Genomic DNA, 135,789 nt, shown 5'->3' with positions numbered 1-135,789 from the left:
ACATACACATGGTTAGCAGATGTTATTGGTCACATACACATGGTTAGCAGAGTTATTGGTCACATACACATGGTTAGCAGATGTTATTAGTCAATACACTGGTTAGCAGATGTTTGGTCACATACACATGGTTAGCAAATGTTATTGGCCACATACACATGGTTAGCAGATGTTTTTGGTCACATACACATGGTTAGCAGATGTTATTGGCACATACACATGGTTAGCAGATGTTATTGGTCACACACATTGTTAGCAGATGTTAATGGTCACATACACATGGTTAGCAGATGTTAATGGTCACAACACATGGTTAGCAGATGTTAATGGAGTGTAGCGAAATACTTGTGCTTCTAGTTCCGACAGTGCAGTAATATCTAACAAGTAATCGAACAATTCCACAACAAAAATACCTAATACACACAAATCTAAAGGGATGGAATAAGGATATGTACATATAAATATGTGGATGAGCAATGACCGAGCGGCATAGGCAAGATGCAATAGATGGTATAAGATACAGTATATATGAGATGAGTAATGTTAGATATATAAGTATTATTAAAGTGGCCAATGATTTGAGTCTGTATGTAAGCAGCAGCCTCCCTGTGTTAGTGATGGCTGTTTCACAGTCTGATGGCCTTGAGACAGAAGCTGTCTCGGTCCCAGCTTTGATGCACCTGTACTGACCTCGCCTTCTGGATAGTTGCGGGGTGAACAAGCAGTGCGCGGGTGGTTAATGTCCTTGATTATCTTTTTGGCCTTCTGTGACATCGGGTGCTGTAGGTGTCCTGGAGGGCAGGTAGTTTTCCCCCGGTGATGTGTTGTGCAGAACACACCACCCTCTGGAGAGCCTTGCATTTGAGGGAGGTGCAGTTGCCGTACCAGGTGGTGATACAGCCGACAGGATGCTCTCAATTGTGCATCTGTAAAAGTTAGTCAGGGTTTTAGGTCACAAGACAAATTTCTTCAGCCTCCTGAGGTTGAAAAGGAGCTGTTGCGCCTTCTTCACCACATGCCTGTGTGGGTGGATCATTTCAGTTTGTCTGTGATGGTACGCTGAGGAACTTAAAAAATTTCCACCTTCTCCACTACTGTCCGTCGATGTGGATAGGAGGGTGCTCCCTCTGCTGTTTCCTGAAGTCCACGATTATCTCCTTTTTTTTTTGATGTTCAATGAGATGTTATTTTACAGACACCACACTCCGAGTGCCCTCACCTCCTCCCTGTAGGCTGTCTCGTCATCGTTGGTAATCAAGCCTATTACTGTTGTGTCATTTGCAAAATGATGGAGGGTGCTGAGCGCGCACCCTGGTGGGCCCCATTGTTGAGGATCAGCGAAGTGGAGATGTTGTTTCCTACCTTCACCATCTGGAGGGCGGCCCGTCAGAATGTCCAGGAACCAATTGCACATGGCAGGGTTGAGACCCAGGGCCTCAAGCTTAATGATGAGCTTGGAGGGTACTATGTGTTGAATGCTGAGCTGTAGTCAATGAACAGCATTCTTACATAGGTATTCCTCTGTCCAGGTGGGATGGCAGTGTGCAGTGTGATGGTGATTGCATTGTCTGTGGAATTTGGGGTGGTATGCAAACTGAAGTGGGTCTAGGGCAGCAGGTAAGGTGGAAGTGATATGATCCTTGACTAGTCTCTCAAAGCACATCATGATGATAGAAGTGAGTGCTACGGGGCGGTAGTCATTTAGTTCAGTTATCTTTGCCTTCTTGGGTACAGGTAAAATGGTGGCCATCTTGAAGCATGTGGGGACAGCAGACTGGGATAGGGAGCGATGAATATGTCCGTAAACAAACCAGCCGGGTCTGCGAATGCTCTGAGGACGCGTCTAGGGATGCGTCTGGGCCAGCAGCCTTGCGATGTTAACACGTTTATATGTCTTACTCATGTCGGCTACGAAGAAGGAGAGGGGGGGGGGGGGGGGGGCAGGGTCTACAGACAATTACGGAATACAAAAAGAAAACCAGCCACATCATGGACACCAACGTCTTGCTTCCAGACAAACGGAAACCTTATTTCCCGCTTTGAGGATAATACAGTGCCACCGACGCAGCCTGTACCAAGGACTGCACCCCCCATTTAATTTACATTTAAGTCATTTAGCAGACGCTCTTATCCAGAGCGACTTAAAATTGGTGCATTCACCTATGATATCCAGTGGAACAACCACTACAATAGTGCATCTAAATCTTTTAAGGGGGGGGGGGGGGGTAGAAGGATTACTTTATCCTATCCTAGGTATTCTGCGTCGGTGGCACTGTATTATAGGACGGTAGGAGCAAAATGAGATTCGTGGTCGGATTTGCCTAAGGGAGGGTGGGGAAGGGCTTGTATGCACTGCGGAAGTTAGAGTAGCAGTGGTCCAGTGTACTGCCAGCGCATATGCTGCAATCAATATGCTGATAGAATTTAGGAAGCCTTGTTCTCAAATTTGCTTTGTTAAAATCCCCAACTACATAAAATGCAGCCTTAGGATATATGGTTTCCAGTTTACATAGAGTCCAGGGAAGTACCTTGAGGGCCATCTTGGTATCTGCTTGAGGGGGATATACACAGCTGTCATGATAACCGACGAGAATCTCTTGGGAGATAATGTGGTCGGCATTTGATGTAAGGAATTCTAGGTCAGGTGAACAGAAGGACTTGAGTTCCTGTATGTTGTTATGATTACACCAGTCGTTAACCTGTTTGGGCTGCAGGGGCAGTATGAGTAGCCGTATAAAAGGTGCCCATTTCAAACGGCCTCGTACTCAATTCGCTCGTACAATATGCATATTATTATTACTATTGGATAGAAAACACTCTTAGTTTCTAAAACCGTTAGAATTATATCTGGAGTAAAACAGAACTCCTTTGCAGCAAACCTCCTGACAGGAAGTGGAAAATCTGAAATCGATGCTCTCTTTAGGGGCTGCCTATAAAGGTCTTGATATTTATTAGATTACATGCACTTCATACGTCTTCCACTAGATGTCGACAGGCAGTGAGAGAAGAAATTGAGTATATAACTTGATCTGGGCTCGAATAAATGCTCTTTGTATGACGTGTCACCAGTTTCTTGTTTTCTGGAGAGCGCGCGAAGGGACCTGGTTTTGCCTTCTGTAAGCTGTCGTTATAGACGACTAATATCTCCGGCTTTGATTTTATTTGATACATGTGACAATATATGCTAAAGGTATGTTTTTTCAATATAGTTTCATTAGATTATTGAAATTTTTTCGGGAGTTAGGCGGGTTGCGTTGTCTGCGTATGTTCAGGAAGGAGAGCTTAGCGCCACTTTGCTAGCTTTCCGTGCTAATTGACTGGAGAAGAGGACATTCTAATCCAAACAACGATTGTTCCCGACAAAGGACCCCTTGTACAACATTCTGATGAAAGATCATCAAAAGTAGGACCCATTTTATGATGTTATTTCATAATCTGTCGAACATGTTGTACTAGTAGGTTGCGGCCAGGTTTTGGGCACGCTCTCGCCATAACGTAAACTGCATATCGTAATGAAGTTATTTTTAGAATTCTAACACGGCGATGCATTAAGAACTAGTGTATCTATCATTTCCTATACAACATGTATTTTTTAGTTATGTTTATGAATATTATTTGGTCAGAATATGTGAGTGCCAGAAAAATATCCGGACGTTGTCGGAAAAAGATGCTAGTTAGCACAATGTATAACCACTGATTTCAGCTCTAAATATGCACATTTTTGAACAAAACATAAGTGTATGTATAACCTGATGTTATAGGACTGTCATCTGATGAGCTTATCAGGTTAGTCAAAAATTATATATCTTTTGCTGGTTGTTACGATCGCTAACCTTTGCTGCTGGGGAATGGCTTGTGTTTCTGGCTATTGTGGTAAGCTAATATAATGCTATATTGTGTTTTCGCTGTAAAACACTTAAGAAATCGGAAATATTGCTGGAATACACAGATGCCTGTCTTCATTTGCTGTACACCATGTATTTTTCAGAAATGTTTTATGATGAGTATTTAGGTATTTGACGTTGGTGTCTGTAATTACTCTGGCTGCTTCGGTGCCATTTCTGACGGTAGCTGGGATGGTAGCTGCAATGTAAAACTGATGTATAGCTCAAATATGCACATTTTTCGAACAAAACATAGATTTATTGAATAACATGTTATAAGACTGTCATTGATGAAGTTGTTTCTTGGTTAGTTTGGTTGGTTCTTGGTTAGTTGGGTGGCTTTGTGCATGCTACCTGTGCGTGAAAAATGTTGTGCTTTTTTGTATTTGGTGGTGAGCTAACATAATATACGTGGTGTTTTCGCTGTAAAACATTTAAAAAATGTTGGCCGGATTCACAAGATGTTTATCTTTATTTGCTGTATTGGACTTGTTAATGTGTGAAAGTTTAATATTTCAAAAAAATATTTTTTGAATTTCGCGCGCTGCCTTTTCAGTGGAATGTGTGGGGGGGTTCCGCTAGGCTAGACAGGTTAAATAGGGCTCCAGAATACAGTACATGGAGAAATAGACAAAATGGTAATGGTATTTTCCCAAGCTGTTTTTCCTAATTGGAGATCTTGCTAAACTGGATATGTTCTTTCATCAATGACATTCCATAGAGCTCAGAGGGATTTCAGTTCAACTCAAATCGCGAAATAGTAGAAACATGTTGGAAATGACAAACGAGTTGAATGGAGCCACATATCTGACATATCTGATTGCTAGATGAGCATTTGTTATAGAAAGAGACAGTGAGATATCGCACGCTGGGTATGTACTATGTCAATGGTAGGCTTGAGGGGACTCCTATGGTAGGTACACTTATAGCTCATCTCTTGGCAGTAGTACTGTAGACTACTTATCACTGACCTCAACCCAGAGTCTCTCCGAGCGTCACAGTCAGCCCACTGACACCCCTATCAGACCACAGCAAAATCACAGTCTACTTGAACAGAACAATACTCAATCATGAAGCATCAAAGCCAAAGGAAACTGATTAATAAGAAATGCTATAGATGGAAGGAATGTGTTTGGAAACCTACCAAAAAACAATTAGGCAAAAACAAATTCAATCCCTTTTAGACAACTTCCTGGACAAAACGTTTCACTGTAATAGTAAGGTGTAACCTTGGCAGAAGAAAATCTAACAGTATATTTGACCTCTCAGCTTCCCTATCAAATCTAAAAATCGCAAATAGAAAACCAAAGAAAATTAGCAGCAATGACAAATGGTTTGATGAAGAATGCTAAATCTAAGAAAGAAATTGAGAAACTGTCCAACCTAAAACCTAGAGACCCGGAAAACCTGAGTCTACGCTTCAATATGGTGAATCACTAAACAATACAGAAATACACTACGGAAAAAGAGGGAACAGCACGTCAGAGATCAGCTCAATGTAATGAAGAATCCATAGGATCGAACCACTTCTGGGAAAGTTGGAACACACTAAACAAACAATAACACGAAGAGTTACCTATTCAAAATGGGATGTACGGGTAAACCACTTCTCCAATCTTTTTCGCTCTATAATTTTTATTTTTTTTTCGAAATTTTTTGTTGTTATTTTGCAAATTTTTCTGATTTTTATTTAGATATTTTTTTTTTTTTTTTTTTTTACCTTTATTTAACCAGGAAGGGCTCATTGAGATTTAAAATCTCTTTTTCAAGAGCGTCCTGGCCAAGATAGGCAGCACCAAGTCATTACAAAAAATTACAGACAGACAACATGAAAAACTACAAGTAATCTAGTAAAAACCATCATGAATTCACAAGAGTATAACAATATCAAAAACAGCAAATTAAAAACATTGACAGGTCAGGGAATCAGCCTCAAAATCCTTCATCAGTGATTTAAAAACACCAATCGGGACAAGTTCTTTCAGTTTAAAATTATTTTGTAAGGTGTTCAAGACGATGGCGCAGAGTACATAAAAGACCTTTTACAAATTCAGTTCGGACATTTGGAACAGTTAGCAGGATAAAGTCCAGTGAACGAAGATAGTACCCACCACATTTCTGAACAATAAAAATGCCCAAATAAAAAGGTAGTAAACCCAAAATGGCTTTGTAAATAAAAGTATACCAGTGACTGAGCCTACGAGTGACTAGAGAAGGCCAGCCAACCCTGGTATACAAAGTGCAGTGGTGCGTAAGGGTTTTGCAGTTTAAAATAAATCTCAAAGTGTCATGGTAAAGAGTGTCAATTGATCTCAAACACTGAGCGGAAGCATTCATATATAAAATATCCCCATAGTCTAGTAAAGGCATAAATGTAGCTGATACTAGCCTCCTTCTGGCTTCAAAAGAAAACAGGTAGTATCCTAAAATAAAATCCCAATTTCAGCTTCAATTTTTTTGTAAGTTGTTGAATATGCAATTTAAAAGAGAGGCCGTCATCAATTAGAATTCCAAGGATTTGTATGAGGTTACAACTCAATCTCCTTGCCCTGACAGGTAGAACAGGTGAAAGGTTCAGAGTCTATTTCTTGCATTAGAAAACACCATTAGTTTAGTTTTGTCAGTATTGAGGATAAGCTTCAATTGACACAAGGTATGTTGAACAGTATAAAAAGCAGTTTCCAAGTTCTGGAAAGCTTTTGTAAGAGATGAGGCACAACAGTAAATAACAGTATCATCAGCAATAAAATGAAGTTGTGCATTTTGGACATTTCTGTCCAAATCATTTAATAAATAGTGAATAAGAGAGGACCAAGTACAGAGCCCTGGGGCAACCATTCAGGACAGACAATTTAACAGACATAAGCCCATCAAATTGAGTGCATGAGTTCTATCAGACAGATAGTTAGCAACCATGCAACTGCATGCTCCGAAAGACCTACACCAACAATCTCTGCTCAGTATAGCATGATCAACTGTATCAAAAGCCTTAGAGAGATCAATTAAAAGTGAGACACAGTGCTGTTTTTTGTCAAGGGCTTCAGTGATATCATTTAAAACTTCATGGCTGCTGTAATTGTGCTATGCTTCTTCCTGAAGCCCGATTGGTACATTGATAAAATAGAGTTAGTAAATAAAAACTCTTTTAGCTGTTCACTTAAAAGGGTTTCAAGTATTTTCACCAGGGGTGACAGCTTTGGATTGGCCTATAATTATTAAAAGAGTGGATCTCCCCCTTTTAAAAGTGGTAGGACAAATGCTGATTTCCAGATCTTTGGAATTTCATTACATTCCAGGGTTAGATTGAACAGATATGTAAGTGGTTCAGCTATGAAATCAGCTGCCAGATTTAAAAAGCAGGGATCCAAAACATCAGGACCTGCAGGCTTTCTTTGATCTAAGGATTTCAGGGCTTATGCACCTGCACTGAGAATGGCAGAAAGCTAAAAGTTTGACCAGCTCTCACTGGTTCATCCACACAGGGTTGTACAGAGACAGAGGACACTGGTTCATCCACACAGGGGCTGTACACGAGACAGAGGGCACTGAATCAAAAGCCTACCAGATGATAACAAGTGCTCATTGAAACAATTCAGCATTTCAGTTTTGTATATATAGCAACAGAGTCCTTCAAAACACATGACGGTAATTCATAACATTGGTATTTGTGGGTTCTTGATCTATGTTTAGTTGCCTGTCTGCACTATCCATATTAGCTTCACGGTTCGTTTTGTTATTTGTTCGTTTTGTTCAGTGTTCGTTCTTTAATAAAGAAGAATGTACGCTTACTACGCTGCGCCTTGGTCTCCTCCCTACGACGGCCATGGCTGTAACGATTTTCCTCCTCTTCAGACGAGGAGTATGAAGGATCGGACCAATACGCAGCGTGGTAAGTGTCCATGATAGTTTTAATAAAACTGAACACGACAAAATACAAAAGTGAACAAAGTGAAGGATAACGAAAACCGAAACAGTCCTGAAATGTGAAACAAACACTAACACAGGAAACAATCACCCACAACACACAATGGAAAACAGGCTACCTAAGTATAGCTCCCAATCAGAGACAACGATAGACAGCTGCCTCTGATTGGGAACCACACCAGGCCAAACACAGAAATAGACAACCTAGACATACAACATAGAATGCCCACCGACATCACACCCTGACCAAACAAAACATAGAAACATACAAAGCAATCTATGGTCAGGGCGTGACAGTGACATAGCCATTATTTACTATTTTACACCTGGGGTTGCTATACATTATTTTTACCCATTTTATAAGAGAATTACCGAAATTGAACAAATCCAGGCATTTATAAATAAAATCCAGTCTTACTTTATCAAATGCCTTTTCAAAATCCGCTATAAATACCATTCCTAGTTTCTTATATGTTTCATGATGTTCTAATATTTCTAGTAGTTGGCGTATATTATCTCCAATGTATCGTCCATGTAAAAAACCTGTCTGATCAGGATGAACAATACCTGGTAAAACGCTTTTAGTTCTGAGTGCTATGCATTTTGCTAGTATTTTTGCATCACAATATTGAAGTGTAAGGGGCCTCCAGTCTTTTAGATAGACTGGGTCTTTATATTTGCCATCTGGGTCTTGTTTTAATAATAGAGAAATCAGACCTTCCTGCTGAGTACCTGACAGACTACCGTTTCTATAGGAGTAGTTAAAACAATCTAACAATGGAGCTTTTAGTATATAAAAAAATACTTGATATACCTCTATGCCATCAAGCCCTGGGGTTTTTCCAGACTGAAAGGATTTAATAGCCTCAAAAAGTTATTCCTCTGTAATTTGGCCTTCGCACTGATCTTTCTGTACATTTGTTAATTTTCAATTTTTTATATTATTTGGAAAGAATTCCTTACCGTAATCTTCATTCAGTGGGAGAGCATGAGACGAAAAAGAGAACATCTGCCTAAAATAATGAATGCCAATAAAGCAAAATGAATTGAATAGAATTGAGAGAGAGAGAGAGAGAGAGAGAGAGAGAGGAGAGAGAGAGAGAGAGAGAGAGAGAGAGAGAGAGAGAGAGAGAGAGAGAGAGAGAGAGAGAGAGAGAGAGAGAGAGAGAGAGAGAGAGAGAGAGAGAGAGAGAGAGAGAGAGAGAGAGAGAGAGAGAGAGAGAGAGAGAGAGAGAGAGAGAGAGAGAGAGAGAGATAGGTGAAATCGTAACTTTCATTCCATTCCACTTCTTTCTCTCCTTGAACATTAATTTGAGACTGAGCCATCATCTCTTGACCGCTCTATTTATTCACTGCAGACTAGTCTTTCCTGGTTTCCTTCTCCCTCTCCCTCTCTTTCGTACTCTCCCTCTTTCGTACTCTCCCTCTTTCGTACTCTCCCTCTCTCTCTCTCTCTCTCTCTCTCTCTCTCTCCCTCCCTCTCCCTCTCTCTCCCTCTCTCTCCCTCTCTCTCCCTCTCTCTCCCTCTCTCTCTCTCTAAACTTCTGGGATTGGGATTTCAGCTTAAGGTAGATCGGCAGCTAATTAATGGAATCATCAGTGACCCCGTTAACGAGCTTTGTACCATTCCACCGAGACTTCAACACTACTGTATGACACCTGATAAATGGGGGAGGGGGGGTTGAGAGAGACTGAGGGGTCTACAATGTGCACATCAATGCGTGATTTACACAAATGCCTGAGTTACATGCAAACATACATGGAATTCGTCCCTATGCGGATTGTGATAGTAACATCATGAAGCCACTCTATGTCCCTCAGGGTCCCTGTACAGAAGCTAGGGCAGGTTCAGGAAAAGTCCAGATAAAACATAGTAGATTCGCACGCGTGTGAGATGCTGATGGTTTGACAGAGGTAGCTGCTCAGGTTGACGAGGTCTTGAAAGGTCAGCTCCCATGTCTATATATTGTTCATGCTTCACTACGATTCCATTGTGTCCCTGTGTCTATAGAATGGAGTAGTACTCTTTTTCTGCCATTTCTCCTAAGCTTCTGGACTCCAGCATCACAGTCATGCATGGTGCTGTAGAGAGCACAGGTTGAACCACAGAGCAGTCATTTACAGTTATGAACAATTTACAGTGGTTCCTTTTTAATTGTAGCCCCGGACAAACATACCTGATTCAACTCATTGAGGGCCTGATGATTAGTTGACAAGTTGAATCAGGTGTGCTTGTCCGGGGCTACAATAAAAATGTGCAGTTGGAGGTACTGGAGGACCGGAGTTGGGAACCACTGTTGTAACAACCACTGTTGTGGTCCCGTGTGGCTCAGTTGGTAGAGCATGGCGCTTGCAACGCCAGGGTTGTGGGTTCAATTCCCACGGGGGGACCAGGATGAATATGTATGAACTTTCCAATTTGTAAGTCGCTCTGGATAAGAGCGTCTGCTAAATGACTTAAATGTAAATGTAGAAGAGTCTCTCTGTGGCTGACCATTGGTTTTTCAGCAGGTGTATTGTACTGTGACTCGTCTTGTTGATGACAGTGAGTAGACAGAGGCTTTGAGGCTGGTGTAATTAGGGTTCTGATTGGTCGAGGCAGCTTTTTGATGAGTCCCTCATATCCTCCATCTTACACAGCACAAAATGACACTTGTCACATGATATGTGGTTAACATTAACATCAGCCTTATTATTAATCATAACTCATTAATTATGCAATAAATAATTAAAGGCAAAAAGTATACCCAGATTTATGTAATTAAAGTACATTAATTAATGCGTTAATTTATTTTATGTTAATTAAATGTTCTGTGAAATTGGAGGAATCTGCAGAGAATTTCACAGGGCGAACTCTTAGGGCCCTTGGACAAGGTCGATGTGGTTTACTATGATTACAAATGCACTGAGATACCGTAGCACGAGAGCCTGGCAACCCTGGATCATATCAAATCAGTCCATTCACATTGTATTGGTCACATACACATGGTTAGCAGATGTTATTGGTCACATACACATGGTTAGCAGATGTTATCTGTCACATACACATGGTTAGCAGATGTTATTGGTCACATACACATGGTTAGCAGATGTTATCGGTCACATACACATGGTTAGCAGATGTTATCGGTCACATACACATGGTTAGCAGATGTTAATGGTCACATACACATGGTTAGCAGATGTTATCTGTCACATACACATGGTTAGCAGATGTTATTGGTCACATACACATGGTTAGCAGATGTTATTGGTCACATACACATGGTTAGCAGATGTTATTGGTCACATACACATGGTTAGCAGATGTTATTGGTCACATACACATGGTTAGCAGATGTTATTGGTCACATACACATGGTTAGCAGATGTTATTGGTCACATACACATGGTTAGCAGATGTTATTGGTCACATACACATGGTTAGAAGATGTTATTGGTCACATACACATGGTTAGAAGATGTTATTGGTCACATACACCTGGTTAGCAGATGTTATTGGTCACATACACATGGTTAGCAGATGTTATCTGTCACATACACATGGTTAGCAGATGTTATTGGTCACATACACATGGTTAGCAGATGTTATTGGTCACATACACATGGTTAGCAGATGTTATTAGTCACATACACATGGTTAGCAGATGTTATTGGTCACATACACATGGTTAGCAAATGTTATTGGCCACATACACATGGTTAGCAGATGTTTTTGGTCACATACACATGGTTAGCAGATGTTATTGGCCACATACACATGGTTAGCAGATGTTATTGGTCACACACATGGTTAGCAGATGTTAATGGTCACATACACATGGTTAGCAGATGTTATTGGTCACATACACATGGTTAGCAGATGTTAATGCGAGTGTAGCGAAATACTTGTGCTTCTAGTTCCGACAGTGCAGTAATATCTAACAAGTAATCGAACAATTCCACAACAACTACCTAATACACACAAATCTAAAGGGATGGAATAAGGATATGTACATATAAATATGTGGATGAGCAATGACCGAGCGGCATAGGCAAGATGCAATAGATGGTATAAGATACAGTATATATGAGATGAGTAATGTTAGATATATAAGTATTATTAAAGTGGCCAATGATTTGAGTCTGTATGTAAGCAGCAGCCTCCCTGTGTTAGTGATGGCTGTTTCACAGTCTGATGGCCTTGAGACAGAAGCTGTCTCGGTCCCAGCTTTGATGCACCTGTACTGACCTCGCCTTCTGGATAGTTGCGGGGTGAACAAGCAGTGGCTCGGGTGGTTAATGTCCTTGATTATCTTTTTGGCCTTCCTGTGACATCGGGTGCTGTAGGTGTCCTGGAGGGCAGGTAGTTTTCCCCCGGTGATGTGTTGTGCAGAACACACCACCCTCTGGAGAGCCTTGCATTTGAGGGAGGTGCAGTTGCCGTACCAGGTGGTGATACAGCCCGACAGGATGCTCTCAATTGTGCATCTGTAAAAGTTAGTCAGGGTTTTAGGTCACAAGACAAATTTCTTCAGCCTCCTGAGGTTGAAAAGGAGCTGTTGCGCCTTCTTCACCACACTGCCTGTGTGGGTGGATCATTTCAGTTTGTCTGTGATGTGTACGCTGAGGAACTTAAAACTTTCCACCTTCTCCACTACTGTCCCGTCGATGTGGATAGGAGGGTGCTCCCTCTGCTGTTTCCTGAATTCCACGATTATCTCCTTTTTTTTTTTGATGTTCAATGAGATGTTATTTTACAGACACCACACTCCGAGTGCCCTCACCTCCTCCCTGTAGGCTGTCTCGTCATCGTTGGTAATCAAGCCTATTACTGTTGTGTCATTTGCAAACTTGATGGAGGGTGCTGAGCGCGCACCCTGGTGGGGCCCCATTGTTGAGGATCAGCGAAGTGGAGATGTTGTTTCCTACCTTCACCATCTGGAGGGCGGCCCGTCAGAATGTCCAGGACCCAATTGCACATGGCAGGGTTGAGACCCAGGGCCTCAAGCTTAATGATGAGCTTGGAGGGTACTATGGTGTTGAATGCTGAGCTGTAGTCAATGAACAGCATTCTTACATAGGTATTCCTCTTGTCCAGGTGGGATAGGGCAGTGTGCAGTGTGATGGTGATTGCATTGTCTGTGGACATATTGGGGTGGTATGCAAACTGAAGTGGGTCTAGGGCAGCAGGTAAGGTGGAAGTGATATGATCCTTGACTAGTCTCTCAAAGCACATCATGATGATAGAAGTGAGTGCTACGGGGCGGTAGTCATTTAGTTCAGTTATCTTTGCCTTCTTGGGTACAGGTAAAATGGTGGCCATCTTGAAGCATGTGGGGACAGCAGACTGGGATAGGGAGCGATTGAATATGTCCGTAAACACACCAGCCGCTGGTCTGCGAATGCTCTGAGGACGCGTCTAGGGATGCCGTCTGGGCCAGCAGCCTTGCGATGATTAACACGTTTATATGTCTTACTCATGTCGGCTACGAAGAAGGAGAGGGGGGGGGGGGGGGGGGCAGGGTCTACAGACAATTACGGACTACAAAAAGAAAACCAGCCACATCATGGACACCAACGTCTTGCTTCCAGACAAACGGAATACCTTATTTCCCGCTTTGAGGATAATACAGTGCCACCGACGCAGCCTGCTACCAAGGACTGCACCCCCCATTTACATTTACATTTAAGTCATTTAGCAGACGCTCTTATCCAGAGCGACTTACAAATTGGTGCATTCACCTTATGATATCCAGTGGAACAACCACTTTACAATAGTGCATCTAAATCTTTTAAGGGGGGGGGGGGGGGTAGAAGGATTACTTTATCCTATCCTAGGTATTCTGCGTCGGTGGCACTGTATTATAGGACGGTAGGAGCAAAATGGATTCGTGGTCGGATTTGCCTAAGGGAGGGTGGGGAAGGGCCTTGTATGCACTGCGGAAGTTAGAGTAGCAGTGGTCCAGTGTACTGCCAGCGCATATGCTGCAATCAATATGCTGATAGAATTTAGGAAGCCTTGTTCTCAAATTTGCTTTGTTAAAATCCCCAACTACAATAAATGCAGCCTTAGGATATATGGTTTCCAGTTTACATAGAGTCCAGGGAAGTACCTTGAGGGCCATCTTGGTATCTGCTTGAGGGGGGATATACACAGCTGTCATGATAACCGACGAGAATCTCTTGGGAGATAATGTGGTCGGCATTTGATTGTAAGGAATTCTAGGTCAGGTGAACAGAAGGACTTGAGTTCCTGTATGTTGTTATGATTACACCAGTCGTTAACCTGTTTGGGCTGCAGGGGCAGTATTGAGTAGCCGTATAAAAGGTGCCCATTTCAAACGGCCTCGTACTCAATTCTTGCTCGTACAATATGCATATTATTATTACTATTGGATAGAAAACACTCTCTAGTTTCTAAAACCGTTAGAATTATATCTGTGAGTAAAACAGAACTCCTTTTGCAGCAAACCTCCTGACAGGAAGTGGAAAATCTGAAATCGATGCTCTCTTCTAGGGGCTGCCTATAAAGGTCCTTGATATTTATTAGATTACATGCACTTCATACGTCTTCCACTAGATGTCGACAGGCAGTGAGAGAAGAAATTGAGTATATAACTTGATCTGGGCTCGAATAAATGCTCTTTGTATGACGTGTCACCAGTTTCTTGTTTTCTGGAGAGCGCGCGAAGGGACCTGGTTTTGCCTTCTGTACAGCTGTCGTTATAGACGACTAATATCTCCGGCTTTGATTTTATTTGATACATGTGACAATATCATCGTAAAGTATGTTTTTTCAATATAGTTTCATTAGATTATTGAAATTTTTTCGGGACGTTAGGCGTGTTGCGTTGTCTGCGTATGTTCAGGAAGGAGAGCTTAGCGCCACTTTGCTAGCTTTCCGTGCTAATTGACTGGAGAAGAGGACATTCTAAATCCAAACAACGATTGTTCCCGACAAAGGACCCCTTGTACAACATTCTGATGAAAGATCATCAAAAGTAGGACCCATTTTATGATGTTATTTCATATATCTGTCGAACATGTTGTACTAGTAGGTTGCGGCCAGGTTTTGGGCACGCTCTCGCCATAACGTAAACTGCATATCGTAATGAAGTTATTTTTAGAATTCTAACACGGCGATTGCATTAAGAACTAGTGTATCTATCATTTCCTATACAACATGTATTTTTTAGTTATGTTTATGAATAGTTATTTGGTCAGAATATGTGAGTGCCAGAAAAATATCCGGACGTTGTCGGAAAAAGATGCTACGTTAGCACAATGTATAACCACTGATTTCAGCTCTAAATATGCACATTTTTGAACAAAACATAAGTGTATGTATAACCTGATGTTATAGGACTGTCATCTGATGAAGCTTATCAAGGTTAGTCAAAAATTATATATCTTTTGCTGGTTTGTTACGATCGCTAACCTTTGCTGCTGGGGAATGGCTTGTGTTTCTGGCTATTGTGGTAAGCTAATATAATGCTATATTGTGTTTTCGCTGTAAAACACTTAAGAAATCGGAAATATTGGCTGGAATCACAAGATGCCTGTCTTTCATTTGCTGTACACCATGTATTTTTCAGAAATGTTTTATGATGAGTATTTAGGTATTTGACGTTGGTGTCTGTAATTACTCTGGCTGCTTCGGTGCCATTTCTGACGGTAGCTGGGATGGTAGCTGCAATGTAAAACTGATGTATAGCTCAAATATGCACATTTTTCGAACAAAACATAGATTTATTGAATAACATGTTATAAGACTGTCATCTGATGAAGTTGTTTCTTGGTTAGTTTGGTTGGTTCTTGGTTAGTTAGGTTGGCTTTGTGCATGCTACCTGTGCTGTGAAAAATGTCTGTGCTTTTTTGTATTTGGTGGTGAGCTAACATAAATATACGTGGTGTTTTCGCTGTAAAACATTTAAAAAAATGTTGGCCGGATTCACAAGATGTTTATCTTTCATTTGCTGTATTGGATTTGTTAATGTGTGAAAGTTTAATATTTCAAAAAAATATTTTTTGAATTTCGCGCGCTGCCTTTTCAGTGGAATGTGTGGGGGGGGTTCCGCTAGGCTAGACAGGTTAAATAGGGCCTCCAGAATACAGTACATGGAGAAATAGACAAAATGGTAATGGTATTTTCCCAAGCTGTTTTTCCTAATTGGAGATCTTGCTAAACTGGATAATGTTCTTTCATCAATGACATTCCATAGAGCTCAGAGGGATTTCAGTTCAACTCAAATCGCAGCAATAGTAGAAACATGTTGGAAATGACAAACGAGTTGAATGGAGCCACATATCTGACATATCTGATTGCTAGATGAGCATTTGTTATAGAAAGAGACAGTGAGATATCGCACGCTGGGTATGTACATAGTCAATGGTAGGCTTCGAGGGGACTCCTATGGTAGGTACACTTATAGCTCATCTCTTGGCAGTAGTACTGTAGACTACTTTATCACTGACCTCAACCCAGAGTCTCTCAGAGCGTTCACAGTCAGCCCACTGACACCCCTATCAGACCACAGCAAAATCACAGTCTACTTGAACAGAACAATACTCAATCATGAAGCATCAAAGCCAAAGGAACTGATTAATATTAAGAAATGCTATAGATGGAAGGAATGTAGTTTGGAAACCTACCAAAAAACAATTAGGCAACAACAAATTCAATCCCTTTTAGACAACTTCCTGGACAAAACGTTCCACTGTAATAGTGAAGGTGTAACCTTGGCAGAAGAAAATCTTAACAGTATATTTGACCTCTCAGCTTCCCTATCAAATCTAAAAATCGCAAATAGAAAACCAAAGAAAATTAGCAGCAATGACAAATGGTTTGATGAAGAATGCTAAAATCTAAGAAAGAAATTGAGAAACCTGTCCAACCTAAAACATAGAGACCCGGAAAACCTGAGTCTACGCTTTCACTATGGTGAATCACTAAACAATACAGAAATACACTACGGAAAAAGAGGGAACAGCACGTCAGAGATCAGCTCAATGTAATTGAAGAATCCATAGGATCGAACCACTTCTGGGAAAGTTGGAACACACTAAACAAACAATAACACGAAGAGTTACCTATTCAAAATGGAGATGTACGGGTAAACCACTTCTCCAATCTTTTTCGCTCTATAATTTTTTATTTTTTTTTAGAAATTTTTTTGTTGTTATTTTGCAAATTTTTTCTGATTTTTATTTAGATATTTTTTTTTTTTTTTTTTTTTTTACCTTTATTTAACCAGGAAGGGCTCATTGAGATTTAAAATCTCTTTTTCAAGAGCGTCCTGGCCAAGATAGGCAGCACCAAGTCATTACAAAAAATTACAGACAGACAACATGAAAAACTACAAGTAATCTAGTAAAAACCATTCATGAATTCACAAGAGTATAACAATATCAAAAACAGCAAATTAAAAACATTGACAGGTCAGGGAATCAGCCTCAAAATCCTTCATCAGTGATTTAAAAACACCAATCGGGACAAGTTCTTCCAGTTTAAAATTATTTTGTAAGGTGTTCCAAGACGATGGCGCAGAGTACATAAAAGACCTTTTACCAAATTCAGTTCGGACATTTGGAACAGTTAGCAGGATAAAGTCCAGTGAACGAAGATAGTACCCACCACATTTCTGAACAATAAAAATGCCCAAATAAAAAGGTAGTAAACCCAAAATGGCTTTGTAAATAAAAGTATACCAGTGACTGAGCCTACGAGTGACTAGAGAAGGCCAGCCAACCCTGGTATACAAAGTGCAGTGGTGCGTAAGGGTTTTGCAGTTTAAAATAAATCTCAAAGTGTCATGGTAAAGAGTGTCAATTGATCTCAAACACTGAGCGGAAGCATTCATATATAAAATATCCCCATAGTCTAGTAAAGGCATAAATGTAGCTGATACTAGCCTCCTTCTGGCTTCAAAAGAAAAACAGGCCTTATTCCTAAAATAAAATCCCAATTTCAGCTTCAATTTTTTTGTAAGTTGTTGAATATGCAATTTAAAAGAGAGGCCGTCATCAATTAGAATTCCAAGATATTTGTATGAGGTTACAACCTCAATCTCCTTGCCCTGACAGGTAGTAACAGGTGAAAGGTTCAGAGGTCTATTTCTTGCATTAGAAAACACCATTAGTTTAGTTTTGTCAGTATTGAGGATAAGCTTCAATTGACACAAGGTATGTTGAACAGTATAAAAAGCAGTTTCCAAGTTCTGGAAAGCTTTTGTAAGAGATGAGGCACAACAGTAAATAACAGTATCATCAGCATAAAAATGAAGTTGTGCATTTTGGACATTTCTGTCTAAATCATTTATATAAATAGTGAATAAGAGAGGACCAAGTACAGAGCCCTGGGGCACACCATTCAGGACAGACAATTTAACAGACATAAGCCCATCAAATTGAGTGCACTGAGTTCTATCAGACAGATAGTTAGCAAACCATGCAACTGCATGCTCCGAAAGACCTACACTCAACAATCTCTGCCTCAGTATAGCATGATCAACTGTATCAAAAGCCTTAGAGAGATCAATAAAAAGTGAGACACAGTGCTGTTTTTTGTCAAGGGCTTCAGTGATATCATTTAAAACCTTCATGGCTGCTGTAATTGTGCTATGCTTCTTCCTGAAGCCCGATTGGTACATTGATAAAATAGAGTTAGTAAATAAAAACTCTTTTAGCTGTTCACTTACAAGGGTTTCAAGTATTTTCACCAGGGGTGACAGCTTTGAGATTGGCCTATAATTATTTAAAAGAGTTGGATCTCCCCCTTTTAAAAGTGGTAGGACAAATGCTGATTTCCAGATCTTTGGAATTTCATTACATTCCAGGGTTAGATTGAACAGATATGTAAGTGGTTCAGCTATGAAATCAGCTGCCAGATTTAAAAAGCAGGGATCCAAAACATCAGGACCTGCAGGCTTTCTTTGATCTAAGGATTTCAGGGCTTTATGTACCACCTGCACTGAGAATGGCAGAAAGCTAAAAGTTTGACCAGCTCTCACTGGTTCATCCACACAGGGTTGTACAGAGACAGAGGACACTGGTTCATCCACACAGGGCTGTACAGAGACAGAGGGCACTGAATCAAACAGCCTACCAGATGATACAAAGTGCTCATTGAAACAATTCAGCATTTCAGTTTTGTCATATATAGCAACAGAGTCCTTCAAAACACATGACGGTAATTCATTAACATTACTGTTACCAGACATAGACTTAATAGCATTCCAAAACTTTCTAGGGTCATTCAGGTTATCAGTGGTAACAGACATAAAATATTCAGACTTGGCCTTCCTGAGAAGAAAAGAACACTTGTTTCTTAACTGCCTAAAAATAAGCCAATCAGCATCAGAACAAGATTTCCTTGCTTTAGCCCAGGCTAGATTACGGTCGTGAATAATACAAGACAGCTCAGAAGAAAACCACGGATTATCCCGCCCTTTAACCCTGAACCTGCGGAATGGTGCATGTTTGTTTACTATTTGGAAAAACCCATCATGAAAGAATTTCCAGGCAGTTTCCACATCAGGGATAAGCTCAATCTTGCTCCAGTCAAAATAAAACAAATCATGAAAGAAAGCCTGCTCATTAAAACACTTCAAATTTCTCTTACGAATAAAACGTGGATTTGTCTTTGGAACCTTAGTATTTCTAACAGCAACAACAGCACAATGGTCACTTAAATCATTACAAAAAACACCAACCGCAGAATATTTATGTGGAACATTTGTCAATATCAAATCAATCAGGGTAGATTTATCTGGGCATTTAAGATTTGGGCGAGTGGGTGAATTAATCAACTGGGTAAGATTCATAGAATTACAAAACATTTTTAAATCATCAGACACCGGCTTTAACCAACACCAGTTGAGATCACCAATCAAGATCATTTCACTGTAAAGAAGTTTAGACATAAGGTGCGTCAAAGAAGAAAATGCATCACCAAGAGCAGAGGGGGGTCTATAACAGCCAATCACAGTTATAGAGAGGCCCTTTGAAACCTCAATATTTAAAGCAAGAAATTCCAACTGTTTACAAATAGTTTCAGACTTTGCCACACTTACATGGAATTTAGATTTTACATATATAGCCACACCCCCACCTTTCTTAACCCGATCTGTGCAATAAACATTGTAACCACTTATACAAATATCCTTATCAAAAATAGACTTGCTGAGCCAGGTTTCAGAAAACACAATTACATCAGCATCAGTTGATTTAGCCCAAATCCTAACCCCATCAATTTTTGACAACAGGCTGCGTACATTTAAATGAAAAATACCAAAACCAGATCTTGATTTAAAATCAGAGGGGGTTTGGAGACATTGCATATCAGGGCCAGGGTTAGGTTGCACGTTACCTGATATCAACAACAGAAGAATAACTAAGCACCTCTGTTTAATAACCTTGCACGGCTTCTCTTTTTTAAGAGACCTACTGCAAGCGAATTCTACAAGTGAGTTTCCAGACAATACAAAACAGTCATTTAAAACCATTAGACTTTGGTAGTGACACAAATTCGTACTGTTCACATCATGCCACAAATGCATCTGCACTTGGACGAGTGGACCGAGTGAAAAAGAGCGAGTTCCTGCAGACAAAATGTCTAATGGACGCGAGAGTACATTGTCAGATGTACTCACCCTGCGACAATGTTCGTTTTCTCCAGAGTTCAGTAAAGTCAGTGCGCAAAGCAATACCACGTAAATTGTCATTTTCTCTGACCAAAAAACAAGAGGCCAACGAAGGTAAGTGGAGAGAGGGACAGCGTGTATGTGAGTCAATGTGAGTGTTTGCGCGTGTGAGTAGATTGGGTGTTGAGGGCGATAGAGAGAACGGGTTGAGCTGCCACTGACAGCCAGGCGAAGAGCAAAAAGGAGCAGCTTGAACAAGACACTCCGCGGACGAAGGAGAAACTCAGGCCAGCCAGAGATAGGGTTACTTTGGTAAACTTCAACTAATGAAGTTCCGAGTTGAGGAGGACCCGTGATCTTTACACCAGCAAAAATAAAATAGTTTGCACTACGCAACAACGAAGTTACGCAACCATAAATAAATAGATTATTAGTAGGTTAAAATGTACTAGTCACAAACAAACGACTTGACATGCTGCCATCTTGGATTTTGTTAAACTGAAAAATCAACACATCAATCAACACATCAACTTAACATGCAGCGTTCATATTGGTTTTCAGTATACAGTTAGTTAATGGAGTGTTGTTCTCAAACCATCAACTGAGATCACCTTACAGTGCTACTATAATAAAGAACAAACAGCAAAAACATATACATGATCAAATATAAATCTTAGAATCAACTATTAAAGACGACCAGAACCCACTGGATTCTCCAATTACATTGAATGAACTACATGACAAAATAAAAACCCTCCAACCAAAAAAGTATTGTGGTGTTGATGGTATCCTCAATGAAATTATCAAATATACAGACAACAAATTCCAATTGGCTATACTGAAACTCTTTAACATCATCCTTAGCTCTGGCATCTTCCCCAATATTTGGAACCAAGGACTGATCACCCCAATCCACAAAAGTGGAGACAAATTTGACCCCAATAACTACCGTCGTACATTTCCTCAGTGAAAACAATGTACTGAGCAAATGTCAAATTGGCTTTTTACCAAATTATCATACGACAGACCATGTATTCACCCTACACACCCTAATTGACAAACAAACAAACCAAAACAAAGGCAAAGTCTTCTCATGCTTTGTTGATTTCAAAAAAGCCTTCGACTCAATTTGGCTTGAAGGTCTGCTATACAAATTGATGGAAAGTGGTGTTGGGGGAAAAACATGCAACATTATAAAATCCATGTACACAAACAACGTGTTAAAATAGGCAAAAACAAACACATTTCTTCCCACAGGTCGTGGGGTGAGACAGGGATGCAGCTTAAGCTCCACCCTCTTCAACATATATATCAACGAATTGGCGAGGGCACCAGAAAAGTCTGCAGCACCCAGGCTCACCCTACTTGAATCTGAAGTCAAATGTCTACTGTTGCTGACGATCTGGTGGACACAGATAGACAGAGACAGACAGAGAAAGAGAGACAGACAGACAGAGAAAGAGACAAAGACGCAGACATAGCGAGAGACAGACATAAAGACACAAACAGACAGAGATGGGGTGAGACAGACCAACAGACAGACAGACAGACAGACAGACAGACAGACAGACAGACAGACAGACAGACAGACAGACAGACAGACAGAGAGAGAGAGAGAGAGAGAGAGAGAGAGAGAGAGAGAGAGAGAGAGAGAGAGAGAGAGAGAGAGAGAGAGATATGAAAGTCTTCCAGACCTGGGTCAGAGCTGACTTTCTGTACAGGGTCTTCTCTCTGACTATTCTAGAATGATTGTCTCTGGACAGTGGCGCCAGATCGATACAGGACTGTTCTATGATAGACAGTGATCAAAATTCTTTAAAGTATGAGAGACTGGTATTATTCAGAATTAATGAGGCACACCGTGAGAGAATGCTGGCTCTACCTGAGATGGAATGTTCCTCCTGCCACTCCAACCTTTTCCCCTTAGTCCTCCTCATCATCCTTTTCCTCTGAAAGTTCAAGAGCAACGATGTGTTTCTCGGTCAACAGTCAGCTCGTCTTTTATCACTTCTCCCTCTCTCTCTCTCTCTCTGTCTCTGAGAGTGCTCCTATTAGATTAGCCCGCATGGTGAGCTGGGTAAACTCCTGGTCCAAATTACATTAGGACCTGCATTATGAGCAGTTATGTCTTCATAAGCCTCCCAGCTAGCACATTTGGTTTCTTGGAAGTTGTGGGAATATACGTTTTTGGTTTCACATAGGTTGTGGGAAAGAAGCCATACATTTCCTGACCTGTAAAATGTAACGCTTTTTCAACGTTCTGAGAACAGAAGTAAATTTTTATGTTGCAGGGAAATTCTGAGAACGTTTTACTCTGGTTCACTTAAAGTTTCCTGGGAGGTTTTGTTAATGCTCTGAGAACTGAAATTATATTTTATTTGAAGGTCATTAAATCGCATTCTGAGAACATTCTCTAAATGTTGTGAAAATTTTGTTATGGTTATTGTTGAACGTTTTCTTAACACTCTAAGAACAAAATGTGAAGGTTATTTGGAGGTTTTTAAATACTTCCTTAAAACTTTCGCTGAATGTTTCAATAAGACTTTTAATCGCACTGCTAGCTTATGTTGGGTTAACTTTTTTGATCTCCAAGCACAGATACAGTAAGACACAGGAAATGTATTTACTTCCAGCATTAATCATGCATTATTTCTTACATTTTTTATTGTGACACAGTAGTGAGATTCAAACTTATGATCTTCTGTTCTATGTCCCTGGAATTCTTCCACTGCTTGTGGGTGTATGTGTGGGTATGTGTCTGTGCATATGAATGGGAGAATGAAGGAGGGTGAATATGTATAGGAGGGCGGGAGAGACTGGTTGTGTGGAGGCATAGGGTAAATGTTGTGTATGAATGAAGCAGAATGGATGAGTTCGTGGATGTATAGAGGGCTGTAAATGTGTTTGCAAAGAAGAGAGGGGGGAGACGGATTTTGGGATAAACTGGGCCTGGGTGGGTAAGGGAGGGCAAGGAAGGGAAGCGGTGATGAGCTTGGCATGGGTGGGGGGGGGGGCAAGAGTGGGTAAGGATGGGAGGATGGGACAAGCTTGGCTTTGGGGTCAAGGGGGAGTAAAGATAGGAGGTGGGGATAGGCTTGGTGTGGGTGGGGTAAAGGGGGGAGAACAGGGAGGGGGTGGTGGAGCGGGATGGATTTGGTTTGGGAGAGAGAGAAGGAAGGACTTAATCATACTACAATGTAATTGTATTTATATTTTTTATGACTGGTAAACCCATAAAAAAAAAAAAGAGTTCTGGACAGATTAGGAAAGGATGTCGAATCATTATTATTCCTTGTATGTCATTACAACTAAGATTTAATGGTGGTTATTGGTGAGAATGGAGAGAGGCTATGTCTGGGGGATTGAGATGGGGTGACTGGGAGGGCATCAAACACTTCTCTGAGGTGTACGTGGGGCCTCCACTCATCCCATTTCAGTAGACCCCACCAGTCACTATACTTTCATTTATAAGGTAATACAAACCAACCACAGTACTTAATTAAGTGGTAGTCTTTCTTCAAAAGTATGTACAATGTATGTACAATGTATATATCCACAGTTTCTTTTGTACGTTAGGAGAGGAGTCAGAGATAAAAAGGCATAAAAAGGTACCTCAAGTACAATGATGTACTTTGCTTAGTTTTTTTGTTAATTGTCTGCTCAGCACTCATGCTCACACACTCTATATATGTAATGTATACAATAACTATGTATTCATACTATGATCCTCCCATTATATGGAATGCCCACTGCCCTCATATGTTATGTCTGCAAAAATGTGTTGCATGGTTCTTCAATGATAAACGGAAGAGATAAGGTTAACTTTGATTCTATTCAAGTAAAGACCAATAAAATCCAACTTTTCACAATGTGCACAGGCTCCATGATGTGAAAAAAAAGCATATGGTTCACGAACACTTAAAGAGACTATCGGCAGATATGTTTTTTTTGTTGCAATAGTTACATTTCAAAAAATGAGCAATGTAACATTTAAAGAATAGCTGTGTTGGAGAGGCCTATGCTGCCAGCTACTGTAGTAACAGCAGAGGTGTAGGCATCCTGATAAATAAGAATACACCATTCTCCCTTATATCTCAGCATATGGACCAAGAAGCCACTTTTTTATAATGCTGAATTTTACACTTAAATGAGTAAGTTGATTTTACATTGATTTTATATCCAACCAGGGGCAAATAGTTAGTTTTTAAACAGTAGTTTTAGATATAATTCAAGCTATGTTAGATCAAATCCAGACAGGAAGTATTATTTTAGCAGGTGAACTAAATCATACATTCTATTAAAAAAAAAAAATCCAAAAATGCACTCAACAATTTACTGGGTCAATTTTTAATGATATAATGATATTGGATTATTCCCCAGTATCATGCTTAATTACACCAATAGAAAATCCAGTTCGCGGTGGAATTTTGAGAATGAACAGAGTGCATCTTCTGGACCCAAAATGTATTAAATACATACATAGATTTTTTTTTAAATGCCATTACAAATGTAGAAATCGAGGACAGAGAAAAGCTGACCCCCGATATAATTTGGGATGCCTTGAAGGCGTACATTAGGGGAATGACAATCTCATACACAGCAAAAGTTAAATCTGATTTAGAAATTAAAATGAATGAACAATAAAAATAAATTATCTTAGAAAAAGGCCATAAAAAATCTTTAGAAGGTAAAGAAGAAAATACAAATTCTGAACTTAAGCAGGAAAATGATCTTTTACTTTTGAAGAGAGTCAACAACTACAGGTTAAGTTAGAGATATCCGTTTTTTTTGCATGGGCTGCTTCTCATTCAGTGGTGGAAAAAGTACCCAATTGTCATACTTGAGTAAAAGTAAAGATAGCTTAATAGAAAATGACTCAAGTAAAAGTGCAAGTCACCCAGTAAAATACTACTTGAGTAAAAGTCTAAAAGTATTTGGTTTTAAATAAACTTAAGTATCAAAATTAAATGTAATTGCTTAAAAGTATCAAAAGTAAATGTATAAATCATTTGTATTCCTTATATTAAGTAAACCAGACGGCACGATTTTCTTGTTTTTTTTAAATTAATGGATAGCCAGAGGCACAATCCAACACGGAGACATAATTTACAAACGAAGCATTTGTGTTTAGTAAGTCTGCCAGATCAGAGGCAGTAGGGATGACCAGGAATGTACTCTTGATAATTTCGTGAAGTGGACAATTTTCCTATCCTGCTAAGCAATGTTCCCTGAAATCGTTTGGGGCACTGAGGAAATGTTTGGTCTCCTGAGTGGAAACTTGAACATTGTGAGAACTTTGTGCAACTTCCGGCGCGCGTTTACAGTGAACACTGAGGCTGTATCTTACAGTTTTAGACTGTAAAAAATAGGCTATAGGGGCTATTTGAGAATGTAGGCCTACCAAAAAAACTATGCAGCAAATCCCATAACAATTTCACATGAAAATAGCTTTCATTTATATGATATAGCCTACAGTAGCCTATATGTGGTGTTCAATGCAGGCCAACATTGCATGAGACTTTTAAAAACATTTTTGCATTAAGAAGGACTTGACATTAATTCATTATTTTTGACTTGGTCTGTAACACCATGGGCCACATAGGTGACTGTAAATTGCATTGTATTGTGTTGTATGATGCAATAAACCACTTTACAAAATAAAATGTATTGTTAAGGGCTTGTAAGTAAGCATTTCACTGTTGTATTCAGCGCATGTGACAAATACATTTGATAAACACACACGGAGCCATTACTGTGTAATTGGTAATGTGGAGGTGTTTGATTGAAATTAGCGGTGTGCCTGATGATTTAATTGTGTGGAGTTGATGGAGAGGAACAGGAGCAGGGAATATGTTCAGTCAGCCTGTCACTCAGAGCTGCTACGTCTTTGTTTAGGCAACCTGTTTGTGAGAGGAGTGTTCAACCGCACTACACAGGGAGACGATTCGCTGGCATTAACTACTGCAGAAATAACAGCTGCACAAAAGACAAATCTAAATTATCTGTGCGGTGGATGAACAGTTCACAAAACAGCCTAGCTGTTAGCTTAATCGCTCAGGTTTAACGTAGCGTCATACCGAAGAAGACTTGAGGCTGTAATCTCTGCCAAAGGTGCTTCAACAAAGTACTGAGTAAAGGGTCTGAAAATTTATGTAAATGTGATATTTCAGTTTTTATTTATTTATAAATTTGCCCAAAAAACTAAACTTTTTTGCTGTGTCATTATGGGGTATTGCGTATAGATTGATGAGGGGGAAAAAACTATTTAATCAGTTGTAGAATAAGGCTGTAACCTAACAAAATCTGGAAAAATATCAAAGTTTTTTTCTGTGATTGAATCAAAATTATATCAGCCCCTTTTCAATGCAACAAAACCAAAACAAATCTAACTGCAAGATTGGGTCTGTGATTTTGTTGTAGAAAGAGTCAGAGCAGAAAGAAGTAGAATTATATTGGGGTGGTAGCCCATCAGCAGTCTTTCAATCACCTGCGAGTGAATGAGCTTATCAGATCAGTTCAGAGCGCAGAGCCTCGTGTGTGCACATTTGTTGATCTTCTTTGTTACATAATGAGTTATTAGCCCAGTTATAGATAAGTATAGGTCAGCAATGGGGAGTTACTGCTTCCTACAAGAGCACAAAACGTGTAGGTTACATTTCAAACTGTCTTTGAAAAGCCAGTCAGGTAAAAAGCTTATGTCTTAATTAAAGGGGCATTGTTGTATTTTGATGCAGGCTTGAATATTTAAATAAGCCAGTAGGCAGAGGGGTAGTCTACATTGTCTAATTCTCTGCATGGTATTAACCTGTCTGGCTCTGGCGTTCCGCCAGCGGAACTCCTCCCGCATTCCACTGAAAAGGCAGAGCGCGAAATTCAAAATATATTTTTTAGAAATATTTAACTTTCACACATTAACAAGTCCAATAAAGCAAATGAAAGGTACACATCTTGTGAATCCAGCCAACATGTCCGATTTTTAAAATGTTTTACAGCGAAAACAGCACGTATATTTATGTTAGCTCACCACCAAATACAAAAAAAGGACAGACATTTTTCACAGCACAGGTAGCATGCACAAAGCCAACCTAACTAACCAAGAACCAACCAAACTAACCAAGAAACAACTTCATCAGATGACAGTCTTATAACATGTTATTCAATAAATCTATGTTTTGTTTGAAAAATGTGCATATTTCAGGTATAAATCATAGTTTACATTGCAGCTACAATCAGAAATTGCACCGAAAGCAGCCATAATAATTACAGACACCAACGTCAAATACCTAAATACTCATCATAAAACATTTCTGAAAAATACATGGTGTACAGCAAATGAAAGACAGGCATCTGTGATTCCAGCCAATATTTCCGATTTCTTAAGTGTTTTACAGCGAAAACACAATATAGCGTTATATTAGCTTACCACAATAGCCAGAAACACAAGCCATTCCCCAGTAGTAAAAGTTAGCGATCGTGACAAACCAGCAAAAGATATATAATTTTTGACTAACCTTGATAAGCTTCATCAGATGACAGTCCTATAACATCAGGTTATACATACACTTATGTTTTGTTCGAAAATGTGCATATTTAGAGCTGAAATCAGTGGTTATACATTGTGCTAACGTAGCATCTTTTTCCCACAACGTCCGGATATTTTTCTGACACTTTTTCTGACACACATATTCTGACCAAATGACTATTCATAAACATAACTAAAAAATACATGTTGTATAGGAAATGATAGATACACTAGTTCTTAATGCAATCGCCGTGTTAGAATTCTGAAAATAACTTCATTACGACATCCAGCTTAGGTATAGCGAGAGAGTACCCAAAAGCTGGGCGCAAACGACTAGCACAACATGTTCGACAGATATATGAAATAGCATCATAAAATGGGTCCTACTTTTGCTGATCTTTCATCAGAATGTTGTACAAGGGGTCCTTTGTCGGGAACAATTTCAATAATCTGATTAAACTATATTGAAAAAACATACTTTACGATGATATTGTCACATGTATCAAATAAAATCAAAGCCGGAGATATTAGTCGTCCATAACGGCAGCTTATCAGAAGGCAAATCCAGGTCCCTCCTCGCGGTCTCCAGAAAACAGGAAACTGGTGACACGTCATGCCAAGAGCTATGATTCGAGTCCAGATCAAGTTACACACTCAATTTCTTCTCTCACTGCTTGTCGACATCTAGTGGAAGACGTATGAAGTGCATCTAAACTAATAAATATCAAGGACTTTAATAGGCAGCCCCTAGAAGAGTGCATCGATTTCAGATTTTCCACTTCCTGTCAGGAAGTTTGCTGCAAAAGGAGTTCTGTTTTACTCACAGATATAATTCAAACGGTTTTAGAAACTAGAGAGTGTTTTCTATCCAATAGTAATAATAATATGCATATTGTACGAGCAAGAATTGAGTACGAGGCCGTTTAAATTGGGCACGATTTTCCCCCAAAGTGAAAACAGCGCCCTCTGTCCTCAACAGGTTTTAACCAACAATGTCGTTTTAAGAAAAATAACTTTTAATAAAGTATTTACTAAAATAAACTAAAGTATAAAAGAATATATATAAAAAAGAAGAAAATTGAAAAATAACTAATATTTAAAGAGCAACAATAAAATAACAAGGCTATATTTATTTTATTTAACTAGGCAAGTCAGTTATAAACAAATTCTTATTTACAATGATGGCCTAAGAACAGTTGGTCAGCCCAGGGATTCGCTCTAGCAACCTTTCGGTTAATGGCCCAACGCTCTATTCACTAGGCTACCTGCCTGCAGAGGGTAGTGGTACAGAGTCAATGTGCGGGGGCACAGGTTGGTCAAGTTGAGGTACAGGTTAGTCGAGGTTAGTCGAGTTGAAGGTAGCAGAGAGAACAGCCTATGACTAGGATGGCTGGAGTTTTTGTCAATTTGTAGGGCCTTCCTCTGACACTGCCTGGTATAGAGGTCATGGATGGCAGGAAGCTTGGCCCCAGTGATATACTGGGCCGTACGCACTATCCTCTGTAGTGCCTTGCGGTTCGGTGGCCGAGCAGTTGGGACACAACGCAGATAGCCCCGTTAGCCACTGTGCGGGAGCACTGGTTGGTCGGCCCAATTGAGGTAGTATGTACATGAATGTATAGTTAAAGTGAATATGCATATATGATAAACAGAGAGTAGCAGCAGCGTAAAAGAGGGGTTGGTGGGGCACACAATGCAAATAGTCCGGATAACCATTTGGTTACCTGTTCAGGAGTCTTATGCCTTTTTGTCCTAGACTTGGCACTCCGGTACCGCTTGCCATGCGGTAGAAGAGAGAACAGTCTATGACTGGGGTGGCTGGGGTCTTTGACAACTTTTAGGGCCTTCCGCTGACACCGCTTGGAGTAGAGGTCCTGGATGGCAGGCAGCTTTGCTCCAGTGATGTACTGGGCCGTATGCACTACCCTCTGAAGTGCCTTGAGGTCGGAGGCCGAGCAATTGCCGTACCAGGCAGTGATGCAACTGGTCAGGATGCTCTCGATGTTGCATCTGTAGAACTTTTTGAGGATCTCAGGACCCATGCCAAATCTTTTTAGTTTCCTGAGGGGGAATAGGCTTTGTCGTGCCCTCTTCACGACTGCCTTGGTGTGTTTGGACCATTCTAGTTGGTTGTTGATATGGACACCAAGGAACTTGAAGCTCTCAACCTGCTCCACTACAGCCCCGTCGATGAGAATGGGGGCATGCTCAGTGCTCCTTTTCCTGTCGTCCAAAATCATCTCCTTAGTCTTGGTTACATTGAGGAATAGGTTATCATTCTGGCACCACCCGGCCAGGTCTCTGACCTCCTCCCTATAGGGACCAACCACTGTTGTGTCGTCTGCAAACTTAATGATGGTGTTGGAGTCGTGCCTGGCCATGCAGTCGTGGGTGAACAGGGAGTACAGGAGGGGACTGAGCACGCACCCCTGGGGAGCTCCAGTGTTGAGGATCAGCGTGGCAGATGTGTTGCTACCTACCCTCACCACCTGGGGGCGGCCCGTCAGGAAGTCCAGGATCCAGTTGCAGAGGGAGGTGTTTAGTCCCAGGTTCCTTAGCTTAGTGATGAGCTTTGAGGGTACTATGCTGTTGAACGCTGAGTTGTAGTCAATGAATAGCATTCTCACATAGGTGTTCCTTTTGTCCAGGTGGGAAAGGGCAGTGTGGAGTGCAATAGAGATTGCATCATCTGTCGATCTGTTTGGGCGGTATGCATATTGGAGTGGGTCTAGGGTTTCTGGGATAATGGTGTTGATGTGAACCATTACCAGCCTTTCAAAGCACTTCATGGCTACGGATGTGAGTGCTACGGGTCTGTAGTCATTTAGGCAGGTTGCCTTTGTGTTCTTGGGCACAGGGACTATGGTGGTCTTCTTGAAACATGTTGGTATTATAGACTCAATCAGGGACATGTTGAAAATGTCAGTGAAGACACCTGCCAGTTGGTCAGCACATACACATCCTGGTAATCCGTCTGGCCCCGCAGCCTTGTGTACGTTGACCTGTTTAAAGGTCTTACACACGTCGGCTACGGAGAGCGTGATCACACAGTTGTCCGGAACAGCTGATGCTCTCATGCATGCCTCAGTGTTGCTTGCTTCGAAGCGAGCATAGAAGTGATTTAGCTCGTCTAGTAGGCTCATGACACTGGGCAGCTCGCGACTGTGCTTCCCTATGTAGTCTGTAATAGTTTGCAAGCCCTGCCACATCCAACGAGCGTCGGAGCTGGTGTAGTATGATTCAATCATAGCTCTGTATTGACGCTTTGCCTGTTTGATGGTTCGTCACTAGGGCTTAGCGCGATTTCTTGTAAGCTTCCGGGTTAGAGTGCCGCTCCTTGAAAACAGCAGCTCTACCCTTTAGCTCAGTGCGAATGTTTCCTGTAATCCATGGCTTCTGGTTGGGGTATGTACATACAGTCACTGTGGGGACGACTTCCTCGATGCACTTATTGATAAAGCCAGTGACTGATGTGGTGTATTCCTCAATGTCATCGGAAGAATCCCGGATCATGTTCCAGTCTGTGATAGGAAAACAGTCCTGTAGTTTAGCATCTGCTTCATCTGACCACTTTTTTATAGACCGAGTCACTGGTGCGTCCTGCTTAAATTTTTGCTTGTAAGCAGGAATCAGGAGGATAGAATTGTGGTCAGATTTACCAAATGGAGGGTGAGGGAGAGCTTTGTACGCGTCTCTGTGTGTGGAGTACAGGTTATATATTTTTTTTTTCCCCTCTGGTTGCACATTTAACATGCTGATAGAGATTTGTAGAACTGATTTAAGTTTCCCTGCATTAAAGACTCCAGCCACTAGGAGCGCCGCCTCTGGGTGAGTGGTTTCCTGTTTGCTTATTTCCTTATACAGCTGGCTGAGTGCAATCTTAGTGCCAGCATCTGTTTGTGGTGGTAAATAAAAATAAAAGTATAGCTGAGAACTCTCTAGGCAAGTAGTGTGGCCTGCAATTTATCACAATATACTCTACTTCAGGCGAGCAAAATCTAGAGACTTCCTTAGATTTCGTGCACCAGCTGTGGTTAACAAATATGCACAGAACGCCCCCCCTCGTCTTACCGGAGTGTGCTGTTCTTTCCTGCCGGTGCAGCGTATATCCCGCTAGCTGTATATCCATGTCGTCATTCAGCCACGATTCCGTGAAACATAGGATATTACAGTTTTTGATGTCCCGTTGGTAGGATATTCGTGATCATACCTCAACAAATGTATTGTCCAATGATTGCATGTTGGCGAGTAATATTTACGGTAACGGCAGCTTTCCTACTCGCCTTCTGAGGGTCCTGACGAGGCATCCGGCTCTTCGTGCTCTGTACCTGCGTCGCTTCCTCTTGCGAATAAGTGGGATGTCGGCCCTGACGGGTGTTTGGAGGCTCCGGAACTGGGGATCGTCGATGGAGGCTCCGGACTGGAGATCGCCACTGGAGATCACCGCTGGAGGCTCCAGACGGGAATCATCGCTGGAGGTTCTGGACTGTGGCCTGCCGTCGGAGGTTCCGGACTGTGGCCCGTCGTTGGAGGTTCCAGACTGTGGCCTGTCATAGGAGGTTTCGAACTGTGGCCCGTCATAGGAGGTTTCGAACTGTGGCCCGTCATAGGAGGTTCCGAACTGTGGTCCGTCATAGGAGGTTCTGGACTATGGCCCGTCGTTGGAGGTTCCGGACTGTGGCCTGTCGTTGGAGGTTCCGGACTGTGGCCCGTCGTTGGAGGTTCCGGACTGTGGCCTGTCATTGGAGGTTCCGGACTGTGGCCTGTCATTGGAGGTTCCGGACTGTGAAACGACGCCGGAAGCTTTGGACTGGTTACTGTCGCCGGAAGCTCTGGACTGGGTACTGTCGCCGGAAGCTCTGAACTGGGTACTGTCGCCGGAAGCTCTGGACTGGGTACTGTCGCCGGAAGCTCTGGACTGGGTACTGTCGCCGGAAGCTCTGGACTGGGTACTGTCGCCGGAAGCTCTGGACTGGGTACTGTCGCCGGAAGCTCTGGACTGGGTACTGTCGCCGGAAGCTCTGGATTGGGTACTGTCGCCAGAAGCTCTGGACTATGGAAGCGCACTGGAATCCTGATGCGTGGTGCCGGAACTAGTGGTACCGGGCTGAGGACACGCACCTCAGGGCGAGTGCGGGGAAGAGGCACAGGCCGTACTGGACTGTGGAAGCGCACTGGAGGCCTGATGCGTGGTGCTGGAACTGATGGTACCGGGCTGAGGACACGCACCTCAGGGCGAGTGCGAGGAGCAGGAACAGGACGTACTGGACTCTGGAAGCGCACTGGAGGCCTGATGCGTGGTGCCGGCACTGGTGGTACCGGGCTGGGGACACGCACCTCAGTATTTATATTTGTATTTATGGATATGTATGCACTTCATACGCCTTCCACTAGATGTCAACAGGCAGTAGAACGTTGAATGAGGTGTCTAGCCTGATGTGGGACCGAATGAGAGCTTTTGGAGTGACAGGTCAGCCATATTGGCAGTATTTTGCTGCGCACTAGGGTTTGTCACATTGTTTTCTGCAATGCGTTAGGTAGACACGAAGAAATGCTCCGTCTGGGACGTTATTGGATTGATTTCTGAAAAACATCCTAAAGATGGATTATGAACTGAGTTTGACCAGTTAATTCGACTATTATTATGACTTTTTGAATTTTTCGTTCATGCGTAAAATCTTCATGGACACGTGAGCTCCACTATGATTTCTTGGACATGTGCCCTCCACATGGCTAGCCAAAGTTGCTATTTCGACAGAAGAAATGGACATTCTAAAACAAAACAACGATTTATTGTGGAACTAGGACTCCTTGCACTGCATTCTGATGAAAGATCATCAAAGGTAAGAGAATATTTATGATGTTATTTCGTATTTTTGTTGAATATGTTGACTCCAACATGGCGGAGAATGGCTGAGCGCTGTCTCAGATTATTGTATGCTGTGCTTTTTACTAAAGTTATTTTTTTAAATCTAACACAGCGGTTGCATTAACTTCTTGGGGATATAGGGGGTGCTGTTTCGACTTAGCGAAAATTGGTCTCCAATTAAACTGCCTAGTACTCAATTCTTGCTCGTACAATATGCATATTATTGTTATTATTGGATAGAAAACACTCTCTAGTTTCTATAGCCATTTGAATTATGTCTCTGAGTGGAACAGAACTCATTCTACAGCACTTTTCCTGACAGGGAGTGAGATTTCAGAAATCTTGGCCTCTGGTCCCAGGTCAGTTTTAAAATCCCTGTAAATGCTATGAGGATACAAACACTGCCCACGCCTTCCTCTAGATGTCAGTAAGAGGTGACAATTTGAATGGAGTCGATTGCGCAATCAGGGCCTGTATAAAAGAGCACAAGGCGGAAGTAGCTTTCTTTTCTTCATGCGCCTGACGCACGATGGACGTCGGGACTGGCCTCCTTCCAAGCTATAGTTTAGGCACTTCTATATCACCGGTCATGTTTTTACTCGTTATAGGTGTTAAAAACATCATAAGGTAGTTAATTTAAACCGTTTTATAGCAATTTATATCCGTTTAGTGCGATTTTGAGGCATTTCTTTGTGATGCACTTTGAAGCGCTGGGCACGTTTCCAGTACCGGTCGAACGTTAGTGGCCATTTCGACGGGACAAGAGGACATCTTTCGACCAAAAGACGATTAGACCCAAGAAAGGATACATTGCCCAAGATTCTGATGGAAGAACAGCTCATAGTAAGAACTATTTATGATAATAAATCGCTGTTCTGTTGAAAAATGTTAAACGCATATATCGCCATTTTGTTTTGTGTAGCTTCGCTTTGGCGGACCCGGTATTGCACAGTAAGGATAATTTTAGAAATGTAATTCAGCGATTGCATTAAGAACTAATTTGTCTTTCGATTCCTGTCAACCCTGTATTTTTTTGTCAAGTTTATGATTAGTTATCGATTAGGCTAGATCACTCTCAAAGATGGCGCCCGACATTTTCAGACCAGTTTTGCTACTATTCTCATTGTATAACCACGATTTTTGTGGCTAAATATGCACATTTTCGAACAAACTCTATATGTATGTTGTAATATGATGTTACAGGAGTGTCATCGGAAGAATTCTGAGAAGGTTAGTGAAAAAATTAATATATTTTGGCGATGATAACGATATCGCTCTCTTTGGCTTGAATCAATGCTCGGGTAACGTTTGCATATGTGGTATGCTAATATAACGATTTATTGTGTTTTCGCTGTAAAACACTTAGAAAATCTGAAATATTGTCTGAATTCACAAGATCTGTGTCTTTCCATTGCTGTGAGCTGTGTATTTTTAAGAAATGTTTTATGATGAGTAAATTGGTAATACACGTTGCTCTCTGTAGTAATTCTAGTCGCTTTGGGGAGATTTGTGATGGTGGCTGCAATGGCAAACTATGATTTCTACCTGAAATATGCACATTTTTCTAACAAAACCTATGCTATACAATAAATATGTTATCAGACTATCATCTGATGAAGTTTTTTCTTGGTTAGTGGCTATTTATATCTTTATTTGGTCGAATTGGTGATAGCACCTGATGGAGTAAGAAACTGATGGAGTTAGAAAAGTGGTGTCTTTTGCTAACGTGGTTAGCTAATAGATTTACATATTTTGTCTTCCCTGTAAAACATTTTAAAAATCTGAAATGGTGGCTTTATTCACAAGATCTGTATCTTTCATTTGGTGTCTTGGACTTGTGATTTAATGATATTTAGATGCTACTATTTAATTGTGACGCTATGCTAGCGATGCTAATCAGTGGGGGGTGGGTGGGGGGTGCTCCCCAAGTGGGACGCAAGCGTCCCACTGTCCCAGAGAGGTTAAGAACCAGTGTATCTTTAATTATATGTCCAACATGTATTTTCAGCAAAGTTTATGATGAGTTTTTCTGTTAGATTACGTGACAATCTAAAATTTCTCCGGACAATTTGGAGCATTTTGGCGCCATGTTCACAATGTAAAACCAGGATTTGTAGCTATAAATATGCACATTTTCGAACAAAACATAAATGTATTGTATAACATGATGTTATAAGACTGTCATCTGATGAAGTTGTTCAAAGGTTAGTGATTATTTGTATCTCTATTTGTGGGTTTTGTGAAAGCTATCTTTGCGGTGAAAAAATGGCGTTGTGTTTTGGGCTATTGTGGTGAGCTAACATAAATATATGTTGTGTTTTCGCTGTAAAACATTTTAAAAATTGGACATGTTGGCTGGATTCACAAGATGTTTATCTTTAATTATGTGTACAACATGTATTTTTCATAAATGTTTTATGATGAGTATTTCTGTATTTCACGTTGCTCTCTGTAATTATTCCGGCTGTTTTGGAGCCATTTATGATCATGGCACCAATGTAAAACCAGGATTTGTAGCTATAAATATGCAAATTTTCGAACAAAACATAAATGTATTGTATAACATGATGTTATAAGACTGTCATCTGATGAAGTTGTTCAAAGGTTAGTGATTATTTTTATCTCTATTTGTAGGTTTTGTGAAAGCTATCATTGCTGTGAAAAAATGGCTGTGTTTTTTTGGATATGGTGGTGAGCTAACATAAATATATGTTGTGTTTTCGCTGTAAAACATTTTAAAAATCGGACATGTTGGCTGGATTCACAAGATGTTTATCTTTCATTTGCTGTATTGGACTTGTGATTTGATGAAATTATATTATATGATATTCCCTGTGGCGCTAGGCTAGGCTATGCTAGTCAGCGTTTCTGATGAGGAGGATCCCGGATCCGGGAGGGGGGGGGTCGGTAGAGGTTAATTTAAATGTCGGTAATGTTCTAGAAATGTTCTCCAACTGGTTTGGCATTGGAAATGTTCTCAAATAGTTCAGGGAACCTTATTAAGAAACAACGGGGGGGGGGGGCTTCTATGGGCTAACTGCTATTAGCCCATAGAAATGTATTGAATAGCAGAGTCATACATGGAAAAACAGATCAAAAACAGATAAAAATACATCAAAAGGATCAGGATTTTAATTTTTTTTTTTTTTAAGTACCCATATTGAACACATTTTTGGGGGCACTAAACTACTTCCACTAAACTACTTCCACTAAACTACTTCCACTATGCTACTTCCACTATGCTACTTCCACTATGCTACTTCCACTATGCTACTTCCACTAAACTACTTCCACTAAACTACTTCCACTATGCTACTTCCACTATGCTACTTCCACTAAACTACTTCCACTATGCTACTTCCACTAAACTACTTCCACTAAACTACTTCCACTAAACTACTTCCACTATGCTACTTCCACTATGCTACTTCCACTATGCTACTTCCACTAAACTACTTCCACTAAACTACTTCCACTATGCTACTTCCACTAAACTACTTCCACTAAACTACTTCCACTAAGCAACTTCCACTAAACTACTTCCACTATGCTACTTCCACTAAACTACTTCCACTAAACTACTTCCACTAAACTACTTCCACTAAGCAACTTCCACTAAACTACTTCCACTATGCTACTTCCACTAAACTACTTCCACTAAACTACTTCCACTAAACTACTTCCACTATGCTACTTCCACTATGCTACTTCCACTAAGCTACTTCTACTATGCTACTTCCACTATGCTACTTCCACTAAGCTACTTCCACTATGCTACTTCCACTATGCTACTTCCACTATGCTACTTCCACTATGCTACTTCCACTAAACTACTTTGGCCTGAATGCCAAGCGTCACGTCTGGAGTAAACCTGGTACCATCCCTAGGGTGAAGCATGGTGGTGGCAGAATCATGCTGTGGGGATGTTTTTAAGCGACAGATACTGGGAGAATAGTCAGGATCGAAGCAAAGATCAACAGGGCAAATTACAGGGAGATGAAAACCTGCTCCAGAGCTCTCAGGACCTCAGACTGCAAGCAATGACTACATCAAGCTTGTGACTCTACACATTTGTTGGATGCATTTACTCTTTGTTTTGGTTGTGTTTCAGATGATTTTGTGCCCAATATAAATTAATGGTAAATAATGTATTGTGTTATTTTGGAGTCACTTTTATTGTAAATAAGAATAGAATATGTTTCTAAACACTTCTACATGAATGATGATGCTACCATGATTACGGATAATCCTGAATGAATCGTGATTAATGATGAGTGAGAAAGTTAGAAATGCAAAAAATGTTCACTTGCGAATGATGCCCAGCATAAGAAACAATGCCTTTTTTTGCAACTTGTATGAATTAGGTCGCACACCTAATGTGGCCTAGCCCATAGGCCTATATGTTTTAATAAGGTTTGTATCACAACTAAAGTGTCCAAATAACTTCTTAAAATGAAGCATATTAATCCACTTTACAAGGGGTGTAGAGCCTAACTGGCATTCATGCAGCGCGTGAGTTTCAAGTTTAGAGAAAATGATTTTCACCATAAAAATGCACCTATATAATAAAAGCATTACATGCATAATTGCATTTGCGGTCACTTTTGATAATGGTGTTTTCTGCTAATGGAACTTTCCCACTTATATCCTACTTCCACGTGCGCATTGCTGTGCTTATAATGTGAAGAAATAACCTAATAGTGTATCCACATTTCAAGCTAAACGTTCTGATCTGTTGCGTCAGCCACAATGCATAAAAACGTTCTTGGGATGCTAGTGGTTGTATTAATTTGGCATCTATCGCATCCCACAACTGTCCCAGACTATGTTTGGAATATTTATTTCTCGCACAGAATAGGTCAACTTTTGTACTACGGGGGATAGTAGATTGACATAGACTAGTGGTTTTGCTGTTCGTTGGGCCTACTCATCTTGTCGGCTGTCGAAAAGGAAATGTGGACAGTTCTTCTTAGAATTGAATAAGGACGCATGTAGTTTCATCCCATCTATCTTAACTTGTAGCCTGTGAGAAACACCCTATCAGGTAGCACACTCAGGGAGAAAGCCTGTGAGAAACACCCTATCAGGTAGCACACTCAGGGAGAAAGCCTGTGAGAAACACCCTATCAGGTAGCACACTCAGGGAGAAAGCCTGTGAGAAACACCCTATCAGGTAGCACACTCAGGGAGAAAGCCTGTGAGAAACACCCTATCAGGTAGCACACTCAGGGAGAAAGCCTGTGAGAAACACCCTATCAGGTAGCACACTCAGGGAGAAAGCCTGTGAGAAACACCCTATCAGGTAGCACACTCAGGGAGAAAGCCTGTGAGAAACACCCTATCAGGTAGCACACTCAGGGAGAAAGCCTGTGAGAAACACCCTATCAGGTAGCACACTCAGGGAGAAAGCCTGTGAGAAACACCCTATCAGGTAGCACACTCAGGGAGAAAGCCTGTGAGAAACACCCTATCAGGTAGCACACTCAGGGAGAAAGCCTGTGAGAAACACCCTATCAGGTAGCACACTCAGGGAGAAAGCATGTGAGAAACACCCTATCAGGTAGCACACTCAGGGAGAAAGCCTGTGAGAAACACCCTATCAGGTAGCACACTCAGGGAGAAAGCCTGTGAGAAACACCCTATCAGGTAGCACACTCAGGGAGAAAGCCTGTGAGAAACACCCTATCAGGTAGCACACTCAGGGAGAAAGCCTGTGAGAAACACCCTATCAGGTAGCACACTCAGGGAGAAAGGCTGTGAGAAACACCCTATCAGGTAGCACACTCAGGGAGAAAGGCTGTGAGAAACACCCTATCAGGTAGCACACTCAGGGAGAAAGCCTGTGAGAAACACCCTATCAGGTAGCACACTCAGGGAGAAAGCCTGTGAGAAACACCCTATCAGGTAGCACACTCAGGGAGAAAGCCTGTGAGAAACACCCTATCAGGTAGCACACTCAGGGAGAAAGGCTGTGAGAAACACCCTATCAGGTAGCACACTCAGGGAGAAAGCCTGTGAGAAACACCCTATCAGGTAGCACACTCAGGGAGAAAGCCTGTGAGAAACACCCTATCAGGTAGCACACTCAGGGAGAAAGCCTGTGAGAAACACCCTATCAGGTAGCACACTCAGGGAGAAAGCCTGTGAGAAACACCCTATCAGGTAGCACACTCAGGGAGAAAGCCTGTGAGAAACACCCTATCAGGTAGCACACTCAGGGAGAAAGGCTGTGAGAAACACCCTATCAGGTAGCACACTCAGGGAGAAAGGCTGTGAGAAACACCCTATCAGGTAGCACACTCAGGGAGAAAGGCTGTGAGAAACACCCTATCAGGTAGCACACTCAGGGAGAAAGGCTGTGAGAAACACCCTATCAGGTAGCACACTCAGGGAGAAAGCCTGTGAGAAACACCCTATCAGGTAGCACACTCAGGGAGAAAGGCTGTGAGAAACACCCTATCAGGTAGCACACTCAGGGAGAAAGGCTGTGAGAAACACCCTATCAGGTAGCACACTCAGGGAGAAAGCCTGTGAGAAACACCCTATCAGGTAGCACACTCAGGGAGAAAGGCTGTGAGAAACACCCTATCAGGTAGCACACTCAGGGAGAAAGGCTGTGAGAAACACCCTATCAGGTAGCACACTCAGGGAGAAAGCCTGTGAGAAACACCCTATCAGGTAGCACACTCAGGGAGAAAGCCTGTGAGAAACACCCTATCAGGTAGCACACTCAGGGAGAAAGGCTGTGAGAAACACCCTATCAGGTAGCACACTCAGGGAGAAAGCCTGTGAGAAACACCCTATCAGGTAGCACACTCAGGGAGAAAGGCTGTGAGAAACACCCTATCAGGTAGCACACTCAGGGAGAAAGCCTGTGAGAAACACCCTATCAGGTAGCACACTCAGGGAGAAAGCCTGTGAGAAACACCCTATCAGGTAGCACACTCAGGGAGAAAGCCTGTGAGAAACACCCTATCAGGTAGCACACTCAGGGAGAAAGCCTGTGAGAAACACCCTATCAGGTAGCAAACTCAGGGAGAAAGGCTGTGAGAAACACCCTATCAGGTAGCACACTCAGGGAGAAAGCCTGTGAGAAACACCCTATCAGGTAGCACACTCAGGGAGAAAGCCTGTGAGAAACACCCTATCAGGTAGCACACTCAGGGAGAAAGCCTGTGAGAAACACACTATCAGGTAGCACACTCAGGGAGAAAGCCTGTGAGAAACACCCGATCAGGTAGCACACTCAGGGAGAAAGCCTGTGAGAAACACCCGATCAGGTAGCACACTCAGGGAGAAAGCCTGTGAGAAACACCCTATCAGGTAGCACACTCAGGGAGAAAGCCTGTGAGAAACACCCGATCAGGTAGCACACTCAGGGAGAAAGCCTGTGAGAAACACCCGATCAGGTAGCACACTCAGGGAGAAAGCCTGTGAGAAACACCCGATCAGGTAGCACACTCAGGGAGAAAGCCTGTGAGAAACACCCGATCAGGTAGCACACTCAGGGAGAAAGCCTGTGAGAAACACCCTATCAGGTAGCACACTCAGGGAGAAAGCCTGTGAGAAACACCCGATCAGGTAGCACACTCAGGGAGAAAGCCTGTGAGAAACACCCGATCAGGTAGCACACTCAGGGAGAAAGCCTGTGAGAAACACCCGATCAGGTAGCACACTCAGGGAGAAAGCCTGTGAGAAACACCCTATCAGGTAGCACACTCAGGGAGAAAGCCTGTGAGAAACACCCTATCAGGTAGCACACTCAGGGAGAAAGCCTGTGAGAAACACCCTATCAGGTAGCACACTCAGGGAGAAAGCCTGTGAGAAACACCCTATCAGGTAGCACACTCAGGGAGAAAGCCTGTGAGAAACACCCTATCAGGTAGCACACTCAGGGAGAAAGGCTGTGAGAAACACCCTATCAGGTAGCACACTCAGGGAGAAAGGCTGTGAGAAACACCCTATCAGGTAGCACACTCAGGGAGAAAGCCTGTGAGAAACACCCTATCAGGTAGCACACTCAGGGAGAAAGGCTGTGAGAAACACCCTATCAGGTAGCACACTCAGGGAGAAAGGCTGTGAGAAACACCCTATCAGGTAGCACACTCAGGGAGAAAGGCTGTGAGAAACACCCTATCAGGTAGCACACTCAGGGAGAAAGGCTGTGAGAAACACCCTATCAGGTAGCACACTCAGGGAGAAAGGCTGTGAGAAACACCCTATCAGGTAGCACACTCAGGGAGAAAGCCTGTGAGAAACACCCTATCAGGTAGCACACTCAGGGAGAAAGCCTGTGAGAAACACCCTATCAGGTAGCACACTCAGGGAGAAAGCCTGTGAGAAACACCCTATCAGGTAGCACACTCAGGGAGAAAGCCTGTGAGAAACACCCGATCAGGTAGCACACTCAGGGAGAAAGCCTGTGAGAAACACCCTATCAGGTAGCACACTCAGGGAGAAAGCCTGTGAGAAACACCCGATCAGGTAGCACACTCAGGGAGAAAGCCTGTGAGAAACACCCTATCAGGTAGCACACTCAGGGAGAAAGCCTGTGAGAAACACCCTATCAGGTAGCACACTCAGGGAGAAAGGCTGTGAGAAACACCCTATCAGGTAGCACACTCAGGGAGAAAGCCTGTGAGAAACACCCTATCAGGTAGCACACTCAGGGAGAAAGCCTGTGAGAAACACACTATCAGGTAGCACACTCAGGGAGAAAGCCTGTGAGAAACACCCGATCAGGTAGCACACTCAGGGAGAAAGCCTGTGAGAAACACCCGATCAGGTAGCACACTCAGGGAGAAAGCCTGTGAGAAACACCCTATCAGGTAGCACACTCAGGGAGAAAGCCTGTGAGAAACACCCGATCAGGTAGCACACTCAGGGAGAAAGCCTGTGAGAAACACCCGATCAGGTAGCACACTCAGGGAGAAAGCCTGTGAGAAACACCCGATCAGGTAGCACACTCAGGGAGAAAGCCTGTGAGAAACACCCGATCAGGTAGCACACTCAGGGAGAAAGCCTGTGAGAAACACCCTATCAGGTAGCACACTCAGGGAGAAAGCCTGTGAGAAACACCCGATCAGGTAGCACACTCAGGGAGAAAGCCTGTGAGAAACACCCGATCAGGTAGCACACTCAGGGAGAAAGCCTGTGAGAAACACCCGATCAGGTAGCACACTCAGGGAGAAAGCCTGTGAGAAACACCCTATCAGGTAGCACACTCAGGGAGAAAGCCTGTGAGAAACACCCTATCAGGTAGCACACTCAGGGAGAAAGCCTGTGAGAAACACCCTATCAGGTAGCACACTCAGGGAGAAAGCCTGTGAGAAACACCCTATCAGGTAGCACACTCAGGGAGAAAGCCTGTGAGAAACACCCTATCAGGTAGCACACTCAGGGAGAAAGGCTGTGAGAAACACCCTATCAGGTAGCACACTCAGGGAGAAAGGCTGTGAGAAACACCCTATCAGGTAGCACACTCAGGGAGAAAGCCTGTGAGAAACACCCTATCAGGTAGCACACTCAGGGAGAAAGGCTGTGAGAAACACCCTATCAGGTAGCACACTCAGGGAGAAAGGCTGTGAGAAACACCCTATCAGGTAGCACACTCAGGGAGAAAGGCTGTGAGAAACACCCTATCAGGTAGCACACTCAGGGAGAAAGGCTGTGAGAAACACCCTATCAGGTAGCACACTCAGGGAGAAAGGCTGTGAGAAACACCCTATCAGGTAGCACACTCAGGGAGAAAGCCTGTGAGAAACACCCTATCAGGTAGCACACTCAGGGAGAAAGCCTGTGAGAAACACCCTATCAGGTAGCACACTCAGGGAGAAAGCCTGTGAGAAACACCCTATCAGGTAGCACACTCAGGGAGAAAGCCTGTGAGAAACACCCGATCAGGTAGCACACTCAGGGAGAAAGCCTGTGAGAAACACCCTATCAGGTAGCACACTCAGGGAGAAAGCCTGTGAGAAACACCCGATCAGGTAGCACACTCAGGGAGAAAGCCTGTGAGAAACACCCTATCAGGTAGCACACTCAGGGAGAAAGCCTGTGAGAAACACCCTATCAGGTAGCACACTCAGGGAGAAAGGCTGTGAGAAACACCCTATCAGGTAGCACACTCAGGGAGAAAGCCTGTGAGAAACACCCGATCAGGTAGCACACTCAGGGAGAAAGCCTGTGAGAAACACCCGATCAGGTAGCACACTCAGGGAGAAAGCCTGTGAGAAACACCCTATCAGGTAGCACACTCAGGGAGAAAGCCTGTGAGAAACACCCGATCAGGTAGCACACTCAGGGAGAAAGCCTGTGAGAAACACCCTATCAGGTAGCACACTCAGGGAGAAAGCCTGTGAGAAACACCCTATCAGGTAGCACACTCAGGGAGAAAGCCTGTGAGAAACACCCTATCAGGTAGCACACTCAGGGAGAAAGCCTGTGAGAAACACCCGATCAGGTAGCACACTCAGGGAGAAAGCCTGTGAGAAACACCCGATCAGGTAGCACACTCAGGGAGAAAGCCTGTGAGAAACACCCGATCAGGTAGCACACTCAGGGAGAAAGCCTGTGAGAAACACCCTATCAGGTAGCACACTCAGGGAGAAAGCCTGTGAGAAACACCCTATCAGGTAGCACACTCAGGGAGAAAGCCTGTGAGAAACACCCTATCAGGTAGCACACTCAGGGAGAAAGCCTGTGAGAAACACCCTATCAGGTAGCACACTCAGGGAGAAAGCCTGTGAGAAACACCCGATCAGGTAGCACACTCAGGGAGAAAGCCTGTGAGAAACACCCGATCAGGTAGCACACTCAGGGAGAAAGCCTGTGAGAAACACCCTATCAGGTAGCACACTCAGGGAGAAAGCCTGTGAGAAACACCCGATCAGGTAGCACACTCAGGGAGAAAGCCTGTGAGAAACACCCTATCAGGTAGCACACTCAGGGAGAAAGCCTGTGAGAAACACCCTATCAGGTAGCACACTCAGGGAGAAAGCCTGTGAGAAACACCCGATCAGGTAGCACACTCAGGGAGAAAGCCTGTGAGAAACACCCGATCAGGTAGCACACTCAGGGAGAAAGCCTGTGAGAAACACCCGATCAGGTAGCACACTCAGGGAGAAAGCCTGTGAGAAACACCCTATCAGGTAGCACACTCAGGGAGAAAGCCTGTGAGAAACACCCTATCAGGTAGCACACTCAGGGAGAAAGCCTGTGAGAAACACCCTATCAGGTAGCACACTCAGGGAGAAAGCCTGTGAGAAACACCCGATCAGGTAGCACACTCAGGGAGAAAGCCTGTGAGACACACCCGATCAGGTAGCACACTCAGGGAGAAAGCCTGTGAGAAACACCCTATCAGGTAGCACACTCAGGGAGAAAGCCTGTGAGAAACACCCTATCAGGTAGCACACTCAGGGAGAAAGCCTGTGAGAAACACCCTATCAGGTAGCACACTCAGGGAGAAAGCCTGTGAGAAACACCCTATCAGGTAGCACACTCAGGGAGAAAGCCTGTGAGAAACACCCTATCAGGTAGCACACTCAGGGAGAAAGCCTGTGAGAAACACCCTATCAGGTAGCACACTCAGGGAGAAAGCCTGTGAGAAACACCCTATCAGGTAGCACACTCAGGGAGAAAGCCTGTGAGAAACACCCTATCAGGTAGCACACTCAGGGAGAAAGCCTGTGAGAAACACCCTATCAGGTAGCACACTCAGGGAGAAAGCCTGTGAGAAACACCCTATCAGGTAGCACACTCAGGGAGAAAGGCTGTGAGAAACACCCTATCAGGTAGCACACTCAGGGAGAAAGGCTATGAGAAACACCCTATCAGGTAGCACACTCAGGGAGAAAGCCTGTGAGAAACACCCTATCAGGTAGCACACTCAGGGAGAAAGCCTGTGAGAAACACCCGATCAGGTAGCACACTCAGGGAGAAAGCCTGTGAGAAACACCCGATCAGGTAGCACACTCAGGGAGAAAGCCTGTGAGAAACACCCGATCAGGTAGCACACTCAGGGAGAAAGCCTGTGAGAAACACCCTATCAGGTAGCACACTCAGGGAGAAAGCCTGTGAGAAACACCCTATCAGGTAGCACACTCAGGGAGAAAGCCTGTGAGAAACACCCTATCAGGTAGCACACTCAGGGAGAAAGCCTGTGAGAAACACCCTATCAGGTAGCACACTCAGGGAGAAAGCCTGTGAGAAACACCCTATCAGGTAGCACACTCAGGGAGAAAGGCACAACCCAGCAATCCAGGCGCAAAAAAAGGCATGGATTTTTTTTAGGGTGCATTACGGCCACAAAGGGGATGCCACTGTGAAATTCGAGGCATTAGCTAGTGCTTGTCAAATTGTGAATGAGAGACTATTGGCGTGTGTACCACCTTCACAAAAAACTAAGCAGAGCTCATGCATTTCAAGCTAATTTTTCCAAATTAGCATTAGAGTCGCATCATGCCGCCTTACAATGTATTAAAAATCAAAACATATAGCCCAACATTTGTATAACAAATAAATTCACATTAATAACTCTAAATTAAGCATATAGGAGTACCTATTTCTTTTTTAACCGCTCAACACAGAATTGCCGCGTGTGAGCACACAAATATTAATATTTTATTCAGCTTTGTTCAGTTGCTATAACATAATATAAAATAATGCCATGGAATAATAAGCAATTCCTGTCTGCTAAATGAACTAGTGTAGCCCAGCCATTTGGCATAGCCACGTCAGGACCTAACATAAGGACAACTCAGAGTATGCTATTCTGTTCTTCTGAAATAGACAACATTTTCTTCATATCACGCTTCTTTAGAACTGTCTAAAATAAATAATGGATTTATTGTGAAGGTGTAGGCTATATTACATGTTTTTATTAAACTTTTTAAAATGGCTTGTAGGCTATGTGTGGAAGCCAGGAGATGCTAAATGTGTTGAAGTTAATTAACGGTCAATTACGGTGAGACCGACAGTTATTTGCGTGACAATTGCATGACCGCCACAGCCTTATTCATAACGGACTTTTTCCAACATAACATTGGTACAGCAGATCCCCTTATTGTATGGGGCACTTTTAAATGTGCCTTTAGATATATTGATGCAACATCTCAAGACATCACTTAGGAAGTTAAAGCTTGGTTGCAAATGAGTCTTCCAACTGGACAATGACCCCAAACATACTTCCAAAGTTGTGGCAAAAGGGCTTATACATACACTTATGTTTTGTTCGAAAATGTGCATATTTAGAGCTGAAATCAGTGATTATACATTGTGCTAACGTAGCATCTTTTTCCCAGAATGTGCGGATATTTTTATGGCACTCAACTATTCTGACCAAATAACTATACATAAACGTTACTAAAAAATACATGTTGTATAGGAAATGATAGATACACTAGTTCTTAATGAAATCGCCGTGTTAGAATTCTAAAAATAACTTCATTACGACATCCAGCTTAGGTATAGCGAGAGAGTACCCAAAATCTGGGCGCAAACGACTATTTCACATGTTCGACAGATATATGAAATAGCATCATAAAATGGGTCCTACTTTTGATGATCTTTCATCAGAATGTTGTACAAGGGGTCCTTTGTCGGGAACAATCGTTGTTTGGATTTAGAATGTCCTCTTCTTCTCCAGTCAATTAGCACGGAAAGCTAGCAAAGTAGCGCGAAGCTCTCCTTCCTGAACAAAGGCACACAACGCAACACGCCTAACGTCCCGAATAAATTTCAATAATCTAATAAAACTATATTGAAAAAACATACTTTACGATGATATTGTCACATGTATCAAATAAAATCAAAGCCGGAGATATTAGTCGTCCATAACGACAGCTTTACAGAAGGCAATACCAGGTCCCTTCAAGCGCTCTCCAGAAAACAGGAAACTGGTGACACGTCATACAAAGAGCATTTATTCGATCCCAGATCAAGTTATACACTCCATTTCTTCTCTCACTGCCTGTCGACATCTAGTGGAAGACGTATGAAGTGCATGTATTCTAATAAATATCAAGGACCTTTATAGGCAGGCCCTAGAACAGAGCATCGATTTCAGATTTTCCACTTCCTGTCAGGAAGTTTGCTGCAAAATGAGTTCTGTTTTACTCACAGATATAATTCAAACGGTTTTAGAAACTAGAGAGTGTTTTCTATCCAATAGTAATAATAATATGCATATTGTACGAGCAAGAATTGAGTACGAGGCCGTTTGAAATGGGCACCTTTTATCCGGCTACTCAATACTGCCCCTGCAGCCCAAACAGGTTAAGGACAACAAAGTCAAGGTTTTGGAGTGGCCATCACAAAGCCCTGACCTCAATCCTATGGAAAATCTGTGGGCAGAACTGAAAAAGTGTGTGCGAGCAAGGAGACCTACAAACCTGACTCAGTTACACCAGCTCTGTCAGGAGGAATGGGCCAAAATTCACCCAACTGATTGTGGGAAGCTTGTGGAAGGCTACCCAAAACGTTTGACCCAAGTTCAACAATTTAAAGGCAATGCTACCAAATACTAATTGAGTGTATGTAAACTTCTGACCCACTGGGAATGTGATGAATGAACTAAAAGCTGATATAAGTCATTCTCTACTATTATTCTGACATTTCACATTCTTAAAATTAAGTGGTAATCCTAACTGACCTAAAACAGGGAATTTTTTACAAGGATTAAATGTAAGGAATTGTGAAAAATGGAGTTTAAATGTATGTAGTGGAGCTGGTGCAGAGGACTCAGGCGCAGGACAGCAGAGATAAGTAACTATACTCAAATATTCCAATAACATGTCGTAATACCGAGCCCACAATAACGGACCGAACATACACAAAACAATCACGCACAAAAACCATGGGGGAAAACAGAGGGTTAAATAATGAACATGTAATTGGGGAATTGAAACCAGTTGTGTAAAACAAAGACAAAACAAATGGAAAATGAAAAGTGGATCGGTGATGTCTAGAAGGCTGGTGACGTCGACCGCCGAATGCCGCCCGAACAAGGAGAGGGACCGATTTCGGTGGAAGTCGTGACAATGTATTTGGCTAAGGTGTATGTAAACTTCCGACTTCAAATGAAGACATCAAAACTATGAAATAACATATATAGAATCATCCTCCGAAACACAACCCAACCAAGCCGCACTGCTTCTTGACACAATGCCCTCTTAACCCGGAAGCCAGCCGTACCAATGGGTCAGAGGAAACACTGTGCACCTGGCGACCGTGTCATCATGCACTGCGCCCGGCCCGCCACAAGAGTCGCTAATGCGCAATGGAACAAGGACATCCCTGCCGGCCAAACCCTCCCCTAAACCGGACGACGCTAGGCCAATTGTGCACCGCCCCATGGATCTCCCGGTCGTGGCCGGCTGTGACAGAGCCTGGACTCGACCCAGAATCTCTAGTGGCACAGTGCCTTAGACCACTGCACCACTCGGGAGGCCATTTATTTCCTTCCTTTGAGCCAATCAGTTGTGTTGTGACAAGGTAGAGGTGGACTACAGAAGATAGCCCTATTTGGTAAAATACCAAGTCCATATTATGGGAAGAACAGCTCAAATAAGCAAAGAGAAACAAGAGTTTCTTTAAGAAATGAAGGTCAGTCAATTCTGAAAATTTCAAGAACTTTGAAAGTTTCTTCAAGTGCAGTCGCAAAAACCATCAAGCGCTATGATGAAACTGGCTCTCATGAGGACCGACACAGGAAAGGAAGACCCAGAGTTACCTCTGCTGAGGAGGATAAGTTCATTAGAATTACCACCCTCAGAAGTTGTAACAGACACATCTCAACATCAACTGTTCAGAGGAGACTGCGTGAATCAGGCCTTCATGGTCTAATTGCTGCAAAGAAACCACTACTAAAGAAACCAATAATAAGAAGAGACTTGCTTGTTCCAAGAAACATGAGCAACGGACATTAGATTGGTGGAAATTTGGCCTTTGGTCTGATGAGTCCAAAGTTTAGATTTATAGGTGAACGGATGATCTCCGCATGTGTAGTTCCCACCATGAAGCATGGAGGAGGAAGTATGATGGTGTGGGGGTGCTTTGCTGGTGACACTGTTGGTGATTTATTTAGAATTCAAGGCACACTTAACCAGCATGGCTACCACAGCTATCTGCAGCAATACTCCATCCCATCTGGTTTGTGCATATTAGGACTATCACTTGTTTTTCAACAGGACAATGACCCTACACACCTCCAGGCTGTGTAAGGGCTATTTGACCAAGAAGGAGAGTGATGCAGTGCTGCATCAGATGACCTGATCTCCACAATAATCTGACCTCAACCAAATTTGAATTTTTTTGGGATGAGTTGGACCGCAGAGTGGAGGAAAAGCAGGCAACAAATGCTCAGCATATGTGGGAACTCCATTAAAACTGTTGGAAAAGCGTTCCAGGTGAAGCTGGTTGAGAGAATGCTAAGGGTGTGCAAAGATGTCATCAAGGCAAAGGGTGGCTACTATGTAGAATCTAGAATCTAAAATATATTTTGATTTGTTTAACACTTTTTTCATTACAGTATGATTCCATATGTGTTATTTCATAGTTTTTTCTACAATGTAGAAAATAGTAAAAATAACTTATTTGGGACTGGGGGGCAGTATTGAGTAGCTTGGATAAAAAGGTGCCCAGAGTAAACTGCCTGCTACTCAGTCCTAAAAGCTAGAATATGCATATTATTATTAGATTTGGATAGAGAACACTCTGAAGTTTCTAAAAATGTTTGAATGATGTCTGTGAGTATAACAGAACTCATATGGCAGGCAATAACCTGAGAAAAAATCCAATCAGGAAGTGGGAAATCTGAGGTTTGTAGTTTTTCAAGTCATTGCCTATCGAATATACAGTGTCTATGGGGTCATATTGCACTTCCCAACAGTCTTTAGAATCTTATTTGATGCTTCTACTGTGAAGGAGGGGGGAATGAGAGCTGATTGAGTCAGGGGTCTGGCAGAGTGCCACGAGCTCAGTCTCGCGCGCTCCCGTGAGAGTTAGTTGCGTTCCATTGCATTTCTACAGACAAAGGAATTCTCCGGTTGAAACATTATTGAAGATTTATGATAAAAACATCCTAAAGATTGATTCTGTACATCGTTTGACATGTTTCTACGAACTGTAATATGACTTTTCGTCTGAACTTTCGCCTGGACTTGCCCGCGCCTCCTGAGTTTGGATTTGTGTACTAAACACGCGAACAAAAAGGAGGTATTTGGACATAAATTATGGACTTTATCGAACAAAACAAACATTTATTGTGGAACTGGGATTCCTGGGAGTGCATTCTGATGAAGATCATCAAAGGTAAGTGAATATTTATAATGCTATTTCTGACTACTGTTGACTCCACAACTTGGCGGGTATCTGTATGGCTTGTTTTTGTGTCTGAGCGCCGTACTCAGATTATTGCATGGTGTGCTTTTTCCGAAAAGTTTTTTTGAAATCTGACACATTAAGGAGAAGTTTATCTATAATTCCATGCATAACAATTGTATCTTTTAGCAATGTTTATTATGAGTATTTCTGTAAATTGATGTGGCTCTCTGCAAAATCACTGGATGTTTTGGAGGCAAAACATTACTGGACATAACGCGCCAATGTAAACTAAGATTTTTGGATATAAATATGAACTTTATCGAACAAAACATACATGTATTGTGTAACATGAAGTCCTATGAGTGTAATCTGATGAAGATCATCAAAGGTTAGTGATTAACTTGATCTCTATTTCTGCTTTTTGTGACTCCTCTCTTTGTCTGGAAAATGGCAGTGTTTTTCTGTGAATAGGTGCTGACCTAACATAATGATATGTTGTGCTTTCATCGTAAAGCGTTTTTGAAATCGGACACTGTGGCTAGATTTACAACAAGTTTATCTTTAAAATGGCGTAAAATACTTGTATGTTTGAGGAATTTTAATTATGGGATTTCTGTTGTTTTGAATTTGGCGCCCTGCAATTTCACTGGCTGTTGTTGAGGTGGGACGCTAGCGTCCCGACTATCCCAGAGAGGATAAAGAAAAACCCTTGAATGTCCAAATATTGACTGGAACTGCACATATATATATATATATAAATTATACATATTTATACAAATATATATAATGGGGATTGGAAATGATGCAGGCAATTACATTGCACATTGATTGTGATAGAAGCCACAATCTATTTGCAATATTAAATCTGATTTCTCAACCCCCCCCCATTCCAAAGCATTTTTTATTTCTCAGGGCTCAAATAAAATTTCAGCAAAATATTTCAGGAATCCCAATCTTACCCATTTCTAACTATAGAATCGATTTCAGAACAATCAGAGGTGATTGATGTCATGGTTTGACATGGAACAACTCAGAATATAAGTAAGAATCTCCTGCTATTGGGTTTTACTGTCAGGACAGAAAACACCTGTCCAGACTCTCTCAAAATGAAACAATTTCCCCCACAGCTCGAACACATTCATCCACACTGTCTATTCAGAGATCTCAATGGAACAATTACTTTTTTTGTTTAAGTCCAAAGGAGATGACCTTCAACTGTTAGTCATATGCTATTTTGTATCCTCTTAAAACTATAAACAATACATTTGATTTGAAATGAGATTCCAAAACCACTTGGCGTTCCATTTCTGGGACCCATCCCACAGCTAAGGCCCTCCTTCCTCAGCTTTCCAGACTTAATGAATGAGAGAAGAAAAAAAGAGGACGAGAAAATATTGGATTGAGAGAATGAAACTGAAAAGATGTCCTTCACCCGTGGTCGCCTGTGACTATGGATCCTCAAATTGGTACAAACAAATTAAATTAGATCCGTATCACCTGAGGTGATTTTCCCTTCAGGGCCGTCACACACTTCTTCCCTTTATTCATTACAACAGAAAGAAGAGAAAAGAAAGGATGAGAAAAGAAAGAAAATATACGTGAGTAGGTGGATGGCCATCTAGGGTCCTGGGAGTATTTTGTTAAGATTCTTCAAAAGGACCTCCTTGTTAATCTCATTAAAACAGCGATACTAAAGATAGTGAGAGATACAACACAATTAGACCCAACCAAATCATGAGAAAACAAAAAGATTATTACTTGACACATTGGAAAGAATTAACAAAAAAACAGAGCAAACTAGAATTCTATTTGGCCCTAAACAGAGAGTACACAGTGGCAGAATATCTGACCACTGTGATTGACCCAAACTTAAGGAAAGCTATGTACAGACTCAGTGAGCATAGCTTTGCTATTGAGAAAGGCCACCGTAGTCAGACCTGGCTCTCAAGAGAAGACAGGCTATGTGCAGACTGCCCACAAAATGAGGTGGAAACTGAGCTGCACTTCCTAACCTGCCAAATGTATGACCATATTAGAGACACATATTTCCCTCAGAATACACAGATACACATAGAATTCGAAAACAAACCCAATTTTGATAAACTTCCATATCTACTGGGTGAAATACCACAGTGTGCCATCACAGCAGCAAGATTTGTGACCTGTTGCCACAAGAAAAGGTCAACCAGTGAAGAACAAACACCATTGTAAATACAACCCATATTTATGTTGATGAATTTTCCCTTTTGTACTTTAACTATTTGCACATAATATGACATTTGTAATGTCTTTATTCATTTGGAACATTTGTGAGTTTAATGTTTACTGTAAATGTTTTATGTTTACTTCACTTTTGTTTATTATCTAGTTCACTTGCTTTGGCAATGTTAACATATGTTTCTCATGCCAACTAAACCCTTAATTGAAATTAAATTGAATTGAATTGATATCCCACTCCATTGATAAGACGTGACACAATGGCCTGTCTTGCTCAGAGATGTTCTCGATCGTGAGAGATTCCCTTCTCTGCCTCCTCAGGCTCTGTTATAATATACATGACCTTGTCCTCTTGGAGCCATATGAGAATAAATCTATTTGATATACTGTACCTTTCTCTTCCCTCGAGGATCCTGCAGATTACGAATAAACTGGACACAATAACCTACATTCTGCTCCAATGATAACCTCAATCCGAGTGAAAATAAAACATTTCATCTTTCTCCAACAACAACAATATGTGCTGAAATAGACGTGTCTGGCCTTGGTCCTAATTTCTCAGAGATCAAATTATATTTCAACCAGATAATGTTTCAGGAATGCTAATCTTGTCTGTATCTAACTACAGAAACGATTTCACAACAATCTGACGTGGTGGGTGTCAATCTTCTTTCCTGTGCTTCTTGAGGTGGAACGGCCCCTATAGATTTCCGTCCTTTCCATCCTCATTCTAACTGTACGTGTGGACGTTTATGGCCGTTCTTGAATGTATAAATAACGTGTGTCTGTGTGTGCGTGTGCATGGCTGCATGACACATGGGTGTCAGTCTGTTCTTCTATCATTTGTGTCCACGTCATAGAAACACACATCCCAACTACCTTCTACACAGTGTGACACAATCATTTACCTCTGACCTCATTAACCTTTGTGTTCCTTCTATCGTTGGCATGTAGATCTCCTGCAGCACGGTGCCATAGAGTAGATGAGACACGGGTCAGGGCCCTGCTGATGCAGAGAGGGGAGAAGATCTCATTAGGACTGAAAGCCTCTGGGATAGCAAAGCAATTTGACTTGCTCTCTCTCTGTTCCTCGAACCAATTAAAGCATTAGCCCAAACCCAAGCAGTACTCACAGATGTTGGTACATGCAGGGTGACGGTCGTGCGTCTGACACTGAAAAGTTCAGTCGAGGCTTTGGTTGTGACACCCAAGGCTACAATAGCAATTACAGGTTCTGGAGAAATTAGAGCTGACATTAGGAGCATAGAGGTCTCTGTGTGTGTCTGTGTGTGTGTGTGTTGTGTGTGTGCCTCCTCACTTATCTTCATTTAAATGAATTTATTCCTCAGAGTTTCAGTCGACTTGCCAAACATTGAGTCTTAGATACTTTGAAATACGTCAAGCTTATAATCAGTTTCAAACACAAAATGCAGCCCTGTCTCCAGTCTTCCTCCTACTATGGCTGCCCTGAATGTGCACGCACACACACACACATTCAAACACACACACCCTCCCTCAGCCTTCCCTTGTGGCGTTTTGTGACCCAAATCCTCCCTGTGCTCCACCCCCTTGGCTCCTCTACTTCTCTGCTCACTCAGTCTGTCTTTTGTTGGCTACGGCTTAGACCTCTAACTATAGCTCCCCATCTCTCTCTCACTCACACACACACACACACACACACACACACACACACACACACACACACACACACACACACACACACACACACACACACACACACACACACACACACACACGAAAACATCCTTTCTTAGCTGAGGGAGTGACTCAATCACCTGAGAATAACAGTGAGGAGCGGTGAGGGAGACAAATGCAGCCTCACCTGCAAACACAGTGCAGAGTACAGTATCTCATCATTTGGAAAAGCACCAGACTCTGAATCAAGGCTGTCCAAAATAGTAGCAGACATTTTGTGAGGTTTGCTGAGCAGCATATAAATCCTCTCTGAAAACTGTAACAGATTGTCACATGGCCTCTTTCCCCCATTAGCATCTCTGTTAACCTCTACCGTTTGAACCTCATCATCACCAGGGGGTTTGGGAAGGAGCTACTCTGACTCCAGTCATCAGCCCCCAGGTCAGCCAACTCATCTTTTTAAGTAAATACTGGGCCACCTTCCTCACTACTGAGCCAAATAGCCCTCCCCCACCCTCGCTGTGTCACCAGGTGAGAAAAGACCAGGTGTTCCGGGGAGATGGGGTCCAGCTCAGGAACAACAGGGTAAAGGCCAGCTCAGACCGCCACTGCTCTCCCTGCTGAGCCGACAATACTAGCGTCTACCATCGTTGGTGCAGTGACAAAATGTGACTGCCAACCAGGCAATACTGCACGGCTGTGGGTATGGAGGGAGACAGTCTTCTGAGAGGAGGCATGATGTTAAAAAGCATTTTAATGTCTGGGCCCCGTATGCTGCCTGTTTCTGTGAGGAATGCATTGGAACTGTTTCCCATTTGGAATCCCAACTTTGACTCAAAGGCTGGATTTCTTCAATGCACTTTTAAGAATTTGAAAAGAGAAAGAATTTATATAGTTTAATTTTGAATATTTTATTTTATTTGTGAATGTATTACGTATGAGTGACTAACTTCACAAATACTTACCGACACGTGTGTCATCGCCATAAGTATTGTTAATGTGTGTGTGTGTGTTCATGCAGTCATCCCCTACTCGTTTCTTTTTATATACAATATATAATTTTTTTGGTAACTATTTTGTTTGTTTATTAAATACGTAGAGATCGAGGTGAAAGTTAGATGAGAGATTGCTGAAAGAACAGTGGGCCAGATTGGAACCCATGCTGGCACCAGTACATCTTACATGTGCTCATGTCTGTCTTCTCTTGCGAGCCAGGTCTGCCGACGGCGGCCTTTCTCAATAGCAAGGCTATGCTCACTGAGTCTGTACATAGTCAAAGCTTTCCTTAAGTTTGGGTCAATCACAGTGGTCAGGTATTCTGCCACTGTGTACTCTCTGTTTAGGGCCAAATAGCATTCTAGTTTGCTCTGTTTTTTTTGTTAATTCTTTCCAATGTGTCAAGTAATTATCTTTTTGTTTTCTCATGATTTGGTTGGGTCTAATTGTGTTGTATCTCTCACTATCTTTAGTATCTCTGTTTAATGAGATAAACAAGGAGAAGAGGTGGCTTAGGCGGCTATTCCACCGCAGGCCTCTCCCCCCTACTCTTTTCTAATGACAGTAGGACTTGTGCCGCGGTCATTCAGCAAACCTTACCACAACAGAGTCTACCGGATCAACACGCAATGAATAATCAGAACTAAACCCGCCTCGCCACGACAACAAATCAAATCAAATCAAATTTATTTATATAGCCCTTCGTACATCAGCTGATATCTCAAAGTGCTGTACAGAAACCCAGCCTAAAACCCCAAACAGCAAGCAATGCAGGTGTAGAAGCACGGTGGCTAGGAAAAACTCCCTAGAAAGGCCAAAACCTAGGAAGAAACCTAGAGAGGAACCAGGCTATGGGGGGTGGCCAGTACTCTTCTGGCTGTGCCGGGTGGAGATTATAACAGAACATGGCCAAGATGTTCAAATGTTCATAAATGACCAGCATGGTCGAATAATAATAATCACAGTAGTTATCGAGGGTGCAGCAAGTCAGTATCTCAGGAGTAAATGTCAGTTGGCTTTTTTAGCAAGTCCGGTGAACAGGTCAGGGTTCCATAGCCGCAGGCAGAACAGTTGAAACTGGAGCAGCAGCAAGGCCAGGTGGACTGGGGACAGCAAGGAGTCATCATGCCAGGTAGTCCTGACGCATGGTCCTAGGGCTCAGGTCCTCCGAGAGAGAGAAAGAAAGAGAGAAGGAGAGAATTAGAGAGAGCATACTTAAATTCACACAGGACACCGGATAAGACAGGAGAAATCCACCAGATATAACAAACTGACCCTAGTCCCCCGACACATTAACTACTGCAGCATAAATACTGGAGGCTGAGACAGGAGGGGTCAGGAGACACTGTGGCCCCATCCGATGATACCCCCGGACAGGGCCAAACAGGAAGGATATAACCCCACCCACTTTGCCAAAGCACAGCCCCCACACCACTAGAGGGAAATCTTCAACCACCAACTTACCTTCCTGAGACAAGGCTGAGTATAGCCCACAAAGATCTCCGCCACGGCACAAACCAAGGGGGGGCGCCAACCCAGACAGGAAGATCACGTCAGTGACTCAACCCACTCAAGTGACGCACCCCTCCTAGGGACGGCATTAAAGAGCACCAGTAAGCCAGTGACTCAGCCCCTGTAATAGGGTTAGAGGCAACAGAGGCCTAATCAGCCTGGCAGACTTTAGGTAATGACTATTTTACATGCAGCGTCTCTTGTAGTAGTAAGATAAGACAGCTGAACATTAAAGTAGCGAGCCACATGTTCACGTTGATCATGAGACTGTGGTAATGGAGATATACTAGGGGACATTCTGGCCCTCTTGTTTTCTCCATTGTGCTGACGGACTGATCAGACACATGGGCACTTGAAACAGTTGGACACACTAGACATATGGTCTGACCTTTCCATTACAAACATACATGTCAGACAGAGTGGCGCCTAAGTGGCGCCTAAAAGCAATTGGACACTAGACATATGGTCTGACCTTTCCATTACAAACATACATGTCAGACAGAGTGGCGCCTAAGTGGCGCCTAAAAGCAATTGGACACTAGACATATGGTCTGACCTTTCCATTACAAACATACATGTCAGACAGAGTGGCGCCTAGAGGTAATTGGACACACTGGGATAGAGGGTCCGGCCACTATTATAAACAAATTGAAAGCAGATGGTGGTGAATGACTTCATAGGGGACGGACAATACTATGTGTGTATAAATAGAGTAGCTGGAGTTCTGAGAAAGGGTGTGTTCCGCGGGGTGTGTTCCGCGGGGACATGCCAGTTGGCTGTACAGTTGTAATAAAGAGCATGTTTGAATTTACAAGTTCTGATAAGCGTTGTATTTGAAATGATTTTCCACGACATATTTGGCGAGCTAGCCAGGAGGGACAGGGACTGAGGAATGGCGTTCAGGGCTGGAGATAGTTTCTTTGGACAATCTTGCAAACAAGGGTGGCTGCCCAACTAGACGGTAAGCAAGTTCTTACAATAGTTGAAATGTTTGTGTAAGATTGCTTCAGAGATACTGTCTCAGCGAGAGGAGCGCCACGTAAGTCTCTCTTTCAAATTTCCTAAAATGAAACCAGTAAATACAAAAGAACTTTTAAATTCAATGAATTTGCATGTATGTGTAATTTGGGGAATTGTATTAAATATAAATGTATGCGCATGTATAGAGACTGAGTGAATAGGTGCTGTGAACTTTGCTTGTGTTAGATGTAGAGTGGGCATGCATGCGCTCGTTCAGATCAGACCGTTCGAATGTGTAGCTTAAATGATGCGGTTGTTTGCGCATCTGGCTGAGATGGCTGGTTAACATTTTTGAAAAGGTCTGCTTGGGTGGGATATTCACGGCGCGGCAGAAGGGTCTGTTGGTGAATATTTAGTAGTTAAATATATACAGTCAAAGCATAAAACAGTAGGTTGTAGGAAAACGTTAGCCCGATTGTGCGACGTTCAACTGCAAAAGTAGCTTATACAGTCAAAGCATAAAACAGTAGGTTGTAGGAAAACGTTAGCCCGATTGTGCGGCGTTCAACTGCAAAAGTAACTTATACGGTCAAAGCATAAATCAGTAGGTTGTAGGAAAACGTTGGCCCGATTGTGCGGCGTTCAACTGCAAAAGTAACTTATACGGTCAAAACATAAATCAGTAGTTAAATAAATATTCATAGTTTCCGCTCTGAAAGGAGGACTGTATGGGTGAAGTAGTAGGTGCAGGAAAAACGTTGGCCCGATTGTGCGGCGTTCAAATGCAAAAGAAATCCTGCGAATAAAAAACCGCTCTGTCTAGCTACCAGGGTTTGGTAATTCAGTAGGTCACGCCACAATACTACTCTAATAATAGAAGAAAAGATCAGTATTGGGGGGTGAATAGGATATGAAGACAAGCTGATCCGATTAGACAGTAGTCTCGTCATATTGTAGAAATCTTAGCAGTCTAGGCTTATGTAGGAGGAAGTGAATTAAGTCAATAAAGAAAGACTAAGTTGTTTTGAGGTAAAAACAAAGGGATTGAATGAACAGATGAAAAATAAAAAGGATGAATGAAAATGTTGTAAGAAATGAGTGGATCTGTGTAAAGATAGAACATTAGGAAGAAAGATAGGACAGGTTGTGTGCGTGTAGGCAGAGCGTCCTGAAGAGGGTGCGCGCAGCCTTCCTGTGACAGAGTAGAACGTAAAGAAAGGGTGCCTCTAAATACTAAGATAGAGGGAACGAAATTAAGAAACATCGAAGTAAAAATAAGTTGTAATCAAGGATAAAAACACTGATGTGATAAAGTAATAAGCGATCATAGTAGAATTACTAAAAACGGTGTCAAAACAAATAATAAATAAAAATACTTAAAAAGGCGTTAACCGAATAGTATAAATACGGATAGAAAAGTGTGAAACAAAACAGAAAGTAGGAGCGCCAATAAATTGAAATTATACTATAAAGTTAAAAATGAATCTAGGTAGGTTAAGATAAATAGTGAAATCCAGGACATAAGAATTTACGTACTGTGAAACAAAGAAAGAGGAAAAGACACTCTGTGTCTACAGAAGCTACGGTCTAAAAATAGCCTGAAGAATAGACAGCGGTGCAAAATCGAGTGGCCAGGATAAAAAGGAGAACAGGGGAGGCTTGACTCACTAGTAAATTGACCATAGGATCAAACAATAAGAATATAGAGAAAAGGTAAGAAAGTAGAGACAACATAAATAAATAAAGGTAATAGTAAGACGTTAGATAGAGATCTTAACGGAGCGGGCAGTGGACCTGTGTGGCTCAGTTGGTAGAGCATGGCGCTTGCAACGCCAGGGTTGAGGGTTCAATTCCCACGGGGGGACCAGGATGAATGTATATGAGCTTTCCAATTTGTAAGTCGCTCTGGATAAGAGAGTCTGCTAAATGACTTAAATGTAATGTAAATGTAATCATAAAATTGATTAGAGCTATAAGAATAGAATAAACCAAACGGATAAAATGAATTAATAATGATATCTGTAAAGGGACAAACACAGTGATATTTGAAGTACTGTACTAGAATAAGACATTAAGTCTTCTGTAGTATTCAGAAATAATGTCTGTACTATAAAGAGTAGGCTTTGATAAGAGAAATTAAGTGATGTGACAAATGAATTATTAATTGGAAAGGAGATTAGCTCTACCTCGGAAAAATAATAAATAAAAGGTGTATGGGAGTATTTAGGAAAAATGAATGAATAAATAGTGGCATGAAAACAAAAATGATTGTTTCTCCCTAGCATAGAGGGTTTTTAAAAAGCCATGGTGTCACTGAAAGACGCGCACATTAGTTCTACCGACTTCGGATTGAATATGAAAAAAATGGATAATGGGGGACGCCATTACCCGGTAACATTCTATCTTCAGAAAATACATTACTATAAAAGACAAATGTGGTTCCACTCGTCCTCGCAGACGTGCGGGTGATTAGTAGAACTATTGATAATATCTAAAAACAAATAAGAAAATAGCTCCCTGTTTTGAATATGGATATAGCGGGTTATGGGGAAAATTAGTGTAAGGTGACACTAGAACTTAGTGCGGTAGCAGGAAATGCCGATATACGAGAGTTTATTTCCTTGTCAAAATAACAACCAACTAATCGGTTTGAGGTTAGTGAGAATGGAATTTTTACTTGGCGGTGTATTGTCTCTGAGCGAACAATGAGTGGTTCATAGAGATTACAGTTTATATGTGGTCAAGTAGAAGTATTAGATCACGTTTGACTCGACATATAGTAGAGTACAGATGGAATTTTAATTGTTAGACATTCTATACCGTCATTCTCTGAAAACTGTTAAGACGTTTATGGAATAAAAACTATTTGCTGATTCAAAGGTAACATTGTGAATATTAATGATATGTATACTTTCTTTTCCAGGAACAAAAAAGGGTTTAGTCTTCTCTGGTCAAAATATCATTGGAGTCTGCATTCCTGTGGAAAGCAGTTAATTAAAGTCAGACGCTTTAAAAATTAAAATATCTGGATAAGGCTACTAAATAGAGTTCTGGATAAGTGAGTCCAGTCCCTGTGTGCTATTGGCTATGGTTTACTAGTGAGTGCACCATGTACTGGGAATGAATATACATTAGTAGATTTATTGGAAGGGCTTTTTCCACTTCAGTTTCAATTTGGGTATGCAGGAGGATGGAAATGTTTTAAAAAAAAAATGTATTTAAGTTGTTCCTAAAGACAGGGGAGTGGAAACATGTTAATGGTGTCAAAATGCCCTGAATCCTAAGAATTTCCTGTGAAAGACTGATCACCTTTTACCAGAAATTGTTGGAACAGGTGGGATTTACTCATAAATGATTAAAAGACACAAGACTCTATTCAAAATGTATAATTACTTTGAAAATCTATTATGTCCCTGGGAAAATTATGAAGAGTTGTACCCTTAAATTGAATAAGTTATTCGGAATAGGTTTATTTTTGTTTTTTTGATATAACATGTGTTCATAGGTAAAATTATCAGTTCCTTGGGGTTATGGTCTTTGGGTAAATACACAAATGTGCTTTGTTCATTCTGCATATAAACAGTGATGTAAGTTACTCCAAAGGGTTTATTGGAGTGTGGGTTTCTGTGTGGGTTTTGTTGATAAATACATCATCTGTAATTCATCTGAGAGATCACCAGTAGAATAAGGGAGTTGTCATAACAGGTGACGTCAGAATGCTTTAAGGCATGGGAGAGAATATCACCACAAGTGGGTGTGGAGCTCATACCCACTCTAATCGACTGAATAGTGAGGGACAACTGTGTCTGATGACCTGTGAACTGTATCAAAAAAAATAGACATGTTGAAATGATATAGGCCAGGGTGAATTCTGACTTAAAGGAATTGGGGTATTGAACTTTTATTACCAGGCCACTCATGAGAGAAAAACTGAGACAAAAAGGCTATTGGGAAAATAGATAATACTGGTAATAAAAGTGTTTAGTATAAATGTTAATTATTGGAGGGATGATGTGTATTGAATAGATAAGGTCAAATTTGAGTTAAAGTAAACACTAAGGATTGTTATCCTGAATATTGGGTTGGAAAATGTATTTAAAAAGAACTGTTTAGTTATTTGGATATAGAAATGTTTAAAGTTAATAAGCCTAGGGAAGCTCTGGAAACTAATCCTGAGGCAAGGTGGTTGACAACTTCCAGAATATTAGATTAAAGGTTTTTGGTTTCTTTTGTTTTATAATGTCATTGGAATGATAAAATGTAATAATATAATTGAATAAAAAGGTAGTCTGTTGTGAGATGATACCCAAGGATGAAGAAGAAAGAGACCAACAATAACTTGGGCATAGAATGACACGGATGGATGTTTTCTCCAGGTTTAATTACATTACAAATAGTGGTAATATTGCAACTGTGCAATTATTGTACTTTCTTTTTCTCTTTTTCTCGTTTGGTCAATTTATTTGTGTTTTGAGGAACATAAGGTTGTGAATATGTTCCTAAGGGGGGACTGATATCTATTTTAAATTGATTAGAAAAGATTTGAGAATGTTTTAAGTATGTATCAAACAATGACTGTTATCGGTTAGAAAAACTTTGACTATCATTATGAATATTTCTGTGGCAGGAGGCCAGGTATTGAGGCAGAATGTTTACATAAGGCTGTTATTTAAAAATTAAGATTTAGTGATCTTGCTATAAGAAGAAAGTCTGTTGTCCGGAAATAACCCATGTGTTAGTGTGTATGTCCTCAGGAAAATAAAAAAAACAGCCAGAAATGGAAGGGCTTGGGCTGCATTCTGGAGACTGAGTGTACATCAAAATACACCAGGCTGGGGGTATACTTCTTACAACACTGCAGTGGTAAAGATCTTCATGTCTCTCTTTGGTGGGTGCATAAGTCTCACGAGAAGTGAGGTCCAGCTGAATAATGGGTGAGCTTGAAAACACCATGACAGAGGACGTGGAATCAGAGAGAGAGAGAGAGAGAGAGAGAGAGACTAGATTCTACTTTAGACATACTGGGTTGAGTTTTGGGGCTACTTTAGACATACTGGGTTGTGTTTGGGGGTTACTTGTTTCATTTTTTAATACATCATGTGAAAAAGAATAGATGATAGGATATTATACTCTAAACAAACATGTTAAAGGGATTGATATGAAAGCATAAACAGTGTTGAATTAATTCAAGAAGAGATAATGTTAATTGTAGGTTATGCACATGATTATCAGTTGAAATGGAGCAGATGGGAAATTAAGTAAAAAATGACATGATTTGGGAACACCTCTCAGAACCTGGGGCCAAAAGGGGAAGACTGGGTGGAAGCATGAGGAAGCTTTTTAGGGCTTTTATTTTTGTGGAGTCCAGCAGAAAAGTATCCTGGAGGCATAGAGTCAGGTGAAGAGAGAGTGGGAATTGTCATGGTCTCAGATTTCAGTTTGCATGAATATATTTATGCATAACACATAACATTGTCAATGCTGTTATGTTTTGTCTGTTGTTTTCCAAGTCTTATGTCTAGGAAAACAGAAGGAGAGGGGTTTGCCAGATTCAGATGGAATGTCTGTTTGTTGTGTGATGAGTGATGGAAGTAAGAGGATGTATGGTGCAATCATAGAACAGAGGCCATAAGTCTCTAAGTATGAATGCTTCACAGAAAGTAGGCAGAAACCTGAACCAGGATGAGAGGTTCTGCGTCTGATGATCCAAGGGGACCAGAAGGACCTCTCCCAGTGATACCAGGAGATCTAGTCCACGTTGGAGGGATCCGGAGGAAGTGGGATCAACCGAGGAGAGATGGACCCTATGAGGTGGCCAAAGCAACAAGAACGGCCGTCCAAGTGAAAAGAAGCCAGACGTGGTACCATCTGAACCACTGCAGCTGAGTCCCAACAGAGAGAAGGATACAACCACATAGAGATGAGGACACAGAGGATGCTGATTCACCAGGAGGGAGCCTGGAGGGAGCAGGAGCAGCGGAAACGATTGAGACACCAGGGAGGAGCCAAGAAAACAGCAACTCAAGTGAAAGCCAAAATGTGACAGGTGCACCGACTAATGCACCCAGAAGAGGAGGAGAGGCCTCACAAGGCACAGAATGAGAACATCTTTTCCCTAAAAATTGAAACCTTCCAGATGGAAGTTAAGTCCGGCCTGAGGAGGGAGCCTCAGGTGAAGAAAGAGGAGGAAAAGTCCCGCAAGCTGAAGAACATGGGGATTTCCCCACAATTGACTTTCAAACTTTTGAATGGTCTCCTTTACAGACAATTGAAGTTAGAACAACAAAAGAATAATGACATTGACATAACAGAAGTAACAGTGAATTCTAGTATAGAACCAACAGACTAATGCACAATCAAGATGTATGGTGGAAGCTGGAAGAGTAGAAAGGAATCAGCCGAACAATCCAAAAAGACTGACAAGGTTTGAATCTCTGTTCCACCTCAACTTATAACAGAAGCTGGAGAACTGAAGTCTATCTCAATCATAAGGATCAAACCCTTACCGGAGATGGCACTCTGTGGATGGACACATCACCAAACAAAGGGACAAGTCGTTTGGGATCCGAAAGGATGTGACCTGACATTAATCAAAGAAAAAGACGAGAGGGTGCTCATCATGAATCAGATTGAACCAGTTGAAGGTGAAGAATTAATAGTTGAAATAACAAGAACAACAGTGACCGAAGGGAGTAGCACCATGGTCATTAAGATTGATCCTACCCCTGCACCTGAACAGGAAGAACCTGTGACAACAACAAGGGTGGCGGCTGCTGTGACGACCACAGTAGCTACCACTGAGATGACATCGACCTCCCTTACCAAGCAGATCACTGTACCCACAAAGCAACCTGAGACATCAGAGTCAGGAGAGTTTTTTACTGACATTTGGAACTTTCTGATAAACTCTAATGATCTACCTCAAGATAAGAACATTGAAAAAGCGACAGAATTAGATATATTAGAACCACTCAAGGACAGCACACGAGAAGAAGTAGTGAAGAACGAGTGGTCCAAATGGGCTAAGTATATGACAAACAAACACAGAATGGACAATTGTATTTTGTGTAGAAAATCACATTTGTCTGATCTTTTAATAGTTTCTGAACTGTCATCATTTAAAAACTGTGTAAGTTGGAAAAAGGACCATTGTACCAATAGAAAGTATTCTATTCCCTTGTGTGACATAGAATATAGGATTGCTCTGGGTAAGCACTAGGGGTAAAACTATGTTGAATAAGACCATGTTGGGAGACAATGATTGTGATGCCTATAACATTAGGACTGAATTAACTGTACCTCAATTAGACAGAGGTACCGTGATTGAAGGAAAATATGAATGTTTTTACAGACACCACACTGAAGGAATTGATGTAGGAAACACCACTGTAGAATGTGATACTATTTGGGTGCTAGAGAATGCGGGAGTTCGTAAAAGTAATGATAAAGGATTGATTATGAATAGAAAAGGGTTGTGTAGTTACATAACTCAGGTTGCGCCATCTCTTACTATGTTGAAAAATCAAGACAGAGGTATTGCTGATAGTTTCTGGATGTGTGGAAAAAAAAAACTAACTGTTGAATGTATTGCCTGATGGATGGATTGGTCCTTGTGCCTTAGTTAGAGCAATTAAATAGGTTACTATTATTGAATCACTCCATGATGACTATGTTAAACCTAGAGTTAAAATGGCTTATGATAAGGATCCTGAGGTATACCTTAATGCAATTGGACTGCTTAGAGGTCTACCTAGGGATTTCAAGGCCAGAGATGAGGTTAAATCAGGATTTGAATCTATATTTTTGTGGATAACACCAAATATGAACTTAGAATGGATTAATTATATATGTTATAATCAACAGGGATTCATTAACTATACTTAATTGGCTCTTAGTGGAGAAGGGTGGAGTTTGTGTCATGTTTGGGGATGACTGTTGCACCTTTATTCACAATATTGCTATGGCCAAACTCAAAGGATTACGAGCAGAAGTAAAGGCTAATGCTGATGTAAATGTAATGAAAATGTTTAGACTCTCATGTATGAGTTTGGTTGGATCTAGCGTTAAGAAAGTGGGGAGCCATGTTTGCTAGGATGACCATCATGTTGGGAGGAGGGTTGTTGGCTTTGGGTATTGCATTTTGTTGTGTTATACCCCTGGTAAAGTCAATTGTGGTTCAGACAACAGTTAAATAGATGTCTGTAAGGAGAGATGACCCTCCTGTGGTGATTGATCCTGTACCGGGTAACCCTAACTGTCTCTATGAAGTGGTTGGGGGGTTGGTCATGCGTGTCACGATTTTCGTAAGGATGATTTCTATGTATATGTTCAATTACCCAGTTCAGATATATGTTTACTTATACATGTCCACAAAAAGTGTCTTTTGCGTCACTATTGCAAGTGATGTACAAAAATTCATGAGGATGGTCATAACCATCACCCAGAACCTTTTTTCTGTGCCAAGTGTTAAAGAGGAGATTGTCTTATTTGTAAGGATGAGGACTGTGCTCCTAGATAATGGGGTTTTAGCATTTTTATTTGGCCTGATGCTTTGGGTTCTTTGTATGTTTCTTTGACTTTTTTGATATATATCGATGAACATATATATATTTTCTTTTCCTTTCAATTAGTTTTGCTTTCTAAAATTAGGATCATTTTACAAACACATGTTAGGTCACAGAGGGTATTCTGGTTACAAGTGTCTATGGACCATGTCTTTAATCATTTCACAAAGGTTGGTAGGTGTCTGCAAGGGAGGATGTTGTTGAACTGTTTGGTCTAGTTAGGTTTTCTTTAATGTTTCTGATTGGATCTTTTACTCTTATGAATATTGGAGATGTTTGGTCTAGTTGGTTTATATGCTTCACTTTGTTTTTATTTTTTGTATTTTCTTGTTTATCATAGGTCTTTTCATTTACTATCCCAAAGTCTTATTTGTATCATTTATGTGGCTTAATAGCCCCAGAGGGGGGATTGTAGTAGTAACATAAGACAGCTGAACATTAAAGTAGCGAGCCACATGTTCACGTTGATCATGAGACTGTGGTAATGGAGATATACTAGGGGACATTCTGGCCCTCTTGTTTTCTCCATTGTGCTGACGGACTGATCAGACACATGGGCACTTGAAACAGTTGGACACACTAGACATATGGTCTGACCTTTCCATTACAAACATACATGTCAGACAGAGTGGCGCCTAAGTGGCGCCTAAAAGCAATTGGACACTAGACATATGGTCTGACCTTTCCATTACAAACATACATGTCAGACAGAGTGGCGCCTAGAGGTAATTGGACACACTGGGATAGAGGGTCCGGCCACTATTATAAACAAATTGAAAGCAGATGGTGGTGAATGACTTCATAGGGGACGGACAATACTATGTGTGTATAAATAGAGTAGCTGGAGTTCTGAGAAAGGGTGTGTTCCGCGGGGTGTGTTCCGCGGGGACATGCCAGTTGGCTGTACAGTTGTAATAAAGAGCATGTTTGAATTTACAAGTTCTGATAAGCGTTGTATTTGAAATGATTTTCCACGACACTCTCTGATGAACTGAAGAGGGCAGAGAAGATAATACACTCACACTCTCTGTTGTGGGCTGTCTAATATCCTCCTGGTATTGACATTGATGAATGAGATTCCTGCGCAATGGAGAGATGTATTGAGCGCGGGGTTAGAGAGTGGGGATGGAGAGAAGAGAGGTAGGTAGTTAGGCGGTTAATGAAAGGACAGAGAGAAGAAGAGAGAAGAGGAGAGAAGAGGAGAGAATAGGGGTAGGCAGTTAGGTGGTTAATGAAAGGATGGAGAGAAAAGGAGAGAAGAGAAGAGGAGAGAATAGGGATAGGCAGTTAGGTGGTTAATGAAAGGATGGAGAGAAAAGGAGAGAAGAGAAGAGGAGAGAATAGGGATAGGCAGTTAGGTGGTTAATGAAAGGATGGAGAGAAAAGGAGAGAAGAGAAGAGGAGAGAATAGGGATAGGCAGTTAGGTGGTTAATGAAAGGATGGAGAGAAAAGGAGAGAAGAGAGAAGAGGAGAGAATAGGGATAGGCAGTTAGGTGGTTAATGAAAGGATGGAGAGAAAAGGAGAGAAGAGGAGAGAATAGGGGTAGGCAGTTAGGTGGTTAATGAAAGGACAGAGTGAATAGGCACTCAGATTGTTATTAGTTCTAATGTTGCTTTGGGTTTTTGACCTTTAAAATGTTTTGTGGAGATGTTGGAGTTGTCCCTGCAGGAGAAGTGTTGGTGCTTGTGATAATCTTTCTACTGCAATATAACCCTAATGGTCAAGAAAAATGCCTGATGGGTGGGATAATGACATTCAAGTTATTTTGATGCCTCTTTCCTTCCTGTTTTTCCTCCAAAACGTTGTAATCTAGAGCATTCAAGGCTACCTCCTAACAAAATGTTGTAATTTGGAGCGTTCAAGGCTACCTCCTAACAAAATGTTGTAATTTGGAGCTTTCAAGGCTACCTCCTAACAAAATGTTGTAATTTGGAGCGTTCAAGGCTACCTCCTAACAAAATGTTGTAATTTGGAGCGTTCAAGGCTACCTCCTAACAAAATGTTGTAATTTGGAGCGTTCAAGGCTACCTCCTAACAAAATGTTGTAATTTGGAGCTTTCAAGGCTACCTCCTAACAAAATGTTGTAATTTGGAGCGTTCAAGGCTACCTCCTAACAAAATGTTGTAATTTGGAGCGTTCAAGGCTACCTCCTAACAAAATGTTGTAATTTGGAGCGTTCAAGGCTACCTCCTAACAAAATGTTGTAATTTGGAGCGTTCAAGGCTACCTCCTAACAAAATGTTGTAATTTGGAGCGTTCAAGGCTACTTCCTAACAAAATGTTGTAATTTGGAGCGTTCAAGGCTACCTCCTAACAAAATGTTGTAATTTGGAGCGTTCAAGGCTACCACAAAATAAAAAAGCGTTCTGTCAAAACTAAGCACACCGAGCTATATTACTCAGTGAACACTGAAACCCCAGTTGATTCTTTCATGCCCTATTTCCTCTCTCATTAATAATGGAACCAGGGGGGATAGAGAGGCAGTAGGCTACAGGAGGTTACAGGAGGCTACAGGAGGCTACAGGAGGTTACAGAAGGGTACGGAAGAGTACAGTGTGAAGGGGGTACAGGAGGGTGAAGGGGGGTACAGGAGGGTACAGGGGGTACGGGGGTACAGGAGGGTACAGGAGGGTACGGGGGGTACAGGGGGGTACAGGAGGCTATAGGAGGGTGAAGGGGGTACAGGAGGGTGAAGGGGTGTACAGGAGGGTACGGGGGTACAGGGGGGTACAGGAGGGTACGGGGGGTACAGGGGGGTACAGGAGGCTACAGGAGGGTACGGGGGTACATGGGGGTACAGGAGGGTGAAGGGGGGTACAGGAGGGTACAGGAAGGTACGGGGGGTACAGGGGGGTACAGGACGGTACAGGACACTACGGGGGTACAGGAGTGTAGGGAAAGTGCAGGAGGCTGTACAGGGGGCCACAGAAGGTTGCAAGAAGGTACAGTGAACACAAGATGCAGGCCTCCTTATTCTTCCTAGAATCTCTTTCTCCTATAGAGCAACATTTTTATTGAAGGGAATGCCGATCCATGTGAGAAACAGACTCGGTCTCAACCTTTAAGTCTTTACTGAAGACTCATCTCTTCAGTAGGTGCAATGATTGAGTTTAGTCTGGCACTGGAGTGACGAACCACCCTTGCTGTCTCTGCCTGACCGGCTCCCCTCTCTCCACTCGGATTCTCTGCCTCTGAACCTATTGCTAGTGCTCCCCCATGCCGTCCCTAATGGGGGGTGCATCACATCTTCTCATGCTTTTGTTGCAATACTCAACTTGAGTGAGTTGAGTCACTGACGTGATCTTCCTGTCTGGTCTTGCGCCCCCTCAGGCTCGTGTGGTGGGGGAGATCTTCATGGGCTATACTCAGCCTTGTCTCAGGGTAGTAAGTTGGTGGTCTGTTGATATCACTCGGGTGGTATGGGGGCTGTGCTTTGGAAAAGTGGGTGGGGTTATATTCTGCCTGGTTGGCCCTATCAAGGGGTATTGTCAGACGGGGCCACAGTGTCCCCCGACCCCCCCTGTCCCAGTCCCCAGTATCTATGCTGCAATAGTTTATGTGCCGGGGGGCTAGGGTCAGTCTGTCCTATCTGGTGTTTTTATCCTGTCTTATCTGTGATCTTAAGTACACTCCCTCTAATTCCCACATCTCTTTCTCTCTCCCCCTTCCCGGAGGACATGCCTTAGGACTACCTGGTCTGACAACTCCCGGCTGTCCCATCCCAGTCCACCTGGTTGTGATGCTGATCCAGTTTCTGCTGTTCTGCCTGTGGATATGGAACCCGGACCTATTCACCGGACGTGCCACCCTATCCCGGACCTGCTGTTTCAATCCTCTCTCTCTCCCTATCTCTCTCTCTCTCTCTCTACCGCTCCTGCTGTCTCAACCTCTGAATGCTCGGCTATGAAAAGCCAACTGACATTTACTCCTGAGGTGCTGACCTGTCGGTCATCTATGAACGTTTGAACATCTTGAAGAATGATCTAGCCTTAATGACCATGTACTCTTGTTTGTTTGTATTTTTACATATATTAAGGATCCCCATTAGGTCGACTGAGGCTGTAGCTACTCTTCCTGGGGTCCAGCAACATTAAGGCAGTTACATACAATTTAAAATTTTACATGACATTACCTTTCATAACACTTTTCACAACACATTAAGTGTGTTCCTGCAGACCACTACTCTACTATCACATATCTGCAATACAAAATCCATGTGTACATGCGTGTAGAGTGCATGTCTTATCATGTGTATGTGTGTCTGTGCCTGTGAGTGTGTCCCTTCACAGTCCCCCACAGTCCTCCTATAATCTCCACCTGGCACAGCCAGAAGAGGACTGTCCACCTCTCAGAGCCTGGTTCCTTTCTAGGTTTCTGATCTCCACCCGGAGATGGATGGGTTTCTGTATAGCACTGTGACATCTACTGATAGATTGATACAGATGGCTACAGGAGGGTTATTGAGGCTACAGGAGGGTCCAGGAGCCTTTACACAGGGATACAGGGGGGTACAAGATGGTACAGGAGGGTACACATGGGGGTACAAGAGGCTATGCAGGAGGGTACAGGAGAATATACAGGAGGGTTGAGGAGGGTACAGAAGGGTACAGGAACTACACAGAGGGGTACAGGAGACTATAGAAGGGTACATGCGGTTACAGGAGGGTACAGGAGGCTGCACTATATATAGAAAATGTGGACACCCCTTCAAATGAGTGGATTTGTCTATTTCAGCCACACCCGTTTCTGACAGGTATATAAAATCGAGCACACAGCCATGCAATCTCAATGGACAAACATTGGCAGTAGAATGGCCTTACTGAAGAGCTCAGTGACTTTCAACATGGCACCCTCATAGGATCCACCTTTCCAACAAGTTAGTTAGTCAAATTTCTGCCCTGCTAGAGCTGCCCCAGTCAAGTGTACAGTAAGTGCTGTTATTGTGAAGTGGAAATGTCTAGGAGCAACAACGGCTCAGCCACAAAGTGGTAGGCTACACAAGCTCACAGAATGGGACCGCCGAGTCCTGAAGCGTGTAGTGTCTGTCCTCGGTTGTAACACTCACTACCTAGTTCCAAACTGCCTCTAGAAGCAACGTCAGCACAAGAACTGTTCGTCGGGAGCTTCATGGTCGAGCAGTCTCCCACAAGCCTAAGATCCCCAAGCACAAGGCCAAGCATCGGCTGGATGCCATGTTCTCTGGAGTGATGAATCACGCTTCACCATCTGGCAGTCTGACGAACGAATCGGGGGTTTGGCGGATGCCAGGAGAACGCTACCTGCCCCAATAAATAGTGCCAACTGTAAAGTTTAGTGGAGGAGGAATAATGATCTTGGGTTGTTTTTCATGGTGTGGGCTAGGCCCCTTAGTTCCAGTGAAGGGAAATCTTAACACTACAGCATACAATGACATTCTAGACGATTCTGTGCTTCCAACTTTTTGGCAACAGTTTGGGGAAGGTCCTTTCCTGTTTCAGCATGACAATGCCCCCGTGCACAAAGCAAGGTCCATAGAGAAATGGTTTGTCAAGAACGGTGTGGAAGAACTTGACTGGCCTGCACAGAGCCCTGACCTCAACCCCATCGAACACCTTAAGGATGAATTGGAACTCCGACTGTGAGCCAGGCCTGATCACCCAACATCAGTGCCCGACCTCACTAATGCTCTTGTGGCTGAATGGAAGCAAGTCCTCGCAACAATGTTCCATCTAGTGGAAAGCCTTCCCAGAAGAGTGGAGGCTGTTATAGTAGCAAAGGGGGGACCAACTCCATATTAATGCCCATGGTTTTGTAATGAGATGTTCGACGAGCAAGTGTCCACATACCTTTGGCCATGTAGTGTATACACGCGGGGTACAAGAGGGCACGGGGGGGAGGGGGGGCATACAGGAGGCTATAGGAGGGTACAGGAAGCTATATACAGAGGGTACAGTAGGGTATGGAAGGCTACAGGAGGATATACAGAGGGTAGAGGAGGCTATAGGAAGGTAGAGGGGTTACAGGAAGGTACAGGAGGATACAGGAGGATGTAGGAGGGTACAGGCGCTACAAGAGGGTACAGGAGCTACAGGAGTGTGCAGGAGGCTTAAGGAGGGTACAGGAGGCTACAGGTGGGTACAGGAGGCTATATGAGGGTACAGGAGGATATAGGAGTATACAGGAGGATACAGGAGGCTGTAGGAAGGCACAGAAGGCTACAGGAGGATATAGGGGGTACAGGCGGATACAGGAGGGTACAGATGGCTATAGGAGGGAAGAGGGGTTACAGGAGGGTACAGGAGGCTATAGGAGGATACAGGAGGATACAGGAGGGTCCAGGAGGATATAAGAGGATACAGGAGGCAATAGGAAGGTACAGGAGAATACAGAAGGCTATAGGAGGGTAGAGAGATTACAGAAGGGTACATGAGGCTATATGAGGGTACCGGAGGATATATGTGGGTACAGAAGGCTATGGGAGGGTACAGGAGGGCACAGCAGGATACAGGGGCTCTAGGTGGGTACAGAAGGCTATAGGAGGGTAGAGGGGTTACAGGAGAGTCCAGGAGGCTTTCGGAGGGCACTGGAGGCTATAGGACGGTACAGGAGGATACAGGAGGCTTCAGGAGGGTCCGGGATGTTATAGGAGGATACAGCAGGCTATAGGAGGGTACAGGAGGATACAGGGGCTGTAGGTGGGTACAGAAGGCTATAGGAGGGTAGAGGGGTTACAGGAAAGTCCAGGAGGGTACAGGAGGCTATAGGAGGGTTCTGGGTGTACAGGAAGCTATGGGAGGGTACAGTGTGTACAATAGGGTACAGGTTGTACTGGGTGTACAGGAGGGTACAAGAGGCTAAGTGAGGGTACAGGAGGCTTTAGGAAGGTACAGGGGGCTATAGGAGGGTACAGAGGGCCATAGTCTACCTAATCTGGCAACGTCGCCACCTCTTATGTAACTTTCACATCTTGGGGAGGTGAAACTCCACATCAAACACATTGCACACACACATCCCTGGTCCCATATTACTGAAATAGAAAAGAATGCTAACTTTTATACTCTGATTGTGACCCTGACTGGCACAGTTTTGCCTGATTAGAAGCAAATCTATAAATCTACATGTATAGAAGAAATCTATACATGGAGGTCCCCTGAGTTACTATGTAGGTTCTAACGACACCGAACAGAAATACTCTGTGTTGTATGTGAATATAGGGAATTATGTTTAGACTACTATGGCTTTTAGTGAGCTAAGAGTCAGACCTGAGATCTGGAAAATGTGTGTGTGTGTGTGTGTGTGTGTGTGTGTGTGTGTGTGTGTGTGTGTGTGTGTGTGTGTGTGTGTGTGTGTGTGTGTGTGTGTGTGTGTGTGTGTGTGTGTGTGTGTGTGTGTGTGTGTGTGTGTGTGTGTGTGTGTGTGTGTAAGAGTGAGTGAGTGAGTGAGTGAGTGAGTGAGTGAGTGAGTGAGTGAGTGAGTGAGTGAGTGAGTGAGTGAGTGAGTGAGTGAGTGAGTGAAACAGATGCAGTATGTTCCATAAAGACAGCCTTTAAGAGTAATTTGAGGGAGCCAATTTGCTATACATTGTGAATGCACTTGTCTGTGATAGAGGGGCCTCCACTGCCGAGTATCACTTCAATAAATGCACTGGTGTTGTTGATAGCTAGGGCTTTGTTGAGTGCGTTTTATTTTCATTATAGCAGTTGGGAAGGACATTATGATGATTAATAAGCCCTCTTCCTGTGTGGACATGAGCCTGAGTGATGGAGCCTCACAGACTCTGAGAAGAGGAGAGTAGAGGGGAGAGAAGATGATTGCCTGGCTGTCCTATTGAACCATATAGTCTCCCTCCAACTCTACGTTGTCTGGATTGTTGTGACAGAGGACAATTACAGAGGTAGAAATAGGCCTGGAGAATGTATGGTTAAAGTGTTGTTCTGTTTTCTTTTTCTTTTCTTTTTGTTTGCAAGGGTTTGTGACTAAAGAGAGCATTGTTGTTGATTTGTATTGGTGGAGCATTGGTGTTCCCCACTAGTTCATCAATGATAAATCTATCCAGGTGGGGTTGTCTCTGTGGTGTAACCATGGCAGCTGGGGTCCTGGCAGGAGGAGGAATCCTAAGGAAGTTTTAGTGGTCCAATCCCAAATCAACCCCTAAACCCTACACCCTGACCTACTGGAGGTCTGAGAGGATTTTGGTAAGCAAGCCTATTAGTCTTTTAGAGAGCCTATTAAACACACTGCTTTGTTTTTAAATGGTCTGTGTGTTGGAGTGTGTCCCTGGCTATCCAAAATTATTATTGTTTGTTTTAAGGTGCTGTCTAGTTTGCTTAATATAAGAACTTTGAAATAATGTATACTTTTACTTTTGATACTTAAGTATATTTTAGCAATTACATTTAGTTTTGATACTTAAGTAGTATTTTACTGGGTGAATTTCACTTTTACTTGAGTAGTTTACTATTAAGGTATCCTTACTTTTACTCAAGTATGACAATTGGGTACTTTTTCCATCACTGGTTTTAGGCTGTATTTTGCAAATAGAAACTATTCCTAACAGAAAGTACAAAAACACGCTATTCCAGCACCATTTCAACTTAAACATTTAAACATCAACATTTCAAGAAGGCTATATATGCTTAGTTTAATACACTGAAAACCAACTTAAAGATACCAAAAACAATTTAGTCCAATCAGTGTTGCTAAATATCATGTGGCTGTCCATGGTACTGATGTGTGTGTGTGTGTGTGTGTGTGTGTGTGTGTGTGTGTGTGTGTGTGTGTGTGTGTGTGTGTGTGTGTGTGTGTGTGTGTGTGTGTGTGTGTGTGTGTGTGTGTGTGTGTGCGCGCGCGCGCGCAAATAAAACAAAGCATGTTGAACGCCATCCCCCTCTCTTTCATGTTGGCAAAACGGTCTATGTCTTTGTCATACAGTACACTTTTAGTTGTTGACATAGGCTACCTAGCTAAAATGCTTGCTAGCCTACGTTCCTCACATGGGCAACAATGACCAGCTAAGTTAGCTAGCTAGCTAACCTGAGCCTACTAGGATACATCTGGGCTACATATTGCACTTCAATCGTTCCATGGCCAGTGCAACAATATATTCATTTATGGTTAGATCAGAATCGCCATCATGATCATTGGTCTGTACAGAGAATTAAGTCAAAACCACAAGTCCAAATCCCCATCTCCATCATTGGCTTAGGAAAGGGTTAATTTAGCAAGCTAGCTACTTCTGGACATCAACACAAGCAGACCAGAAACAGTCACCTTTTTCTGAAAATTAAGTTTTGCTTAGGAAGTGATTTGATTGGTCTAAAGCCAAATCCAAACTGGCCTCCCTTGGGGGGCGTTTGCTTCTCCAGGACAACCCAGAGGAGAGCTCAGCTCAGCGCTGATTGGCTAATTATTTTAAAAATTGTCAAGGAAGGCCAAATGCTTGCTGGCATCAATCCATCAAATGCTTCGGCGACAACATGTTATACTCATTTGGTCCAGACAGCATCAGATACATGGGCTACACATACTGAGAAAGAGTAGAGCTATTTCCCTCGCACAGATGATTTCACCTGTGAGATTGAGCCGCTTGCGAATTGACGGAAAATTGTGAAAAGACAGAGAGACAAAAATGTATTATTTTATCTTTTTTTATTTGTCAAATATTTGTGGAAGCCTAGCTTCCCTTGGGATCCATGAATACACACCACTGGTGAATAATCCTCCACTGTAGATCAATCAATCTAATGTATTTATAAAGCCCTTTTTACATCAGCAGTAGTCACAAAGTGCTCACACAGAAACCAACCTTAAAACTCCAGAGAGCAAGCAATGCAGATGTAGAACCACAGTGGCTAGGAAAAACTAATTTAGCACTAGCTGAAGTTTATTTAATGCCTTATACGGCTAGCTGGAGAGTAGAGCATTGCAGTAATCTAATCTTGAAGTGACAAAAGCATGGATTAGCTTTTCTGCATAATTTTTGTACAAAAAGTTTGTACAAAGATGTCACAAAGATGGTAAAAGGCTGCTCTTGAAATGTTTTAATATGTTTGTGAAAAGAGAGATCAGGGTCCAGAGTAACGCCGAGGTCCTTCACAGTTTTATTTGAGCCGAATGTAGAACCATTGAGATTCATTGACAGATCCAACAGCAGATCTCTTTGATTCTTGGGACCTAGAACTAGCATCTCTGTTTTATTCTGAGTTTATGTAAAAATATTGCCGCCATCAACTTTCTTATGTCTCAAACACAGGCTTCCAGGGTAGACCATTTTGGGGCTTCCCCATGTTTCATTGAAATGTATTGCTGTGTGTCGTCTGCATAGCAGTGAAAGTTGACATTGTGTTTCCGAATGACATCCCCAAGAGGTAGCATATATAATGAAATCAATAGTGGCCATTTGTCAGACGACAAACCATCCACAGAGATGAACTGATATCTTTGACAGAAAAGATCCAAACCAGGCAAAAACTTGTCTGCGTAGACCAATAATGGTTTCCAATCTCTCCAAAAGAATGTGGTGATCGATGGTGTCGAAAGCAGCAATAAGGTCTAGGAGCACGAGGGCAGACGCAGGGCTTCAGTCTGACCCCATTAAAAGGTAATTTACAACCTTCACAAGTGTGGTCTCATTTCTAAGATGGGGTCTAAAACCAGACTGGAGCATTTTGTTTACATTATCTGTCTCCAGGAAGGCAGTGAGTTGCTGAGCAACAGCTTTTTAAAAACATGTTGAGAGGAATGGGAGATTTGATATAAGCTGATAGTTTTATAAAATTTCTTGGTCAAGGTTTGGCTTTTTTAAGAGAGGCTTTATTACTGCCACTTTTAGTGAGTTTGGTACACGTCGAGAGGATAGGGAGACGTTAATTATGTTCAACATAGGAGGGCCAAGCACAGGAAGTACCTCTTTCAGTAGACTAGTTGGAATAGGGTGCAGTAGACAGCTGGAAGGTTTAGAGGCCTTGACTATTTTTGTGAATGTGTCGAGAGATACTGGATTAAAAAACTTGAATATCTCCATTGCTCCGAGGCCCTGGCAGTTCTGTGCAGACTCAGGACAACTGAGTTAATGCAGAAATACGCATATTCAAAGAGTAGTCCTTCATTTATTTTCGAATGATCATGATCTTTTAGTCAAAGAAGTTCATGAATTCGTCACTGCTGAAGTGAAGGACATCCTCACTTGGGGAATACTGCTTTTGTAACACTTTGCGACAGTATCAAAAATGCACTTTGGGTTGTTTTTATTCTCCTCAATCAGGTTGGAAAAGTAGGCTGATCGAGCAGCTTTTTGGGCTTTCGATATTGCACGGTACTGTCTTTCCAAGCTAGTCGGAAGACTTCCAATTCGGTGGAGCTCCATTTCCGTTCCTATTTTCTGGAAGCTTGCTTCAGGGCTTGTGTAGTTTTTAGTAGACCAGAGAGCTATTCACTGGTTCCAATTTATAATTTTTTTTTGTGATGAGACTCCATCTAGGGTATTAGTAAAGTTTAAGTTAGATTAGGTGGTTAAATTATTTATCCCCGATCTGCTGACAAGTTCGTTGCTCCTCTCCACTCATACATTAAAGGCCTGGTGCACAAATTTGGTGGGACGAATTTTTCATATTTTTCAATATTCATTATTTTTTACTTGTGATTGATCAGGGGGTGCTGCAGCACCCTCAGCACCCCTACTTCCTGCATCTATGCCTCAGCCCATGCAGCTGGTCTTTCTGAGTTACACCCCAAGGTCCATAACTCTGGAGTCTTGAACGATAGGATCATTCCCTCACCTTCCTGGTGTTCCTCTGTAGCGTCAGCAATTGTGAAAGGAGGTAGATCAGTGTAATTTGTGGAGAGAGAGACAGAGAGAGAGAGAGAGAGAGAGAGACAGAGACAGAGACAGAGACAGAGACAGAGACAGAGACAGAGACAGAGAGACAGAGAGACAGAGAGACAGAGACACGTTGATAAGTTCAGTGGTTGCCATGGCACCCTGAGGTCCTGTATAATATTGTATTGTTTTTATGTTTTTATATGTATACAGTTGAAGTCAGAAGTTTACATACACCTTAACCAAATACATTTAACCTCAGTTTTTCACAATTCCTGACATTTAATCCTAGTAAAAATTCCATGTCTTAGGTCAGTTAGGATCCCCACTTTAATTTAAGAAGGTAAAATGTCAGAATAATAGAATAGAGAATGATTTATTTCAGCTTTTATTTATTTCATCACATTCCCAGTGGGTCAGAAGTTTACATACACTCAAATACTATTTGGTAGCATTACCTTTAAATTCTTTAACTTGGGTCAAACATTTTGGGTTGTCTTCCACCAGCTTTCCACAATAAGTTGGGTGAATTTTGTCTCATTCCTCCTGACAGAGCTGGTGTAACTGAGTCAGGTTTGTAGGCCTCCTTGCTCGCACACGTTTTTTTAGATGTTCTATAGGATTGAGGTCAGAGCTTTGTGATGGCCACTCCAATACCTTGACTTTGCTGTCCTTAAGTCATTTGCCACAACTTTGGAAGTATGCTTGGGGTCATTGTCCATTTGGAAGACCCATTTGCAACCAAGCTTTAACTTCTTGACTGATGTCTTGAGATGTTGCTTCAATATATCCACATAATTTTCCTGCCTCATGATGCCATCTATGTTGTCAAGTGGACCAGTCCCTCCTGCAGCAAAGCACCCCCACAACATGATGCTGCCACCCCCCTGCTTCATGGTTGGGATGGTATTCTTCTGCTTGCAATCCTCCCCCTTTTTCCTCCAAACATAATGATGGTCATTATGGCCAAACAGTTCTATTTTTGTTGCATCAGAACATAGGACATTTCTCCAACAAGTACGATCTTTGTCCCCATGTGCAGTTGCAAACCGTAGTCTGGCTTTTATATGGCGGTTTTGGAGCAGTGGCTTCTTCCTTGCTGAGCGGCCTTTCAGGTTAAGTCAATATACAGTGGGGCAAAAAAGTATTTAGTCAGCCACCAATTGTGCAAGTTCTCCCACTTAAAAAGATGAGAGAGGCCTGTAATTTTCATCATATGTACACTTCATCTATGACAGACAAAATGAGAAAAAAAATCCAGAAAATCACATTGTAGGATTTTTAATGAATTTATTTGCAAATTATGGTGGAAAATAAGTATTTGGTCGCCTACAAACAAGCAAGATTTCTGGCTCTCACAGACCTGTAACTTCTTCTTTAAGAGGCTCCTCTGTCCTCCACTCGTTACCTGTATTATTGGCAACTGTTTGAACTTGTTATCAGTATAAAAGACACCTGTCCACAACCTCAAACAGTCACACTCCAAACTCCACTATGGCCAAGACCAAAGAGCTGTCAAAGGACACCAGAAACAAAATTGTAGACCTGCACCAGGCTGGGAAGACTGAATCTGCAATAGGTAAGCAGCTTGGTTTGAAGAAATCAACTGTGGGAGCAATTATTAGGAAATGGAAGACATACAAGACCACTGATAATCTCCCTCGATCTGGGGCTCCACGCAAGATCTCACCCCGTGGGGTCAAAATTATCACAATAACGGTGAGCAAAAATCCCAGAACCACACGGGGGGACCTAGTGAATGACCTGCAGAGAGCTGGGACCAAAGTAACAAAGCCTACCATCAGTAACACACTACACCGCCAGGGACTCAAATCCTGCAGTGCCAGACGTGTCCCCCTGCTTAAGCCAGTACATGTCCAGGCCCGTCTGAAGTTTGCTAGAGAGCATTTGGATGATCCAGAAGAAGATTGGGAGAATGTCATATGGTCAGATGAAACCAAAATATAACTTTTTGGTAAAAACTCAACTCGTCGTGTTTGGAGGACAAAGAATGCTGAGTTGCATCCAAAGAACACCATACCTACTGTGAAGCAGGGGGGTGGAAACATCATGCTTTAGGGCTGTTTTTCTGCAAAGGGACCAGGACAACTGATCCGTGTAAAGGAAAGAATGAATGGGGCCATGTATCGTGAGATTTTGAGTGAAAACCTCCTTCCATCAGCAAGGGCATTGAAGATGAAACGTGGCTGGGTCTTTCAGCATGACAATGATCCCAAACACACCGCCCGGGCAACGAAGGAGTGGCTTCGTAAGAAGCATTTCAAGGTCCTGGAGTGGCCTAGCCAGTCTCCAGATCTCAACCCCATAGAAAATCTTTGGAGGGAGTTGAAAGTCCGTGTCCAGCAACAGCCCCAAAACATCACTGCTCTAGAGGAAATCTGCATGGAGGAATGGGCCAAAATACCAGCAACAGTGTGTGAAAACCTTGTGAAGACTTACAGAAAACGTTTGACCTCTGTCATTGCCAACAAAGGGTATATAACAAAGTATTGAGATAAACTTTTGTTATTGACCAAATACTTATTTTCCACCATAATTTGCAAATAAATTCATAAAAAATCCTACAATGTGATTTTCTGGATTTTTTTTTCTCATTTTGTCTGTCATAGTTGATGAAGTGTACCTATGATGAAAATTACAGGCCTCTCTCATCTTTTTAAGAGGGAGAACTTGCACAATTGTTGGCTGACTAAATACTTTTTTGCCCCACTGTAGGACTCGTTTTACTGTGGATATAGATACTTTTGTACCCGTTTGTTCTGGGATTGATTTGCACTTTTCACACCAAAGTACGTTCATCTCTAGGGGACAGAACGCGTCGCTTTCCTGAGCGGTATGATGGCTGCGTGGTCCCATGGTGTTTACACTTGCGTACTATTGTTTGTACAGATGAACATGGTACCTTCAGGCGTTTGGAAATTGCTCCCAAGGATGAACCAGACTTGTGGAGGTCTACAAAAAAAATTCTGAGGTCTTGGCTGATTTCTTCTGATTTTCCCTTGATACACTGAGAGAGAGACACTGAGAGACACTGAGTTTGAAGGTAGGCCTTGAAATACATCCACAGGCACACCTCCAATTGACTCCATTGATGCCAATTAGCCTATCAGAAGCTTCTAAAGCCATGACATCTGGGAAAACATTGAGCGTTGCGTATGAGAGTGCTGAGGGTGGCGAGTGAAGGTTCTTGACTGACTTTCAGGAGACTGTTGTAGGCTTGGCCTAAGTGCTGCCCACCAGAGTTGATGTGACCTGGATGCTCCAGCCTCTGATGACAACCATTGTCTAGCCCAAGAACTACATGTACAGCGCTTTGTTTTCAAGGTTCTTTGAGATTATCTGTGTAATGAAAAGTGGAATATAAAATCCATGTATTATTAGAGAGAGAGAGAGAGAGAGAGAGAGAGAGCGAGAGCGAGAGAGAGAGAGAGAGAGAGAGAGAGAGAGAGAGAGAGAGAGAGAGAGAGAGAGAGAGAGAGAGAGAGAGAGAGAGAGAGAGAGAGAGAGAGAGAGAGAGAGAGAGAGAGAGAGAGAGAGAGAGAGAGAGAGAGAGAGAGAGAGAGAGAAAGAGATAAAGTGTTTCTTTATGATAGAAATGCAATATGTTCCATAAAGACAGCCTTTATCAAGGTTACTTGTCCCTGTCAGTGGACATCAGCAGGCCATGGAGCAGGCCACAGTTGCTCAGGTAATTGCTGGGGATAAATACAGTAGCGGTGTTTTGAGAGGAGATCAGAGGCAATCACAGTGATTAAGAGGCATGGAGCCAGGCTCTGAAACTTCTAGTGAATACAGATGTTAGATCACAAGGTTGTAGCAGTGACAGATCTGACCGACTGGCACACATGTCCTGCTCACTGCACGAGCACCTGGCTGCACAATCAAACAAGGACAATTTCTATTTTTTTCTGATTTTAATGTCTTGCTATTTATGTATTTATATACTGATTTACTCATCCTTTACTTAGCCGGGTAAGACTTTGAGAACATATTACTGTATGTGTAATGGATAAAAACAAACCAATTCTGCCAGTGGATGACATTGTGTTGACTGTTTGATGATTCTCTGATGTTGTTGTGACTGTTAATGACTTTTCAGAGAGCTGGTGATAAATTTAGGAGCTAATCACCTCAATTAATCTAAAGGCATTTGAAATCTTATTTCGCTGCAATAGCTTGGGGGAGCGGGATAGGCAATGTGTGTGTGTGTGTGTGTGTGTGTGTGTGTGTGTGTGTGTGTGTGTGTGTGTGTGTGTGTGTGTGTGTGTGTGTGTGTGTGTGTGTGTGTGTGTGTGTGTGTGTGTGTGTGTGTGGTATTCACAAAGGCCAAAGCCGGGATATGATTTCATTTGATTGCCACACTAATCATATCCAAATGAAAATGAATGAACGCACACAAAATAACAATATTCCAGTTGTCTTTAGGGCTCTAACCTGTTTGAGAACATGTTGTCACACTACAGATGTAGCATTTTCATTTGAGCCAGTTTGCTACAGTGGGAACACAATTCTGCAGCAACAGAAAATGTTAGATATTAAGTTGATTATAATTAATGGACATTTTTGTAGGGGTTAATTCATTTTCATAAGGGAAAATCAAGTCGGAAATTTCAAAGTGGAAATTGTAAACTATAGAAGCCTTTTCAAACCTCAAATACACTACAGTTTAACATTTCCTGATCAAATTATGATCCTACGTCTGTACGTACACTGTAAACCCCAAGTATTTAACTCTTTTGTTAAGGCAAGCATAAATAAGTTCAGGAGTAAAAATGTGCTTAACAAGTCACATAATAAGTTGCATGGACTCACTCTGTGTGCAGTAACAGTGTTTAACATCATTTTTAAATGACTACCCCATCTCTACCCCACACGTACAATTATCTGTAAGGTCCAGTGATTTTCAAGCCCTGATTCAACCACAAAGACTGGGAGGTTTTCCAATGGTTCGCAAAGAAGGGCATTTAGATGGGTAAAAAAAGCTGACACTGAATATCTCTTTGATCATGGTGACGTTATTAACTACACTTGGATGGTGTATCAATACACCCAGTCACTACAAAGATACACCCAGTCACTACAAAGATACAGGCGCCCTTCCTAACTCAGTTGCAGGAGAGGAATTGATTTCAACATGAGGCCAATGGGGATTTTAAAACAGTTACAGAGTTTATTGGCTGTGATAGGACATAACTGAGGATGGATCAACAACATTTGAGTTACTCCACAATAATAAGGCACTAAAGTAATACTGCAAAACCAATCTTCATATTTTCACGCATGGTGATGGCTGCATCATGTTATGGGTATGTTTGTCATCTGCAAGGACTAGGGAGTTTTTTTAAAGAAACGGAATAGAGCTAAGGACAGGCAAAATCCGAGAGGAAAACCTGGTTTAGTCTGCTTTCCAACAAACACTGGTGTGACGTCTACTCCCGCTCCTCCCCTCTGGCATGCGACGTGGCCGGTATGCTAACCATCGGTCCTGGCATCCATCATTACGCGCACCTGTATGTCATCATGAGGCACATCTGGACTCCATTACATCACTTATTACCTCCCCTATATCTGGCACTCCCTTAGGTTCTTTCCCCAGTCAGTATTGTTCCTGTGTTTATGCAAAGACGCTACGGTTATGTTGTCTCGTTCCATGTTTGTTGTTTTCTTAAACATTTCACCTGCTTCTCGACTCATAGCATCTTCGTTACAACTGGAGACAAATTCACATTTCAGCAAGATAATTACTAAAAACACGAGGCCAAATATACTGTACACTGGAGTTGCTTTCCAAGACCACATTGAATGTTCTTGAGTGGCCTGGTTAAATCAGCTTGAAAATCTATGGGAAGACTTGAAAATGGCTGTCTAGCAATGATCAATAACCAATTTGACAGAGCTGGAAGAATTTCTACAAGAATAGTGGGCAAATATTGTACAATCCAGGTGTGCAAAGCTCTTAAACTTACCCAGAAAGACTCAGAGCTGAAATCGCTTCCAAAGGGAATTCTAACATGTATTGACTAAGGGGATTGAATATTTTGTCTAATCAAGATATAATAGTGTTTTATTTTCCGTATATATATATTATTTCATGTTAGAATATTTCTTCCACTTTGTCATTACAGAGTAGTTTGTGTAGATCGTTGACAAAAGAAATTACAATTCAATCCACTTTTATCCCACTGTGGAAAAGGGGTTTGAATACTTTCTGAAGGCACTGTATCTGAGTAGTTACTTAAACTGAGTCTGTAGGTAGAGGGTCCAGATTTGAGTCGTATCATTTTAACATTTCTTGTCATTTAGCAGACACTCTTATCCAGAGCGACTTACAGTAAGTAGTGTGTATACATTTTTATACTTCTTCCTACTGGCTCCCCATTGGACTCAAACCCACAACCTTGGCATTGCAAGCGTCATGCTCTACTAACTGACCCACATGGGGAATTGTCTTGAAAAGTGTAATGCCCCCACGCCTCCAATATAATTTCCCAGTGTGCCTTGCCTTTTTGAGTGAAATGTAGTTACCAACCATGACTGTGTTTGTTAGTGACAGAGACATGGTTGTTGAATTCATTCATTTTCAGTCCTGTAGCCTCAACCAAGTGTGTTCCTAGGCAAATCAGATTTTCTAAGTATCCTGGTTGAAGAATTTTCCAGAATTTTCCAACTGGGAATTCTGAAAAACCTGTGAAATGTACCTGAATTTTGCAACCATACTGTCACGCCCTGACCTTTAGAGAGCCATTTTATTTCTCTATTTGGTGCCGGCTCAGCCAGGACGGATGGTGCCAGGACGGATGGTGCCGGCTCCAGTGCGTCTCTTCGGCCCAGGATATCCTGCGCCGGCTCTGCGCACTGTGTCTCCGGTGCGCCTGCACAGCCCAGTGCGTCCTGTGCTAGCGCCCCGCATTTGCCGGGCGAAAGTAACCATCCAGCCAGGACGGGTTGTGCCAGCTCTACGCTCGAGACTTCCAGTGCGCCTCCACGGCCCAGTGTATCCGGTTCCACGTACCAGGCCTCCAGTATGTCTCCCCAGCCTGGTAAGCCCTGTGGCAGCTCCACGCACCAGGCTTCCAGTACGTCTCCTCAGTCCGGTGAGACCTGTTCCGGCTCCACATGCCAGGCCTCCAGTATGTCTCCCCAGCCTGGTAAGCCCTGTGGCAGCTCCACGCACCAGGCTTCCAGTACGTCTCCTCAGTCCGGTGAGACCTGTTCCGGCTCCACGTAGAAAGCCTCCAGTGATGATCATTGGCCCGAAGCCTCCAGTGATGATCCATGGCACGAAGCCTCCAGTGATGATTCATGGCACGAAGCCTCCAGTGATGATCCATGGCCCGGAGCCAGCAGTGAGGATCCATGGCACAAAGCCTCCAGCAACGATCCGCAGTCCGGAGCCTCCAGCGACGGTCCCCAGTCCGGAACCTCCAGCGACGGTGCCCAGTCCGGAGCCTCCAGCGACGGTCCCCAGTCCGGAGCCTCCAGCGACGGTCCCCAGTCCGGAGCCTCCAGCGACGGTCCCCAGTCCGGAGCCTCCAGCGACGGTGCCCAGTCCGGAGCCACCAGCGACGGTCCCCAGTCCGGAGCCTCCAGCGACGGTCCCCAGTCCGGAGCCTCCAGCGACGGTCCCCAGTCCGGAGCCTCCAGCGACGGTCTCCAGTCCGGAGCCTCCAGCGACGGTCCGCAGTCCGGAGTCCCCAGCGACGGTCCGCAGTCCGGAGACTTCAGCGACGGTCCGCAGTCCAGAGCCTCCAGCGACGATCTGCAGTCCGGAGCCTCCAGCGGTGGTTCCCAGCTCAGAGCCTCCGGCGATGTTTCACGGTCCGGAGTCTCCGGCGATGATCCACGGTCCGGTTCCACGGAAGCGGAGGAATCAGCGTGCGGAGCGGGGGCTACGTCCCGAACAGGAGCCGCCACCGAGGATAGATGCCCACCCAGACCCTCCCCTATAGAGTCAGGTTTTGCGGCCGGAGTCCTTTGGGGGGGGGGGGGGGGGGGGGGGGTACTGTCACGCCCTGACCTTAAGAGAGCCTTTTTATTTCACTATTTGGTTAGGTCAGGGTGTGATTTGGGTGGGCATTCTATGTTCTATATTTCTTTGTTTTTGGCCGAGTGTGGTTCCCAATCAGAGGCAGCTGTCTATCGTTGTTTCTAATTGGGAGTCATACTTAGGCAGCCTGTTTTGCCACCTTAGTTTGTGGGATGTTGTTTTTGTACAGCTCTGTGTAGCCTACCGAACGTTACGTTCGTTTTCCTTTTGTTGTTTTTGGGTGTTCATTTTTAATAAAGATAAAATGTAAGCCAACCACGCTGCACCTTGGTCTGATCATTTCGACGAGCGTAACACATACCTGCAAATGACATTATGCTGCTTTATAAAGTTATGTGTACTTCTTATTGGAATCCAGCCAGAGTTAGGATTCCAACAGTTGGAATTGTATTCAACTGCAACCTGAGTTGATAATGACTGCCAGGATTAGGAACAGAGTGAGGAGACTACCTAAGCCATTTAAACTGGAACAACCATTTCAGTAACGGATGCAAAAAATCGAACTAAATGATTAGGTTAGTTTAGAAATGTATGTTAAATTTGTGTAGCATAAGATCAACCAATCACTCAATGTACATGCAAAAACACAGATATTAAAAACTATTCCAAAAAATCTACCTGCAGTAGAACATGCCGGGAAAAAAAGTGAATTTGTTATCATAACATAATTTTTTTGTTATTGTGACTACCTACTCCTTTAGTTTTGAGTGAGTACTGCAAACATTTTAAGTAATGATGACTTTTCATTGACTTTGACTTCAACTTCCTAGAAGTATTTGTTAAAAATGCCTTGGGATTTACAGTGTAGGGCTTATTGGCATCTGCTAATGAACTGTTCACTCCAATGCAGGAGAGAGGTAGGGAGAGAGAAAGAGGGTGAGAATGAAAGGGAGATAAAGACAAAGACAGCTAGGGAGAGAGAAAGAAAGAGTGACCAGAATGAGAGAGAGAGAGGAAAAGAGGGAGAGGGTACTAATTCCCTGAATAACTTGTTTATTGATTGCGACGTGTAGACGCAGTATTGATATTGTTGTTTGCCCTAAGGACTACCATTCACTGATAATGAATTGCTAGAGAATAAGGAGGCAGGGCATCCACACTGCATTGCAGCTCCTACTCTGATATCATACAGGGGCGACGGATGGCTGCTTACACAATCCATGTTGACTCATATCTTAGTACTCCTTTGGGGTACCTCCTTTATAGACACAGAATATCACCGTATGTAGACACTATATGCTAGACACTATATGCTGTAAAGTACAGTACAATATGGCCAAAGGAGTTCTTTTTATTTAAATTGATTACTTTTCATAAAGATTATTATGAGGTTTGGACTGACACATTTGTCTCCCAGCAGTAGAATGAATGTTTGCCCTTCTGCCACACTGAGTGACCTGATGTACACAGATAAAGAGAGAGAAAGGCCTGTGCTCTGCATCCACTAATATGGGCTGGATGAAACCCTCTTCACGGCACTTACACCAATCCCCCACTGTGTGTGTGTGTGTGTGTGTGTGTGTGTGTGTGTGTGTGTGTGTGTGTGTGTGTGTGTGTGTGTGTGTGTGTGTGTGTGTGTGTGTGTGTGTGTGTGTGTGTGTGTGTGTGTGTGTGTGTGTGCGTGCATGTCGTGGATCATGAACATTTATTTGATAATAGGCCCTCAATTTGCCAATATCACACCTCATTAGCTCAATATAGTATACCTGAACAGGCCAGGGTCATGCATCAAAAGTACAGCCCAGTGCCATTCAGGAGCATTAACCCCCTCCTCCTCTCTTCTGTTCAAAGGGCTTGACAGTCAGTGAATGTTGGCCGCACAGCTCAATAACACAGCACTTGTGTTACCACCCTGCATCCCACTGCTGGCTTGCTTCTGAAGCTAAGCAGGGTTGGTCCTGGTCAATCCCTGGCTGGGAGACCAGGTGCTGCTGGAAGTGGTGTTGGACGGCCAGTATGAGGCAACCTTTCCTCTGGTCTAATTCCCCAAGGCCGTGATTGAGGATCTTGCCCTGTGTAGGGTGTTGTCATTCAGATGGGAAGTTAAATGGATGTCCTGACTCTCTGTGGTCACTAAAGATCCCATGGCACTTATCTTAAGAGTACTGGGGTTAACCCTGGTGTCCTGGCTAAATTCCTAATCTGACTGTCATGGCCACCTAATCATCCCCAGCTTACAATTGGCTCATTCATCCCCTGTAACTATTCCCCAGGTTGTTGCAGTAAATGAGAATGTGTTCTCAGTCAACTTACCTGGTAAAATAAGGGTTAAATAAGAATAGTGCATATGCTTTATAATGCAAAGGCACTCTCTCAATGCGCTGATGCTCTCTCTGACACTACTACATGTTTTCACATTCCAATTCATCAAATAAGATGTGAGGAGCAGTCCAGGGTTCATGAACTCTTCTGGATGGAAAGGTCAAATGTTACACCAACGGTATATTTTTGATGATGAGAGGTAGGCTTTCATATAGGCTGATGTTAAAGTGTTATGTCACGTTAATATCAAGGGGGATATTTGATGTCGTCCTCCTGTCCTTCATTCCTTCTCTTCCTCCAAGTAATATCTATCCCAACTAGCTCACAGTCTCACGTCAGAATTAGACGTGAGACATGTTTCTTAAACGTCAAATTTTTAAGTTCTTCCAAACGTCAAATTTCGACGTGTTTAAGGTTAAGTTTAGGCGTTGACTCAGAATTTTTTAGGTTAGGGTTAAGTTTAAGCAATAACTGTGAATGGTTAAGGTAAGCGTTAAGGTTTGGGATAGGCTTTAATCCATCAGAGGCAGGCGCTTACGCCCAGAGGGAGGGAGGGAGGGAGGGAGGGAGGGAGGGAGGGAGGGAGGGAGGGAGGGAAACTTGTGTAATGTTGACCTGAGCAAGAAGAGCTGCCCTACATCTTCAGTCTTTATTTTCGTCTCTGACCCTCCCTGGGTACAAACACACACACATGCACACGCACACACGCACACACACACACGCACACACACACACGGACACACACACACAGACTTAGACAGCTAACAATTCAGTCCCATTCAAAATCATATTTTCCCTAATGTAAGGGAGTGCGTAACTGGTTGCAGGGAAGACAGGCGCAGGAGAGCAAAAGTGGGTAATCAACAGAGCAGTTTTATTCATAAAACCACCGGAAACCAGAACAATAAACAAATGGGTACAAAACCTGTCGCGCACCGGAGAAAACGTGCACACGCACTTACAATAAACAATTCCGCACAAAGACATGGGGGAACAGAGGGTTAAATACACAACATGTAATGAGGGAATTGAGACCAGGTGTGTGGGAAGACAAGACAAAACAAAAGGAAAATGAAAAGTGGATCGATAATGGCTAGAAGACCGGCGACGCCGAGCGCAGCACAAACAAGGAGAGAAACCGACTTCAGCGGAGGTCGTGACACCTAACGCCTAACCCGTACTCATTACCCTAACCCTAATCCTAAACCTAATCCTAAACCTAAACCTAACCTTAACCCTAACCTTAAAAATAGAAATAGCATTTGACCTTGTGGGGACGAACAAAATGTCCCCAGTTGGTCAAATCTTTGTTTGTTTACTATTCCGGTCCACACAAGAATAGTTAAACATGTCCACACACACACACACACACACACACACATACACAAACACATGGTCCACTGTTTGTCCCTGAACCTCCCTAGACATACACTGTCCATAGCTCACTCAAAATTGGGAATAGTGTGTAGGACCAGGACCCTGAGAATGATGACTGATACCGATCATTCCTGTCAGAATGGGGTACTTTAATCCTGACAGAAAGAGAACATGTAAGAACATAACCTCTGTAAATCACACCTCGATTAGGCCTGTCTTGTTCCTGGAAACCGAGGAATTGTCACCGTGGTAACCAGAGTCATTATAATGAGATAAAGACCGTAATGGAGAACTACTGTACAGGAGTCTATTTCGGAGTTGATGTTTGTTAAGTGGAGAGCTCTGATGTTTGTGCCTGCTATGTTCATCTCGTTTAAAACATTCCGCTTCTAATTGTGTTAAATTGCTAAGAAATGATACTGACGAGGACCTGGTCCAGAGTTGGTCCAGAGTTATTGATACACACGCACACACGCACTCACACACACAAACACACGCACACATGCACTCACACACACAAACACACGCACACACACACACAAATAACATTTTACAGCAAAGCGAAAATAACCCATAATCACTGGAAAGGTTGTTGGGTCCATTAGAACACTCATGGTCAGACCTGTAATCATGTTGGCTGTGCCAACCAATCACATCGGCCCAAACTAACCCATCACATTACCATTAATTCCACCGCCACAGTGTATATATTGCCTTAATGTGTGGCCATGACCATGAACTAATGTCTGGTACATTGTGTCTGCTACACACTGTACATGGCACAATTACAAAAGCAAGAAAGGAAAAAAGCTGAAAGAGAGAGTTGAAAGTGATTTTGCTTCTGAACTTACAGGTGCTACCAACTGGCATCACGTCCTGTTATAGAATTCCGTAATTGGACCCCGAAAAACCAGAACCAGATATCGTATCTTGATCGTTTAAGTTAATTAGTCTTTCTCAATTAATGGCTACTCAGCCTTGACAAACTGTGTTGAGTCAATTGTATTGATGCTCCCTTTTAGTTTTAGGGAGGCCGTATCCTTCACAAAAGCACCATTTGTTGCTGAGAGATACTGATAGCCCTCTGGATGACTACAGTAAATATACAACATAATCTCTGTCAGCTAAACATCATTTCAATGATGAAACAGAGGTTTTATAGCTTTTATAGCCTTGTTCTATCTGAGCCTCACTCCTTGTCTCTCGTCGCTCCCCCTCCCAGTCCTTCCCTGCTATGCATATACCTCGTCCCCTTGGCACCTCCGTCTCCTCTCATCTCTCCTTCTTTCACTTTCTTTTTTAATTTTCCTAATTTTCACTCTGTCTGTGTATGTATTCATGAGTTTGTGTGTGTGAGCAATATATGCACTCGTCATGCAGGGCAGTCCTGTTAATGGCTTAAAGGGGAAATCACCGCATCTCGTCTGATTTACAGTCAACCCCCACCCTCATCTGTCACCCAAAACATGATTTACAGTCAACCTCCACCCTCATCTGTCACCCAAAACATGATTTACAGTCAACCCCCACCCTCATCTGTCACCCAAAACATGATTTACAGTCAACCTCCACCCTCATCTGTCACCCAAAACATGATTTACAGTCAACCCCCATCGTCATCTGTCCCCCAAAACATGATTTACAGTCAACCTCCACCCTCATCTGTCACTCAAAACAGGATTTACAGTCAACCCCCATCGTCATCTGTCACCCAAAACATGATTTTCAGTCAACCCCCACCCTCATCTGTCACCCAAAACAACTGAGGGAGAACCCTAACAAAGTAGGGAGAGGCTCTACCACCACTCTGCAGCACCCAATGACCCAGTGCCACCACTATGCAGCACCCAACCATGACCCATTACCTCCACTCTGCAGCACCCAACCATGACCCAGTACCACCACTCTGCAGCACCCAACCATGACCCAGTACCACCACTCTGCAGCACCCAACCATGACCCAGTACCACCACTCTGCAGCACCCAACCATGACCCAGTACCTCATCCCCTCAACAGAACCCAACCATGACCCAGTACCTCATCCCCTCAACAGAACCCAACCTTGACCCAGTACCTCATCCCCTCAACAGAACCCAACCATGACCCAGTACCTCATCCCCTCAACAGAACCCAACCATGACCCAGTACCTCATCTCCTCACCAAACTACGCAACCATGACCCAGTACCTCATCCCCTCACTACTAATGTCACCACAGTCCCTCACACTAAAAGCCAATGATGTGTGAGGAAACTTGCACAACAACAAAATACATAAAACTCCCCCTTTCCCTCGTCGATAATAAGATTTGTGCCCTCGTCGATAATAAGATATTGATTTGGACACTAGTCGATAATAAGATATTGATTTGGACACTAGTCGATAATAAGATATTGATTTGGACACTAGTCGATAATAAGATAATTAGTGTCGGTGGTTGTTGATCAACAGATATACCGGAATTCAGTTTTCGCTTTTCTTTGTCCTTGTTTTTGTTTTCTGTTCAATATCGACCCTTCCAGACGTCCCTTCTTTTGTCTTTTGACCCTTTCACTGGTTTTCTGTTGGGTTTAGGGGCTGTTGGTCTTCCTGTGTTAAGCTGGACCCTAGAGAGGGGGCAGGGGGACAGGGGGACAGGGGGACAGGGGGCATCTGGGGTGGCGTGAGGATAAGGGTCACAGCTTTCAACAGAGAGTGTCTGACCCAAACCCCCTCGTCCAGATGGTCACTGTCTGCCAGGGAGAGGAGCAAAGCTGACCCCCCTCTACACACACACACATATACAAACACACACAAGCACACACTCATATCTAAATACATGCAAATGAACACAAGCTTACACGCACACACACTGCCCCTACAGAACCCCAGATGGACAGTACATACTTTGATATGTTAAAAAATATCATTTTGTTTCATTTGTGCTATTTTCATTTTGAAATGCCAGAAAAGAAAATGAGACACATAAACAGACTATTTAGCGTCTAGCAATCAGATCCAAGTGATCTACATGGAATTTTGTCTAGGAGTTTTTCCTGACAATTTTACATTTTTTCTTGGCTTTAAAAACTTCTGAGCCATATGTGTGTGTTTTTGGGAGCCATATGTGGTTTTGTTGTCCATCCCTTTGTTGGCAAACAGAGCCAGTGAGATGGCAGAGAGAGGGCTGTGTTGGACGAGTCCTGCCCAAGACTCCCTCTTCCTCCTGGGGGACTTGTAATGGTCAGATCTATGGGCAGATGGAGCCGCTCCTCCTCCTCCTCCTGTTTCTCCTCCTCCACTTCCTCCTCCTCCTCCTCCTCCTCCTGTTTCTCCTCCTCCACTTCCTCCTCCTCCTTCTCATCCTTCTCCTTCTCAAACAAAATCAATCAAACTTGTATTGTAGTCGTAGGTGTACATGTACGTTATAAACGAATAAACACACCCTTCTGGTGGCTCATGTCTTCTCACACAGCTCTCCTCTTATAACGTACACCCTATGGTGCATTAATGTTATTATCATTATTATTATTATTATTGCTCACAAAAAAGCTTCAAATCAATGAGCCCAAAAATCGACTCTATTCCATCTGCGAGCGAGGGAAAAATGTTTAGCCCCAGTGAGCAAGGTACAAAAGCGCTCGCCTGTTCAGCTCAGAACTAAAAGCCAATTAGCGTTTCCAATATCTCCCAGCTGCCCACGATTAAATGCAACGTAACACAATGTGGAAAAAGTCAAGGGGTCTGAATACTTTCCGAAGGCACCGTATATAGGGGGGAACGAGAGATGGACAGGAGAAAGCATTGGTAACAAGGGAGAAGTTTGGATTAGTAGCAGACGTAGGGCTAACACAGATCGCAGTAAAAGTCGCCGTGCTCGATGTGCGAGAACGAGGGTTAAGGGGAGCAAGTAGAAAATTACCACAGTGCAAATTAACTCGGTAGAGTGTGATTAAAAATACTTTTTGTGAAACTAATTTGCACTTACTGTAGCATAAAATTAAGGTTGCTTTGGAACAGTTGGTTCAATTTTCAGTAGACCATTAGAACTTTTGAAAATGTAATGAGGATCCAAATTACCTCTTTCTCTCCGGTCCACACCAGACGCTGTCTCTCTGTGGAAAGGACCCGCCACATGTTATCCCACACACACGTACGCACACACACACACACACACATGCGCGTATGCACACACACACTCTTTCATCGGAGGTGGAGGCGGGGACAGAGCTTAGATTTCAGTAGATAATATCTGTGTCCAGTTATGAGAGGTATCTGTGACACTGGTTCTGTTCAAGTTTAAATCAATAGGATTCATTCAAAGTTATTTATCCTTATCGAATTTAAGATCTGAGATAAGCAGGCAAAACATTTTCAGAGGGCACACTGATTGTCACGCCCTGACCTTAGAGATCCTTTTTATGTCTCTATTTTGGTTTGGTCAGGGCGTGAGTTGGGGTGGGCATTCTATGTTTTGTGTTCTATGTTTTCTATTTCTGTGTGTTTGGCCGGGTATGGTTCTCAATCAGAGGCAGCTGTCTATCGTTGTCTCTGATTGAGAACCATACTTAGGTAGCCTTTTCCCACCTGTGTTTTGTGGGTAGTTGTTTTTTGTTTTGTGTCTGCACCAGACAGAACTGTTTCGTTCGTTCTCTTTGTTGTTTTTGTTATTCAGTGTTCAGTTTTATGAATAAATCATGAACACTTACCACGCTGCGCTTTGGTCCACTTCTTCATGCAACGATGGCCGTTACACTGATAGTGAATATAAATATAAATATGGTCAATCACGTGACAAGGGTCAACACAGTCTTTTCATTCCCCATAATCTCTTTCTAGAGAACCATCTATGAAACTCATTGGCTTCATATTAGAGGTGAGAGGTCATCGCAGAGTCCAAAAGAGATGACCTTTTGAACTATACTTGACTCATTGAGGTCTGCTTTGCCCAATGAGGATGTTCAGAAATCAAATCAACTTAGAGTGCATCCATCCCCTTTTTGGAATACTAAATCTAAATCTCAGCCAAATTACTCAGATGGCATTTAAGAAAGGGAGAAAAAAAATCCATACCAAATCTAATATGCTCTAATGAATATGCATGTAATCGTCCATAAAACTGCCCTCGGCGGTGTGACTGTGAGCAGTCATGGAGAGGGTGTTTTGGGCTGAAATACTCTGTGATTGATGCTGGGTTGGGGGCCGAAGAATTCCCCTAGGTGATGAGGCTGTTCTTCTTCGTAGGGGTTTTATGGCGGTGTGCATGCAAGTATTAGATGCATTACCATGTGATGAGACTGTGTTTTTCATAAGGCCTTATGAATCAGCATCCAAAATCAAAATCAAATCAAATCAAATTTTATTGGTCACATACAAATATTTAGCAGATGTTATTGCGGGTGTAGCGAAATGCCTGTGTTCCTAGATCCAACAGTGCAGTAATATCTAAAAATTCACAACAATACACACAAATCTAAAGTAAAAGAATGGACATAAGAAATATATAAAATATTAGCTTAAGCAATTGGCATTGACCAAAATACAGTAGAATATAATACATATACATATAATACATATGAAATGAGTAAAGCAGTATGTAAACATTGACTAACAGTGTCTAGCGTCCCATTAGTGAAGTGGCCATTCCATGTCTATGTATGTAGGGCAGCAGCCTCTAAGGTGCAGGGTTACGTAATCGTGTGGTAGCCGGCTAGTGGTGGCTATTTAACAGTCTGATGGCCTTGAGATAGGAGCTGTTTTTCAGTCTCTCGGTCCCAGCTTTGATGCACCTGTCCTGATCTCGCCTTCTGGATGATAACGGGGTGAACAGGCTGTGGCTCAGTTGGTTGATGTCCTTGATGATCTTTTTGGCCAACCTGTGACATCGGGTGCTGTAGGTTTCCTGGAGGGCAGGTAGTTTGCCCCAGGTGATGTATTGGGCAGACCGCACAACCCTCTGGAGAGCCCTGTCCACTACTTCTCTATGGGATCTTATCAATCAACCAACTAATCAATAAATCAATAAATCATTGGCTGTATAGCCCCAGTACTGTATAGCCCTCAGAACCCAGTACTGCTCCATAAGGTTCTATGAACCAGAACCCAGTACTGCTCCATAAGGTTCTATGAATCAGAACCCAGTAATCCTCCATAAGTTTCTATGAATCAGAACCCAGTACTGCTCCATAAGGTTCTATGAATCAGAACCCAGTACTGCTCCATAAGGTCCTATGAATCAGAACCCAGTACTGCTCCATAAGGTTCTATGAACCAGAACCCAGTACTGCTCCATAAGGTCATATGAATCAGAACCCAGTACTGCTCCATAAGGTTCTATGAACCAGAACCCAGTACTGCTCCATAAGGTCCTATGAATCAGAACCCAGTACTGCTCCATAAGGTTCTATGAATCAGAACCCAGTACTGCTCCATAAGGTTCTATGAACCAGAACCCAGTACTGCTCCATAAGGTTCTATGAACCAGAACCCAGTACTGCTCCATAAGGTTCTATGAATCAGAACCCAGTACTGCTCCATAAGGTCCTATGAATCAGAACCCAGTACTGCTCCATAAGGTTCTATGAATCAGAACCCCGTACTGCTCCATAAGGTTCTATGAATCAGAACCCAGTACTGCTCCATAAGGTCATATGAATCAGAACCCAGTACTGCTCCATAAGGTTCTATGAACCAGAACCCAGTACTGCTCCATAAGGTTCTATGAACCAGAACCCAGTACTGCTCCATAAGGTCATATGAATCAGAACCCAGTACTGCTCCATAAGGTTCTATGAACCAGAACCCAGTACTGCTCCATAAGGTTCTATGAACCAGAACCCAGTACTGCTCCATAAGGTTCTATGAATCAGAACCCAGTACTGCTCCATAAGGTTCTATGAATCAGAACCCAGTACTGCTCCATAAGGTTCTATGAACCAGAACCCAGTACTGCTCCATAAGGTCCTATGAATCAGAACCCAGTACTGCTCCATAAGGTTCTATGAACCAGAACCCAGTACTGCTCCATAAGGTTCTATGAATCAGAACCCAGTACTGCTCCATAAGGTTCTATGAATCAGAACCCAGTACTGCTCCATAAGGTCCTATGAATCAGAACCCAGTACTGCTCCATAAGGTTCTATGAATCAGAACCCAGTACTGCTCCATAAGGTCCTATGAATCAGAACCCAGTACTGCTCCATAAGTTTCTATGAATCAGAACCCAGTACTGCTCCATAAGGTTCTATGAATCAGAACCCAGTACTGCTCCATAAGGTTCTATGAATCAGAACCCAGTACTGCTCCATAAGGTTCTATGAATCAGAACCCAGTACTGCTCCATAAGGTTCTATGAATCAGAACCCAGTACTGCTCCATAAGGTCCTATGAATCAGAACCCAGTACTGCTCCATAAGGTTCTATGAATCAGAACCCAGTACTGCTCCATAAGGTTCTATGAATCAGAACCCAGTACTGCTCCATAAGGTCCTATGAATCAGAACCCAGTACTGCTCCATAAGGTCCTATGAATCAGAACCCAGTACTGCTCCATAAGGTTCTATGAACCAGAACCCAGTACTGCTCCATAAGGTTCTATGAACCAGAACCCAGTACTGCTCCATAAGGTCCTATGAATCAGAACCCAGTACTGCTCCATAAGGTTCTATGAACCAGAACCCAGTACTGCTCCATAAGGTTCTATGAATCAGAACCCAGTACTGCTCCATAAGGTCCTATGAATCAGAACCCAGTACTGCTCCATAAGGTTCTATGAATCAGAACCCAGTACTGCTCCATAAGGTCATATGAATCAGAACCCAGTACTGCTCCATAAGGTTCTATGAACCAGAACCCAGTACTGCTCCATAAGGTTCTATGAACCAGAACCCAGTACTGCTCCATAAGGTTCTATGAACCAGAACCCAGTACTGCTCCATAAGGTTCTATGAAACAGAACCCAGTACTGCTCCATAAGTTTCTATGAATCAGAACCCAGTACTGCTCCATAAGGTTCTATGAACCAGAACCCAGTACTGCTCCATAAGGTCCTATGAATCAGAACCCAGTACTGCTCCATAAGGTTCTATGAATCAGAACCCAGTACTGCTCCATAAGGTTCTATGAACCAGAACCCAGTACTGCTCCATAAGGTTCTATGAATCAGAACCCAGTACTGCTCCATAAGTTTCTATGAATCAGAACCCAGTACTGCTCCATAAGGTTCTATGAACCAGAACCCAGTACTGCTCCATAAGGTTCTATGAACCAGAACCCAGTACTGCTCCATAAGGTTCTATGAATCAGAACCCAGTACTGCTCCATAAGGTTCTATGAATCAGAACCCAGTACTGCTCCATAAGGTTCTATGAACCAGAACCCAGTACTGCTCCATAAGGTCATATGAATCAGAACCCAGTACTGCTCCATAAGGTTCTATGAATCAGAACCCAGTAATCCTCCATAAGTTTCTATGAATCAGAACCCAGTACTGCTCCATAAGGTCCTATGAATCAGAACCCAGTACTGCTCCACAAGGTTCTATGAACCAGAACCCAGTACTGCTCCATAAGGTCCTATGAATCAGAACCCAGTACTGCTCCATAAGGTTCTATGAACCAGAACCCAGTACTGCTCCATAAGGTTCTATGAATCAGAACCCAGTAATCCTCCATAAGGTTCTATGAATCAGAACCCAGTAATCCTCCATAAGGTTCTATGAATCAGAACCCAGTACTGCTCCATAAGGTTCTATGAACCAGAACCCAGTACTGCTCCATAAGGTCCTATGAATCAGAACCCAGTACTGCTCCATAAGGTTCTATGAATCAGAACCCAGTACTGCTCCATAAGGTTCTATGAACCAGAACCCAGTACTGCTCCATAAGGTCCTATGAATCAGAACCCAGTACTGCTCCATAAGGTTCTATGAACCAGAACCCAGTACTGCTCCATAAGGTTCTATGAATCAGAACCCAGTACTGTTCCATAAGGTTCTATGAATCAGAACCCAGTAATCTCCATAAGGTTCTATGAATCAGAACCCAGTACTTCTCCATAAGGTGCTATGAATCAGAACCTAATACTTCTCCATTCTCCCCACAGTCTGGGTGTTCAGTACAGCATTGCCTCACAGTCCTGCCGTGCCAGCCAGGCCCATTTCAGAGGGAGTCTCTTTATTACGTCTTCTCCACGGCTTCCAGACGGGATGGAACGCCACTTTTTCTTATTTTTCCCCCGTCTTCCTCAGACATCCACGCTCTGCCAGGAGCAACGGACTGAGAGGCTGTGACTGATTCTGATGAGTGGGAGAGGAGACAGATGGAAGCCTGACTGCTGCCTGTAGAGCAGCCAGAGTGCACTAATGAGTCTGTGGCTGCTTTAGGGAAGTGCAACGCTGCCACCATAAAACACTGAAACTTTTCCTGACCACTTGACCTAAACACGGGGGTCTGGCCAAACACGGGGGTCTGGCCATACTCATGACACAGTCTTGGAGGAATAGATAGGATGCTCAATGAACGGTGTCTTGTATCTCTGTATAGCACTTGGATCTGCAGGTAGATTACAGGATTAGAAGCGGTAGAGAGGTTACTCTACATTCATTCCTATGGTCTGGATGGTCCAAGCCTCTTTGATTGTCTGCTTCAAAGATCAATAGGGTCAGCTAGGGGCTGGTGAGTCAGTGGGCCTGGATCTGGCACAGTCGTGATAAGAGCGTGGAGCTCCCAGCTCAGACCCCGCCACGCTCCGCTGGCTCCCCAGCCCTTGGAGCCCCAACCCTGGCAATTCTCAGCCGCAGCTTCCTTTCTCCTCCTATCCTCTGTGGATGAGTCTCTTCCACCCAGAGTTAATTTTTAATGACACACTTTGTTATGTGGGTCCACAGGGGGCCCTTAGTGGCTGTGCTCTAATAAAGATGTGGCTCCTCTGCTCCCTTCAGAGAACGACTTCATTAAAAAAGACTAAAGCCCTTTGAAGTCCTAGATTTCAGTCGTCAGGCCATCCAAAACTTTATTTTATATTTGTCTGTCCATCTGTCTGTCTGGTACTTTTATGAGTTGATTTAGTTTTTTATGTCAATGGCTGTAAACAAACAGGATATTGGGAAGGACGAACGGACTGACCGACCCCCTCAGGACCACTTTATAACTACTTCATAACTGCCCTGGGTTTGTGTGTACACGCACATCTTTGTGTGTGTGTGTGTGTGTGTGTGACTGAGAAAGTGTGTGCATGCTTGCTTCTGTGTGCAGAGAGACTGTAACCCAAGAGGGGTGAATTTGGTCTGTTTAACCCCTCAAATCAGTGCGTACCCTGTTACTTCACCTTGGGTATAGTGGCAGCAAGTACATGTATTCAATGAGCTCAAACTGTACTCCTTTTGAAATCAGATTATTTTGAATAATGAATCAGCTTGACCCTGGTGTTGAGTACAAGAGGGAGTCTTTTGATGCACAAACTGAACATTTGTGACAGATTGACTCAGGCACTAATAATTCTTTGTGGCTTCTAACCAGGCTGTCCAATATATTTGGCCAGGATAACGTTACCCTTTAACAGTGATCTAAGGCCAGTTTTGTATTTCATGTTCTAATAGCTAAAGATTAACATTGGGGAAGGATGGTGTCACGTTCGTCGTATGAATCGGACCGAGGCGCAGCGTGGTATGCGTACATTCTTATTTATTAAAAGAATGAACACTGAACAAACTAACAAAATAACAAAATGAAACGTGAAGCTATACAAACGAGTGCTGACAGGCAACTACACATAGACAAGAACCAAAGGGAAAATGGCTACCTAAATATGATCCCCAATCAGAGACAACGAATAACAGCTGCCTCTGATTGGGAACCATATCAGGCCACCATAGACATACAAATCACCTAGACCTACAAAAACCCTAGACATACAAAAAACCCTAGACAATACAAAAACTAACGTACCCACCCTAGTCACACCCTGACCTAACAAAAATATAAAGAAAACAGAGATATCTCAGGTCAGGGCGTGACAGATGGTTTGATCTTAAATCTGTGAATTTAGAGGGGTACTCCTTCACCACAGGCCCTGACAGGCAAGTACCTGTTTAAGTTAAAGATATTAAACGTTAGTTGTATTCAAGTGCACAAGATTCATGGGACCAGTAACATTTATAACTAGCATCGCTGGTCCCTTTGTGTAGAAGTCTTCCGCATTTATGCAGAGTAATAATAAAATATAATATGTGCCATATAGCAGATGCTTTTATCCAAAGCAATGTACAGTAATGCGTGTATACATGCCCTAACCTGGGTATCTTCAACCTAGGTACCTGTCACTCTTTGTTGTCATTTAATGATGACGTCACTGGGTAAATAATGGACCACTAACAGACCGTGGATGCTTGGCAGTAAGCTTATTGAGTGCTGCTGTGGAAACGGTAGGGCATCCATCTTCATGGCGATGGGTCGGTGGGGGTGAAACGTCATCTCATATACATATACACTGGCTGAAAGACAGCGCTGGAGATGATGGCTGCCGTTTTACTGGCTCTTAACCAACCGTGTTATTTCGTTCGTTTTTTTGCATTGTTTATAACTTATTTTGTACATAATGTTGCTGTAACTGTCTCCTATGACCGAAAAGAGCTTCTAAACATCAGAAGAACGATTACTCACCTCGAATTGGATATATCATTTTTCTTTAACCTCTCTGGGATAGCGGGACGCTTGCGTCCCAACTGGCCAATAGCCAGGGGAAATGTAGAGCGCCAAATTCAAAAAAATTATATAAAATCAAACTTTTATTAAATCACACATATAAGATACCAAATTAAAGCTACACTCGTTGTGAATCCAGCCAACTTGTCAGATTTCAAAAAGGCTTTTCGGCGAAAGCATAAGATGCTATTATCTGATGATAGCACAATGTCAACAAAGAGAGTATAGCCTATTTCAACCATGCCGGCGCTACTCAAAACGCAGATATAAAATATAAAACATGCATTACCTTTGACGAGATTCTTTTGTTGGCACTCCAATATGTTCCATAAACATCACAAATGGTCCTTTTGTTCGATTAATTCCGTCCATATATATCCAAATTGTCCATTTATTTGGCGCCGTTGTACCAGAAAAAAACAGCTTCCAATAAGCGCAAAGTCACTACAAAATATCTAAAAAATTACCTCTAAACTTTGCCAAAACATTTCAAAGTACTTTTGTAATACAACTTAAGGTATTTGTAAACGTTAATAATCGATCAAATTGAAGACGGGTCAATCTGTTTTCAATACAGGAGATCAACAAACTAACGCTACTTTTCTAGTCTTGCGCAACTCAAAAACAGTACACAAGACGTTACTCTACTTCCTGATTGCCTTCTTCTTCATTGCACAAATGAATAACCTCAACCTATTTCCCAAGACTGGTGACATCCAGTGGAAGCAGTAGGAACTGAGAATAGAGTGATTAGAAATCTGGCCTGCCCTTAAAAACTCATTGAACAGACAGTGACTTAAAAAAATAAATGGTTAGTCCTCAGGGTTTTGCCTGCTACATAAGTTCTGTTATACTTATAAATATGATTCAAACAGTTTTAGAAACTTCAGAGTGTTTTCTATCCAAATCTACTAATAATATGCATATCTTATATTCTGGGGATGAGTAGAACGAAGTTGAAATTGGGCACGCTATTTTTCCCTAAGTGAAAACTCTGCCCCCTATCCTAGAGAAGTTTTAATGAGTCAGATGGGAAGGATATACTCCAAACACCAGAAAAGGCCCTCATCCCTGTTATTCGGGGCGGCAGGTATCCTAGTGGTTAGCGAGTTGGACTTGAAACTGAAAGGTTGGAAGATCGAATCCCTGCGCTGACAAGGTAAAAATCTGTTGTTCTGCCCCTGAACAAAGCAGTTAACCAACTGTTCGTAGGCTGTCATTGAAAATAAGAATTTGTTCTTAACTGACTTCCATAGTTAAATAAAGGTTAAAAAACAAAAAAATAGCTGGAGCAGATTAGCCACTCGATCAGGTGACGAGTGGCTAATCTGCCATTGCCATCCGTACTGTTAGCTAATGTTCAATTGCTGGAAAATAAATGGGATGAACTGAAAGCATGTATATCCTACCAACGGGACATAAAAAACTGTAATATCTTGTGCTTCACTGAGTTGTGGCTAAACGACGACATTAAGAACATACAGCTGGTGGGTTTTACACTGTATCGGCAGGATAGAACAGCAGCCTCTGGGAAGACAAGGGGCGGGGCCTATGTATATTTGTAAACAACAGCTGGTGCATGATATCTAAGGAAGTCTCAAGGTTTTGTCGCATGAGGTAGAATTTCTCATGATAAGCTGTAGACCACACTATCTACCTAGAGAATTTTCATCTGTATTTTTCGTAGCTGTCTACATACCAACACAGACACAGATGCTGGCACTAAAACTGCACTCAATGACTATATCGTCACAAGCAAACAGGAAAACGCTCATCCAGAGGCGACGCTCCTAGTGGCCGGGGACTTTAATGCAGGGAAACTTAAATCAGTTTTATCTAATTTCTATCAGCATGTTAAATGTGCAACCAGAGGGAAAGAATTCTTGACCACCTTTACTCCACACACAGAGACGCGTACAAAGCTCTCCCTCGCCCTTCATTTGGCAAATCTGATCATAATTCTATCCTCCTAAATCCTGCATACAATCAAAAATTCAAGCAGGAAGCACCAGTGACTCAGTATACAAAAAAGTGGTCAGATGAGGCAGATGCTAAACTACAGGACTGTTTTGCTATCACAGACTGGAATATGTTCCGGGATTCTTCCGATGGCATTGAGGAGTACACCACATCAGTCACTGGCTTCATCAGTAAGTGCATCGATGAGGTCGTTCCCACAGTGACAGTACGCACATACCCCAACCAGAAGCCATGGATTACAGGCAACATTCACACTGAGCTAAAGGGTAGCTTTGGAAGCCTTGCCACTTCCAAGGAGCGGGACTCTAACCCAGAAGCTTATAAGAAATCCCGCTACGCCCTCCGATGAACCATAAAACAGGGAAAGCGTCAATACAAGACTAAGGTCGAATCGTACTACACCGGCTCCGAAGCTCGTCGGATGTGGGAGGGCTTGCAAACTATTACAGACTATGAAGGGAAGCACAGCCGAGAGCTGCCGAGTGACACGAGCCTACCAGACGACCTAAATAACTTCTATACTTGCTTCGCGGCAAGCAACACTGAAACATGCATGAGAGCATCAGCTGTTCCGGACAACTGTGTGATCACGCTCTCCGCAGCCGATGTGAGTAAGACCTTTTAACAGGTCAACATTCACAAGGCCGCAGGGCCAAACGGATTACCAGGACATGTACTCAAAGCATGCGCTGACCAACTTGCAGGTGTCTTCACTGACATTTTCAACCTCTCCCTGTCTGAGTCTGTAATAGCAACATGTTTCAAGCAGACCACCATAGTCCCTGTGCCCAAGATCACTAAGGTAACCTGCCTAAATGACTACCGACCCGCAGCACTCACGTCTGTAGCCATGAAATGCTTTGAAAGGCTGGTAATGGTTCACATCAACACCATTATTCCAGAGACCCCAGACCCACTCCAATTTGCATAACGCACCAACAGATCCACCCAACTACCTCATCCCCATATTGTTACTTGTCCTCTTGCTCTTTTGCACCCCAATATCTCTATCCTCTACTTGCACATCATCATCTGCACATCTGTCATTCCAGCGTTAATGCTAAAATGTAATTATTTTGCCTCCATGACCTATTTATTGCCTATTTATTTATTGACACCGGCATTGAGGATGATCACAGGAACGCAGTGCGGGTCGATCAGGACCCGATGCAGCTGCCGGAGTTGCGTCGTAGTCGGACGGGCCAGTTGTCCCTACCGAAGTTGCGGCGGCGTAGGACGGACCAGTAGCAGTGGCATCGGACGGGCCAGTTGTGGCTGCTGAAGTAGCTTTGTCGGACGGACCCATTGTGGCGACGTCGGACGGCCCAGTTTCAGCTGCCAAAGTTGCGGCGGCGCCGGACGGACCAGTTGTCATGGAAACCCATTTCATTAAGCTCCTGACAAACAGTTTATGTGCTGACGTTACTTCCAGAAGCAGTTTGGAACTCGATAGTGTGTGTAGCAACCGAGGTCAGACGATTATTACGCGCTAGGCGATTCAGCACTCGGCGGTCCCGTTCTGAGCTTGTGTGGCCTACCACTTAGAGGCTGAGCCGTTGTTGCTCCTAGACGTTTCCACTTCACAAGAAGAGCACTTACAGTTGAACGGGGCAGCTCTAGCAGGGCAGAAATTTGACAACTGACTTGTTGGAAAGGTGGCATCCTATGACAGCGCCACGCTGAAAGTCACTGAGCTCTTCAGTAAGGCCATTCTTTTGCCAATGTTCGTCTATGGAAATTGCATGTCTGTGTGTTTGATTTTATACACCTGTCAGCAACGAGTGTGGCTGAAAGAGACAAATCCACTAATCTGAAGGGTTGTCCACATACTTTTGTATATGTAGTGTATGTATGTATGTACTGGATGGATGGATGGATGGGTGGATGTACTATATTTGTGTGTGTGTGTGTGTGTGTGTGTGTGTGTGTGTGTGTGTGTGTGTGTGTGTGTGTGTGTGTGTGTGTGTGTGTGTGTGTGTGTGTGTGTGTGTGTGTGTGTGTGTGTGTGTGTGTGTGTGTGTGTGTGTGTGTGTGTGTGGCGCAACCTAGCTTTGACTGACAAGTACAGGTATTTGAATCATCTGCCGATCTTTGCTACAGCCAATCACCTGATATTATTGTGAACAATAAACGTTGTAGTAGCTGTTTCCAGTGATGTCGAGAGGATGTAGTTGTTACAGAATTGTACTGGTGATGAATTTTCACAGAATTGTACTGGTGATGTTGGTAATATTCATTAGGATACATTTCATCGCAAGACTTATTCTTCCCTCTTCTCTGCCAACAAGATGAGGGAACAAGTGCTACGGTGATGAGGGAACAAGTTCCCCTACGATGCTCCATTGCTGTTTTTAGACTGTGTATAAATAATGATGTTCTACTGACGGCTGACATTGATTAGACAGTTTAACAGGTTGTGGCTCTCTCTCCTCCCATCTGTTTTCTATAGGAGAATAATTACAGGATGGAGTGATGAGAAGAAGAGAAGATGATAGAATGCCAGGAATATGTGAGAGGATGACAAGCAGAGTGTCAGTTACTATGACAATGGAACATACAGAATGATGATCAATGATAGGGGAGTGTTCTGAGGTTAGAGAGGAAAATATCAGTAAAAAGGGAAAATAAGTGAACATACGTATGAGTGAATAGGAGAGTGATAACATAATTCAATATGTGAGTGAATTTATAAGCGAATACATGAGTAAACACAGTAAATATATGTTTTAATATATGTTGTGTGTTCCAGGCAGCCATGGGGATGTTTTCTGCAGAGGCTTGTTCTCCGTGTGTGTTTATACGATGTGATTTTGTACTCTCTCACGGGAGAGGAGGAGCTGATTGCTGCTGTCTCTGTCTTTTTCAATCAGCCCAGCTCTGTCTTTTTCAATCAGCCCAGCTCTGTCTTTTCCAATCAGCCCAACTCTGTCACCTCCTCTCTCCCTCAAACCTGTGTGTGTGTATGTGTGTGCGCGTGTGTGGGCGTGTGTGTCTGCGCATGTGTGCGTGTGTGTTTGTGGACTGACTGTCAACCAGTCAGTGGCCAGAACCCATTCGTTCTAACACCAAGTCCACTTCCCCAAACTCACTATAGTTCCTAGGCTCTCACTGAGCTGGCTGTCATGTTTTACAACTCTAAACTCTATCTTCAGATCACCACTACTTCCCTCCCTACCTCTCATCCACACCTCCCAAACCTCCCTCACCAACTACCATCATATTAGGCCATCCCTTCTACACTACCCACCTCCCTCCCCTCCATCTCCCCTACCCATCTCCCACCACCTTCCATCCTTCTCCTTCTATCTTTTCACTGCTCTCTTTTCTCTCCTCTCATCTTTTCACCCCTCCTCTCTCCTCCCATCTTTTCACCCCACCCTTCTCTCTCCTCCCTTTCCATTCATAACCTATACTTCTCCCTCTAGCTTCCACCCAGGGCTACATGATAACAAACTTTGGAAGGCAGCTCTTGCCCTGGAGCATCCCAAGCAGAGAGCATATTGTCTCCATCACTAACAGCACTGTAGCAAAACTGCTGTCACGGTGAGTTTGCCATGCTAATATGGCTCTGGGCGCCTCTGCCCTGCCTTTACACTGCTGTGTGTGTGTGCGTGCGTGTGTGTGTGTGTGTGTGTGTGTGTGTGTGTGTGTGTGTGTGTGTGTGTGTGTGTGTGTGTGTGTGTGTGTGTGTGTGTGTGTGTGTGTGTGTGTGTGTGTGTGTGTGTGTGTGTGTGTGTGTGTGTGTGTGTGAGAGACAGCTCTTTGAAGGCAGCATACTTCAAGGCAGCCATCTCTCATGGCTAAAAGCAGGGCAATTTAAAGACAACTCTTGATGCATGGCAGCATGTTAAAACACTGATTCCCTTGCGCCTCCTCTCCACCTCCTCCTCTCCACCTCCTCCTCCTCCTCTCCACCTCCTCCTCCTCTGAGAGTCTGAAGGGTGAAGAGAAGAAACTTCAAAGGCCTGCCTGACTGACTGACTGACTGGCTGGCTGACTGATACCTGGCAGGGCTTTGAATGATGTCCTTGAGCTGGGCCTGGAAGTGTCACACAGTGAGACAGCAAACAGACAATCTCACGTATGAACGTGAGATTGTCTGTTTGCACACACACACACACACACGCACACGCACACGCACACACACACACACAGATAAACTTGTGCAAACACATGCACACACACACACACACGGTACTTTAAACATGCAGAGCAAACACACACTTTCTCTCTCTCTCTGAAACTTTCCTTTGGCTTCTCTCATATCACCACTGCATGATCACAGCACTGAGGGGGTTAAAGTGGACGTCGCCTCTACAGATGAGTAGTAGTTTTCATTATGTACAGTTGAAGTCGGAAGTTTACTGTACATACACTTAGGTTTGACTCATTAAAACTCGTTTTTCAACCACTCCACAAAAGTCTTGTTAACAAACTATAGTTTTGGCAAGTCGATTAGGACATCTACTTTGTGCATGACACAAGTAATTTTTCCAACAATTGTTTACAGACACATTATGTCACTTATAATTCATTGTATCACAATTCCAGTGGATCAGAAGTTTACATACGCTAAGTTGACTGTGCCTTTAAACAGCTTGAGACATCAGTCAGGAAGTTAAAGCTTGGTCGCAAATGGGTCTTCCAAATGGACAATGACCCCAAGCATACTTCCAAAATTGTGGCAAAATTGCTAAAGGACAACAAAGTCAAGGTATTGGAGTGGCCATCACAAAGCTCTGACCACAATCCCATAGAAGATTTGTGGGCAGAACTGAAAAAACATGTGCGAGCAAGGAGGCCTAGAAACCCCCTATTACAGGGGCTGAGTCACTGGCTTACTGGTGCTCTTCCATGCCGTCCCTAGGAGGGGTGCGTCACTTGAGTGGGTTGAGTCGCTGACGTGGTCTTCCTGTCTGGGTTGGCGCCCTTTTGTGTTTATGTTGCATCCATGATCTTCGATGTAACTAACTGAACTGATTGTTCACATAACTGTATCTTAAAGGACCGAGTAAGCAAGAATAGTCAATGTAATAAATCTAGAATAAAATATTGATCTTATGGTAAAAGTAATCATTTGTTGTTTGCAGTGGTGTAAAGTACTTAGGTAAAAATACTTTAAAGTACTACTTAAGTTGTTTTTCGGGGTATCTGTACTTTACTATATATAGTTGACAACTTTTAATTTTACTTCACTACATTTGTCCCGTGTGGCTCAGTTGGTAGAGCATGGCGCTTGCAACGCCAGGGTTGTGGGTTCAATTCCCACGGGGGGACCAGGATGAATATGTATGAACTTTCCAATTTGTAAGTCGCTCTGGATAAGAGCGTCTGCTAAATGACTTAAATGTAAATTTGTCCATACATTTTCCCAGACACCCAAAAGATTAGCAGGACATGAAAATGGTCCAATTCATTCACTTATCAACAGAACATCTCTGGTCATCCTACTGCCTCTGATCTGGAGGACTCACTAAACACATATGCTTCGTTTGGAAATTATGTCTGAGTGTTGGAGTGTGCCACTGGCTATCCGTAAATTAAAATAACAAGAAAATTGTGCTGTCTGGTTTGCTTGAAGGAACTTAAGGAACTTGAAATGATTTATACTTTTACTTTTGATACTTAATTATATTTTAGAAATTACATTTACTTTTGATACTTAAGTATATTCTAAACCAAATACTTTTAGACTTTTACTCAAGTAGAATTTTACTGGGTGACTTTCACTTCTACTTGAGTCATTTTCTATTAAGGTATCTTTACTTTTACTCAACTATGACAATTGAGTACTTTTTCCACCACTTGTAGTTTGTCTATTTTATACTCATGTAACCAAACAGTAATGGACAGGTCCTTCACATAATGAGTGAAAACAAGGTACAATGAGTCTTTATTTTTCACAAGTTGGCATGTTGTACTATATGGACAGATGTTGGGGGATCAGGTTTTAGCAGGTGGTAATGCATGGACAGATGTTGGGGGATCAGGTTTTAGCAGCTGGTAATGCATGGACAGATGTTGGGGGATCTGATTTAGCAGGTGGTAATGCATGGACAGATGTTGGGGGATCAGATTTAGCAGGTGGTAATGCATGGACAGATGTTGGGGGATCAGGTTTTAGCAGGTGGTAATGCATGGACAGATGTTGGGGGATCAGGTTCTAGCAGGTGGTAATGCATGGACAGATGTTGGGGGATCAGGTTTTAGCAGGTGGTACTGTATGAACAGACTGTCCAAGTTGACCATGGATGCTGCTGCGGGGTACAGGATATCCTTTGGTGTCTGACCAGTACGCGTGCTGGGAGAGAGATAGGTACTCATTCCTGACAGGCTCGGTGTTGAGAGGGGAGGGATCACATGAGTTAAAAAATGGGGGGGATGGGACAAGGTCAGGAAGTACCCGTGCAAGACAGGCTCATCATGGATGGAGGGTGTTGGAGAAGAGCTCAACTCTTCCGCTGAGGGCAGGACAGGAATTGACTGGAAACACAAAAAAACAAGTGCACAACACAGTTAGACCAAGAGCTATGCATGAATGACTTAGACCAAGAGCTATGCATGAATGACTTAGACCAAGAGCTATGCATGAATGACTTAGACCAAGAGCTACGCATGAATGACTTAGACCAAGAGCTACGCATTAATGACTTAGACCAAGAGCTACGCATGAATGACTTAGACCAAGAGCTACGCATGAATGACTTAGACCAAGAGCTATGCATTAATGACTTAGACCAAGAGCTATGCATGAATGACTTAGACCAAGCAGAGAGTGAAATAGATGTATATGACATTCATTTAGTTGCTGGTTTACTATGGTATTTATTCAAACATCAGTGTTTGGACTGTGTTGGGAAGAGATCGGTACACGACTTCAGGACTCCACAGGACAGGAGTTAATGTCTTCTGAGGCTTGACTTCAGGACTCCACAGGACAGGAGTTAATGTCTTCTGAGGCTTGACTTCAGGACTCCACAGGACAGGAGTTAATGTCTTCTGAGGCTTGACTTCAGGACTCCACAGGACAGGAGTTAATGTCTTCTGAGGCTTGACTTCAGGACTCCACAGGACAGGAGTTAATGTCTTCTGAGGCTTGACTTCAGGACTCCACGGGACAGGAGTTAATGTCTTCTGAGGCTTGACTTCAGGACATGAAAAGGGTTGATGTCTTCAGAGGCTTGACTTCAGGACACAGGCTCATCATGGATGGAGGGTGTTGGAGAAGAGCTCAACTTTTCTGCTGAGGGCAAGACAGGATTTGACTGGGAACACAAAACAACTATGAATTAATGACTTAGTCTAAGCAAGGAGTAAAATCTCATTGATGTGTGATAACGTGATTGTGTTAGTGAATTTCATTTACTGTTCATATAGTAATGAAATACAATTCACAGGGCTTGGAGAGGAAACATTCAATGGTCCAGTGGATGAGGGCACATGGGACATGGGTTCAGTTCATGTCAGGAGAGAGTTGACACTGGTAGTGGAGTGGTCATCACCTCTTCAATCAGGGAACATAATGAGTCTTAGCTGTAAACACAAACAGCAGATACATAGAGCTACACATGAATCAGAACTGAACATGTGATATAGTCTACATACAGTAATGAAGAAAGCTTCAGTTGTTCAGAGGGCAGGAGACCAGGGGCTTCTTTTTGACAATATTGTGATTGAGTAATAACTTTACTGTTCATGCCAAGAGTGTTGATGAGGGATCAGGCTGTCTTCCTCTCCTCACCTACACACTGATCTGATAACACATGGGAAGGAAAAAGCTAAAGTAACGATGCCTGGAATGTTTTACCTTTCAACACTCAAATACCTTAATATCCTACATCACTACTGATACCTTCATATCCTGTATCACTACTGATACCATCATATCCTGTATCACTACTGATACCTTCATATCCTGTATCACTACTGATACCTTCATATCCTGTATCACTACTGATACCTTCATATCCTGTATCACTACTGATACCTTCATATCCTGTATCACTACTGATACCTTCATATCCTGTATCACTACTGATACCTTCATATCCTGTATCACTACTGATACCTTCATATCCTGTATCACTACTGATACCTTCATATCCTGTATCACTACTGATACCTTCATATCCTGTATCACTACTGATACCTTCATATCCTGTATCACCACTGATACCTTCATATCCTGTATCACTACTGATACCTTCATATCCTGTATCACCACTGATACCTTCATATCCTGTATCACTACTGTTACCTTCATATCCTGTATCACTACTGATACCTTCATATCCTGTATCACCACTGATACCTTCATATCCTGTATCACTACTGATACCTTCATATCCTGTATCACAACTGATTGGGGAAGGAGACAAGAAGAGGATGGCACTTTAGACTGTTGAGCCAGAGAACTGAGCCATACTGTTGTCAAAACATGGCTTTGGTCATAACATTACACAAAATATATAATAGAAAAACTGCTTCTTGAGAGGTTGAATGTTGTGTGAATGAGTACTCACTTCATGGGTCATGCCAGGAGAGTTGAAGAGGAATCAGGCTGTCCTACTTAAATGAGGAAGTTACTGTGGGGTCCAGGATAGCCTCTGGCATCAGACAGGATTGAGGGCAGGTGGAACCAAAGTTTTCCCACAGGCTATCAAGGAGCTATCAAGGAGCTAGACATGTACAACAGGGTTGTAGAGATTATCCTAAATTATCCTAAATGAAGAATATTACTAAACAACTCACTTGTAAGGGTCACATTGCAAGAAGTGGCTGTTGGTGCGTGGGTGGAACGCTGGAATTCTGGTGGCAGGCAAGTGGCGTACTGGCGGTGGTGATGGCGTACTGGTGGTAGGCAGGTGGCGTACTGGTGGTAGGCAGGTGGCGTACTGGTGGTAGGCAGGTGGCGTACTGGTGGTAGGCAGGTGGCGTACTGGTGGTAGGCAGGTGGCGTACTGGTGGTAGGCAGGTGGCGTACTGGTGGTAGGCAGGTGGCGTACTGGTGGTAGGCAGGTGGCGTACTGGTGGTAGGCAGGTAGCGTACTGGTGGTAGGCAGGTAGCGTACTGGTGGTAGGCAGGTAGCGTACTGGTGGTAGGCAGGTAGCGTACTGGTGGTAGGCAGGTGGCGTACTGGTGGTAGGCAGGTGGCGTACTGGTGGTAGGCAGGTGGCGTACTGGTGGTAGGCAGGTGGCGTACTGGTGGTAGGCAGGTGGCGTACCGGTGGTAGGCAGGTAGCGTACCGGTGGTAGGCAGGTAGCGTACCGGTGGTAGGCAGGTGGCGTACCGGTGGTAGGCAGGTAGCGTACCGGTGGTAGGCAGGTGGCGTACCGGTGGTAGGCCGGTAGCGTACCGGTGGTAGGCAGGTAGCGTACCGGTGGTAGGCAGGTAGCGTACCGGTGGTAGGCAGGTAGCGTACCGGTGGTAGGCAGGTGGCGTACTGGTGGTAGGCAGGTGGCGTACTGGTGGTAGGCAGGTAGCGTACCGGTGGTAGGCAGGTAGCGTACTGGTGGTAGGCAGGTAGCGTACCGGTGGTAGGCAGGTGGCGTACCGGTGGTAGGCAGGTGGCGTACTGGTGGTAGGCAGGTGGCGTACTGGTGGTAGGAAGGTGGCGTACTGGTGGTAGGCAGGTGGCGTACTGGTGGTAGGAAGGTGGCGTACTGGTGGTAGGCAGGTGGCTAACTGGTGGTAGGCAGGTAGCGTACTGGTGGTAGGCAGGTGGCGTACTGGCAGTGCTGATGGGGTACTGGTGGTAGGCAGGTAGCGTACTGGTGGTAGGCAGGTAGCGTACTGGTGGTAGGCAGGTGGCGTACTGCTGGTAGGCAGGTGGCGTACTGGTGGTAGGCAGGTGGCGTACTGGTGGTAGGAAGGTAGCGTACTGGTGGTAGGCAGGTGGCGTACTGGTAGTAGGCAGGTAGCGTACTGGTGGTAGGCAGGTGGCTAACTGGTGGTAGGCAGGTAGCGTACTGGTGGTAGGCAGGTGGCGTACTGGTGGTAGGCAGGTAGCGTACTGGTGGTAGGCAGGTAGCGTACTGGTGGTAGGCAGGTGGCGTACTGGTGGTAGGCAGGTCGCGTACTGGTGGTAGGCAGGTAGCGTACTGGTGGTAGGCAGGTGGCGACTGGTGGTAGGCAGGTAGCGTACTGGTGGTAGGCAGGTGGCGTACTGGTGGTGCTGATGGCGTACTGGCAGTGCTGATGGGGTACTGGCAGTACTGATGGCGTACTGGTGGTAGGCAGGTAGCGTACTGGTGGTAGGCAGGTGATGTACTGGCAGTGCTGATGGCGTACTGGTGGTAGGCAGGTGACGTACTGGCAGTGTTGATGGCGTACTGGTGGTAGGCAGGTGGCGTACTGGCAGTGCTGATGGCGTACTGGTGGTAGGCAGGTGACGTACTGGCAGTGCTGATGGCGTACTGGTGGTAGGCAGGTGGCGTACTGGTGGTAGGCAGGTAGCGTACTGGTGGTAGCCAGGTAGCGTACTGGTGGTAGGCAGGTGACGTACTGGCGGTGGTGATGGCGTACTGGTGGTAGGCAGGTAGCGTACTGGTGGTAGGCAGGTGACGTACTGGCAGTGCTGATGGCGTACTGGTGGTAGGCAGGTGACGTACTGGCAGTGCTGATGGCGTACTGGTGGTAGGCAGGTGACGTACTGGTGGTAGGCAGGTAGTGTACTGGTGGTAGGCAGGTGACGTACTGGCAGTGCTGATGGCGTACTGGTGGTAGGCAGGTAGCGTACTGGTGGTAGGCAGGTGACGTACTGGCAGTGCTGATGGCGTACTGGTGGTTCTGGTGGCAGCTGAGAACATTTAGATGAAACATCAAATTACATCACTACCTCATCTTATGTGTTATTTTCAGAACAGTATTACATATCACATATGACATGGAGATCTACATTTTTTACCCAATATCTTGCTTTGATGACGGATAATAAAAATATATTTTGCAGTCGCGTCAGGTAAATGGCCTATCAGAGCTTTGTGTGCTAGTGCTGGGGTGGCTGTGCAGGAGGAACAGGGTGGTGATACCTACATGTGTCATCCTCCGGATCCACCAGCAGCTACCCGACGCTGAAGGAGTCTACACAGGATTCAGACCCCCCCTTGATTGAATCTGGATTTTCTCTCAACCGCTTCAGCTTTTGGTGGCTTTTCAAACCGTGCATTCAGGTTCTCAGGGATGGACATCTGCTGGAGCTTAAAAAGTATTTTTGAGGCAGATATTGTCCTTCCTCTCTCTGTACTTCCTGTTTTCTATTTCCTGTTCCTGACTCCTCCTGGCAGTATGGCTTTTCCTCAATTGCATAATCCTCACGTCCTCTCTCCTTGCCTCTTTGTCAAAACCCATTGGATGAGAAGGTCAGAGGGGCGGGACATCTAGCTTACTCACCCAATGGGTTTTGAGAAGGAGACGGGGAGAGAGGGCGTGAGGAGTCAACCTGGTCTCAGAGCATGCCGTATTATTCTGTACTCCATTTAGTATGATATGTTATGCTTCGTATAGATGTACACTACCGTTCAAAAGTTTGGGGTCACTTAGAAATGTTCATGTTTTCCATGAAAACATACATGAAATGAGTTGCAAAATGAATAGGAAATATAGTCAAGACGTTGACAAGGTTATAAATAATGATTTTTAATTTAAATAATTATTGTGTCCTTCAAACCTTGCTTTCGTCAAAGAATCCTCCATTTGCAGCAATTACAGCCTTGCAGACCTTTGGCATTCTAGTTGTCAATTTGTTGAGGTAATCTGAAGAGATTTCACCGCATGCTTCCTGAAGCACCTCCCACAAGTTGGATTGGCTTGATGGGCACTTCTTATGTACCATACGGTCAAGCTACTCCCACAGCAGCTCAATAGGGTTGAGATCCGCTGACTGTGCTGGCCACTCCATTATAGACAGAATACCAGCAGACTGCTTCTTCCCTAAATAGTTATTGCATAGTTTGGAGGAAATTGGCTCCAATTAAGCACCATTCACAGGGTATGGCATGGCGTTGCAAAATGGAGTGGTAGCCTTCCTTCTTCAAGATCCCTTTTACCCTGTACAAGTCTCCCATTTTACCACCACCAAAGCACCCCCTGACCGTCACATTGCCTCTACCATGGTTAACAGATGGCGTCAAGCACTCCTCCAGCATCTTTTCATTTTTCCTGCGTCTCACGAATGTTCTTCTTCATGATCCGAACACCTCAAACTTAGATTTGTCTGTCCATAACACTTTTTCCGATCTTCCTCTGTCCAGTGTCTGTTATTTTGCCCATCTTAATCTTTTCTTTTTATTGGCCACTCTGAGACATGGCTTTTTCTTTGCAACACTGCCTAGAAGGCCAGCATTACAGAGTTGCCTCTTCACTGTTGAGGTTGAGACTGGTGTTTTACGGAGACAATTTAATGAGGTTTCCAGTTGAGGGCTTTTGAGGCGTCTGTTTCTCAATCTAGACACTCTAATGTACTTGTCCTCTTGCTCAGTTGTGCACCGGGGCCTCCCACTCCTCTTTCTATTCTGGTTAGAGCCAGTTTGCGCTGTTCTGTGAAGCTGTGAATGGAGTAGTACACAGTGTTGTACCAGATCTTCAGTTTCTTGGCAATTTCTCGCATGGAATAGCCTTCATTTCTCAGAACAAGAATAGACTGACGAATTTCGGAAGAAAGTTCTTTGTTTCTGGCCATTTTGAGCCTGCAATCGAACCCACAAATGCTGATGCTCCAGATACTCAACTAGTCTAAAGAAGGCCAGTTTTATTGCTTCTTTAATCAGAACAACAGTTTTCAGCTGTGCTAACATCATTTCAAAAGGGTTTTCTAATGGTCAATTAGCCTTCTAAAAATGATAAACTTGGATTAGCTAACACAATGTGCCATTGGAACACAGGAGTGATGGTTGCTGATTATGGGCCTCTGCACGCCTATGTATATATTCCATAAAAAATCTGCCGTTTCCAGCTACAATAGCCACTTACAACATTAACAATGTCTACAATGTATTTCTGATCAATTTGATGTTATTTTAATGGACAAAAAATGTGCTTTTCTTTCAAAAACAAGGACATTTCAAAGTGACCCCAACCTTTTGAACGGTAGTGTATTAATTTGTGATGTCATCACCCATTTTGTATGATATGTTATGAATTACAATTCGTATTATATGTTACAAAATTGCAAATGTAGTATATGTTAAGACTTTGCTAAACATATGATATGTTACGAGTTCTAGCTAGGTAGCTACAGCAAAGCAGTTAACCCAGTGTTCCCCAAGCGCCGAAGACGTGGATGTCGATTTAAGGCAGCCCCCCGCACCTCTCTGATTCAGAGGGGTTGGGTTAAATGCGGAAGACACATTTCAGTTGAATGCATTCAGTTGTACAACTGACTATGTATACATCCTCCTTTCCCTTTCCCTAATGTTAGCTAGGATAGGGGTTAGGGGTCAACTTTAGGAGTTAGGTTATTAAAGGTTAGGGGAAGGGATAGCTAAAAGTGTTAAGGTTAGGGTTAGGGGAAGGATTAGCTAACATGCAAAGTTACTAAAAAGAAGTATGTCGTTGAAAAGTTGCTAATTACCTAAAATTGTCCTTAATGGGATTTGAACTCGCAACCTTTGGGTTGTAAAACGTTTGCATTATACGTCGACCCATCCACCCCGACCAAGCACCCTACTTTCATTTTTGCCATAAGTAACTATCTGTCTTACGTAGCCATACCAAACATAACATATCATACCATTTTGAGTGTCCCAGATTATCGTTTACTATGTTACGTCTAGTCTATGAGACCAGGCTGGAGGAAGTTATCTACTGACATGGTGGTGCCAAATGCCACATTTTTTGGTGGACTTGGATGCCTGGGAAGCTGCACAGAGGAGATTTTTTTACATATTTATACTACTTTCACAGGGTGATATTTTTTTTAGCAGCTACCCACCACAAATCCTTGTCTTCAGCTGTAGAGTTACCATGGAAAGCCAAGAGCCAAATGTTCTTCTTCCTCTCTGGTTCTTGGGGTCGATCCTTTGGTCTGGTTGCCCATTGACAAGGTCGTCACTAGTTACCACAGCCACAAAGTCAGAGGGCCTGCCTACTTGACCAATCAGATGAGGGAGTGTGATGATGACACGTATGCCGACAGGCTTGCAGGGGCAGATGAGACGTGCATGTCTTTTATCTAGTGATCCATCACTGGTTTGGTTATTTACTAGATATAGTAAAACCAACCATTATAAATGTTAATCGGATGTCTTTTTCAAGCTTATCATGATGTTTGCCTTTACTCATAGTTACTTGTCTTAACCCAAAATTAGTTTACTCCAATATCTGCATTGTTTTTAAAATGGCATGTAGACAAACAAATTGACTTAGCTTGAGTTTGTATTTTTATTTTCAAAATCCACAAGTCAAACGTAGAAATGTCAACTTTTTAAATTGGCTGATTTTTTGGGGGGCTGATTTTAGATGGAAACTTCAACCCTGTTACTTTATTTGGCACTGTTAGGTTCTACTCAAGGTACAGACCCAGTCGGACAAGCTCAAATGAGATTTATTCACCCAACTGGATGCTTCAGCTCAATAACATAGTGATACAGACTCACACAGTCTTTTATCTACAGTACATGGGGTAAAAGTCTCAGCAGGATGACCCTGGCTGGGCCAGATGGCTGTTTAGCTCTGATCTCCCTTGTTGAAATACGATTCCGCTATCTGCATCCTGTTATTCTCATTCCGCTCCCCAACTCTGACGTTCAAAGCCATCTCCTCGCTTTCCACAGAAACTAGGACAGTAACTCAACCTCAACCTTATCATAACCCAGACAGGTGGTTGCTATTCATTTTTACAAAACATGTTCTAACCCCAGACAGATGGCTCCTACCCAACCCTTATGGAATCATTTTTGAACTCAGACAGGGCACTACTATGCTTTCCCTATGCCTAAATACAATGCACATAGGCACAGCCTAACCCATAACATACACATACTACAGATCTACCTATATACCAGGCGGTGTCAGAGGAAGACCCTAAAAATGCTCAAAGACTCCAGCTATCCAAGTCATAGACTGTTCTCTCTGCTACCGTATGGCAAGCGGTACCGGAGTGCCAAGTCTAGGACCAAAGGCTCCTTAACAGCTTCTACCCATAAGCCATAAGTCTGCTAAACAGTTAAACAAATAGCTACCCAGACTATCTGCATTGACCCTTTTTGCACTAACTATTTTTGACTATATGCACACACACTGGACTCTACCAACACACTCACACATACAGTGCATTCAGAAAGTATTCAGACCCTTGACATTTTCCACATTTTGTTTTACGTTACAGCCTTATTCTAAAATGAATTAAATACATGTTGTTTTCTCTCGTCAATCTACACACAATACCCCATAATGACAAAGTAAAAATAGTTTAGTGAGGTAACCAAACTCTATACAGGGGAACTCACTACCCTTACCCCACTCTATACAGGGGAAACTCACCACCCTTATCCCCACTCTATACAGGGGAAACTCACCACCTTTACCTCACTCTATACAGGAGAAAACTCACCACCTTTATCTCACTCTATAAAGGGGAAACTCACCACCCTACCCCACTCTATACAGGGGAAACTCACCACCTTTACCCCACTCTATAAAGGGGAAACTCACCATCCCTTACCCCAATCTATACAGGGGAAACTCAGCACCTTTACCCCACTCAATACAGGGGAAACTCACCACCTTTACCTCACTCTATAAAGGGGAAACTCACCACCCTTACCCCACTCTATACAGGGGAAACTCACCACCTTTACCTCACTCTATACAGGGGAAACTCACCACCTTTACCCCACTCTATACAGGGAAAACTCACCACCTTAACCTCACTCTACAAAGGGGAAACTCACCACCCTACCCCACTCTATACAGGGGAAACTCACCACCCTACCCCACTCTATACAGGGGAAACTCACCACCTTACCCCACTCTATAAAGGGGAAACTCACCACCCTACCCCACTCTATACAGGGGAAACTCACCACCTTTACCTCACTCTATACAGGGGAAACTCACCACCTTTACCCCACTCTATACAGGGAAAACTCACCACCTTTACCTCACTCTACAAAGGGGAAACTCACCACCCTACCCCACTCTATACAGGGGAAACTCACCACCCTACCCCACTCTATACAGGGGAAACTCACCACCCTACCCCACTCTATACAGGAGAAACTCACCACCTTTACCCCACTCTATACAGGAGAAACTCACCACCTTTACCCCACTCTATACAGTGGTAACTCACCACCATTACCCCACCTACATACCTTTTATTTGTATTTATTGTATTGGGCCATTCAACCCCATCTTCAGGGACAAAAGTAACTTTACATTTTAGTTTTTTTACAGATATTTTACTACATATTCAATATTAATACAATTTACAGACACTTAGGTTGGAGTCATTAAAACTTGTTTTTCAACCACTCCACAAATGTCTTGTTAACAAACTATAGTTTTGGCAAGTCGGTTAGGACATCTACTTTGTGCATGACACAAGTCAATTTTCCAGACAGATTTTTACAGACAAATTATTTCACTTATCACTTTCACTGCATCACAATTCCAGTGGGTCAGAAATATACATACACTAAGTTGACTGTGCCTTTAAACAGCTTGGAAAATTCCAGAAAATGATGTCATGGCTTTAGAAGCTTCTGCTAGGCTAATTGACATCCTTTGAGTCAATTGGAGGTGTACCTGTGGATGTATTTCAAGGCCTACCTTCAAACTCAGTGCCTCTTTGCTTGACATCATGGGAAAATCAAAAGAAATCAAACAAGACCTCAGAAAAAAAATGTGACCTCCACAAGTCTGGTTCATCCTTGGGAGCAATTTCTAAATGCCTGAAGGTACCACGTTCATCTGTACAAACAATAGTACGCAAGTATAAACGCCATGGGACAACGCAGCCGTCATACCGCTCAGGAAGGAGACGCGTTCTGTCTCCTAGAGATAAATGTACTTTTGTGCAAAAAGTGTGATTCAATCCCAGAACAACAGCAAAGGACCTTGTGAAGATGCTGGAGGAAAGAGGTACAAAAGTATCTATATCCACAGTAAAACGAGTCCTATATCGGCATAACCTGAAAGGCCACTCAACAAGGAAGAATCCACTGCTCCAAAACCGCCACTAAAAAAGTCAGACTACGGTTTGCAATTGCACATGGGGAGAAAGATCGTACTTTTCGGAGAAATGTCCTCTGGTCTGATGAAACAAAAATTGTTTGGCCACAATGACGTTGCAAGCTGAAGAACACCATCCCAACCGTGAAGCACGGAGATGGCAGCATCATGTTGTGGGGGTGCTTTGCTGCAGGAGGGACTTCACAAAATAGATGGCATCATGAGGCAGGAAAATTATGTGGATATATTGAAGCAACATCTCAAGACATCAGTCAGGAAGTGAAAGCTTGTTCACAAATGGGTCTTCCAAATGGACAATGACCCCAATCATACTTCCAAAGTTGTGGCAAAATGGCTTATGAACAACAAAGTCAAGGTATTGGAGTGGCCATCACAAAGCCCTGACCTCAATCCTATAGAAAATTTGTGGGCAGAACTGAAAAAGCATGTGTGAGCAAGGAGGCCTACAAACCTGACTCAGTTACACCAGCTCTATCAGGAGGAATGGGCCAACATTCACCCAACTTATTGTGGGAAGCTTGTGGAAGGCAACCCGAAATGTTTGACCCAAGTTAAACAATTTAAAGGCAATGCTACCAAATACTATTTGAGTGTATGTAAACTTCTGGGAATGTGATGCTAGAAATAAAAGCTGAAATAAGTCATTCTCTCTACTATTATTCTGACATTTCACATTCTTAAAATAAAGTAGTGATCCTAACTGACCTAAGACAGGGAATATTTACTAGGATTAAATGTCAGGAATTGTGAAAAACTGAGTTAAAATTTATTTGGTTAAGTTGTATGTAAACTTCCGACTTTAACTGTACATGGTGCTTTTATAAACAGTATTATTAGCAATACAGTTTGATACTATATATATACACATGCAGAGAAAACAGGACAAATATAAACACTCCCCCCCTCATGGGATCTTTGGGATTCCTGTTTAAAGTCCTGTCTTCTTCAATTTTATTAAGGAACATTTTATTGTTAGTACTTCAACTTAAAAAAAAAGTTGTAAAAGTGTATTTTATAAATTACTGTGATCTGTCTTCGAACTTACTGCCTTCTTGTTCATTTCAGCAGCATATTTCTCCTTGGCTTTTGTTTGTCATTCCCCTGGTGGCATTCATACATATTTGTGCCCACAACTTGAAACTGAACACCATTGACTGGGAGCCTTTTATTCTCCCAACTGAGTTCTTTTCCTGCCAAAGGCTGCGCATCTGTTGAAGGTCAACAATATGATATATTACTATTAGAATGAAAGGATTGTAGGGAAATTAACAATGTTGCTCTGTCAAATAGAATAACGCCCCTGTGCTTTGGGAATGGAATCCCTTTTACTCATTTTACATGAGAGAAGCACAAGTTAGCTACTAGTTATCTAAAAAAGAAAAGACAATTTAACCTTTTGCACAACATTTTTGTCCTTTCTCAATGTTAGGAATTTTAGTGACATTACCAATTCTTGTTCCTAAATGTATTTAGTTATTTTGTCCTCAAACTTGAGATATGCCATTTCGAAAATGAGGGGTATCTCACGAACCGGAATAGGCGGGTAGGCAGGCTTTCCGAGCCGGCGTATGCATCATCACATTCCCTCATCTGATTGGTCGAGTAGGTGGGCCTTCTGATTTTGTGACTGTGGTAACCAGCGAGGACCCCTTGATAACCCATGTCTCTTGTAGTGGGCAGTGCGGGAGACTTTGGTTTAACCTTACATTTTTAATTAATACATTTGTATAATGTATTCATCACAGGCTAAATGCTGGATAAATAGGCCTAATCTCTGGAAGATAGCCAATTCAACGTTTTACCGTTTCCCTACAAAATTATATCTGTCAGTTTCCCTCCAACATTACTCGTCGTTTTCCTTTAATTTATCCCTCCAACGTTATAATGTTACCTGTTTCCCTCCAATATGTTTCCTTCCAAAACATGTCTTATTGTAATCTATTTTGGCTAGATAAAATCTTACCCATGACTCTGATCTCTTACCTAATCAAGCACTATAAACTAGAACATTAATAAGGATCCGCCCCTTTTTTTTAAATTTTCGCCTAAAATGACATACCCAAATCTAACTGCCTGCCGCTCAGGCCCTGAAGCAAGGATATGCATATTCTTGGTACCATTTGAAAGGAAACACTTTGAAGTTTGTGGAAATGTGAATTGAATGTAGGATAATATAACACAATTGATCTGGTAAAAAATAATACGAAGGAAAAAACAACCGTTCCTTTGTATTTTTTTTGCACCATCATCTTTGAAATGCAAGAGAAACGCCATAATGTATTATTCCAGCCCAGCTGCAATTTAGAGCTTGGTCACTAGATGGCAGCAGTGTATGTGTAAAGTTTTAGACTGATCGGAGGATACATTGTATTTCTGTTAAAAATGTTGTATCAAGACTGCCCAAATGTGCCTAATTAGTTTTTTTTAATAACATTTCATGTTCAAAATTGTGCACACTCCTCAAACAATAGAATGGTATTCTTCACTGTAATAGCTATTGTAAATTGGACAGTGCAGTTAGATTAACAACAATTTAAGCTTTCTGCCAATATCAGATATGTCTATGTCCTGGGAAATGTTCTTGTTACTTACAACCTCATGCTAATCTCATTAGCCTACGTTAACTCAACCGTCCAGTGGAAGGGACACTGATCCCGAAGAAGTTTTAACAATTAGCTACACCATGCAGCATCCACCATACTTACAGTGCATCCGGAAAGTATATAGACACCTTCACTTCCACATTTTGTTACGTTACAGCCTTTTTCTAAAATGGTATTGGCCAGGTGATAATCAATGCCTAGTTTTCTCCAGACGTGACGCTTAGCATTCAGGCCAAAGAGTTTCATCAGATCAGAGAATCCATGTTTTATGCTGCTACCATGTTGTGTTGCTACCATGTTGTTGTTATGCTGTCTTGTTACCATGTTGTGTTGTCCCGTGTTGCTGCCTTGCTATGTTGTTGTCTTAGGTCTCTCTTTATGTAGTGTTGTGTTGTCTCTCTTGTTGTGATGTGTGTTGTGTCCTATATTTATATTGTATTTATTTATTTATTTATTTTAATCCCAGGCCCCCTTCCCCGCAGGAGGCCTTTTGCCTTTTGATAGGCCGTCATTGTAAATAAGAATTTGTTCTTAACTGACTTGCCCAGTTAAATAAAGGTTAAATAAAAACTAAATCTTGTTTCTCATGGTCTGAGAGCCGTTAAGGTACCTTTTTGCAAAATCCAAGCGGGCTGTCATGTGCCTTTTACTGAGGACTGACTTCCGTCTGGCCACTCTACCATAAAGGCCTGATTGGTGGAGTGCTGCAGAGATGGTTGTTTTTCTGGAAGTTTCTCCCATCTCCACAGAGGAACTCTGGAGCTCTGCCAGAATGACCTTCGGGTTCTTGGTCACCTCCCTGTCCAAGTCCCTTCTCCCCCGATTGCTCAGTTTGGCTGGGCGGCCAGCTCTAGGAAGAGTGAGTCTTGGTAGTTCCAAACTTTTTCCATTTAAGAATGATGGAGGTCTCTGTGTTTTTGGTTTACCTTCAATGCTGCAGAAATGTTTTGGTACCATTCCCCAGACCTGCGCCTCGACACAAATCAAATCAAATTGTTATTTTTCACAAGCGCCGAATACAACAGCTGTAGACCTTACAGTGAAATGCTTACTTACAAGCCCTTAACCAACAATGCCGTTTTAAGAAAAAAAAGTGTTAAGAAAGTATTTACTAAAATAAACTGAATAAAAAAGAAAGAAAGAAAGAAAAGAAAAAGGAAAAATAGAAAAATAACATAATTAAAGAGCAACAATAAAATAACAGTAGCGAGGCTATATACAGGGGGTACTAGTACAGAGTAAATGTGCGTGTGTAACGGATGTGAAATGGCTAGCTAGTTAGCGGGTACGCGCTACTAGCGTTTCAATCAGTTACGTCACTTGCTCTGATACCTAGAAGTAATGTTGCACCTTGCTCTGCAAGGGCCGTGGCCTTTGTGGAGCGATGGGTAACGATGCTTCGTGGGCGACCGTTGTTGATGTGTGCAGAGGGTCCCTGGTTCGCGCCCGTGTCGGGGCGAGGGGACGGTTTAAAGTTATACTGTTACATTGATGCTGTTGACCCGGATCACTGGTTGCTGCGGAAAAGGAGGAGGTTGAAAGGGGGGTGAGTGTAACGGATGTGAAATGGCTAGCTAGTTAGCGGGTACGCGCTACTAGCGTTTCAATCAGTTACGTCACTTGCTCTGATACCTAGAAGTAATGTTGCACCTTGCTCTGCAAGGGCCGCGGCTTTTGTGGAGCGATGGGTAACGACGCTTCGTGGGTGTCAGTTGTTGATGTGTGCAGAGGGTCCCTGGTTCGCGCCCGAGGTCGGGGCGAGGGGACGGTTTAAAGTTATACTGTTACACGTGGACACAGGTTAGTCGAGGTAATTGAGGTAATATGTACATGTAGGTAGAGGTAAAGTGACTATGAATGGATAATAAACAGAGAGTAGCAGCAGCGTAAAAATGGGGGGTGGGGATAATGCAAATAGGGTAGCCATTTGATTAGCTGTTCAGGAGTCTTATGGCTTGGGGGTAGAAGCTGTTAAGAAGCCTTATGGACCTGGACATGGTGCTCCAGTACCGCTTGCCATGTGGTAGCAGAGAGAACAGTCTATGACTAGGGTGGCTGGAGTTTTTGGCAATTTTTTGGGCTTTCCTCTGACACCGCCTGGTATAGAGGTCCTAGATTGCAGGAAGCTTGGCCCAAGTGATGTACCGGGCCGTACGCACTACCCTCTGTAGTGCCTTGCGGTCAGCTGCCGAGCAATCGCCATACCAGGAGGTGATGCAACCAGTCAGGATGCTCTCGATGGTGCAGCTGTAAAACTTTTCGAGGATCTTTTTAGTTTCCTGAGGGGGAATAGACTTTGTCGTGCCCTCTTCACGACTGTCTTGGTGTTTGGATCATGAAAGTTTATTGGTGATGTGAACATCAAGGAACTTGAAGCTCTCAACCTGCTCCACTACAGCCCCGTCGATGAGAATGAGGGCATGCTTGGTCCTCTTTTACTGTAGTCCACAATCATCTCCTTTGTCTTGATCACGTTGTGGGAGAGGTTGTAATCCTGGCACCATACTGCCAGGTCTCTGACCTCCTCCCTATAGGCTGTCTCATCGTTGTCACTGTTGTGGCAAACTTAATGATGGTGTTGGCGTCGTGTTTGGCCATGCAGTTATGGGTGAACAGGAAGTACAGAAGGGTACTGAGCACGCACCCCTGAGGGGTCCCATTGTTGAGGATCGCGTGGCAGATGTGTTGTTACCTACCCTTACCACCTGGCGGCGGCCTATCAGGAAGTCCAGGATCCAGTTGCAGAGGGAGGTGTTTAGTCCCAGGGTCCTTAGCATAGTGATGAGCTTTGAGGGCACCATGGTGTTGAACAACGAGCTGTAGTCAATGAATAGCATTCTCACATAGATGTTCCTTTTGTCCAGGTGGGAAAGGGCAGTGTGGAGTGCAATAGAGATCGCATCATCTGTGGATCTGTTGGGGCGGTATGCAAATTGGAATTGGTCTAGGGTTTCTTAAATAATGGTGTTGATGTGAGCTGTATGGACAATTCCTTCGACTACAAGGCTTGGTTTTTGCTCTGACATGCACTGTCAACTGTGGGACCTTATATAGACAGGTGTGTGCATTTCTAAATCTTGTCCAATCAATTGAATTTACCACAGGTGGACACCAATCAAGTTGTAGAAACATCTCAAGGATGATCAAGGAAACAAGATCCACCTGAGCTCAATTTCGAGTCTGAAAGAAAATGGTCTGAATAGTTATGTAAATAAGGTGTTTCTGTTTTTATTTTGTATACATTTGCAAACATTTCTAAAAACCTGTTTTCGCTTTGTCATTATGGGGTATTGTGTGTAGATTGATGAGGGAAAATAATAATGTAATTAATTTCAGAATAAGGCTGTAACGTAACACAATGTGGATAAATTGAAGGGGTCTGAATACTTTCCGAATGCACTGTATAGCCTAACATTTACACACTATTTCCCTTCCAAATCATACAAATACCACATATATGTCTATCATCATACAGCTAATGGCATTAGCTAGCCCTATAATTCAAAGAGAAAATTATTTACAATCCGACCTCAATCTGTTATGCAGCAAAACAGATGCGCAAAAATATGATTGTAAAACATTCTCTTTAGTCAGATATTTGGCTAACAGCTAGCTTGCCTAACAGCTAGCTAGCTAGCTAACATTGACAAATAAATGAGTTGACAAATAAATGAGTTAAAGTTAGCTACTGTGAGGTCTGAGTTTTATTGATTGTATGGGGGGGGAGATGAGTACATTAAACATATGTGTGTGTGTGTTATAATTGTGCAACAAAGGGTGGCTAGACATATCGCATGACTTGACTATTCTTGGGAGAGGAGGGGTGCACATCACGAGGGGTAGCAGGGATGGGAGAGTACCGAAAAGACACGATAACAGGAACTGTGAGTGCAACAACAGGAATGGGGGGCCAGACAGCCACACTCTATCAAGATATCAGCGGACCCTCCGAAGCGCTAAGGGGCTGGACTAGCTTAAGCGCCAACACCAGCGATAGGCCAGTAAGTCTAAAACCACACTGGACCTCTACTCTAACAGGCCTGCTCTGAAACAGGAACTAACAACTGTTAGAGTATATAGGGGGGGGGGGGTTTGGGGTGTTGCCCAGTTCTGTGTCTCATCCTGCGTGATGTTATATTGAACCCGTATATACGAAAGTTGCATTTGCCATTTATTGCTTAGTTAATAAAAAGTATATAGTATACAATCGGTGACTCATCGTCATACTTGTCCTTATACCAGATTGAATTGACGCAACCCTAACACTACCTAGATCATGTCTACTATTCTATGTTAGCTAGTTACTTAACGGTTCATGGTGAACCACGCTTGCTGCTGGGACTGTCAGTGGAACTGCATTGTGCTTCAGTATAAGAAACTTGGCATACCCCATTTTTTTGTGCAGCAGATTCCCGAAGGCGCTCAAAATGTGCTCTGCAAGTGGCACTCTTGTGATCAACTTTGGGTACCTCCGAGACTCATGCCACGTGATTGGATTTTCAGATACAGCTTAACAGAGCAATAATATAGATTTTTCAGACTTTGGTGATAGTAATGAGATCTGCTTTAGTTCAAATGTAAATTAAATTCAATATAAATGCAGTTTTCCCTGTCCATTCCCTTTAAAGCAGGGCCCAAATTCACGGCTCTGGCAGCCGCTTGGATCTGATGTCTGGAGTTCAGCGATGTTCGTATAAGCCCATCGTCAGCCTCTAGTATCTTGTCTTAGTGGCAGTGTGTTTGTGTGATGTAACCGGGCTCATCTAGGCAGAAGCAGTTCAGGACTAAGATTAGATTAGACGTCAGATTGTTGGTGGAATGGAAAATGAACTATTGTTAATTCATGTTGCTGTTGAATAAGTGATTGGCTGCAGAGTTAGGGGGCCTGGCTCAGAGGCACAGGGCATATGGTGTGGGGGGGCAGATGCTCCTCAGGGCCAGAGGGATCATGGGTATGGGGCTGCTGACAGAGGGTAGGATGAGAGGATGAGAGAGGTAGAGACAGCAGGGGAGAGAGAGGGGTTGAATGAGAGAGAAAGAGAGCGAAAGAGAGTTTTAGAATGAGACAGATGGAGTTAAATGCAGAGGATTTTTAAACTTTTTATTTAACCTTTATTTAACTAGGATGAGCAGAGAGAGAGAGATAAGCAGGGAACTGTTCAACCTTCCTTCCTAAAACCAGTCTCCCCAACAGAGAAGAGTTTAGCTCCAAGTCCTCCTCTGAAGTGCTGGCTCACCACAGGCACTTGAGAGCAGCTCTCTCTTAAAGCCAGTCTCCGTGCAGTGCTCCTCCTCTGACCTCCAACACTGGAAAAAGCTCTGCCTATCTCACATCGCAAAGAAGAAAACTTCAAAATGTGCCCTCAAATAGTTGAATCCCAAACACACACACAACCACACAGATATGAGTGAGCAAATGCATGAATCCTCACACACAAACACTTTAGAGACAGATACAGTATATCTGCAGACAGTGGACAGCACCATCTACTGGTTGTTGTGTAACCTGCAGGACTTAAGGCACAGACAAATCAAATCAAAATAATAAATAAATACAATATAAATCAAATCTAATGTTATGTGTCACAAGCGCCGTATACAACAGGTGTAGACCCTACAGTGAAATGCTTACTTACAAGCCCTTAAACAACAATGCAGTTAAGAAAAATAAGTGTTAAAGTATTTACTAAAATAAACTGAAGTAAAAAAAAAAAATGATTTTTTTAAATTATAAAGATGAGTAGGGCTCAGCCTTCTCCTTCTGTCCATCCTTCCTTTAATCCAATTCTATAAATGTTCCATCTTTTAATTGAACAATCCCAAAATGGTCAGCTAGGTCACCCGTGATACAAGTCAGTATTAGACATCCATCCATGTCTGAGGACGTCGAGAGATGATGTGGAAACCGGCTACTTGGGACAACAGTGTTACCTTCAAATAAGTTTTGGTTTTGTGGACCGGGATGGCGGATGGGGGTAAGCATCTGCCTCTGGTGCCAAAGGTTGCATGTCAGAATCCAGAGATAGAAAGTTGTTTTGAGATTTTTGTTTTAAGCCTATCCCAAACCTTAACCCTTACCCTAACCATTCAGAGTTAATACCTAACCTTAACCCTTACCCTAACCATTCAGAGTTAATACCTAACCTTAACCCTTACCCTAACCATTCAGAGTTAATACCTAACCTTAACCCTTACCCTAACCATTCAGAGTTAATACCTAACTTTAACCCTTACCCTAACCATTCAGAGTTAATACCTAACCTTCAGATTTCAGAGATCATTCCTGAACTTAACCCTAACCTAAAAAATACAGAGTTAATGCCTAAATCTAAACTTAAAAGCTTCATATTTGATTTTTGGAACAACTTCGAAATTTGACGTTTGCGAAACATGGATGAATGTCTAATTCTAGCGTGAGACTGTGAGCTAGTTGAAATAGTACCTAATATACGGCCGCCGGACCGCCGGTACACCAATGTTGAGTTCAATCTGAGTGTTCTACTGCAGTGATTCCCAACCGGTGGTACTAGGACCGCTGTTCTACTGTGCAACCATCTGGAAGTATCATATGGTGGGCTATTGTACTGTACCATTTTCCAGCACTTTATGTTTTTGCCAAAGGCTTATCACTGCTGAAGACATGGGTATTAAATCAAATATTGTGTTGCTAATCTAACTGCACATTCAACCACAGTGTGCTATCTATTGTTCAGTTTGAAAACACACAATACATCAGCTAGAAGGAATACATACAGTATATAGCCCTACATATTTGTCCACACATTCAGGTGGGTGTTTTAGATGACATTGACTGAATGGAGTTCTCACAGCATTATACTGTTAAGGGATGGAACCTTCTCTCAGCAGACTGGCATTCAAATCTCTCTCTCTGTCTTTCTCTCTCTTTCTCTCTCTGTTTTCTCTCTCCCTCGCTCTCTCTGTCTTTCTCTCTCTCTCTCTCTGTGTCTTTCTCTCTCTCCCTGTCTTTCTCTCTCTCTCTGTCTCTCTCTCTCTCTCTTCCTCTCTCTCTTTCTCTCTCTCTCTGTCTTTCTCTCTCTCTCTCTCTCTGTCTTTCTCTCTCTCTCTCTCTCTCTCTCTCTGTCCTTCTCTCTCTTTCTCAGGGCTTTATAGTCATGGGAAATATATGTTAACATTGCCAAAGCAAGTGAAGTAGATAATAAACAAAAGTGAAATAAACAAAAATGAACAGTGAACATTACACTCCCAAAAGTTCCAAAAGAATAAAGACAAGTCAAATGTCATATTATGTGAAAATAGTTAGGGTACAAAAGGGGAAATAAATAAACATAAATATAGGTTGTATTTACAATGGTGTTTGTTCTTCACTGGTTGCCCTTTTCTTGTGGCAACAGGTCACAAATCTTGCTGCTGTGATGGCACATTGTGGTATTTCACCCAGTAGATATGGGAGTTAATCAACATTTGATTTATTTTCGAATTCTTTGTGGATGTGTGTAATCTGAGGGAAATATGTGTCTAATATGGTCATACATTGGGCAGGAGGCTAGGAAGTGCATCTTAGTTTCCACCTCATTTTGTGGGCAGTGTGCACATAGCCTGTCTTCTCGAGAGAGCCAGGTCTGCCTTTGGCGGCCTTTCTCAATAGCAAGGCTATGCTCACTGAGTCTGTACATAGTCAAAGCTTTCCTTAATTTTGGGTCAGTCACAGTGGTCAGGTATTCTGTCGCTGTGTTCTCTTTGTTTAGGGCCAAATAGCATTCTAGTTTCCTCAGTTTTTTTGTTAATTCCTTCCAATGTGTCAAGTAATTATATTTTAGCTTTCTCATGATTTGGTTGGGTCTAATTGTGTTGCTATCCTGGGGCTCTGTGGGGTCTGTTTGTTGTTGTGAACAGAGCCCCAGGACCAGCTTGCTTAGGGGATTCTTCTCCAGGTTCATCTCTCTGTAGGTGATGGCTTTGTTATGGAAGGTTTGGGAATCGCTTCCTTTTAGGTGGTTGTAGAATTTAACGGCTCTTTTCTGGATTTTAATCATTAGCAGGTATCGGCCTAATTCGGCTCTGCATGCATTATTTGGGGTTTTACGTTGTACACAGAGGATATTTTGCAGAATTTTGCATGCAGAGTCTCAATTTCATTTTGCAGAATTTTGCCTGCAGAGTCTCAATTTGGTGTTTGGCCCATTTTGTGAATTCTTGGTTGGTGAGCGGACCCCAGACCTCACAACCATAAAGGGCAATGGGTTCTATAACTGATTCAAGTATTTTTTGCCATTTGGTATGTCAAATTTTATGTTCCTTTTGATGGCATATCAAATCAAATCATCAAGTTTATTTTATATAGCCCTTCGTACATCAGCTAATATCTCGAAGTGCTGTACAGAAACCCAGCCTAAAACCCCAAACAGCAAGCAATGCAGGTGTAGAAGCACGGCGGCTAGGAAAAACTCCCTAGAAAGGCCAAAACCTAGGAAGAAACCTAGAGAGGAACCAGGCTATGAGGGGTAGCCAGTCCTCTTCTGGCTGTGCCGGGTGGAGATTATAACAGAACATGGCCAAGATGTTCAAAAATGACCAGCATGGTCAAATAATAATCAGGAGTAAATGTCAGTTGGCTTTTCATAGCCGATCATTAAGAGTATCTCTACCGCTCCTGCGGTCTCTAGAGAGTTGAAAACAACAGGTCTGGGACAGGTAGCACGTCCGGTGGACAGGTCAGGGTTCCATAGCCGCAGGCAGAACAGTTGAAACTGGAACAGCAGCAAGGCCAGGTGGACTGGGGACAGCAAGGAGTCATCATGCCCGGTAGTCCTGACGCATGGTCCTAGGGCTCAGGTCCTCCGAGAGAGAGAAAGAAAGAGAGAAGGAGAGAATTAGAGAGAGCATACTTAAATTCACACAGGACACCGGATAAGACAGGAGAAGTACTCCAGATATAACCAACTGACCCTAGCCCCCCGACACATAAACTACTGCAGCATAAATACTGGAGGCTGAGACAGGAGGGGTCAGGAGACACTGTGGCCCCATCCGATTCCTTTTGATGGCATAGAAGGCACTTCTTGCCTTGTCTCTCAGCTCGTTCATGGCTTTGTGGAATTTACCTGTGGCGCTGCTGTTTAGGCCGAGGTATGTATAGTTTTTTGTGTGCTCTAGGGCAACGGTGTCAAGATGGAAATTGTATTTGTGGTCCTGGCAACTGGACCTTTTTTGGAAGACCATTATTTGTGTCTTACTGAGATTTACTGTCAAGTCTAACCTAGAAGTAACAAAAGCATGGATATATTTTTCTGCATCATTTTTGGACAGAAAGTTTCTGATTTTTGCAATGTTACGTAGATGACCCCTCCTGTCTCAGCCTCCAGTATTTATGCTGCAGTAGTTTATGTGTCGGGGGGCTAGGGTCAGTCTGTTATATCTGGAGTACTTCTCCTGTCTTATCCGGTGTCCTGTGTGAATTTAAGTATGCTCTCTCTAATTCTCTCTTTCTTTCTTTCTCTCTCTCGGAGGACCTGAGCCCTAGGACTATGGTTCAGGACTACCTGGCATGATGACTCCTTGCTGTTTAGGTTTTCTACTGCCAAGTTTACACCTTCACTATTACAGTAGAACGTTTTGTCCAGGAAGCTATCTAAAAGGGATTGAATTTGTTGTTGCCTAATTGTTTCTTGGTAGGTTTCCACACTACTTTCCTTCCATCTATAGCATTTGTTAATATTTCTCAGTTCCGTTGGCTTTGATGCCTCATGATTGAGTGGATGTCATAAGGTGAATGCACCAATTTGTAAGTCGCTCTGGATAAGAGCGTCTGCTAAATGACTTAAATGTAAATGTATTGCTCTGTTCAAGTAGAATGTGATTTTGCTGTGGTCTGATAGGGGTGTCACTGGGCTGACTGTGAACACTCTGAGAGATTCTGGGTTGAGGTCAGTGATAAAGTAGTCTACAGTACTACTGCCAAGAGATGAGCTATAAGTGTACCTACCATAGGAGTGCCCTCGAAGCCTACCATTGACTATGGACATACCCGGCGTGCGACAGAGCTGCAGGAGTTGTGACCTGTTTTTGTTGGATATTTTGTCATAGTTGTGTCTAGGGGGGCATATGGGGGAGGGAATGTTGTCACCTCCAGGCAGGTGTTTGTCCCCCCTGTGTGCTGAGGGTGTCAGGTTCTTGTACAGTTCTGGTATTTAGGTTGCCACAGACTAGTACGTGTCCCTGGGCCCGGAAATTATTGATTTCCCCCTCCAGGATGGAGAAGCTGTCTTCATTAAAGTATTGGGATTCTAGTGGGGGGATATAGGTAGCACACATGAGGACATTTTTCTCTGTTGAGATCATTTCCTTTTGAATTTCTAGCCAGATGTAAAATGTTCCTGTTTTGACTAATTTAATAGAGTGGGTTAGGTCTCCAAATTAGCATAACCCCACTGGTTCCATGTTTCACCCCTGGTAGTTTGGTGGATGGGACTACCAGCTCTCTGGAACCTAGAGGGCAAACAGTGGGTCCATCTCCTCTATTCCCTGTTTCACACCTGGTAGTTTGGTGGATGGGACTACCAGCTCTCTGGAACCTAGAGGGCAAACAGTGGGTCCATCTCCTCTATTCCCTGTTTCACACCTGGTAGTTTGGTGGATGGGACTACCAGCTCTCTGGAACCTAGAGGGCAAACAGTGGGTCCATCTCCTCTATTCCCTGTTTCACACCTGGTAGTTTGGTGGATGGGACTACCAGCTCTCTGGAACCTAGAGGGCAAACAGTGGGTCCATCTCCTCTATTCCCTGTTTCACACCTGGTAGTTTGGTGGATGGGACTACCAGCTCTCTGGAACCTAGAGGGCAAACAGTGGGTCCATCTCCTCTATTCCCTGTTTCACACCTGGTAGTTTGGTGGATGGGACTACCAGCTCTCTGGAACCTAGAGGGCAAACAGTGGGTCCATCTCCTCTATTCCCTGTTTCACACCTGGTAGTTTGGTGGATGGGACTACCAGCTCTCTGGAACCTAGAGGGCAAACAGTGGGTCCATCTCCTCTATTCCCTGTTTCACACCTGGTAGTTTGGTGGATGGGACTACCAGCTCTCTGGAACCTAGAGGGCAAACAGTGGGTCCATCTCCTCTATTCCCTGTTTCACACCTGGTAGTTTGGTGGATGGGACTACCAGCTCTCTGGAACCTAGAGGGCAAACAGTGGGTCCATCTCCTCTATTCCCTGTTTCGCACCTGGTAGTTTGGTGGATGGGACTACCAGCTCTCTGGAACCTAGAGGGCAAACAGTGGGTCCATCTCCTCTATTCCCTGTTTCGCACCTGGTAGTTTGGTGGATGGGACTACCAGCTCTCTGGAACCTAGAGGGCAAACAGTGGGTCCATCTCCTCTATTCCCTGTTTCGCACCTGGTAGTTTGGTGGATGGGACTACCAGCTCTCTGGAACCTAGAGGGCAAACAGTGGGTCCATCTCCTCTATTCCCTGTTTCACACCTGGTAGTTTGGTGGATGGGACTACCAGCTCTCTGGAACCTAGAGGGCAAACAGTGGGTCCATCTCCTCTATTCCCTGTTTCACACCTGGTAGTTTGGTGGATGGGACTACCAGCTCTCTGGAACCTAGAGGGCAAACAGTGGGTCCATCTCCTCTATTCCCTGTTTCACACCTGGTAGTTTGGTGGATGGGACTACCAGCTCTCTGGAACCTAGAGGGCAAACAGTGGGTCCATCTCCTCTATTCCCTGTTTCACACCTGGTAGTTTGGTGGATGGGACTACCAGCTCTCTGGAACCTAGAGGGCAAACA

The 135,789-nt window shown here is 43.1% G+C and overlaps 1 protein-coding gene across 1 annotated transcript; it reads right to left on the bottom strand.

The window, feature by feature from the left end:
- Nucleotides 1-69,573: 69,573 nt before the first annotated feature.
- Nucleotides 69,574-115,030, bottom strand: LOC120058111 (proline-rich extensin-like protein EPR1). Its single transcript, XM_039006587.1, has 3 exons — nucleotides 114,214-115,030; nucleotides 113,052-114,080; nucleotides 69,574-69,965 (listed from the first exon to the last, which is right to left on the bottom strand). The coding sequence occupies exons 1-3, from the start codon at nucleotides 115,028-115,030 to the stop codon at nucleotides 69,574-69,576; spliced, it is 2,238 nt and encodes a 745-aa protein (XP_038862515.1).
- Between the last annotated feature and the right edge of the window lie 20,759 nt (nucleotides 115,031-135,789).

This window comes from Salvelinus namaycush, chromosome 13 (genome assembly GCF_016432855.1).
Source record: "Salvelinus namaycush isolate Seneca chromosome 13, SaNama_1.0, whole genome shotgun sequence".
Lineage (NCBI taxonomy): Eukaryota > Metazoa > Chordata > Actinopteri > Salmoniformes > Salmonidae > Salvelinus > Salvelinus namaycush.
Note: the sequence above shows the minus strand (reverse complement) of the source record. Positions and strands in the feature narration are given on the sequence as shown.

Coding starts and splice junctions, on each gene's coding strand:
- LOC120058111 (XM_039006587.1), bottom strand. CDS start 115,030: ATGTTCTCAGCTGCCACCAGAACCACCAGTACGCCATCAGCACTGCCA. Junction 114,081..114,213: donor ACGCTACCTGCCTACCACCA/GTACGCCACCTG, acceptor TCCTACCACCAG/TACGCCACCTGCCTACCACC. Junction 69,966..113,051: donor GTACGCCATCACCACCGCCA/GTACGCCACTTG, acceptor CCCCCTGTACAG/CCTCCTGCACTTTCCCTACA.